The 101954-nt window shown below is 43.7% G+C and overlaps 6 protein-coding genes and 2 long non-coding RNA genes across 9 annotated transcripts in view; 4 read left to right on the forward strand and 4 right to left on the reverse strand.

Annotated features, from left to right (window-relative positions):
• Nucleotides 1-3187, reverse strand: part of LOC117072720 (tubulin alpha-3 chain-like) — a 6861-nt gene extending 3674 nt beyond the window's left edge. Inside the window, 2 exon segments of the mRNA XM_033193119.1 lie at nt 879-1101; nt 3052-3187. Of these exon segments, the coding sequence (XP_033049010.1) occupies nt 879-1101; nt 3052-3054 (226 nt within the window). The 5' untranslated portion in view covers nt 3055-3187.
• Nucleotides 3188-6363: 3176 nt separating this feature from the next.
• Nucleotides 6364-11855, forward strand: LOC117072730. Its single transcript, XM_033193128.1, has 3 exons — nt 6364-6842; nt 8564-8739; nt 11774-11855. Exons 1-3 carry the CDS (start codon nt 6810-6812, stop codon nt 11853-11855), a joined length of 291 nt encoding a protein of 96 aa, XP_033049019.1. The 5' UTR covers nt 6364-6809.
• A 6831-nt stretch (nt 11856-18686) lies between these two features.
• LOC117072734 (zinc finger protein 705A-like) lies at nt 18687-25777 on the forward strand. The gene is given in 6 exon segments (XM_033193133.1): nt 18687-19417; nt 21433-21559; nt 22347-22361; nt 22364-22441; nt 22962-23041; nt 24099-25777. Coding segments are annotated over 6 exon segments (897 nt in total). The 5' UTR covers nt 18687-19405; the 3' UTR covers nt 24684-25777.
• Nucleotides 25778-26701: 924 nt separating this feature from the next.
• On the forward strand, nt 26702-58685 carry LOC117072747. Its single transcript, XR_004432937.1, has 2 exons — nt 26702-26790; nt 57382-58685. It is a non-coding gene; the product is annotated as an uncharacterized LOC117072747 (long non-coding RNA).
• On the reverse strand, nt 50614-52728 carry LOC117072717 (SNW domain-containing protein 1-like). The gene is given in 2 exon segments (XM_033193109.1): nt 50614-52652; nt 52654-52728. Coding segments are annotated over 2 exon segments (1611 nt in total). The 3' UTR covers nt 50614-51116.
• LOC117072731 (beta-defensin 109-like) lies at nt 57249-66358 on the reverse strand. 2 transcript variants are annotated; one of them, XM_033193129.1, is made up of 3 exons: nt 66272-66358; nt 65099-65267; nt 57249-57478 (listed from the first exon to the last, which is right to left on the reverse strand). In XM_033193129.1, exons 2-3 carry the CDS (start codon nt 65154-65156, stop codon nt 57273-57275), a joined length of 264 nt encoding a protein of 87 aa, XP_033049020.1. In that variant the 5' UTR covers nt 65157-65267; nt 66272-66358; the 3' UTR covers nt 57249-57272. The 2 variants fall into 2 exon arrangements, with proteins under 2 accessions (XP_033049020.1, XP_033049021.1); XM_033193130.1 differs by lacking the exon at nt 66272-66358 and having other exon boundaries at nt 65099-65366.
• An 8767-nt stretch (nt 66359-75125) lies between these two features.
• Nucleotides 75126-78977, reverse strand: LOC117072733 (putative protein FAM90A5P). Its single transcript, XM_033193132.1, has 4 exons — nt 78855-78977; nt 78168-78367; nt 77600-77708; nt 75126-76943 (listed from the first exon to the last, which is right to left on the reverse strand). The coding sequence occupies exons 1-4, from the start codon at nt 78975-78977 to the stop codon at nt 75981-75983; spliced, it is 1395 nt and encodes a 464-aa protein (XP_033049023.1). The 3' UTR covers nt 75126-75980.
• A 6536-nt stretch (nt 78978-85513) lies between these two features.
• LOC117072737 lies at nt 85514-88032 on the forward strand. Its single transcript, XR_004432920.1, has 2 exons — nt 85514-85930; nt 87924-88032. It is a non-coding gene; the product is annotated as an uncharacterized LOC117072737 (long non-coding RNA).
• Nucleotides 88033-101954: the final 13922 nt, after the last annotated feature.

Genomic DNA, 101954 nt, shown 5'->3' on the forward strand with positions numbered 1-101954 from the left:
CTCACCAAGATGGACACATTCCAGGACTGTTCACTTCTACAGAGTACATGCTGTTCAAAGTACATGACCTACAAGTCATAGGTCAACAGTGGCAGCATCTGGTAGACAATGTCTCTGTGTGATAACCAAACTGCATATGCAATTTATGACTTTACGAAGTTACACTCAGCTTGTGGTATAAATGTCAGCACGACCAGTTCCTAGTGAAAGGAAATAAGCTCTTGCACTCCTACGCAGGTACATAATTCTTTCCTACGTGTAGCTACATCAAAGGCTGTAAGTTAAAAACTCTTACAACCTGGGAAGTCACCAGATCAGTGTGACTTCTGCAGGGCAGTCCCATCAGGGCACCCTGGATGACCTGGGTCTCACAGGCTTTCAGGTGATGCTGTCATTTCCTGGGGGGCCACTGAAAGGTGCTGCCTCTTGGCAGCTCTCTTTGGAAACTACCTCAGGCTGCTATTCTGAAGGAAGCAAATGACTGTTCTGTACTTACCTTCTATGCCTAAGATGCAGGTCAAGACTCTGGTGCACCAGCATAAAAGAGTGCAGAGCATTCAGGAGAGAACCAAGGCTACTGTACCCTGCAGGCAGGGCCATCTGAGCAGGGCTGAGGCAGCCACAAGGGAATCTCTCCACAGCCCATTTTACTGCTGGCAAAGCAGCTTTTCCCTGTAGGTCAGGTTTTCCTAGATTAGGAGCCAAGTCTCACAGACACTTTCATCACGAACCTTTCAGTTTCTCTCCTAACAATGCCACGGGCATATGCCTGTCTATCCCATCCTTTCGGCAAGAGGATTCAAAGAAACCCACGCGGGGCTTTACCACTGCTCTCCCACCCTCTCAGGAAAGCTGCCATCCAGTGCCCAGGCACCTACCGACCACAGTGGGCTCCAGGTCCACAAACACTGCTCTGGGCACATGCTTGCCAGCCCCAGTCTCACTGAAGAATGTGTTGAAGGAGTCGTCCCCGCCACCAATGGTTTTATCACTTGGCATCTGACCATCAGGCTGAATTCCATGTTCAAGGCAGTACAGTTCCCAGCAGGCATTGCCGATCTGGACACCCGCCTGCCCCACGTGGATAGAGATACACTCGCGCTGTGAACCGAACATAAATGTGAACCCATTCATTTCAAGGCAACTTGAAGCTATATGGCATGCAAAATATTTGAATTTAATATTATATAGTGCTTCAGTATCTGGTGCTTTCGCAGTTGGCATTTCCTAGGAGGGTTAGGGGACTGATCCCTTTAGCCCTGTGAAAACTAACTTGCTGTAAATCATACTAGCTACTAAGTTTTACAGGTAGCCCTAGAACCTGTTTTCCACTACACAAAAATTAGGTTAACACTTGGAAGCCATGTAATGTCAATAATCAACCCCACATTATAGCCAGTCACGGTAATTCTCTGAAGAATATATAGCAGTTTTGGATTATGTCTTGATCAAAGGATAAGGTAGTTGGGCTGGGTAAGGAAATACAGAGTAGCTCTCAGGTCCCCATGGTCCAAGCCCAGGTGCTCAGTGTGTGTCCTCTCTCTGCCCCCAGATCTACCCTCCATCATTCACCATCTGCTCTGTGCTCTCGGAGGCCGACCCTTGAGAACAGCATCAGAGGCCTTCCTTGCCCTCTGGCTTCTTGCTGGTTTGGTCAATGGCAGGCAACAGTGGGATCCTGGGGGGCTGGAGGAGAGCAACGCCAGGGTACTCCCTCCTTAGCCCCTTCCTGCTCAACTGCTGCGGGTGACCTGAATCCCTCTTAAGGCCACACTTTTGGCAGGTTGCCCTCTCAATTTCTTGTAACCACTCCCTCTCTCTACCCCTTGAAGCCTACAGGTGTAATGGCTCCCAGATATCATCAGTGCTGGGACACTGCACTGTCCTTTGGTGGTTTCTTTAAACCCTGCCAAGCCGGGTGTGGTGGCTCATTCCTGTAATCCCAGCACTTTAGAAGGCTGAGGCGAGAGGATCGCTTGGGACCAACTTGAGACCAGCCTGGATAACACAGTGAGACCCTGTCCCTATGAAAAATTTACACATTAGCCAGGTGTGGTGGCAAACACCTGTAGTACCAGCTACTCGGGAGGCTGAGGCAGGAGAACTGCTGGAACCCAGGGGTTCAAGGCTGCAGGGAGCCGTGATCCCGCAACTGTGCTCCAGCCTGGGCAACAGAGCATTTGTTGAGTGCTGTCAAAAAAAAGAAAAGAAAAGAAAGGGTAACTGACAAACCACAGGTATTCAGACTTGGGACTTGGGAATCTGTTATGTTCATGCGTTGCTTTTTTTGTTTTTTTGAGGCAGAGTCTCTGTGGCCCAGGCTGGAGTGCAGTGGCACCATCAGGACTCACTGCAGTCTCAAACTTCTAGGCTCGGCTGATCCTCCCACCTCAGCCTCCCCAGTAGCTGGAACCACAGTCCCGCATCACCACGCCCGGGGAATTTTTGTATTTTTTTGTAGAGACCGGGTTTTGCCATGTTGGGTCAGGCTGGTCTTGAACCCCAGACGTCAGGTGATCCACCCGCCTCCACCTCCCCAAGGGCTGGGATTCCAGGCGTGAGCCACCGCGCCTGGCCTGACATGTTGCCTCTAGTGAACGAGGCAATGTTTCAGCGGCGTCTGAACCGTAATTCCTAATCTGACCCACGTCCGCAGCCCCAGCCCCGTCAGCGAAGGCTCCTGGGGCTGCTCAGTCGTTGCCGGAGCACAGACTCTTGCACTCCCACGTGGAGGCTGGAAAGCGGGAGCAGCGCCCTCCGTCTTCAGCAGGCGACGCCACTATTTGCTCTCTGGGGACTGGACACCGTCAACGGTCCCCGTCCACCGACTGAAGACCGGCAGCTTCATTTAAAACAAAAGCCGCCGTCCCTGCCCTGGGACCTGCAGATCCCGGAGACGATTCCGTGTCCTCCCGTCCCGCACTAGACCCCGCGTCCTTCTCCGGCTTCCTCTCAGCTCAGCGCCCAGGCCCGCAACTACGTCCTTCCGTCCGCCCGAGGCCAACTTAGTCTGCCTGGGCGTCTGCGGGGCGGGAATGACCCGGGTCTTACCATGGCGAACTCCGCCGCTTTCGCCCGACGCTGCTTCCAGACCTCAACCGGCTGCTGCAGCTACTGAGAGCCAACTGCAACCGTCCGCCCGCGCGCGCTGCAGGGGATTGGCCCGCCGCTGCCAGGCTGCCATTGGCTTGGAGTTCCTGGGAGGCGGGCCGAGGGCCGGGTCCCAGTTCTGATTGGCCGTTGCGTAACACGTGTAGTGGGGACGCTCTCTGATTGGATGCAGGATTGGCGGGAAGGCAGGGGGTAATCAAAGGCTTCGCGGGTGCTGAGACATTTCCGGGGTGTCTTCTGACCAGTTGGAACAGCTACTGCACGGTTTTTGTGGGTCACGGAACATTGCCTTGCTCCCAGTGTGCCACTGCCCCTCCCTGAATGCCCCGAGCCTGCTCCTCTCCAAGCCTTTTTCAGATCTTTGCAAACAAGGCCGCTTCTGAGAGGCCTTCCCGCCATCTACCCAAGTCACAGCACTGCAATCACCCTCCTCTTCCCTGTTCCCACCCAGCACCCGGGAAGTGGCAGGATTCAATCACTTTTGTGACCCAAAAGGAGAAAACGGGCTGGGCGCGATGGCTCAACCCTGCAATCCAGCACTTCGGGAGGCCGAGGCAGGTGGATCACCCGAGGTCAACAGTTCCCCGAGACCAGCCTGGCCAACATGGTGAAAACCCATCTCTACTAAAAATACAAACATTACCCGGGCTGGTGGTAGGCACCTGTAATCCCAGCTACATGGGAGGCTGAGGTAGGAAAATTGCTTGAACCTGGGGAGCAGATGTTGCAGTGAGCCGAGATTAGGCCACTGCACACTCCAGCCTGGGCAACAGAGCCAGACTCCGTCAAAAAAAAAAAAAAAAGGAAGGAGGCAAAATTAGCCTAAGTGGAGAGGTTGGGCCAGGCGCAGCGGCTCATGCCTGTAATTCCTTCCAGTGCTTTGGGAGGTCATGACAGGAGGATCGCTTCAGGTCAGGAGTTCGAGACCAGCCTGGGCAACATGGTGAGACCCACCTTGCCCGTTTCTACAAAAAATAAAATAACATTAGCAAGGCACGGTGGCACGCGCCTGTAATCCCAGCTACTCAGGAGGCTGAGGCAGGAGAATTCCTTGAACCTGGGAGGCAGAGGTTGTAGTGAGCTAAGATCGCACCACTGCACTCAAGCCTGGGTGACAGAGCGAAATGCCATCTTGAAAAAAAGAGTTTATTTGTGCCAAGTTTGAGAAGTGCAACCCTGGAGATGCAAGTTGTCTTAATATACACCTCTAATTAGCAGCAGTTACAAGTGGGTTTTTAAAGGAAAAGAAGAGACAGTTCCTAAGTTACCAAGAATTTTGAAATTAGAGAGGAAGACTTGCTGTGTTGCCTAGGCTGGTCTTGAACTCCTGACCTGAAGGGATCCTCCCACCTCGGCTGGCCTGGCCTGAGGAATTTATATTAAAATAACATAAGCTATTTATTGGGCCGGGCGTGATGGCTCACACCTGTAATCCCAGCACTTTGGGAGGCCAAGGTGGGAGGATCACTTGAAGTCAGGAGTTCGAGACCAGCCTGGCCAACATGATGAAACCCTGTCTCTACCAAAAATACAAAAATTAGCCAGGCGTGGTGGTGAGCGCCTATAATCCCAACTACTTGAGAGGCTGAGGTAGGATAATCACTTGAACCCGGGAGGTGGAGTTTGCAGTGAGCCAAGGTCACACCATTGCAGTCCAGCCTGGGCAACAGAGTGAGACTGCATCTCAAAAAAAAAAAAAAAAAAAAAGCTATTTATTGTCTCTATATTGTCTACATTGTCTTTTGTATCACAAATTCAAGGAACAGGAAGATAATGGGTTAAGCTAGTCAGAAACAAAATGCCTTTAAACAGTCACCCCGGGGCATGGGTATGAGGGGTGTGACTGAAGTCCATATTCCTGTCTTTTTGGGCCTGATAAATTCTGCACACCTCACATAACTCAAAGTGCTGTGAATACTTTTTCTTTTCTCATTTCTTTAGTGGGAAGGAGTGGGTTTATGGCCAACAGGAAAGGAGAAGTCACACCCCTGTCCCAGGAAGAGCAGAGTGGGGACCCCATACCCATTTTGGAGGAGTCTGGAACAATCACCTGATTCTTCCTTTTTATTTGTTTGTTTTTTTGACACTGGTTCTCACTGTGTTGACCAGGCTGGACTCAAATTCCTGGGTTGAAGTGATCCCCAAGCCTCAGCCTTCCTTGTAGGCTGGGACTACATGTGTATGATTCTTCGCGATTTGATTCTTCCATGCCTGAAGATCATCTTAACAGTGTGCATTCAGTTCTGGGAGAAGCACCAGAAGAGACGTGCTGGCTTACCCCCAGCTCATCACTAGGATGCAGCATCCCATCGTGGCACCTCCCTAGAGGGTGGCCAAGCAGGCCCTTAACTTTCCCTCCTGAGAGGAGAGCAGAGCAGAGACAGGGAGCTCCACCAGTGGGATGGGACTGGTGAGGTCCAGGAGTTGAGACTTTTCTGTGGCCTTTGGGGACCTCTGGACAGTGCGATCAGGTCTGCCCTTAGAAGGATGCTTTGGCAGAAGGCGGAGGTGCAGGGACCGAATTCTGCGGACAGCCAGGTAAATCAGAGGGCGAATCCTTCTGTATTAGTCAGCCCCAGGCACCCTAAAAAAATACCATTGACTGAGTGGCTTAAACAACAGGGTTTTATTTTCTCACAGTTCTGGAGGCTAAAAGCCCCAGAGGCCTCTTCCTTGTTTGCACACAGCCACCTTCTCACCAAGTCCTCCCATGGGAAGGTAGCACCCAAGCTCTCTGGTCTCTTATAAGGACATGAATCCTATTGGATCAGGGCCCGCCCTTATGACCTCACTTAACCTTCACTATCTCCTTACAGGCCTTGTCCCCAAATACAGTCACATTGGGGACTAGCGCTTCAGCGTCTAATATTGGCAGCGGGGGACACCATTCAGTCCATAGCCCTCCCCTTCCTCAGGGCTCCAACCACATCATGCACAGAACTCAGCTGTAGCCCGCATCACGCGGTGCTCTTCAGTCCAGCCATGCATCCTTCAGCAGCTGGAATACGTTCTCAACAATGCATCATCAAGTGATTTCATTGATGTGAGAACATCTTAGAGTATACTTACAGCAATGAAGGTGGTGCAGCCTACTGCACACCTATGCCACGTGGTGTAGCATATTGCCCCTTGGCTACAGATCTGTGCAGCAAGAATTTGTGTATCTAAACACAGAAAAGCTACGGGAAAAATACGGTATTATAATTTTATGGGACCACTGTTACATACATGCTGTCTGTTGTTGACCAAAATATCACTATAGGCTACATGACAGCAATATTTATTTTTCTGATTATAAAAGTAACACAAATTCCCAGTAGAGAGTGTAGAAAATTAGCAACAAACTATTTATTCTACTGTAAATGATGAAAGAAAAATGGAGCCTTGGACATGCCCATTTTCACTGTAAGTTATGATTCCATAACTGACTTGTAGTAAACAGTGTTTCTGGCCCCTAAGTATTGCTGCCTTGTGTATTTTATTTAGTATACAGCACTAAAAAAAAGAGTTTTGTGAATTATTAAATCATTTCAGTAAGTCAGCTAACAACATTTACATATAGTCGCTACACAGAAAGGAACACAAATTATTTCCTCTTTTGCTCAGATTCAAACAGGCTTGAGTGACAATTTGAGGATAAGGTGGCGCCTCGACAAGATTTCACACAGTGGCTACGGGGGCCAGAGTAGCAGCACCGCATGGTGCGGCAGGAGAAGGAGGACCTGCACAAGGTAGGCAGCTTGGTTCTGGGTGAGAAAGGCTTAAGAGGCTTTGCAGAGTTTTGTAAGGCTGAGTTCATACAGATGTTTAAAGACCTCCTTGGGACCCCCGCTCATGGACTGTCCCTGCTGCCTGCACGACACCAGGGCCAAGCCTGGTTCTAGGGCCCCTGCTGTGCCCAGTTGCTACACAGCCCATGTCAGCTGGCTGGGCTTGGCTCCCTGCCATGGTTGCCTTTCAGCGTGCTGCCTGCAGCAGGCACCCACTTCACAGTCATCATCTGCCATCTCCAGTTCAGCCCCACAGAGTAAGCAGCAGCTCCCCCAGCCCGCCCATTCTGAATGAGGAACGATGTCCAGAGGGCACTGTGTTATCCGCAGTGACACGCTGCGCCTGACGCCAGTGACCTCGCCCTTCTCTCTACACCATGCCCGCTGCTCTTAGAAGGGGCATCTTAGCAACAACAGGGAACTGCAAAAGAGGACATTTGTTAAAATGTGGCTGATTCCCCATAACTCCTTTACAAATTTGGTTTTTAGTAAGATGTGTGAACTTTATATTCAAATGCCATTAAGTATATAATAACACAATTAGGTTCTTTTTTCTTTTCTTTTTCTTTCTTTCTTTTTTTTTGAGACAGAGTCTCTCTCTGTCACCAGGCTGCAGTCCTGCAATCTCAGCTCACTGCATAGGCTCTGTTTTCTAAAATACATTCATTTATATACGGAAGTCCTTGGACATGTAGTTTGTGATCTGTCCTCTAAAATGTGCCAGATTTTAAACCCAAATTGCTTCTTAAGATCATCTGTGGTATCGTCCCCCTGCATAACTTGTCTGGGAGTGTAGTGTGGGCTGTGTGGCATCTCATTGCTTGACACAGTCACAGTGACTCTGAGCCAGACCCAGAGAGGCCTGGGGAGGCCTTTCTTCCCCATGTGGGAGCCACCCTGCCAGCTTGCTCCAGGTTTTGTCACTTCTAGTCTTAGTCCAACAGGTGTGGCAGTGACTAAACAGCCAGATTCTTGGCCAGATCGGCTGCAGGGAGGTCAGAGTCATCAGGGCAGCAAGTGGTAAGGTTGGGTTGTCAGTGCAGCTGAACTCTTGGTAAGTCCTACTTGTGGCCCTCCACCCAGGGAGACTTTGATTTAAATCTCTTTCTTCTTAAATTTCTTTTCTTTCTTTTTCAGTTTTTTAAGAGATGAGGTCTCACTATTTTGCCCAGGCACTGGTCTTGAACTCCTGGGCTCAAGTGATCCTCCCACCTCAGCCTCCCAAAGTGGTGGGATGACAGGCATGAGCCACAGTGCCTGGTCTGATTTAAATCTTCAGCACTTTGCCTACATGTTTTTTTCTGCTTCTGCTAATGATTAAGTAACTAGATTGAATGCCCAAATGTTTTATTCACCTTTGCAACTGTGTAGATGATATCAGGCAGAGGTTGACGTTACAGAGCCAGCTATCCTGCTGGAAGCTACTCCATGCCATGCAGGGTCTTTCTTGGTGTGGGGTTGGTGCTCAGCACCTGAGCCCAGGTGGTCTTCCCATTGCTTGCTTGGCTGGGGTGAGGCGAGCACAGGGCTTTTTCCAAGCAGGGGATTTTCCCCATCTGTGACTTTCATCTGTAACCAGCATTGGCTGTCACTTGTGACTCTTTAATATAGTGTAAGACTAAATGTCCAGCCTTCCAGGCCTTTGTTAAGCAAACGTAAAACATCTCTAAATTTTTTTTCAGCAATTGGTTGAAGCTTCAGAGAGATTGAAATCCCAGGCCAAAGAACTGAAAGATGCCCATCAGCAGCAAAAGCTGGCCCTGCAGGACTTCTGGGAGCTCAATGAGCTCATTGCAGAGCTCTGCTCCCAGAAGCAGAAGGTGTGGGACAAGGAGGAGGAGATGGAAGTAGCCATGCAGTAAGTTGACGTGATGTGGCAGGAGATCTGAAGATCCAAGAAGCTCCTCTTTCTGTCCCAGCACTTTGGGAGGTCGAGGCTGGCGGATGGCCTGAGGTCAGGAGTTTGAGACTGGCCTGGCCAATATGGTGAAACCCTATCTCTATTAAAAATGCAAAAATTAACCAGGCATGGTGGTGGGCACCTGTAATCCTAGCTATTGGGAGGCTGAGGGAGGAGAATTGCTTGAACCTGGGAGGCAGAGGTTGCAATGTTGCAATGAGCCAAGATTACGCCACTGCACTCCAGCCTGGGCAACAAGAGCAAAACTCTGTCTCAAAAAAAAAAGGAGGAAGCTGTTTAGATATTTCAGCGATGGTACTGACTGGTCTTTTGTATGACCTTAATAAAACATCTTTGAGAACTTGGGCTGCATTATCTAAATTACTTTAAAATGGATCTTAAGTTTTATGTGAACCCAAGTAAGTTGATCTGCCAAGCATTTATTTTGTGCTCATCCCTCAATATCTATTTGTGAAATTATTAAAAGAAGTTCCTATTCCTAAGTTTTTAAAATTCCTTTTTAAGTAAGTAGAAGGTATTTATGCTAAGCTGTGATATGGCTTGGCTTAATTGAATAGGAGAACCTCCAGTCCATAAAGGGCCAATGGCAGTAGAAAGGCAAATCACAGTCTAGGACGCTTCAAGCCACTTGCTCTAGACCAGTGCTACTGAAGCGTCTTGGTCTAAGCACTCCTTTACACTCTTACACATCACTGGGGATACCAAAGAGCATCTCCTTATGTAGATTACAGCTCTCAATATGCACCATGGCAGAAATCAGAACTGAGAATTCTTTCAATACAATAAAAACCCATTACATGTTAACATAACATTTGTAAAGAAAAGTCACTATTTCTTTAAAAATCTAGTGAGAAGAATGGCATTTTTACATTATTTATTTATTTATTTTAAGATGGAGTCTTGCTCTGTCACCTAGGCTGGAGTGCAGTCATGCAATCTCGGCTCACTGCAGCCTTTACCTCCCGGTTTCAAGTGATTCTGGTGCCTCAGCCTCTTGAGTAGCTGGGAACACAGACATGCACCACCATGCCCGGCTAATTTTTGTATTTTTAGTAGAGACAGGGTTTCACCATGTTGGCCAGGCTGGTCTTAAACTCCCGACCTCAGGTGATCTGCCCTCCTCAGCCTCCCAAAGTGCTGGGATTACAGGCATGAGCCACCTCACCCAGCCACATTTTTACATTTTTTAATGTTTCTTTAATATCTGGCTTAATAGAACACACTTGGGTTCTCATGTCTGTTTCTGCACTCAATCTGTTTTGATACAATGTTCTGGATGAAGTACATGAAGAACTCCTGGTTCCCACAGATAACTAATTAATTATTAAAAGAGGTTCCTGGGTGCTAAGTTTTAAAAATTCCCTTTTCAGTAAGTAGAGGGTATTTATTCTCTGACAATGTCTCAGGATCCCAGGGTTCTCAGCCCACGCTTTGAGAACTGCTGCCCTAGGTATTCTGAATGTTCCGCTGCTGGTGAGTGACATGTTTTAAGCAATGCTTACTTTAAAATTTGATTAAAGGCCAGGGGCAGTGGCTCACACCTCTAATCCCAGCACTTTGGGAGGCCAAGGTGGGCAGATCGCTTGAGCTCAGGAGTTCAAGACCTGTCTGGGCAACGTAGTGAAACCCCATCTCTACCAGAAATACAAAAAATTAGCTGGGTGTGGTGGCGTGCACATCTAGTACGAGCTACTCGGGAGGCTGAGTGGGAGGATCGCTTGAGCCTGGGAGGTGGGGGTTGCAGTGAGCCGAGATTGTGCCACTGTACTCCAGCCTGGGCGACAGAGTGAGAATCTGTCTCAAAAAAATTCTATTAAAATTTGCTTAATGAATCCCAGAAATGAGAAGGCCTGGAAGCACATGCTCAAGTTCAGGGCTCTTTGCTGTTTAGCCACAGCATATCTGTTTGTTTTCTTCTTAGTTTATTTTGCAACCCAAATATATTTGAAGTTGTAGCCAGTTACAACTCGAATTAGCAAAACCCCTAACTAAGGATTACCGTTCCACATACGGATGCAGTGATACGTTGCCTGGGATTTGCTCTCAAATAGTTTGTGCATAGGCAGTGATGAAACAAGCTCAGCTCAAGTTGCTCGCTGTCAGCCAAATACGGTGGCTCGCCTGTAATCCCAGCACTTTGGGAGGCTGAGGTGGGCGGATCACCTGAGGTGAGGAGTTTGAGATCAGCCTGGCCAACATGGTGAAACCCCATCTCTACTAAAAAATATACAAAAACTAGCCGGGTGAGGTGGTACATGCCTGTAATCCCAGCTAAACTGGAGGCTGAGGCATGAGAATCGCTTGAACCCAGGAGGAGGTGGAGGTTGCAGTGAGCCAAGATCACACCACCGCACTCCAGCCTGGGCGACAGAGCAAGACTCTTGTCTGAAAAAAAAAAAAAAAGGTCCTCTCCTCACTGTCAAAGCTGGGTGCCAGGCACAGGAGGAGGTTCATTACTCTCTCTTCTGTGTGTGTTTGAAATTGTCCATTTAAAACATGAAGGCCGGGCGCGGTGGCTCAAGCCTGTAATCCCAGCACTTTGGGAGGCTGAGACGGGTGGATCACGAGGTCAGGAGATCGAGACAATCCTGGCTAACACGGTGAAACCTCACCTCTACTAAAAATACAAAAAATTAGCCGGGCATGGTGGTGGGCGCCTGTAGTCCCAGCTACTGGGGAGGCTGAGGCAGGAGAATGGCGTGAACCTGGGAGGCGGAGCTTGCAGTGAGCTGAGATCAGGCCACTGCACTCCAGCCTGGGCGACAGAGTGAGACTCCGTCTCAAAAAAAAAAAAAAAAAACAAATAAAACATGAATCAGTGTTCTACAGAAATCAGAAGTACTTGTTTTCACAAATCAGTACTCTTTCTTAAATTAGAATTTAAACTTGTTTTATTACTAACCAACCACTTCAGCAGAGCCCTGCACTTTGCTTACTTTCTGTTAATGACAAGTGCATCTTCGTTTTGTAGCTGGGAGCTCAGCTCAAGGACGCTGTTACCTCAAAGGAATGCAGACTTCATGAGCACATCGCAGACTTCAAGCAAACAGTAAGTGAGCCTGAAGCCCTTGAGGTGGTGCTGGGTTAGAGTCTTTACTCTTAACCCCGAGACAGAAAGCTCATCCTTGCTGATCCCAGCACGTGGACATTGCCTTGTATAATGTGCTGGTCCTGGCTGAGCATTACCCAAGGCAGTTCCAGACAAGACGGGGATATGGAGAGGTGGGGAGGGACCCTGCCTTCGTGACTATTTTCATTTTGATAGTCAAGTATGTTAGTTCGTTCTCTCACTGCTATAAAGAACTACCTGAGGCCGGGCGCAGTGGCCGACGCCTGTAATCCCAGTAGTTTGGAGACCAAGGTGGGTGGATAACCTGAAGTCAGGAGTTTGAGACCAGCCTGGCCAACATGACGAAATCCTGTCTCTACTAAAAAACACAAAAATTAGCCAGGTGTGCTGGCACATGCCTGCAATCCCAGCTACTCAGGAGGCTGAAGCAGAACTACTTGAACCCAGAAGATGGAGGTTGCAGTGAGCCGAGATTACACTACTGCACTCCAGCCTGGGTGACAGAGCAGGACTCCATTAAAAAAAAAAAAAAAAAAAGGAACTACATAAGACTGGGTAATTTATTTAAAAAAAAGAAACAGGTTTAATTGGCTCACAGTTCTGCAGGCTGTACAGGCTTCTGTTTCTGGGGAGGCCTCAGGAAACTTAACAATCAGAGCGGAAGGGGAAGCAGGCACATCTTACGTAGCCAGAGCAGGAGGAAGAGAGAGAGCAGGGAGATGCTACACACCTTTAAACAACCAGATCTCATGAGAACTCCTGACCTCAGGTGATCCACCTGCCTCAGCCTCCCAAGGTGCTGGGATTACAGGCATGAACCACCATGCCCAACCCTGTATTTTAATTTTCAAATGAAGTAATTTATTTGGTCTTTTAAATAGGATGTTTTTATTCAGTTAAAAGATGCTAATTAGGCCAGCCCGGTGGCTCACCCCTGTAATCCCAGCACTCTGGGAGACTGAGGCAGGGGGATCACCGGAGGTCAGAAGTTTGAGACCAGCCTGGCCAATATGGTGAAACATTGTCTCTACTACAAATATAAAAATTAGCTGGGCATGGTGGTGGGTGCCTGTAGTCCCAGCTACTTGGGAGGCTGAGGCAGGAGAATCACTTGAACCTGGGAGGCAGAGGTTGCAGTGAGCCAAGATTGTGCCACTGCACTCCAGCCTGGGCAACAGAGCAAGACTGCATCTCAAACAAAACACAACAAAACAAAAACAAAAACAAAAAAGAATTAATTACCTGAGGCCGGGCGCAGTGGCTCATGCCTGTAATCCCAGCACTTTGGGAGGCCGAGGTGGGCGAATCACGAGGTCAGGAGATCGAGACCACCCTGGCTAACACAGGTGAAACCCTGTCTCTACTAAAAAAAATACAAAAAAATAGCTAGACATGGTGTCGGGCGCCTGTAGTCCCAGCTACTCGGGAGGCTGAGGCAGGAGAATGGCGTGAACCTTGGAGGTGGAGCTTGCAGAGAGCCGAGATCGCACCACTGTGCTCTAGCCTGGAAGACAGAGCAAGACTCCATCTCAAAAAAAAAAAAAAAAGTACTTATGAATGAAAAAAGGACTGAATCCTCCTATTTTTCCTTCAAAATAGCCTTAACTCTTTGGTTTCCAACTTTATGTGGGGTTTTTAGTATTTGTCTCAAAATCCAATCAAATTGACCCGGGTGTGTCTCCAGAATGAAGTTTTGATTAGGTTCAGTATCTGTGCAATTGGAGCATGTCTCATGGAATGTAGAGCTGATTAGGTTTATTCATTGTTTTTTCCTATATAAGGGGAAGCCAATCAGAGGATGCATTTTCCCAGAGAAGGAGCATCAGAAGAGTTTAAGACCTTGGGGGAAGAGAGTCTTGCTGCTTGCTTGTGGAACTTGCCTTAGAAGGTAGATGAGTTCACAGCATCCTCTAACTTTTTATTTTTGGTGAGTTCTCCGAGCACTGAGATGTGAACTGGCCTCATTCCCTTACAATGATACTGTTACCCGTAGAAGAGATTCGAGTTACTGGCAGCATATCTGCGTGGGTCCATAAGCAACTTCAGTCCTTGCCTCCTCAGAAGAAAGAATTCGACTGAGGGGCATACAGCGGAAAAAGAGACTAAGTTTCAGAGCAGGAGTGGAAGTTTATTTAAAAAGGCTTTAGAACAGAAAGGAAAGGAAAATTCTCTTGTAAGAGACCCAAGTGGATGCCTGAAGATCCAAGAGAGAAAAGAGAAGGGCCTTTAACCTTGATCCTGGGATGGGTTTGCTTCTTTCCCATGATTCTTCCTTTAGGGAGAGTTTCCAGCATGCACAGTGCTTTCCTTACCCTGTGGAATTGAGCATGCACGGTGTGTTTAGGGAGTTATATGCATGTCCATCTGAGGCTTTCTTTCCTTTTCCAGTGGAGTGTTTCCTGGAAGATTATACTTTGCCATTTTTGTCTCTTAACATGCATGCCCAAGAAGTTGCTTCTTCCTGGGGTCTGCATTTAATTAACATTTTTTATCTTAACAGGTGTGGACCATCAGGAAATGGCCTCTCTCTGGTGCTGCCTAATTATCATTTTTAGAGAGGCAAAGTGATAATTAACAGGCCATCACCTGACATTTCTAGTGGGTAGGGGAAGAGCCCTCTCCTGCCCTGCTCCTGCTCTTCTACCTGTAACAAGACAAGCCTTGAATATCATTAGACATTTGTCCCATCAAGGCAGCATCTCATTATTAAATGTTACTGTGTGAATTGTTACTTCACATTCTCATATTCTGTGTTCACTATTTGTGTGCCTTTTCCATTTTTTTTTTTTTTTTTTTTGAGACGGAGTCTTGGTGTGTCGCTCAGGCTGGAGTGCAGTGGCGCGATCTCGGCTCACTGCAAGCTCCGCCTCCCAGGTTCACGCCTGTTCTCCTGCCTCAGCCTCCGAGTAGCTGGGACTACAGGCGCCCGCCACCATGCCGGGCTAGTTTTTTTTTTTTTTGTATTTTTAGTAGAGACGGGGTTTCACCATGTTAACCAGGATGGTCTCGATCTCCTGACCTCGTGATCCACCCGCCTCAGCCTCCCAAAGTGCTGGGATTACAGGCTTGAGCCACCGCGCCCGGCCATCTTTTCCGTTTTTGTTTTGACCATATCTCATTATTTTAACTGCCTTCTCCAAGATTCTAGATCTCCATTGACTAATAGAGTAACTACTAGTCACATGTGGCTATAAACTGTAAATTAATTATAATTAAATAACTAAATGGCATATCCTTAGTAGTAATAGCCAAATTCGTGGCCAAACTAGAAATTCTATAACTACATATGTGTGGTAGTTACTGCATTGGACAATGTAGATATAGAGCGTTTCTTTCATCACAGAAAATCATGTTGGGCATGTTGGCTGCCACTTATTTGTATTTTATTTTTATTTTTTATTTCTTTGAGACAGAATTTTGCTCTTGTTGCCCAGGCTGGAGTGCAATGGCGTGATCTCAGCTCACCGCAACCTCCGCCTCCCAGGTTCAAGCGATTCTCCTGCCTAAGCCTCCCTAGTAGCTGGGATTACAGGCATGTGCCACCACGCCCGGCTATTCTTTTTTTCTATTTTTACTAGTGACGGGGTTTCTCCATGTTGGTCAGGCTGGTCTCAAACTCCTGACCTCAGGTGATGCGCCTGCCTCCGCATCCCAAAGTGCTGGGATTACAGGTATGAGCCACTGCGCCCGGCCTTATTTTTAAATTCTATTTGTGTGGTTTATAGTTAAATTATATTCTGCTTCTCTACATTCATTTCCTTTCAGATTTTCTCAGGCAATTTTTAAATTTCATTCATTTGCCTTCTTGAGGAAAGTACTTAGATCATTTTTAAAAAATAATGTACGGCAAATAATTTTTCCACGGATATTATTTTAGCTTTATTGTGTTGGTACTTTTATATACTATATTCAGGTATTATTATTTTTCATAACCCACTTTAAAAATTGTGCCAAGTTTATTTAAAAGAGATTTTTCCCTTGATTTTCAGAGGTCAGATTGTGTCTTCCATTGCTGTTATTTTAGTTTAATTTTATTTTATTATATGTAAACATGTTGCATATTCCTTTTCTAAAAATGTGAGATTTTTTCTCTCTCTTGTTACACAAACTTTGTATGTAGTGTTCATTATGCACTTTAAAAATAAATATTTTGTTTCAGGGCATGGTGCTTTCACATATGCAACCTTAGAATAACTTTAAATTCCATTCCACTTTCACCATTCCTGAACTGCTTTGAATATATTGGATGTTGGAAGCCATGACAGGTTTTGACTTGCAATCCAGTCAAGATAATAGGATTTTCCATTTATAGTGTAATCTGATATATATTCATTTTGGTTTCATACTTTTAAAAAATCTATTCTCTTTTACTCTGTGGTGATCTTTGCTTTTCTATTTGTGCGTTGCTAGAATGTCAGCTGCTGTTTCCCTAGCACCTGAGATGTTACTCAACACTGTATAGCGCTGGTGTTAATAATTGAGAAAATCTACTAAATAATAGATACTAAATAATAGCTCTTTTCGAGATCGCAGTTCTGAATTAAAAGGAAGGGAAAGGACAGGCAAAAGAATATAGACATCAGCTATTTTTACTGAAGATCTGTTGGAGAACATGGTTTTGGTGTCCAGCAACTTGAGAACTAATACTGCATTCCTAATACTTCACTAAGCTGTGACTAAATAGCCCTGAAAGGGCTAGGATGTCACAAGTCAGCCTCTTAATTGTTATGGGTGTCCTTAAAATGTTAAGGTAATATTGAGGATGCAGAATGGCTTCTTCCTCATGACTTTTTAAGAGATCTGGGCCGGGCGCTGTGGCTCACGCCTGTAATCCCAGCACTTTGAGAGGCTGAGGCAGGTGGATCACCTGAGGTCAGGAGTTCCAGACCAGCCTGACCAAAATGGAGAAACCCCGTCTCGACTGAAAATACAAAATTAGCCAAGTGTGGTGGTGCATGCCTGTCGTCCCAGCTACTTGGAAGGCTGAGGCGGGAGAGTAGCTTGAACTTGGGAGGTGGAGGTTGCAGTGAGCTGAGATTTCACCATTGCACTCCAGCCTGGGCAACAAGAGCAAAACTCTGTCAAAAAAAAAAAAAAAGAGAGAGAGAGAGATCTGGAGGGAGATACTAAGCTGCGCAGGCTCTCATCTTGAAGTCACCAAATACGTAAGTTGTTATTCCTACTCTGGTGAGAAGTTTGTCAATACATTTTTTCCACGAATTAGTGAAAATTTTAGACCCATAACATAAGTTTTTAAAAATTTATCTTAAAGATTGCTTGTGTATGTATGTGTTTTGAAATATATTTAATCTCTATATCTTGAAATAGTTTTTATAGATTCCACACAAGAGTCCTTTATGAAATAAGTGTGCTTTAATTTTCTTATAATATTTGTCCTTTTTTGTCCCTGGCACAATCTGTATATGACAATTTAAATTACTTTTAGTTCATGTTTGGGTTATAATCACACACAAATATTCTCTAAAGTCCAAATCTTATTTTGATATTCAAGGAAGAGTTTACATGGTAATAATATTAAGGGTTACAGTTGGTTTCACTGAAGCTTTGTAGGCATTCTCTAATACCTTATTTTTTTTGAAAGAATATCTGTTCTGCTTGAGTTATAGACTACATAATACATGTACTATCAGGTACATTCATGGAAGGGACAGGCAGATGGAGTCATATGTTACTGGAGTCTTGATGAACAGATGTAGGAAATAGTCCAAGGAGTAAGAAAAAAGTTGATATTGAAAAGTGCTTGTTGAAGTCTGTAAATGTGCATTAAAATGTGGCAGTAAAAATAGACACAGTGAAGTTTGGGAACTGGGGTCTAAATCCTGGAGTCCCCAGAATCATAGAGAACCTTGGTTAGGGGAGTAATTTTGTAAAAAAGCAAGAAGAGGCAGTGACAAGGCAGAATATAATTAAAAGTATTGCTGTGTCATTTTCTAGTTTTATAATTTTGTCATATTTTTCAAACTCTGTTGATCATTTCTTAAACTGATAAATAAACTATAATCAGCAGGGTTATTACAAGGGTTAAATAAGGAAATGTATGTATATCTGTAAGCACAATGTCACAATTAATACAAAGTTACCCTTTTTATTTTTCCTGGACTTCATGTACAAATGGGTCAGTTAATTTTTTGTTTATGACATATAATTATCATTTGTACATTAAATATATTTAATTATGTTTATATTTTTAGCAGGGAAATAATACATGCATGTTTTCCCCCGTCTCAAACACATGCATTCATATCAACATATGCATCTATATACCTACATATCTATGTATGAAGATACACATGGACATCGGTATTTCTCAGCAAATATGTATCATGATAATCAGAGATATTGCAACTAACAGAGACTAATATAAACCATGATTGCAAGAATTTTAGATACCACCTTAGTAAAATATCAGATTGAGCTGCTAAATTTCTCTCAGCTCTAAGTCATTGTGTATTTTCTGAGCATCCTGGAGGATTGTGACTCTATTATCAGGACGGAAACACCATGACCCAGGGTACCCCTGCGAATTTCTGATGCAGGGGATTTTAAGGGCTAGAACAGCAGGATGGGAGTGTTGACCCTCCAAGTGAAAGAAATTCCTGAATTGATTATCCCCATACTAAAACAGATTTTTTTTTTTTTGATACAGAGTCTTGCTCTGTCGCCCTGGCTGGAGTACAGTGTTAGGATTTTGGCTCACTGTAATTGCCTCCTGGGTTCAAGCGATTCTCCTGCTTCAGCCTCTTGAGTAGCTGGGATTACAGGCAAGCACCACCATGCCCAGCTAATTTGTGTATTTTTAGTAGAAATGGGGTTTCACCATTTTGGCCAAGCTGGTCTCGAACTCCTGACCTCAGGTGATCCACCTGCCTTGGCCTCCCAAAGTGCTGGGATTACAGGTGATAGCAACCACGCCTGACCCTAAAACAGATTCTTACTTGATTGATTTCCGAGTTCCAAGGGGAACTACAAAAGTCGAAATTGAGAGAAAGTAAAAGTGGAGTAAGGCTTCAGAAGGCTGTGATTGGAGTTGGAGAAACATTGCTAGGGCATAAAGCTGGGATAATAGAATCTGAGAAATCCCACAGTGTTTATCTACAGGTGGAAATCATATTCCACGTGTGGGCGGAGTCAGGGATCCCTGTGTTTTAAAATCAGTGAGGGAATTGAATATCTGGACTTGTGTCAATTAACATACAAACTCAGTGCTTTTGATGTTCTCGTTCACAAGATATCTGTGTTCCTTCTTTGTCAGCAACCGTAGTCACAGGCTTCCTAATTTTGACCATGGGAAAAGAGGAGAGGCCTCTGTGTGTTCGTGTCTGTTGGTTACGCTGTGGGGCAGGTGGTGTCACACTTCAGGGAAGGTCTGGCTTTTCATCACAGGTTGATCTGAAAATTGTGTACAAGGCTGGTGTCTCACGTGTTCTTTCTCCAACCTCAGCTTTTCTTAGTGCCTGAAGTGTCTGCCAGTGGAAATCCAGAAGAAGACAGAGAGAAACTGAGTTCTTGACAATGCATTCACTAGTGAGTAGGGGATGCCTCTTTCTCCTGAAATTATACTCATATTGCTGGCAAATGGGCAGTTTTCTCCAGTTTGCATGGGTGTTTCATTTTTATTCTTTTTGTTTGTTTGTTTGTTTTTATGATGCAAAACCCACCCAGCCTGGGTGTTCCAAATGCAATCAGGAGACTTTCAGGTATCCAGCCTCCAATGAAGTTTTCTGCGGACTCTAGCTTGGGTATCATGTGTCAAAGATTCCTAAATTATCAATATAATTTCTAATATTACACTACCTTATTCCAGCACCTAGTCAGGCTATTTACAAAAAAAGACGTGAGAGGTCTCATTTATGTATTTCTTTTTCTTCTATCCATCCTATAACATCATAGGGAAATAATTGAGCCATTAACTGTACTGTTGGCTGAAATAGACTTAGGATTGGGATGAATGCAGGCAGTAGAGATGCGTGAAGAGCAGAAGATCACAGCCCAATAATGAGGCTGATGTTCTAGCAGCTGAGTTCAATAAATCCCGTGTGATAGGCCTTGGGCAAGAGCTGCACAGTGTTGAGGAAAAAGGAGAGTTTGATAAAATATATTTGTGCTTTTAAAAACTTTGCAAAAGGACAACTAAAGAAGTCATTATTATTCTTATCCCCATTCGTTTTACCTTTTGATAATTAACCTTTCGGCCTTCCGGTAACTGAAAGTAACATATAAGAAATACAATTACTTAATTATGGTTGCACACTCAGGAGAAGGAATATAGTAGATAGAGTACAATTTAGGGTTCTGTGGAAATGCTTTATAAGGGCTGGTTAGAACAAAACAAAACAGTAAAGAGGCCTTTTTATCCTTGAACAAGCAAAGTGACAAAGTAAAGTTAAAAGAGAGGCAGTGATAACTGATGTTTGGATTGCCCAAAGAAAGTTGAGAACAGGAGGCTTCATATTACAGGAATCATCAAACTAAGACTTCCTCAGTATAGCAGCCTCAGCGGTCTTGTCTTGTGCTGCTGGACTGTCTTTAAGCCTTGTCCTGAACACCTGAATTACATAACATTAGAGTGACTCTATGTATGAATTGAACCTTATATTCTGTATAAAACTTGTTCAGTTCTGAAGAATGCTGGAGTCTGGTTCATTACTCTTTTTTTTTTTTTTTTTTTGAGACGGAGTCTCGCTCTGTCACCCAAGCTGGAGTGCACTGGCCAGATCTCAGCTCACTGCAAGCTCCGCCTCCTGGGTTCACGCCATTCTCCTACCTCAGCCTCCCGAGTAGCTGGGACTACAGGCGCCCACCACCTCGCCCGGCTAGTTTTTTGTATTTTTTAGTAGAGACAGGGTTTCACGGTGTTAGCCAGGATGGTCTCGATCTCCTGACCTTGTGATCCGCCCGCCTCGGCCTCCCAAAGTGCTGGGATTACAGGCTTGAGCCACCGCGCCCGGCCTGGTTCATTACTTTCTAACTTTTTCATGAATAAGGGACCAATGACCTGTATTTAATAAATATTTGCTAGATAGGAAACATGTTTTCTATTACTTCTTTAGATTATTCTAAGCACATAATAGGTCTTTCAACCATTTGATTGGTGAGAAACCTGTGGTTCATCTAGAGAAATAATTTATTTAATCACGGTCATGTTTAAAAAGTAGTAAATCATGGTTATTTGCCTTGTGACAAATCTGTAATTTACTTGAAATTCATGGTAAATTTGTTTTATTTCTGAAGGTTCAAGTGAAAATTTTATAATCAGTTATGTACAGGTGATTAACGCATTACTGAAAAATATCTGGGATATATTATGCGACACCTCATGCTATATTTCTTTATAGTAAAGTTTAATGGATTAAGAGTGGGTATGTCTCTGTGAGTGAATCTGAAAGGCAGATACCAGCTTAGTATTGAGAATGAACTGGCTGGAATCTAAAACACTGAGTGTTCTGCATACGCAGGTCCTACCTATGTCATCTCAGCCTTCCTCCTCTGGACATTAAAAAGGATTCTCTGTCTAAACTAAAACATCTGTGATGTTTTAGAAGAAAGTGACTTTTGAAGATGTAGCTATTGACTTCACCCAGGAAGAGTGGGCCAATATGGACACATCCAAGAGAAAGCTGTACAGAGATGTATTGCTGGAAAATGTCAGTCACCTGGTGTCCCTCGGTGAGTCCCTCAACATTCACATACGTATGTAGACACACATTGACTCATTCATTCAATAAGTCTTGGAACAGTTTCCCCATATCTCACTCTAATCTCTTCTCTGATTCTCTCACAGATCTTATCTGAAAAAAGTTTGAGATCTCTAAATCTGTCTGAAAGAAATATCTTTATTTTATTTTATTTTAATTTGTTTTATTTAGTTTGTCACTCAATTAGAATGTAATCTTGACAAGGATTTCATGATTTCCTTGGTACTCAGTCTCTAATACTCAGAACAGACCTGGGAACTTAATGAATATTTTCAATGTATAAAATTAAATATTTTCTAAATAGCTCTTCTGCTTTAGTGGCTATGCTTAGGCTGAGACCAATTAGTGAAAACAATAGCAATATCTTTTCTATATAGAACACCAATTATTTTTGTAAATCAAATTTTTTTTTTGTTCTGCGTGAGAATAATAATAAACATACTGTGCAGAGATTTAATTATTCTCTTTCTGAAAAGACTGTGTATTATGCATTGTGTCTTGGAACTGAGGCATGGACTCAGCATTCATAGGTCCTGACTGTTTTGAATTTCCTTTTCCTGATGGACCTTTCGTTTGGATTTATTTTCTAGTCTCACGTCGGGTGAGAAAAATCCTGGGGAGTTTTCTGTGTTCTAGGTCTTGTGGCCTGAGCTGACCTTCACTGTTTTTATTCTTCCTTGATAGCCTGCCTTACAGTTGGTGATAATGCACATTTATTGACAGTGAACTCAAAACACATGTACTGTTTCCACTAACAGGGTACCAGACAAGCAAATCTATATAATTTTGCAGCTGGAGCAAGGAAAAGAGCTCTGGCAGGAAGGAAGAGAATTTCTCCAAGGCCAGAATCTGGGTAAGCAACAGGGTCCTGTGCTCTAATAGGAGGAGGTGCTTTGTCAATGAATAATATCAGTCAAATATTAATTAGCGGTTTTATTAAATGAGTGGTAATTTCTAAAATGTAGGTTAAACTACTGGAGCAGAATTCCTTAGATGTTATTATCATTTTGTTCATATGTCAGATGCTACTCTTGTGTCCTCTTGCCTTTTACTTTCGGGAAAAGGATAATTCATGTACTTGTTGGGGTTAAACTGTCACATGCTGACTCTTCCCGATACCCCTGTGAAGACTATCCCTCTATTTACCTGCCTGATATCTCATCTCCATTTTAACTCTTTTCACATTTTAATTTTAAAACTCTTTTCTAATTGCTGACGCTGTACAATCTGTTTCATCTATTGAAGTATTTTCTTCATTTGACACATTTGCCACATCTGTCAATTTTTGAAAAAAAGTAAATGGGCCTTGGGGTTTTTCAAACAATTTTATCACCATAATAACAAGGTAACAATTTATTTTTCAATTATTTCAGACAAGGAAAATGCCCTTAAGAAAAAACACACGATATCCATGCATCCTGTCAGAAAAGATGCATCCACCGGTATGACAATGGTGAGTTTTATAGCTGTGTACACCAGTCATCGAAGTTAAAGACCTGGTAATGGGTTAAGTTAGTAATGACGCACAGTCACCTGAGTGTAATTAGGCTGGCATTATGTGCTTTCTAAGCAAAAAAAATTTTGATACTTCAAATTCAGTGAATAAAGTGACCTGTGTTCTAAACCATAACGTGAGATCTTTAAAATAGAACAAGTGCATATACATTGCTCATGCTCAGACTTTGAAAGATACTGATATCATCACAATTAATGGAATAACTCTGCAGTTGGGATCTTACAAAAGAGAAAATATCTGTTTCTGCAGGAGATAATGTGAATGCAAGTGTCAATTGAGAAAAATGACGAGACAAGTCTCAATCATTTTAGGAGATTTATTTGCCAGAGTTAAGGACATGTACCTGGGGGACAGGTGTATACCTTTCTCCAAAGATGATTTTCTCTAAATTTATAGGGGGAAAGGGTGGGATATTGAGAAGTACACAATTTTCGTGTAAAAGGTGGGTAGAAAAAAATAGTCATTCATGCATTTTTCTGGCTCAGTGAATCTGGATTTTTTTTTACATGAGATGACATAAACAAATGCGGCACAGGAATAGTGCAGGAAAGCTGCATTTTATATAAGACAACATAGGCAAAATGGGGCAGGGAAACAATCGGATATGCATTTGTGTCTGGTGAACTGGGGATGACTGCACCTGTAAAGACAAGCTATCAGTGTGCATTGCCATGGTGTAATTTTAACAGCTCATGAGGAATTTCCTTGTGGGCAAAATATGGGGGAGGCATGTAGCTTTTCATCTTGTAGCCATATTATTTAGGAACCAGAAGGGGGAGGCAGGTTTGTGTGACCCTGTTCCCAGCCTGATTTTTCCCTTTGGTTAAATGAGTCTGGGGTGCCAAAATTTAATTTCTTTTCACACAAGTAACATTGGAAAGATTTCAACTGGGCTCTACCACTGAATGGTTGGTCTAGGATTGAAAGGTGGTGAAATGAATGTATAGATGTATGTTGGCAAATCATTAAGAGCTTTAAATCTTTGTCCCTAAAGGAGAACTCTCTCATTCTGGAGGATCCCTTTGAATGTAATGATTTGGGAGAAGATTGCACTCACAGTTCCACAATGACTCAGTGTTTGTTAACTCAGAGTGGAAAGAAACCCTATGTCAGCAAACAGTGTGGAAAATCCCTTAGTAATCAGTTGTCCCCTAAACCACATAAACGAATTCATACTAAAGGTAGATCATATCAGTGTAACATATGTGAAAAGGCCTATACTAATTGCTTTCACCTTAGACGGCACAAGATGACTCACACCGGAGAGAGGCCATATGCATGTCATCTATGTGGAAAATCCTTCACTCAGTGTTCTCACCTTAGAAGACATGAGAAAACTCACACGGGAGAGAGACTGTATAAGTGTCATCAGTGTGGGAAAGGCTTTATTCAATCCTTTAACCTTCGAAGACATGAGAGAACTCACCTTGGATAAAAGCGTTATGAATGTGATAAAAGTAAGAAAGTCTTTAGTCAAAGCTCTGGCTTTAGAGGACACAAAAGAATTCAGACTGAAGAGAAACCACATGCTTGTCTTCTATGTGGGAAAGCCTTCAGTCTATCTTCTGACCTTAGATGATATGAGAGCACATGCACTGGAGAAAAGCCATATGAATGCCATTTATGTGGGAAAGCCTTCAGTCAATGTACTAATCTGAAATAACATCAGAAAATTCACCCTGGAGAGAAACTCATAAATGTCTTCACAACATAGTCTGACTTTAGATGATATGGTGTTAGGAATGACAAATGTAAGGAATATGGAAGAGACTTCAGCTGTAGTTGTAACATCTAAACATGCCAAAGGACTCACATTTTGAAGAATTACTGTAATCAACATGGACGTTACTTCAGTTACCTTTGTTCTTCAGCCCACATCAATAAATTCATATGGAAGGGAAATTGTACGACATGTGTGTACCAAAGACTTGTTAGTGATCTGATCATAAATGACACGAGAGAGCTGAAACTGTCAACATAATAAACTAAAAGTCTTCAGCAACAGTTTTAACAACTTAAAACGTGTGGGACTTTCAGGTAGAGAATCTCTAGCTCTGCGTTCAGTGTGAAAATGTTTTTATGTGCAATTTGTTGTCAAATAACGTCAGAAAACTTTACTTGGATGAACCCTTTAGTTGTATTTTCTGTGAATAAACATTCAGTCAAGCACTAGGCTTGATGTTCACAAGAAAACACAATGGTAAAATGCTGCTAAAATGGAAAATAAGAGAGGAAATCCTTTATAAGCTAAATATGAAGGGAAAGTCTTTCCAAGGGCAATGAATCCTCTTGGAATACTAAACACTTCTTATTGGAGAAGTTATGCCTTGAAAGATCACGAGAAATCCTTTCTTCACAGAGTAACACTTGTGGCATATGTGAGATTTCACACTGGCGAAAACACGGTTAGCATCTTGAAAGGAGAAGATTCTTTAGTGGTAATTCATTTCTTAGTTGACATTAAGTTTCTCACATTGAGGAGCTATCAAACTTGAAAATCACTGTGGAGCAACCTGATAGATTTCTCATCAGAAAAGTGAGTCAAGAAGGGGGACCTCTAGAAAAAACTCTTAACACATAGTTTAGCAAAATAATTCAGAAATTTGAGAAAATGTCTATTCATAAAAATGCAGCACATAAATGTATAATAGCAAAGTGACCTGGGCATAAATTGAATACAGAATTATATAAGAAATCTCATTAAACATTTCCGAAAGATCAATACTTACAAATATTGAAAGAGTACAATTGGTTGTTGAAAAACTTAGTGTGTTGGCGAAGTCCTTCTTTCATTTATGCAGCCCTAACAAATCGATTTGCATCTGCACTCCTTGGCTTATGGGTCGAGATTCCACCCCAACTTCTGAGTCTCCCCAGTCTTCAATAGCTCTTTCCTCACAGCTCACCTCCCTTTACTTCAATGTCCACTAAAACCACTTGTTTCCATCCAACCCTGGAACTGACACATCAGGGATCTTCAGCCCCACTTGCCAGATTTCTCAGTGTGTCATTGCATAGATTTAGCAAGGAAATGGAGGCTGAATCAGAGACACCTAGTATATGCATTTAGGTGTCCCCAGCCCTTGCCTCTGTCTCTGAGTAGTTACCTGGGGTCAGAGAATAAGGCAGCCCTGCTCTTCTATCCCTCAGAAATCTCTGGACACCTGTAGAGATTTAAACAATTTCCAGAAGGTCACAAGTTCTTGGAGGACTTTTCATGAGTTCTTTGACTGAAAAGGTGGTTCAAAGAACTACTGTACTGACTTAGAAAATGTTGCAGAGGCTGAGCGCGGTGGCTCATGACTGTAATACCAGCACTCTGGGAGGCCGAGGCGGGCAGATCTTGAGGTCAGGAGTTTGAGACCAGCATGAAACCCCATCTCTACTAAAAATACAAAATTAGGCGGGTGTGGTGGCATGCACCTATAACCCAGCTACTCAGGAGGCTGAGGTGGGAGAATGGCTTGAACCTGGGAGTCGGAGGTTGCAGTGAGCCAAGATTGTGCCACTGGACTCCAGCCTGGCTGACAGTGTGAGACTCTATCGCAAAAAAAAAAAAAAAAAAAAAAGAGAGAGAAAAAAGAAAATGTTGCAGAGACTCTGGTGAACAGGTAGTCCCTCTCCTGCCACTCCAGGTAAAAGTTTCTTGGCCATAAACCTGATTTAGCAGTATCCCTTCATCTTAGGTGGGTTACAGAAAGCCATTCATGACCTATCCAAGCATGGAGGCGGGATTTGATTTAGAAAACTTTTAGGTGGACTAGTTGGTGAAAGAAAGTGCATTCTAGGGCCCACAGGCCTACACACAGAGTTGCTAGCACATAAAGCATATGTATGAATTCTTTCTGAGCCCATGGCAAGATCAGGGTGCACTTCATCAGTCTCCTATGCTGGTATGAATAGGTACTTGCCCGAAAAATAAAAGAATAACTCGGGAAGTCCATTCTTCTACAGGACACCAGGTAGTACAGTAGGAGTCTTGGGGTTGCTGTGGTATGTATGTTTTAAGGTTGTCTTTTAATCATCTTCAGCAAATTCAACAGTCTTCAGAACATAAAAAAAATTATTCAACATTGCATAATAACTACCACAAATATATCCATGATAAAGAACTGTACCCATATAATAATAACATTAATAACAATCATAGTGGTGATATAAATGTCATTTTAATGAAGAGAATAATAAAAAAGCAGATATTTAAGAGCATATTCCTGTAAGCCTGTGACATTGTTCCCACATGAGCCTTCATGTTATTGATTACAGGGAGAGGCTTGGGGCTGCATCTTGAAATATCTTCTGTGATGGCAAAGAAGAGTGGCAGTAGGGAGAATAATTCTGAGCCACATGAGGGCTTGAGCAAAAGTGGAGATGCCTGTGTCACATGGAAATACATTACAAATGGACTATGGAAAAGGGTCTGGGCAGAGTTCTGCCTGACACAGGTCATACAAAAGCTTTCAGTAGTTCACCCCAAGAAATGGCTGGTCCAGGCTGTAGATGAGAAGCACTGGGCAGACAGATCCATACCCGCTTCCTGAGTCTTAGAAGTCTGGTGTGCATCGAACATTAAGCCCCCAAGCCTACTGAGACTTCAACTCCTGGCTGGTCTTCTACCATCTGATACTTGAGCCCCATCACATAAGTGCCATCTCCATACTGGAATTGCTGACAATGTCTGATGGAGGGTTTCACCCTGGGTACTCAGTACCAGCAATGGATGAAATACCAGAAGGGAGGCTCCAGGGCTTCCATAGAAGACACATTCTAAAGTTGCTCGGGTGATCAAATGGTCATCTCATAGATTTTCAGTAGAACTGCAGCATTTTCTGAATACCTGAGTGAATGCAGAAAGTATCCAGATGCATGGGCATTCTAGGAAGCTCCCTGTGTAAATCACATACAAGGAATATCTACTTCTGGGCTCAAAAGCTAACTTAGAAAATTAAAAAAGTGAGATGCTGGCAGAAGGCAAATAACTCCACTTCAGTTCCCGAGAGAAAAATGGTTCTGTAACCTCTGAGTTTATTTAGAAAAAGTTTGGAGCCTCAGGAAGACCAAGTATATCATTCCTGATGTTTCCAGGGCAGATTGGACTGCTTAGGCCTCTGGGAATATTCTAAGTCCTCTCAGGTTTCCATGGGAGACTGTCACTCTACTCCTAGAGCTCACACCACCCCCGAGCAAGCTCATTGTTTTCTAAATATTCCAAGGAAGTCCATCCAGGGTATGCCTGTATTGGTGAGTTTCACCTTGGACTAGCAGGAGAACACTGAGAATGATACATCCTGACTTCACTTGGTAAAGGTAGGGGAGCCAAGAAGGCCAGATCTGGAGAGCACCTCAAACACCAGATGGCAGAAGGACAGTAAGGAAGTGAAGTCAGCTATGGAGTTGGAGCTTCTGGTTTACTGCATGTAGGATTCTGAGTTCCAGGACTGATAGGCTGGTGGGGAGCAGATACATGTCTTCATTGCAGGGAGCCAGGCCAAAACCAGCCATCTGGTTGCACTACTGAAAGCTTTTGTGTGCCCAGTGGTAGGCAAGACAAGCCAAACTCTTTTCATCTCTGGCTGGTAGTCCTTGACTAGAGAGGTTTGCACACAAGTGGTGCTATTAGCCCATGCTCGTGTGGCTTGCTTTCCTTTCACCTCCTGTTTCTCATGTTTGCCATCATGGAACACATTTCATAGTGAAATTCTTTGACTCTGACTCCAAATTACACAAGGAGGACCCAATTTGTGAACTTTTCATATATTTAGGAGAATCTCCACATTGATTTTTGTATCCTTATGTTCATATTGTCACCAGTATTAAATTTCTTACTATTTAGGTCATTGCGTTCATTATCATAATTATTAATTATTTTTCATTTATCATTTATTTTTATTGGTTAATTTTTGTGGCAGCTGTTATATGACAATCACTAGAGTTTCTCTATTCATGAAAGATGTCTCTGCACGTGAGATGGGTCTCCTGAATACAGCAAACTGATGGGTCTTGACTTTATCCAATTTGCCAGTCTGTGTCTTTTAATTGGAGTATTTAACCTATTTACATTTAAGGTTAACATTGTTATGTGTGAACTTGATCCTGTCATTATGATGTTAGCTAGTTATTTTGCTCGTTAGTTGATGCAGTTTTTTCCTAGCATCAATGGTCTTTACATTTTGGCATGTTTTTGCAATGGCTAGTACTGGTTGTTCCTTTCCATATTTAGTACTTCCTTCAGGAACTCTTGTAGGGCAGGCCTGGTGGTGACAGAATCTCTCAGCATTTGCTTGTCTGTAAAGGATTTTATTTCTCCTTCACTTATGAAACTTAATTGGCCGGATATGAAATTCTGGTTTGAAAATTCTTTAGGAATGTTGAATATTGGCCCCTACTCTCTTCTGGCTTGTAGAGTTTCTGCCAAGAGATCTGCTGTTAGTCTGATGGGTTTCCCTTTGTGGGTAATGCGACCTTTCTCTCTGGCTGCCCTTAACATTTTTTCCTTCATTGCAACTTTGGTGAATCTGACAATTATGTGTTTTGAAGTTGCTCTTCTTGAGGAATATCTTTGTGGCGTCCTCTGTATTTCCTGAATTTGAATGTTGGCCTGCCTTGCTAGGTTGGGGAAGTTCTCCTGGATGATATCCTGCAGAGTGTTTTCCAACTTGGTTCCATTCTCCCCGTCACTTTCAGGTACACCAATCAGATGTAGATTTGGTTTTTTCACATAATCCCATATTTCTTGGAGGCTTTGTTCATTTCTTTTTACTCTTTCTTCTCTAAACTTCGCTTCTCACTTCATTTCATCCGTTTGATCTTCAATCTCTGATACTCTTTCTTCCAGTTGATCGAGTTGGTTACTGAAGCTTGTACATTTGTCATGTAGTTCTCGTGTCATGGTTTTCATCTCTGTCAGGTTGTTTATGGACTTCTCTGCATTGGTTATTCTAGTTATCCATTCGTCAAATCTTTTTTCAAGGTTTTTAGTTTCTTTGTGCTGGGTTCGTAGTTCCTCCTTTAGCTCTGAGAAGTTTGATCAACTGAAGCCTTCTTCTCTCAACTTGTCAAAGTCATTCTCCGTCCAGCTTTGTTCTGTTGCTGGCGAGGAGCTGCATTCCTTTGGAGGGGGAGAGGTGCTCTGATTTTTTGAATTTTCAGTTTTTCTGCACTGCTTTTTCCCCATCTTTGTGGTTTTATCTACCTTTGGTCTTTGATGATGGTGACATATGGATGAGGTTTTGGTGTGGATGTCCTTTCTGTTTGTTAGTTTTCCTTCTAACAGTCAGGACCCTCAGCTGCAGGTCTGTTGGAGTTTGCTTGAGGTCCACTCCAGTTAGGCTACTCCCAGTTAGGCTCTCCAGTTAGGCTACTCGGGGGTCAGGGACCCACTTGAGCAGGCAGTCTGTCAGTTCTCAGATCCCAACCTCCATGCTGGGAGAATCACTACTCTCTTCAAAGCTGTCAGACAGGGACATTTACATCTACAGAGGTTTCTGCTGCTTTTTGTTTAGCTATGCCCTGTCCCCAGAGGTGGAGTCTACAGAGGCAGGCAGGCCTCCTTGAGCTGCAGTGGTCTCCACCCAGTTCAAGCTTCCTGGCTGCTTTGTTTCCCTACTTAAGCCTCAGCAATGGCAGGCTCCCCTCCCCCAGCCTTGCTGCCACCTTGCAGTTAGATCTCAGATTGCTGTGCTAGCAATGAGAGAGGCTCTGTGGGCTTGGGACCTTCCGAGCCGGGTGTGGGATATAATCTCCTAGTGTGCGATTTGCTGAGACCCTTGGTAAAGCACAGTATTGGGTGGGAGTGACCCAATTTTCCAGGTGTTGTGTATCACAGTTTCCCTTGCCTAGGAAAAGGAATTCCCTTCCCCCTTGCACTTCCTGGGTGAGGTGATGCCTTGCCCTGCTTCAGCTCTCACTCATTGGGCTGTACCCACTGTCCTACACCAACTGTCCAACATGCCCCAGTGAGATGAACCCAGTACCTCAGTTGGAAATACAGAAATCACCCATCTTCTGTGTTGCTCACGCTGGCAGCTGGAGGCTGGAGCTGTTCCTATTCGGCCATCATGGCACCAACCTTACTTGATATGATTTCTAAATTTAAATACCTTTGAGACAAACGTGAATTGTGAAGGGATTTTAAAATGTCAGTGAAAAATGGAATTAAAAGTAAAAATATAAATATCAACTTTATTTCTCAATATAATCTCTACTGAGGTCAAGACGCTGCATTAGGGGATGATCCCAACCATTCAGTCCATTGCTAAAGAACTGAGGGTCATGGGAATTTAACCATGTCAATGCAGTCTTCTACTATTAACTAAAGAAAAATGGGTGCCCTTTACAGTTATTTTAAGGTTAGGAAAAATAAGGTCAGAAGAAACCAAATCAGGACTGTAATGTTGATGCCTAATAATTTCCCATGAAAACTCTTGCAAAATTACCGGTGTTTGACGAGAGGAAGGAACAGAAGTGTTGTTGTGGTGCAGAGGGACTCTAGTGAAGCTTTACAGGGCACTTTTCTGCAAAAGTATTTGCTAATTTTCTCTAAGAACTCTCCTACTAAGCAGATATTATGGTGCTTTGATCTTACAGACCGTCAATAGGCAAAATGCCTTGAGCACCCCCAAAACCTCCATGGCTTTTGCTTTTGAGAAGTTTGCTTTTGCTTTGACTGGACCATTTCTACCTCTTGGTAGCCATTGCTTTAATTGTGCTTTGCCTTCAGGATCCTATTGATAAAGCCAGTTTCACTCCCTGTTATAATTCTTCAAAATAATGCTTCAGGATCTTGATTCTGCTTGTTCAAAATAGTCACTAATAGCTCTGCTTTTGTCCACAGCTGATCTAGGCACAAGGGTATTCGGGACTCATCAAATGTAGTTTCTCAACTTTCATGTTATAGTCAGTATTGTGTAAGCTGAACCAATTGGGATGTCTGTGGTGTTGGCTATAATATCTCTTGTTAATTGTCAGTGCCTTTCAATTAGGGCATAGAAACAATTTTTTCCTCTCAAAAATTGGAATGGATGCCCCTCCTCTGTGGGCTTCATCTTCAACATTGTCTTATCTCTTCTTAGAATAAGGTATCCGTTTGTAAACGACTGATCCTTCAGGTCATTTTTCCCATAGACTTTTCATAAAGAATAATTTATTTCACCATTTTTTGTACCCCAGTTTCATCATAAATTTGATGTTTGTTCTTGTTTCAGGTTTGGCAGAATTCAAGTTTGGCAGAATTCATGTGGCTCTTTTCAGACTGATGTTTTAAATCCTGTTCAGATATGTTAAAACAGGGCCAGGCATGGTGGCTCACGCCTGTAATCCCTGCACTTTGGGAGGTTGGGCAACATGGCAAAACCCTGCCTTGACAGAAAATACAAAAATTAGCCTCTAAAAAAACACAAAAATTAGCTGGGCAAGGTCCCAGCTACTTGGAAGGCTGAGGCAGAGAATCGCTTCAGCCTGGGAAGCAGAGGTTACTTTGAGCCAAGATTGCTCCACTGCACTGCAACCTCGGTGAGGGGAGTGAAACCCTGTCTCAAAAACAAAAAAAAAAAGTTAAAATAAACTAGTATATGTGTGTTTTGATGCAAAAGCTAAAAGTTCATGCATAGTTTTTTCATAATTGTTATTTTGCATGAACTTATTGAAGCCCCCATTATTTGCCATAATTTTCTCATCTTATTAATTTCTATATACATACAGAATTTCCAGTTTGTGTAAACCTTTCATCCCAGTTACTCAGCAATTATTTTAAATTTGAAAAATATGAGCTATTTTAATCTATATTTTTGTTTTCTACTTCTGAATATTTTAGAGAAAATATGGATAATGAGACTTGTAAAATGGATATGTTTGGAAGTTTCTGTTACCAATGACAAATTAATTTTTAAATAATTTCAGGAAAATTTAGGTGAATGTCTATACTTTCATGTGAACATTCATAGTAAAACAGATATTTGAATTTCTACCCTTGATAAACTTTAATGTAAAATATGTGAGTAAATGTGTACTTTTCTATTCCTCATGAACATTCTCAAGTTTATGCTGTCTGGATTTTCTCAGGACCAATTACAAGCTGTATATGCTGCTGAAATGTCTCAAAGATTATGTCCCAAAGAGAGTGCCCTACTGTTTTTCCAATATTAATTTCTAAGTTTTACCAAGTTACAAGTTTTGTTTTCATAAAATATAAAACGTTTTGCCTCCAGCAGAAATACATTTTGGAAGATAACTTTCCTGTGGGTAAGGGGTATAAAGGAAGTTTGGATTTGTTCTCAGAAAGGGAGAGGGTACTTCTGCCCATTGCCATGCACATCTGATTTTAGGGCTGAATGCCTTTCTGAGCTTGGCTCACTCCTCTCAAACTTGCTGGTAAATGGACATAAATTAAAGGGAAATAATTGTACACCATTTGGGATCAAGGAATCCGGATATCTGAACCATTGTTTATTATTTGCCCCCCCACCCTCTCACCCTTCCAGATCTCTAGTGTCTGTCATTCCACTTCTATGTCCAGGTGTACAATTATTTAACTCACACTTACAAATGAGAACTTCATGTGTTCATTTGTACAGATTCTCTTCCACCTAGCAACCTCTGAGATTGCAAAAACGACAACTCCTCCCACTCCTCCTTCTCAGCCTACTCAAACAGAAGACCAAGAGCATTATATATATATATATATATGCACACACACACACATACATGTACACATATATATACACACACATATATACACACTCAAATATATATACACACACGTGTACATATACACACGCACACTCATAAAGAATTTGCATTTTAAAGAATGGCAGAACCATAGTTGTTCAAAAATCAACTATATAATTCTATATATGATAAATGTCTACTAGAAAGTTCACGTTGAAAATTGCAAACAGGACTTAGAAAAAATAAAGTTTTTAAAAATTTTATTTTATTTCATTTTAACTTCCAGGATACATGTGCAGGATGTGCAGGTTTGTTACATAGGTAAGTGTGTGTTATGGTGGTTTGCTGTACCTATCAACCCATAACCTAGGTATTCAGCCCCACATGCATTAGCTATTTATTCTGATGCACTCCCTCCCCACTCACCCCCAGACAGGCTCCAGTGTATATTGTTCCCCTCCCTGTGTCTATGTTTTCTCATTGTTCATCTGTATTTGGTTTTAAGTGAGAACATGTGCATTTGGTTTTCTGTTCCTGCATTAGTTTGCTGAGAATAATGGTTTCCAGCTTCATCCATGTTTCTGCAAAGGACATGATCTCATTCCTTTTTATGGCTGCCTAGTATTCCATGGTGTATATGTATCACATTTTCTGTATCCAGTCTGTCACTGATGGGCATTTGGGTTGATTCCATGTCTTTGCTATTGTGAATAGTGTGGCAATGGACATATGCATGCAAGTATCTTTATAATACAAGAATTTATATTCCTTTGGGTATATACCCAGTAGTGGCATTGCTGGGTCAAATGGTATTTCTGATTCTAGGTCTTTGAAAAATCACCACACTGTCTTTCTTCCACAGTGGTTGAATTTACATTCGCTCCAACAGTGTAAAAGTGTTCCTGTTTCCCCACAGTCTCACCAGCATCTGTTGTTTCTTGACTTTTTAATAATCGCCATTCTGACTGGCATGAGATGGCATCTCACTGTGGTTTTGATTTGTATTTCTCTAATGATCAGTAACGTTAGGCTTTTTTTTTCACATGTTTGTTGGCTGCATAAATGTCTTCTTTTGAGAAGTGTCTGTTCATATCCTTTGCTCACTTTTTAAAATATTTTTATTTTCACTTTTTAAGACAGAGTCTTGCTGTGTCACCCAGGATGGAGTTCAGTGGCACAATCTCGGGTCACTGCAACCTCTGCCTCCCAGATTCAGGCAATTCTTCTGTCTCAGCCTCCTGAGTAGTTGGGATTACAGGCACCTGCCACCACATCCGGCTAATTTATTGTATTTTTAGTAGAGACTGAGTATCACCAGGTTGGCCAGGCTGATCTTGAACTCCTGGCCTCAAGTTATCTGCCCACCTCACCTTCCCAAACTTCTGGGATTACAGGCATGAGCTACTGCACCCAGTTTTTGCCCACTTCTATATGGGGTTGGATTTTTATAATTTTGGGTTTTACATTTAAATCTTTAATCCATTTTCAGTTCATTTTTGTGTAAGGTATAAGGAAGGGGTCCAGTTTCAGTTTTCTGCATATGTCTAGCTAGTTTTTCCAGCCCCATTTATTATTAAATAGGAAATCCTTTCCCCATTGCTTGTTTTCATCCAAAATAAAATGGTTGTAGATGTGCAGTCTTATTTCTGATATCTCTATTCCATTCCATTGGTCTATGTGTCTGTTTGGTTCCACTACCATGCTGTTTGGGTTACTGTAGCCTTGTAATATGGTTTGAAGTCAGGTAGCATGATGCCTCCAGCTTTGTTATTTTTGCTTAGGATTGCCCTGGGTATATGGGCTCTTTTTTCATTCCATACGAATTTTGAAGTAGTTTTTTCTAATTTTGTAAAAAATGTCTATGGTAGTTTATGGGAATAGCATTGAATCTATGAATTACTTTGGGAAGTATGGCCATTTTCATCATATTGATTCTTCTTACCCATGAGCACGGAATGTATTTCCATTTGTTTGTGTCCTCTCTTATTTCCTTGAGTAGTGGCTTGTAGTTCTCCTTGAAGAGATCCTTCTCTTGCCTTGTTAGCTGTATTCCTAGGTATTTTATACTCTTTGTAGCAATTGTAAATGGGAATTCATTTGTGATTTGGCTCTCTTCTTGTCTATTGTTGGTGTATAAGAATGCTTGAGATTTTTGCACACTGATTTTGTATCTTGAGACTTTGCTGAAGTTGCTTGTAGCTTAAAAATCTTTTGGGCTGAGGTGATGGGATTTTATAGATATAGGATAATGTCATCTGCAAAAAAAGACAGTTCGACTTTCTCTTTTCCTGTTTGAATATGTTTTATTTCTTTCTCTTGCTGATTGCCTTGGCCAGAACTTCCAACACTATATTGAATAGGAGTGGTGAGAGAGGGCATCCTTGTCTTGTGCCAAATTTCAAATGGAATACTTCCAGCTTTTGCCTATTCAGTATGATATTGACTGTGGGTTTGTTATAAATGGCTCTTATTATTTTGAGGCATGTTCCATCAATACCTAGTTTCATGAGAGTTTTTAACATAAAGGAATGTTGAAGTTTATCAAAGACCTTTTCTGAGTCAACTGAAATAATCATGGGGTTTTTGTCTTTAGTTCTGTTTATGTGGTGAATTACATTTATTGATTTGCATATGTTGAACCAGTCTTGTGCTCAAGGGATGAGGCCAACTTGATCTTGGTGGATAAGCTTTTTGATGTATTGCTGGATTTGGTTTGCCACTATTATATTGAGAATTTTGCATCAAACTTTATCAGAAATATTAAGCGAAAGTGTAGTAAATACATTGAAAATAATAACAGACTGATTAAAAGACTAAATAATATGAATCCTAAGTGTTTTCACAACTGATTTATAGAGTAAAAGCACTGCCAAACTAAATGACCTTGGCCAAAAACTGTACAGGGTCTGAGATGTTGTCTCAACTTCCATTACTCATTGTGAGGTGGACCTGTAGTAACTATATTTGATGCAAAATTTCATGTTGATGGAAGCTGAGATGTCCTGCAGTCTCAGAGGGACAGAATTCTGGTGTATCTCCATTTGGCCTGTCAGGAATGAAGATCTAGGCTATACAGGTTTTGTCAAAATATACAAGATGTAGGAAATGGGGCAGGATTTAGGCTGTGAGGCAAAGCCTAGAGGTATAAAGAAAGCTTCTGACCCAGGGCTCATGATGTCAGGATAGTTTCAGAGGGGATGATGGAGTGAGCATAGTACAGTCTTTGGAACCATTCCTTCCCCTTATTTGTTCATAGGCCAGATGTGCTCAACCAGGGCGCATCTCAGGTCTGACGAACAGAGTCCTGGAGAGACAAAGGAGCAATCCTGAGGAAGAAGCTCAACAAGGACGAAGGAGCCACCATTTTCTCACCTGAGAAAAATCCTTCTCCCTAGGAAACCATAGGATTTTCCTTGGTCCCAATGAGAGTTTTCCTGAGTGAAGAGAACAGAGAGAGCAAGGGAATGATGTGTTATCTGTTTCCACCACCTGCAGTGATTCTGAAACCATGGGGGACAGGAGAATTATCTTCAGAATCATGAGCAATCCAGATGCCATGGTTTCACACAAGACACTGGAGGTTCTTATCTCCGGGGGGTAGGCACTGGTCATTGATATTCTTTAAAGCTCATTCGCTGATTATAAAGTGAACCAAATTAATAATCTACTGCAAGTTTTACTCATCTCACATTACTTCACACACAATTCACACAGACACATTGTTAATATACTCATTTTTATGCTTGGACAGAGTTGGACCCAAGATTCTGTACTTCTATGGAGCCCTGTGTTCTGTCCAGGTGTCATTTACTCTCAGGTGAGTAAACTGATCACCATAACTAACAAGAGATTGATCTGTGACGATTAGAAATGAAAAGACTTTTTGGTTATGTTTTATTGGGATGGATTCTATTAACATTTAAATACAGTTTAAAAACACAGATTTACAATGAAAAGTAACAAGCAAATATAAAAAGTGAAGGGGCTATTCCCCAAACTAGTTTCCACTGAAATACCACCAGAGAAAAACAACTCTCAGGACAGGGATATTGCTTCAAAGACACAAATTTCACAGCTGGATGGTCGATCTCAAATTTCCCAAAATTCCATCCTTTACTCATGAAATGCAGTTTATTTAAGAACTTTCTAATTTGACTGTAGTTTCATACACACACACTTCAGTGTATTGTGTATTATTCCATTTATGATAAGTATAACTTATTTGAAAATGAATTACGTACCGGTGAGAAAATTTTCCCTTTAAATTAAACTTATAATGACACCATAAATTTAGCAGGATCTGTTTATCTATTCGAAGAATTACCTAGGTTCTACCCAGGGCACCTGAGGTTGCTTGAAAACAAATGCAAAAAAGTTGGGGTAAAAAATAAGAACGCCCTTCCAATGTTACAAATGCATCCCAGTTTCAATTATTCACATTCATGAGAATGATTTACATATATACCACATTAGCAAAATTTTACCTTCTCTCATCTACCAATTGACTAATCAAAACAAAACAAGACAGAATAATAAATTGAAATCCATCCAGTAAACTGACAGGGAAACCTACACCTCAAAATGCAGTACACACATATTCACATAGGATGTCATCTACTGTGAAAACGCATGCACAAAGACAGTCCCTTCACACGATCAGAATATTCAAAACTCCACAACAACATATTAGATATGGGATCATATTGAAATGCAGCCATCACTAAGCAGTTGTCCCTCCTGTATAGACAAAAACTGGAGGACCACATTATGTTATGTAGGAATGGCTGTACAACTGTGTGTGTGTGTGTGTGTGTGTGTGTGTAGGGATCCATGGAATCCAATAGACATTCCAGCGATAACCATTCTATGTCCAGCCTGTTGATTCTATATCCCAGTGAAATGACTTGCCAGTGGGGAACAAGATAAGTCTTTGCAGGAAGTGCTCTGGTGGGAGCTAGATACCCAAATCATAAAGCATCGAGTGTTGGAAACATGCACTGAAGTTAGACAAAATACTCAATGCACAATTTAGACGGTGAAAGACTTTCAGGTAATCATGTAATCACCCAGAGGCTGACTGATGACATTCCCCGAATTTATGATTGCAAGAAGAGAGAAATACTCATGACATTCTATTTTCAGTGGTTGGGGACGTACAACTGCAATTTAAGAAATCACAAAATCAAGAAACTTGAGTAATCGGAAGCTGTGCCAACTAAAACCTTCGGTTCATTTAATAAAGGATGAAAATAAAAACCACATATCACACAGCATTGGAGATGACATTTTCATATGTATGTGATAATGGATCAACATTTGAGAGAGATGCAATAAACAGTTCTAAATTTGACAAAAGCAAACAACCAGAATTAAACACTGGAAAAGCCTAGGTGACGGGAGTGGGGCGCCCTGTCTCAAGAAGAAAGAAACAGAGAGATTTACTGGCCCTTGTTTCAGTAGGAAAAGGCAAAAAGAAGGCATTTATCTCATGGATTCTTGCATGGATTGTTCAGGATCTGCGATGTTGCCTCCGTTTCCAGTTAGACATTGTGTGGTGGACTGGCAGTTCCCACATTTGGTGCAAAATTTAAAGCTGATGAATGTAGACATGCTCCCCAAACTAGGAGGAGCAGAATTTGGGTGTGTCTTCAGGTCCTTTGGCTTACCAGGAATGAAGATCCTGGCTCCAGGGATTTTGTCAAAATGTCTGAGAGAGTGAGAAACGGGGCAGAATTTAGGCCCGGCGCCAAGGCCTCGAGGTACAAAGAAACACCCTGGCCTCAGGGCCCATGAAATCAGGATGATTTTAGGGAGGATGGTGGAATGAGAGGACTGTGACCTTTGGCCCCATTTCTTTCCATTGTCTTTTCATGGGGCAGGTGTGTTCAATCAGAAGGCTTCCCATGCCCGATGAAAAGGGTCCTGGGGGAGGAAAGAAGCGCTGCTTAGAGAGTTGCTCCACAGGGAGAAAGGAGCCACCATTTTCAGGAGAATGATCCCCAGAAGCGTGAGCAGTCCGGATGCCGTGGCTTCACACAAGACGCTGGAGGGTGTTGTGTCTGAAGCCGGGACCTGGGCATCGGTGTTCTTTCATGCTTATAACTGATTTTGAGGTGAGCCCAATGGATCACCTGTCTGCCAGTCATGCTCATCACACTGTAGTTTGCACACACGTCACACAGAGACACTGTTAATACGCACATTTGTGTGCTTGAGCAGGGTTGCACCCAAGATTCTGTGATTGTACAGAGCCCTGAGTTATGCCCTGGACATCTTTACTTTCAGGTCGGTCAACTTGGATCACTGCACCAAACGAGAAATGGAGCCTGAAATCCAATCAGCGAATACACAAAAGGAAGGGGCCATTTCCCACAATCATTTCCACTGCAACACCACCTCGGATGAACAAGTCTCATTGCAGGTCAGGGACTGTGCTTCAGAGATGCACCTTTCGCAGCTGGACGATTGACCCGGAATCTCCCCAAATGCCATTTTTATACACACCAAATGAGATTTATTTCAGTGCTTGCTGATTTTATTTTAGTTGAATACACACACGCTCCTGTGTTTGATTTCCTTTATTATCAATACGACTTACTTGCAAATGACTCACATACCAGTGGGATGATTTTCCGCTTCAATTCATTGGAGAGGGACACCATTCGATAGGCAAGTGTGTCTGTCTGTCTGTTTCCAGCATTCTGTGGGTTCCACCAAGGGCACAAGTCCTCGGGTGCCTGAGGTCCATTCAGCAAGCAATGTAAAAACGGTGAGGCAGGTTCAAAAGACGAACACCCCTCCTCTCTTCAAATGCGTTCCAGTTTCCACTCCTCAAGGTGGCGAGAAGGATCCACAGAAGTCCCGCATTCGCAAAATTTGAACTTCTGGTGCTCACCAACAACTGACGAATGAAACACACCCCTAGAGAAAATAGTCAACCCCGTCCCCTGCAATAACCTCACGCGCAACCCTACACCGCAATATGTCCTCTTCAGAAATTCACTCTGAATGTCATCTACCAGGAACACAAACACACAGACAATCCCTCCACAGGTTGAGAAGCCTCACGACTGCAAAACTCGATGTTTCCCATGTCTGGGCTCATCCTGAAACGCAGCCATCACTATCCAGTTGTCCCTCTTGTGTAGACAGAAACCTGGGCTCCTCATTACTTTATGTCGGATTGACTGTGTATGTGATGGTGTGTGTGTGTTCGCGCCACAACCGCCTCGTGGGTGTGTGTGTGTGTTTGCGTGCGCACTCCTGCGTGTTGGTGGTGACTTTCCCTGAGATCACTGGCACACAAACAGAGCCCTCTTGCTGTGTTTGTTCTTCCCTTTGAATCTCCTGGTCCTCCCCTGCAGAGAAGTGAGTGTGCCAGTGTTCATGGACTCCTGCCGTGTCACATTTGGGTTTTTTACTTAAAATATTGCTAGGGAATAATTCTGTATGCATGAAACAGTGTGTGTGTTTGTGTGTGTGGTTTGCTTGCATCAGCTTGTGGGCATGCGTAATCATGCCTATCTGAGTGTGTCTTTGTTTGTGTTTATATGTCTGGGTGTGTGTGTGTTTTAGCTGTGATGTGCTTCCAACTGTTTGCTTTTGGCATATACGATCATCCTTTCAGGCATTGTAGGACAGGAAGTCGGACCTATACTTTCTGACTTGAAAATTGTCAATGAAGTACAGTTAAAAACACAGTGTATTTGATTCCTTAATATCAAAGAAGAGATCCGTGGATTCAAATAGATATTCCAGCGATAACCTTTCCATGTTCAGCCTATTGATTCTGTATCCGAATGAAATGACTTGCCAGTGGAGAACAACACATGCCTTTGCAGGAAATGCTCTTGTGGAAGCTATATACCCAAAACATAAAGCATCAAGTGTTGGAAACATTCACTGAAGTTAGACGAAATACTCAGTGCACTAATTAGACTGTGAAAGACTTTCAGGAAATTATGCAATCACCGACATACCATTTGATAGCATTCCCTTAATTTATGATTGCAAGAAATTAGAAATACTCATGACATTCTATTTCCAGTGATTGCAGACATATGACGGCACTTTAAGAAATCATGAAATCAGAAAACTTGACTAATCAGAATCTATGCCAACTAAAACCTTTGGTTCATTTAAGAAAGAATGAAAATAAAAGCAACATATTACGTGACATGGGAGATAATATTTTAATGCGTATGTGATAATGGATCAACATTTGAGAGAGATGAAATGAAAAGTTCTAAATTTGAGAATAGCATATAACCAGAATTAAACACTGTAAATGCCTGGGTGATGGGAGTGAGTCCCTGTCTCAAGAAGAAACATAGAGATTTAAAAGCAGGGCGTCTAAAAGAGATTTGCATATCATTGTTAATACTGGCAGTTGTTTTAGTAAGAAAGGGAAAAATAAACCATTGGTCTTAGGGATTCTTGCATCTATTTTTCATCATCTGAGATGTTGCTGCCTATTCCAGTTAAGCATTGTGTGGTGGACTTGCAGTTAACACATTTTGTGCAAAATTTCATGCTGGTGAAGATAGACTTGTTTCCCAAACTAAGAGGGACAGAATTTGGGTGTTTCTTCGGGACTTTTGGCTTACTAGGAATAAAGATCCTGGCTCTAGGGATTTTCTTAAAATTTTTCAGATAATGAGAAAGAGAACAGAATTTAGGCCAGACACCAAGGCCTCGAGGTGTACAGAAGCATCCCCGGTCTTGGGTCCCATGAAATCAGGATGATTTTAGGGAAGATGGTGGAATGAGGGGAGTGTGACCTTTGGCCTCCTTTCTTTCCCTTTTCTTTTCATGGGTCAGGTGTGCTCTATCAGAAGGCTTCCCCTTTCTGTTGGACAGAGTCCTGGAAGAAGAAATGAGCCCTGCTGAGAAAGATGCTTCACAAGGAGGAAGAAGTCACTGTTTTCAGGAGTATGATCCCCAGAAGCATGAGAAATTCAGATGCCGTAGCTTTACACAGGATGCTGGAGTTTCTTTTCTCTGGATCCAGGACCTTGGCATCGTTGTTCTGTAATGCCCATAACTGATTCTGAGGTGAGTCCACTTGATAACCTGTCTGCGTGTCATGCTTATTCCACTGCAATTCACACACATGTCACACCGAAACACTCTGAATGAGCATATTTGTGTGCTTGAACAGTGTTGCACCCAGGATTCTGTGATTCTACAGAGTCCTGAGTTCTGTCCTGGACATCTCTACTCTTGGGTAGGTCAACTTTGATCACCGTACCTAATGATAAATGTACCATTAAATCTAATCAGCAAATACACTAAAGGAAGGGGCCATTCTCCACAATCGTTTCCCTCTGGTAGGTCAACCTTAATAACTGCACCTAAGAAGAAATGGATCTGTGATGATTCCACATCAAAGAACCTGTTGATTTTTTGTCATTTGAATGAATTATGTTAACATTTAAATAGAGTTTAAAACCCCAGATTTCCCATGAAATCTAATCAGCAGATACAACAAAAGGAAGGGGCCATTCTCCAAAATCGTTTCCACTGAAGCACCACCACCAATAAACAAGTCTCATTGCAGGAAAGGGATCCTACTTCCAAGATCCAGTTTACACAATTGGACGATTGACCCAGAATCTCCCATAATGCCATTTTTTTACACCCCAAGTGAGATTTATTTCACGGTTTTCTAATTTTATTTCAGCTGAATACACACACTCCTGTGTTTCAATTTCTTTAAAATACCTTTTAATAATGAAGTATCTTGCTGCTTCACCCCTTATATTACTAATGCCCACTCACTGGTTCTACTACATTTACTCATCAGTTACCCAATTTACCAATGAAATATCAGCAGTCAATTAAGTTTTTTGTCTTAGGAATGTATCCTTTTGCATTCCTCACGGAATTTAATGGACACAGCTTAAATTGTGATTATAGAACAGTTGAATCAGATTTACTAATCAGTGTCATGGGCAAATATGATAGGAGTGGAACTGGGTTAGGACAGTGGCTACACATTTGCCTTATTTCATGTAAAACAATGCCAGTTAACAATTGTGCACATATTAAACAGTTTGTGCTTGTGTGTGTATTTGTATCTTTGTGTCTGGATGTGTGTGTGTGTGTGTGTTGAGAAGTACTTCCAAGAATGTGCATCTGGGAGATAAGATCATTCTTTCAGCGATTGAACAACAAGAAGTTGGAACTACACTTTCTGATTTGAGAATGTGCAGCGATGTTATGTAATTAACAGCATATTCTGTCTTAATTAAGATGGAGAGATCAATGGAGTCAAATAGACATTCCAGAGATAACCTTCCCATTTTTGACCAATTGATTCTATATCATGTTGCAATGATCTGGCTGTGGGCACAAGACAAGTCTTTGCATGAAATGGTCTTGTGGAAGTAATATATGCAAATAATAAAGCATCAAATGGGACTATGCCTTCAATTTGTAGAAATATTCACTTAAGTTTGATGAAATTCTCAATGCCCAAAATAGACTGTGGAACACTTTCAAGAAAACATGCTATAACCCAGAGATTAATTGATGATATCGACTGAAGTTATGCCTGCAAGAAAAGAGAAATATTCACGGCATTTTATATCCAAGGGTTTCTTGTATATGACAGCATATTTTGAAAAGTCAAAATCAGAAAACAAAATCAGTCAAAAACAGGAAGATATCTCAGCTGAAACCTTTTGTTCATTAAAGGAGTGATGAGAGGCAGTTCCAAGATGGCCGAATAGGAACAGATCCAGCCTCCAGCTCCCAGCGTGAGCAACACAGGAGACGGGTGATTTCTGCATTTCCAACTGAGGTACCGGGTTCATCTCACTGGGGCTTGTTGGACAGTGGGGGCAGGACAGTGAATGCAGCCCACAGAACTACAACAGAAGCAAGGAGAGGCATCACCTCACCCAGGAAGTGCAAGGGGGAAGGGAATTCCCTTTCCTTGCCAAGGGAAACTGTGATACACAGCACCTGAAAAATTGGGTTACTCCCACCCTAACACTGTCCTTTATCAAGGGTCTTAGCAAACGTCACACCAGGAGATTATATCCCGCATCTGGCTTGGAGATTCCCACGCCCACAGAGCCTCCCCCATTGCTAGCACAGTAGGCCGAGATCTAACTGCAAGGAGGCTGCAAGGCTGGGGGAGGGGTGCTCGCCATTACTGAGGCTTAAGTAGGTAAACAAAGTGGCGGGGAAGCTCGAACTGGGTGGAGCCCACCACAGCTCAAAGAGGCCTGCCTGCCTCTGTAGACTCCACCTCTGGGGACAAGGCATAGCCAAACAAAAGGCAGCAGAAACCTCTGCAGATTTAAATGTCCCTGTCTGACAACTTTGAAGAGAGTAGTGGTTCTCCCAGCACGGAGTTTGAGATCTGAGAACAAACAGACCACCTGCTCAAGTGGGTCCCTGACCCTGGAGTAGCCTAACTGGGAGACACCCCCAGTAGGGTCAGATTGACGCCTCACACCTCACACAATTGGGTACCCCTCTGAGACAAAGCTTCCAGAGGAACGATCAGGCAGAAACATTTGCTGTTCAGCAATATTCACTCTTCTGCAGCCTCCCCTGCTGCCACCCAGGCAAACAGGGTCTGGAGTGGACCTTGAGCAAATTCCAACAGACCTGCAGCTGAGGGTCATGACTGTTAGAAAGACAACTAACAAACAAACAGAAAGGACATCCACACCAAAACCCCGTGTGTACATCAACATCATCAAAGACCAAAGGTAGATAAAACCACAAAGATGGGGAAAAAGAAGTGCAGAAAAACTGAAAATTCTAAAAATCTGAGCACCATTCCCCCTCCAAAGGAATGCAGCTCCTCTCCAGCAATGGAACAAAGCTGAACAAAGAATGACTTTGATGAGTTGAGAGAAGAAGGCTTCAGATGATCAAACTTCTCTGAGCTAAAGGAGGAAGTTCGAACCCATAGCAAAGAAGCTAAAAACCTTGAAAAAAGATTTCCTGAATGGCTAACTAGAATAACCAATGTAGAGAAGTCCTTAAATGACCTGATAGAGCTGGAAACCATGACATGAGAACTACATGACCAATGCGCAAGCTTCAGTAACTGACTCGGTCAACTGGAAGAAAGGCTGTCAGTGGTTGAAGATCAAATGAATAAAATGAAGTGAGAAGAGAAGTTTAGAGAAAAAAGAGTAAAAAGAAATGAACAAAGCCTCCAAGATATATGGGACTATGGGAAAAGGCAAAATCTACGTCTGATTTGTGTAACTGAAAGTGATGGGGAGAATGGAACCAAGTTGGAAAACACTCTGCAGGATATTATCCAGGAGAAATCCCCCAACCTAGCAAGGCAGGCTGACATTCAAATTCAGGAAATACAGAGAAGGCCACAAAGATACTCTTCTGGAAGAGCAACTCCAAGACACATAACTGTCAGATTCATCAAAGTTGAAATGAAGGAAAAAATGTTAAGGGCAGCCAGAAAGAAAGGTCGGGTTACTCACAAAGGGAAGCCCATCAGACTAACAGTGGATCTCTCAGCAGAAACTCTACAAGCCAGAAGGGAGGGGTGGGGCAATATTCAACATTCTTAAAGAAAAGAATTTTCAACCCAGAATTTTATATCCAGCCAGACTAAGATTCATAAGTGAAGGAGAAATAAAATCCTTACAGACAAGCAAATGCTGAGAGATTTTGTCACCACCAGGCCTGCCCTACAAGAGCTCCTGAAGGAAGCACTAAACATGGAAATGAACAACCAGTACCAGCCATTGCAATAACATGCCAAAATTTAAAGACCATCGATGCTAGGAAGAAACTGCATCAACTAATGAGCAAAATAACCAGCTAACATCATAATGACAGGATCAAGTTCACATGTAACAATATTAACCTAAATGTAAATGGGCTAAATGTTCCAATTAAAAGACACAGACTGGCAAGTTGGATAAAGAGTCCGGAGCTCTTGTAGGTCAGGCCTGGTGGTGACAAGACCCATCAGTTTGCTGTATTCAGGAGACCCATCTCACATGCAGAGACACACATAGGCTCAAAATAAAGGGATGGAGGAAGATCTACCAAGCAAATGGAAAACAAAAAACGGCAGGGGTTGCAATCCTAGTTGCTGATAAAACAGAGTTCAAACCAACAAAGATCAAAAGAGACAAAGAAGGCCATTACATAATCATAAAGGGATGAATTCAACAAGAAAAGCTAACTATCCAAAATATGTATGCACCCAATTCAAGAGCACCCAGATTCATAAAGCAAGTCCTTAGAGACTTACAAAGAGACTTAGACTCCCACACAATAATAATGGGAGACTTTAATACCCCACTGTCAACATTAGACAGATCAATGAGACAGAAAGTTAAGGATATACAGAAATTGAACCCAACTCTGCACCAAGAAGACCTAATAGACATCTACAGAACTCTCCACTCCAAATCAACAGAATATACATTCTTCTCAGCACCACATCACACTTATTCCAAAATTGACCACATAGTTGGAAGTAAAGCACTCCTCAGGAAATATAAAAGAACAGAAATTATAACAAACTGTCTCTCAGACCACAGTGCAATCAAACAAGAACTCAGGATTAAGAAACTCAATCAAAACTGCTCAACTAAATGGAAACTAAACAACCTGCTCCTGAATGACTACTGGTTACATAACGAAATGAAGGCAGAAATACAGATGTTCTTTGAAACCAATGAGAACAAAGATACATCATACCAGAATCTCTGGACACATTTAAAGCAGTGTGTAGAGCAAAATTTATAGCAATAAATGCCCACAAGAGAAAGCAGGAAAGATCTAAAATTGACATCCTAATATCACAATTAAAAGACCTAGAGAAGCAAGAGCAAACACATTCAAAAGCTAGCAGAAGGCAAGAAATAACTAAGATCAGAGCAGAACTGAAGGAGACAGAGACACAGAAAACCCTTCAAAAAATCAATGAATACAGAAGCCGGTTTTTTGAAAAGATTAACAAAATTGATAGACAGCTAGCAAGACTAAAAAAGAAGAAAAGAGAGAAGAATCAAATAGATGCAATAAAAATGATAAAGGGGATATCACCACTGACCCCACAGAAATACAAACTACCATCAGAGAATACTAAAAACACCTCTATGTAAATAAGCTAGAAAACCTAGAATAAATGGATAAATTCCTGGGCATATACATTCTCCCAAGACTAAACCAGGAAGAAGTTGAATCCCTGAATAGACCAATAACAGGCTCTAAAATTGAGGCAATAATTAATAGGCTGCCAACCAAAAAAGTCCAGGACCAGAAAGATTCATAGCCTGCTAAAAACTTAATAAATTCGGTATTGATGGAACATATCTCAAAATAATAAGAGCTATTTATGACAAACCCACATCCAATATCATATTGAATAGGCAAAAACTGGAAGCACTCCCCTTGAAAGCTAGCACAAGACAGGAATGCCCTCTTTCACCACTCCTATTCAACATAGTGTTGAACTTCTGGCCAGGGCAACCAGGCAAGAGAAAGAAATAAAGGATATTCAGTTAGGAAAAGAGGAAGTCAAGTTGTCCCTGTTTGCAGATGACATGATTGTATATTTAGAAAACCTCATCATCTCAGCCCAAAATCTCCTCAAACTGATAAGCAACTTCAGCAAAGTCTCAGGATACAAAATCAATTTGCAAAAATCACAAGCATTCTTACACACCAATGACAGACAAATAGAGAACCAAATCATAAGTGAACTTCTATTCACAGTTGCTTCAAAGAGAATAAAATATCTAGGAATCCAACTTACAAGGGATGTGAAGGACCTCTTCAAGGAGAACTACAAACCACTGCTCAATGAAATAAAAGAGGACAGAAACAAATGGGAGAACATTCCATACATTCCATGCTCACGGATAGGAAGAATCAATATTGTGAAAATGGCCATACTGCGCAAAGTAATTTATAGATTCAATGCCATCCCCATTAAGCTACCAGTGACTTTCTTCACAGAATTAGAAAAAACTACTTTAAAGTTCATATGGAACCAAAAAAGAGCCCGCATTGCCAAGACAATCCTAAGTCAAAAGAACAAAGCTGGAGGCATCATGATACCTGACTTCAAACTATACTATAAGGCTATAGTAACCAAAACAGCATGGTACTGGCACCAAAACAGAGCTCTAGACGGATGGAACAGAACAGAGCCCTCAGAAATAATACCACACTTCTACAACTATCTGATCTTTGACAAACCTGACAAAAACAAGAAATGGAGAAAGGATTCCCTATTTAATAAATGCTGCTGGGAAAAGTGGCTAGCCATAAGAAGAAGGCTGAAACTGTATCCTTTCCTTACACCTTATACAAAAATTAATTCAAGATGGATTAGAGACTTAAATGTTAGACCTAAAACCGTAAAAACCCTAGAAGAAAACCTAGGTGATACCATTCAGGACATAAGCATGGGCAAGGACTTCATGTCTAAAACAACAAAAGCAATGCCAACAAAAGCCAAAATTGACAAATAGAATTTAATTAAACTAAAGAGCTTCTGCACAGCAGAAGAAACTACCATCAGAATAAACAGGCAACCTACAGAATGGGAGAAAACTTTTGCAATCTACTCATCTGACAAAGGGCTAATATCCAGAACCTACAAAGAACTCAAAGAAATTTACAAGAAAAGAAAACAAACAAACAACCCCATCAAAAAGTGGGCAAAGGATATGAACAGACACTTCTCAAAAGAAGACATTTATGCAGTCAACAGACACATGAAAAAATGCTCATCATCACTAGCCATCAAAGAAATGCAAATCAAGACCACAATGAGATACCATCTCACACCAGTTGGAATGGTGATCATTAAAAAGTCAGGAAACAACAGGTGCTGGAGAGGATGTGGAGAAATGGGAACACTTTTACACTGTTGGTGGAACTGTCAACTAGTTCAACCATTGTGGAAAACAGTGTGGCGATTCCTCAAGGATCTAGAACTAGAAATACCATTTGACCCAGACTTCCCATTACTGGCTATATCCCCAAAGGAATATAAATCATGCTGCTATAAAGACACATGCACACGTATGTTTATCGCATCACTGTTCACAACAGTAAAGACTTGGAACCAACCCAAATGTTCATCAATGATAGACTGGATTAAAAAAATGTGGCACATATACACCATGGAATACTATGCAGCCATAAAAGAGGATGAGTTCATGTCTTTTGTAGGGACATGGATACAGCTGGAAACCATCATTCTCAACAAACTACTGCAAGAACAGAAAACCAAACACCACATGTTCTCACTCATGGATGGGAATTGAACAATGAGAACACCTGGACACAGGAAGGGTAATATCACACACCAGGGCCTGTTGTGGGGTGGGGGGAGGAGGGAAGGATAGCATTAGGAGATACACCTAATGTATATGACGAGTTAATGGGTGCAGCACACCAATATGGCACATGTATACATATGTAACAAACCTGCACGTTGTGCATATATACCCTAGAATATAAACTATAATAAAATAAAATAATAAAATAAAAAAGGGACGATGAAAATAAATGAAATGTAACACACAGCATGTGAGATAATGTTTTAATACATATCTAAAAATGCCTTAAAATTCAATAGAAATAAAATAAAATCTTCTAAAACTTGACAAAAGGAAACAACAAAAATTACAGACTGGAAAAGCCTGGCTGACTGGAGTGATGTCCTATCTCAAAAAGGAACAAACAAACACACAAACAAGCAAAGGATTCTGAAAGCAGAGAATCAAACATATTTGTACACCATTCTTCCTTCATCCTACTAGCACTCTTCATAGTAGGAAAAGGCAAAAACAACCCAAATGTGTCATGAATTCCTTCATCAGTTTTTGTTTTTGTTTTTTTGTCTAAATGTTTTTATTTGAAACAAATAGTTGCACCAAGCAAGAGGTTACTTTGCCCACTCCAAATTAAAACAGAGCATAACAGGGTCAAAATTTATTTGGCAGGACAGTTCCAGTATGTGAACATCCTCCTCACTGTGGTTGGGTTAACTTTACTCATATGCAGCTGTTCTTACACAAAATATTAACCCCAAACTACTAGTGTCATACAAAAGGAAGTGGTCTTGACTTTGTATGTGGGGCACCATGTTCTATAAATGCTGAAAGGTAGGAGAAGCACAAACACAACCCACTCTTTAAAAAAACTAAATAATTCAAAGTAGAATTTTCTATCCCCCCCCCCCTCATTCTCCAGTAATAAAAAGTAGTGCTGGGATCCGGCACCCAGATTTGTTTTTTATCCTGACCATTTACAAAGTGTTCCCCCATATGACTTGCATCATTAGGGTAATGGGTAATAGTTCATTCACTATGAAGAGACCTGTCTACTCCTTCCTCCTCTTCTTGCCTTCATGCTCATGTTCCTTGGGGCAGCTGCTATCTGAGGGTCTTTTAGAGCCACCGTGCTGTTTGGCTTCTTCCAAAAACTTGTCCAAACCAAAAGGATCTTCCTCAAACTGAACTGGTCCTTCTCGGCCTCTCTGTCTACGGTCTGAACCAGAAAACTCCTTGTTGGGAACAAATCTGTTGGTCTTTATTCTGGCTTCTAGATCATCACCATACATGTCCTTGTCCAGATTTTTACTGGGCCTATAAATACTCTGGGCCATATCTTTACCACCTCTCCAGGCTTGATCATAAACATTATAAATTTCATCTTCTCCACCTGCAAATCCACTGTCCATACCCTTGGATTGGTTGAAGAGCCTTTGGTTGTACTGAACTTCATTGGAAGTCCGAGGATTAGGAACATCGAGAGCAATGGCTTCACTGATATCCCGATTTTCATTTCTCTGAAGTTTCGACCTCTTATCAGGAGCTGCCCTGGAAAGATTCCGGTCATGCCGTCTCTCTTTTCGCCTGTCATGCCGGATTTCATCCCTCTCACGTGCCTCCCCATCCTCTTTTTCCACGTGAGTTTTGATCCCAGCTCTTCTCTCCCTGGCTTTCTGAGCCATTTCTCTAAGTTTCTCTTCGTGTTTTTCCTTTTCTTTCTGAGCCATTTTTCTCTCTACTTGGGCACGCATTTCCACAGCTTCACGAGCCTTCCGATCAGCAATGTAGAGGGCTTCTGCCAGTTTGGCGAAATTTTCATTTATGTGTACTGTCTGTAGTCCTCTTCCATCAGCAGCCAGACGTTTGTCTAACGGAATTGTATAACCCTTTGCATTTTTCCAGTTAGAAATACAAGGAGGAATCTTCCACTCTTGTTGTTCCTTTACAGTCATCTTTCGGCTAGGAGAATGCATGACAGGTGCAGGAGGAGAAGGTGGTCCCCGGGGGATTTTCTTATTAATCTTGAACCTTGGAGGCTCCATTGGATCTTTCTGCATTTCTACCATCCGAATAACCCTCTGTTTAGCTCCAGAGTTGAATGCCACTCCTTGCTGAGATGGTGTATATCAGATATACTGAGCAGGAGCCAGTTTGTCAGCTGCCCGAACTGGCACGGCTGCGGTGACCTTCTGTGATACAGATTTTTCTAAGGCTACTCTTGTCTTTTCTATTATCTCTTTAATAGCTTCTTCATCGGGCCTTTGCAGGTCTGGATCATCTGCATTCATAACCTCCTTTGGAACCAGGTCAGTGTATTTGCTATAAATGACCTTGTCTTTTGACTGTCCTTGTCAAGCGATTGCATCATATTTAATTTTTCCTTCAGAATCCACCTGAATGGCCAGTGCATTCGACATTTTTTTCTTTCGTCCCATATCCAGTGGATACTGGGCCACATGGATCTCTGGGAAAGCACCTCCATCTCCAAAATCCTCTAATAACCGAGGTATCCAGCCTTTCCGGTACCCGTACGGGGGAGGCTCTCTTCGGGAGGAGACCAATGAGGTCTGCCGCGATCTTTGGGAATCTTGCCTTTACTTCAGTCTCAAGCTGGTCCTGAGATAGCTGAGTAGGTGCAGGTAAAAAGCTGGTGAGCGCCATCTTCTTCCGCTTCTCATCAGTTTTTTTAGGATCTGAAATACTGCCTCAATTTTCAGTTACTCATTGTGGGGTGGACCTGCAGTTACCACATTTGGTCCAAAATTTTATGCTGATGAAGGTAGACCTGTCCTGCATTTTCAGAGGGACAGAATTCTGGTGTTTCTCCAGGTTCCTTGGCTTACTAGGAATGAAGATCCGGGAAGAATGTATGTGTGTATGTATGTATGTATGTACATAAGTATTTCCTGTTTTTAAATTTTAAAAATACGGGATACATGTGCAGAACGTACAGGTTTGTTATATAGGTATCCTTTGCCATGGTGATTTATTGCACCTATTGTCTTATCCTCCAAATTCTCTTCCCTCACCCCCAGTCCCCAGCGGGCCGTGTTGTGTGTTGTTCCCCTCACTGTGTCCTTGTTTTCTCAATGTTCAACTTTCACTTATTAGTGAGAACATGCGGTGTTTGATTTTTTTGTTACTGTGTTAGTTTGCTCAGTATGATGGCTTCATCCATGTGCCTGCAAAAGACATGATCTCATTCCTTTTTATGACTGCGTAGTCTTTTATGGTGTATATGTACCACATTTTCTTTATCCAGTCTAGCACTGAAGGGCATTTGGGTTGGTTTCATGTCTTTGCTATTATATATAGTGCTGCAATAAACATACATGTGCATGTGTTTTTATAGTGGAATGATTTATATTCCTTTGGGTATATAGCCAGTAATGGGATTACTGGGTCAAATGGTGTTTCTGGTTCTAGATCCTTGAGGAATCACCATACTGTCTTCCACAATGGTTGAACTAATTTACAGTTTCCCTAACAGTGTAAAAGCGTTCCTCTTTCTTCTCTGCCTCACCAGCATCTATTGTTTCTTAACTTTTTAATAATCACCATTCTGATGGATGTGAGATGGTATCTCATTGTAGTTTTGATTTTCACTTCTCTGATGATCAGTGTTGTTGAGCTTTTAAAAAATATATTTGTTGGTTAGATAAATGTCTTCTTTTGATAAGTTTCTGTGCATATCCTTTGCTCACTTTTATTTTTTTTTTTATTTTTTATTTTTTGAGACGGAGTCTTGCTCTGTTGCCCGGGCTAGAGTGCAGTGGCCGGATCTCAGCTCACTGCAAGCTCCGCCTCCTGGGTTCCCGCCATTCTCCTGCCTCAGCCTCCCGAGTAGCTGGGACTACAGGTGCCCGCCACCTCGCCCGGCTAGTTTTTTTGTATTTTTAGTAGAGACGGGGTTTCACCGTGTTAGCCAGGATGGTCTCGATCTCCTGACCTCGTGATCCGCCCGTCTCGGCCTCCCAAAGTGCTGGGATTACAGGCTTGAGCCACCGCGCCCGGCCCTTTGCTCACTTTTAATGGGGTTGTTTGGTTTTTTGCTTGTAAATATGTTTAAGTTCCTTGTCAATTTTTGTTATTAGACCTTTGTCAGATGGGTAGGTTGCAATAATTTTCTCCCATCCTGTAGGTTGATTGCTCATGCTGATGATAGTTTCTTTGCTGTGCAGAAGGTCTTTAGTTTAATTAGATCCAATTTGTCAATTTTGGCTTTTGTTGCAATTGCTTTTGACATTTTTGTCATGAAGTCTTTGTCCTTGCCTGTGTCCTGAATGGTATTGCGTAGGTTTTCTTCTAGGGTTTTTATGATTTTGGATTTTACATTTAAGTCTTTAATCCATCTTGAGTTAATTATTGTATAGTGTGTAAGGAAGGGGTCAAGTTTTGGTTTTCTGTATGTGGCAAGCCAGTTTTCCCAGCATCATCTACTGAATAGGAGATCCTTTCTCCCTTGCTTGTTTTTGTCAGGTGGCCATAGATGTGTGGTGTTATTTCTGAGGTCTTTGTTCTGCTCCATTGGTCTATATGTCTGTTTTGGCAGCAGTAGCCTGCTGTTTTGGTACCGTAGCCTTCTAGTACAGTTTGAAGTTAGCATAATGCCTCCAGCTTTGTTATTTTTGTTTATGATTGTCTTGGCTATATGGGGTATTCTTTGATTCCATATGACATTTAAAATAGTTCTTTCTAATTCTGTGAAAAATGTCAACGGTATTTTGATGGGTATAGCATTGAATCTATAGTGTTTGGGCAGTATGGCCATTTTCACAATATTGATTCTTCCTATTCATGAGGATGGAATGTTTTTCCATTCGTCTGTGTCCTCTCTTATTACCTTGAGCAGTGGTTTGCAGTTGTCCTTGAAGAGGTCCTTCACATCCCTTGTACTCCTAGTTGTATTCCTAGGTATTTTACTCTCTTTGTAGCAATTGTGAATAGGAGTTCATTCTTGATTTGGCTCTCTGCTTGACTATTGTTGGTGTAATGGAATGCTTGTGATTTTTGCACAATGATTTTGTATCTTGAGACCTTGGTGAAGTTGCTTATCAGTTCAAGAAGTTTTTCAGTTGAGATGATGGGGTTTTCTAAATATGAAGTCATGTCATTTGCAAACAGAGACAAGTTGACTTTCTCTCTTCCTATTTGAATACCCTTTATTTCTTTCTACTGCCTGATTGCCCTGGTGAGAACTTCCAATACTATGTTGAATAGAAGTGGTTACAGAGGGCTTCCTTGTCTTGTACCAGTTTTCAAATGGAATGCTTCCAGCTTTTGCCTATTCTTTATGATATTGGCTGTATGAAATAGCTCTTATTGTTTTAAGATATGTTCCATCAATACCTAGTTTATTGAGAGTTTTTAACAGGAAGGGATGTTGAATTTTATCAGAGGCATTTTTGCATCTATCAAAATAATTGTCTGGTGTTTGCCTTTGGTTCTCTTTATGTGCTTAATTACATTTATTGATTTGTGTATGTTGAACCAGCCTTTCATCCCAAAGATGCCCACTTGATCGTGGTGGATAAGCTTTTTGATGTGCTGCTGGATTCGGTTTGCCAGTATTTTATTGAGAATTTTTGCATTGATGTTCATCAGGGATAATGGCCTGAATTGAGCAGGTGTATGTGTGTGTGTGTGTGTGTGTGTGTGTGTGTGTGTGTGTTTACCTTGGTTTGCCAGTAGGTTGATGTGTGAGTGTGTGTGACGTGTATGTGTGTGTGTGTGTGAGAATGTGTGATAGAGAACCAAATTAGGGCAGAAGAGGCTCCCTGGCCTGCCATGACATTGAATGTTCTGAATTCAAGATGTTCTAATGGACTGTGTCAGTTGGCCTTCAGCCAAGATGTGGTGCTTGCAAAAGACTGCCAGCTGTTGTGGTGGTAGTGGTGAGATTTGTACTTGCCTTATGTTACCCATGGGAGGTATTCTGGTGTCTCAGGGAATAGGTAGAGCCAAAGGGCTTCTAAAAGTTTCTTCTGTTAATCTACGAGGGTAGGTGGTTGAGCAAAACCAGGTGGGAACAAGGTCAGGTAAAGTGATGCTCTGGCTCTCTACGTGTGGGACAAGCAGTGGCTTGTCAGTGGGAAATCAGTTCTTGGGCCACTGGGGTAATTTTCCAGAGAGAAGTGAAGCTGCCTCTGCCTCTGTACAAGGAGAGTCCATATGAAGAATGGGGAATAGCAGCTTGGCAGTAAGCCCCATCCAGCTCCCACACCCTTGACAAGGCAGGTCTCACATCCACAGTGTTCCACTGGGAGTAGCTAGCTAAGTTTCAAGAAGTCTGAACTCAGAGCTCAAAACTGACCCATACCATAAGCCTCTCCTATTGAGACAGTAACTGCAGCCTTCAGGCCACTCCCCTCCTGATCCACCTGCAGAGCAGGGGCTTCCAGCTCCTGTGCTTGCTGCTGCATCACACGTCCCACTCACCTCTCAGTTCTGGCCTGGGGAGTTTGTCCCCACACACGATTATATCAAACATTTCAGTTGGGAGGTTCTCTCAACCTGTGACCACCATTTGAGTTAGCTGTCAGATTTCTGGGAGGTCCTCTCTGAGGTAGAATCAGAAATGGCTTCCCTCCATCCTGCCAGAAAGTGGGAACGTGCTGGAGACTCAAAGCACATCCCAATGCCACTCCTCATATACTCGCCACTCTTCACTAAATCAACTCCAGCCCTGAGTAGGATTAAGGCCTTCCCCCATGGCCTAGATTGACAGGTTTCCCAATGGAAGTGTATACCTTAGAGCCAGTTTATCCCCCTCTCACACCCTGGAAACTCAAAATTTTCTGCCTAGCTTATGGTGTAAGCTGCATCCTGCTGCTTCTTTCAAATGGTCTGTGGCTTATTTCAGTTTTCCTATTAAGTTCCTGTGTTGCTTCTTGAAAGAAAGTTCAGTGCGAAACTCTGCATACCATTTTGTCTTTCCAAGTGCAACAGGCAGGCTAACAATGTCTTCAAACCACCATCTTGGAAAACAAAAATAACGATTTTCTCATTCTTAAAGATTTTGCCAAGATCTGTTAGTGACTCACAAAGAAATAGTATTGGGTATATTTGAAATGAGTATTTATTCATTTATGTTGATAAGTGAAAATACAAGATAGTTATCAAGAAGGAAGTACTTAATATGTATATTTTAATATTCTTAGATGCAAATAACTTTACTTTTGATGTATTTTTATTTTATGTCAGTTTCATTTCAACTTAGGTTTTAGGGGTTCTTGATAATCTGACATGATAAGTGGTGTTGGAATTGGCATTAAAATCCTCCATGCTCTACAGCACTTCATCCTTCTTCGGCAGGCACCAATTTGATCTTCTACTACTTTGCAGACATCTCTTCTGCAAACACCAGACAAATTGAGACAATGACCTTCAGCAGCACCCAAACCACCTCTTACTGCAGGAAAGAAGATCCAGTGAGATAGTCAGTCCACAAATGGAATGTAAATCCATAAACACTCTTAAGTAACAGAATAAATGTAGTATGAGCATTTTTATGTGGGAGCTTTTGAAATGGTTGCTGCTCATATGTCAGAGACACATGCAGATTAAGAAAGGTAGTAGTTTCAATCCCAGTTTGGCACAACAGTCACGGTATTTTTGGTGGGGCAAAAGGGATATGGGAGGGGATAGTACATCTTCATCTTTTCCTCTGGGTTTTCTCTCAGAAATGGCTGCTGCTTACCCCTGCGGCAAAAATGCCAGTGTCTTCTGCCAGAGTGGGTTACTGAGGGCCATGGTGGTTCCACCTTGTGGCTGATACTGATAGTCCCTTTCTGCTTTTTTTGTTCCTAGCCAAAAAAGATGTTTCTGCTGTCTCAGGTATGCTGATTTTAGCAGTTGTTTTTTCTATATGGCTATTCGTTTGGTTTTTTTTTTCATTCACTCTCTCTCTCTCTTTTTTTTTCTTTTTTTGGCTTCACTGTATTGCCGTAATTTCTTAAGTGGTCTCTTGAACCCTCCCAGGGCTATTTTGACTTGTACATAGCTATCTGTATATTTTTTCTTGGGGGAAGTGTAGGGTTAAAGGCTGGTATATCCTGCTCTTGCTCCCCCAAGTGATTTTATTCCCCCAAGCTAATATTTCAGGCTTTCAATGTATTCGTGCTTTCATCTGTTCAAACATAAGTAGAAATTACTTTTTCTCTCCACATTTAGATTTGCTCTGTCTACTTTAATTGCTAATAGTGTCTTAGTCATAGGATAGATTAGTTAGAAAAAGTATATTTTTGACGTTATAAATGATCCTTTCAATTTGTGTCTAAAAGTGGAAAATATTAGAGAGCTTAACATTTATTATTGTGTCCAGACCAGTATTTCCTCCAGATGACCTTTATTACAACAAAGATAATTTAATGAAGGTCTCTCTAATGGTAAAGCTGGTGGCTTTGTGCTATTATAATATCCTTAAAATAAAGTGATAGTCTGGTGGAAAGATCAACTAAAGCAAGGGTTAGAAAAAAAACACTTATTACCTTCATTTTGGTCTCACTCTGCATTAAGAGTTTTCATTGTGTCAAAGATTTATTATTCATTAAGTAACCTAATGTTCATTTAATAATAAATGGATCCTATTAAATATGATTTTTAAAATTATAATCACATTACTTTTATTCACATCTGTCTACTGATGCCATTCATAGATGAGAATGGTATAACGTTATTTTATTTTTTTCATTTTGCCACATCTTTATTTACTTAGGTTTATGCTATATCGAACAATGTATGTGTGGGAGTAATGGGTGATTCAGGAATCCATGAGGGGGAGGTTTAAGCTCTTTAACTTTGAGCAATTAAAATTAGCAACATAATATTGAAATACATGCATAACACTCAAGTGGTACTTTCAAAATAGTGTATATTTCCTCTGTTTATTTGTAGCTTTTAAATCCAGCTAGAAGTATTCTATTTCTTTTAGGCTTCATAAGTCTGAGAGTCTGTAGTGAAAGCTACAAATAGTAAATGATGCCAATTCATGTGCTCCCACCTGTGGAAGAATTGAATGTCTTAGATAAAAAAAGACGGTGCAATTGGTGTACAAAGTATCTTAGAATATAATTTGGTGGTGGTTTTTCTGTTTCTGTAGCAGAGTAACATATATAATATATCCAAGTCAACAAGTTATTTAAATATGCCTTTAAACAGGGAGAACTGAAAATAATACTGTGAATTCTGGTAAGCATTTAAAAATAATGAGGAGAATATTGCCTTTACAAAGTCAAAATTTGTGTGAATACAACCTCTATAGCAATTTCATAGCAAAACACTTCCTTCAATCCTATGAAAGTCAGAAGCAAAAGAAGAATGCCCACTGTCAATGCTGTATTAATATAGTTCTGAAAGTTTTGAACAGTGAAACATATTGTAAGAAGACAAGTCAGGGGAGACTTGAGCCCACTGTTTTTCCTCTCCTTCTATACCTCCCAAAATACCATTGGAATGTTGTCACATTTTGAAGAATCTATAGTAGTGTCCCAAATCATAGAATACTATGAATGCATCTGAATCTGAGATATCCCCCAAGAGATACAAAATAGGTGTGACTAGAATGAAAGAAAAATTTAAGCTTTTGGTCATGACTGCAAGTTAGCTGCTCTCAAGTGACGGCTGCTATAGAAAAAATATATTTTAGAGGATCTTTTCGAAACATTTCTATCACTGAAAATGGTTAGGCAAGTTCTAAAATATCTCCTCTTTCTTTTTTTTTTTTTTTTTTTTTTTTTTTTTGAGGCGGAGTCTCCCTCTGTCGCCCGGACTGGAGTGCAGTGGCCGGATCTCAGCTCACTGCAAGCTCCGCCTCCCGGGTTTACGCCATTCTCCTGCCTCAGCCTCCCGAGTAGCTGGGACTACAGGCGCCCGCCACCTCGCCCGGCTAGTTTTTGTATTTTTAGTAGAGACGGGGTTTCACCGTGTTAGCCAGGATGGTCTCGATCTCCTGACCTCGTGATCCGCCCATCTCGGCCTCCCAAAGTGCTGGGATTACAGGCTTGAGCCACCGCGCCCGGCCAATATCTCCTCTTTCAAACACAAAAATAGTCTGTGAACTGGAGCTTGAGCAGTGGGCACTTTGTATTGATAGCTGATGGAGCGGGGTGAGGGTTCCCAGATCTTCTGGGAAGATCTGCTATTATCAGTAATGCTAATGATGATACTACTGACTCATGGGCCATCAGAAATTCCAGTTTGTTAATGCTGAAACTTCTATATTGAGTTAATGCATTGAGTCAGCTTCACAGAGGAAGTCTGGATAATAGCATTCTCATTTCACAGCACAGAATGATGGCAAGTTAAGGATGAACAATGAGTTCAGTATTAAAAATGATCAGGTAAGCAAGACACCATGAATAAAAGTTAATGAAATGAATAGCATATCTAGACCCTTTAAAAGTAAATGTAGGCCGAGCACGGTGGCTCAAGCCTGTAATCCCAGCACTTTGGAAGGCCGAGACGGGTGGATCACGAGGTCAGGAGATCGAGACCATCCTGGCGAACATGGTGAAACCCCGCCTCTACTAAAAAATACAAAATACTAGCCGGGCGAGGTGGCGGGCGCCTGTAGTCCCAGCTACTCAGGAGGCTGAGGCAGGAGAATGGCGTGAACCCGGGAGGCGGAGCTTGCAGTGAGCTGAGATCCGGCCACTGCACTCCAGCCTGGGGTGACAGAGCGAGACTCCATCTCAAAAGAAAAAAAAAAAAAAAAAAGTAAATGTATTGAAATCGTCAATGTGGAGAAATAGTTAAGCAGGTATGTATCAATTGTTTAAAGAAACAATCTACTATCACAAAGATGTAAAAACAATAGTAAAACAATATAGATGACAGAAAAAATGGGCAGGTCTGGCTGGGCATGGTGGCTCATGCCTGTAATCCCAGCACTTTGGGAGGCCAAGATGGGTGGATCATGAGATCAGGAGTTCAAGACCAGCATGCCCAAGATGGTGAAACCTTGTCTCTACTAAAAAATATATATATAAAAATTAGCCGAGCATGGTGGTGGGTGCCTGTAGTCCCAGCTACTCAGGAGGCTGAGATAGAAGAATCGCTTGAACCTGGGAGGTGGTGGTTGCAGTGAGCCAAGATTGCACCACTGCACTCCAGCCTGGGCGACAGAGCGAGACTCCATCGCCAAAAAAAAAAAAAAAAAAAAATGCAGATCTGAAACAAAAAATAATTTAAAAATAAGTGCAAGTTATTAATGATATATTAGGCACAGGTAAGAGGATAACTAGTGAAGAAAAAAATGTTTAAATGATATACCCAGAAAGTAGCGTGGAAACACAAGGTCTAACATTTATTTAATTCAAATATGGGGGGAGAGAAGTGTAAAAGGATTTACCATTTCAAGAGATTCTCAAAAAGAAATTAAGAAAAGGTATAAATCCATTGATTCAAAGAATATATTTCTAACAGATGATATAAAAATAAGCTCACTTTAGTTAAATTATAAAACATTAAAACCAAACACCAGACCATACAAACATTGAAAAAAGGACAATTTATAATGAAATAATATTTATCTGATTATTATAGTAAAGCAAAAACTAAAGATGAGTAAACTAGTGTCAACAAATGTTGAGAGAAAATAACTGTTAATATAGAATTGCGTACTCAGTAATGCTGTCTTTCAAGATCAAAAATAACAATATGAAATTGACAGATAAAAATTAAAATTGTTCACTACCAAGAGATCTGCAGCAAATAAAATTTCAAAGGCTACATATCAGAAAGAAAGAATTTAACCCAAAAGCTGATATTAGAGTCAACTTGGAATTCCATAAATATCACTAAACTGATGATAATAGTAACACTTTCTGACACGTGGGGATTCTGAAAAGAAGTGAACTTTTACTTTTGTTTAGAATTTAGAAAGTTATAGAAAAATGCTCTTGCCCTGACAAAGAGAATAAGCTGGATAATCTATAGATCATAGATTTCATTTTAAAACACAGAACTGAGGTCTCAAAAAAAGCTAATTAACTTAAATTCAGAGTGATGAAGCCCTGCTGAAAAAAGAACGGATCCACAGATGCTTTGTGCCTAGCTGAGTTGCAGCAGCAGAAGCAGGAGGAAGCTGCCCTTGATGGAGATAACAGTTGAACAAGTGAGTCTCCAGCAAATGTTGAAAGGCTGAGTGTGGGCTTGTGATAGTTTAACATCATCAGTAGGGGCCCAAACACACTCACTCTCACTCACTCTCCCTCGTTAATGCTTTTCTTTCTTTCTTTCATTCTTTCTTTCTTTCTCTCTCTCTCTCTTTCTTTCTTTCTTTCTTTCTGTTCCTTTCCTTTTCTTTCTTTCTTTTTCTTTCTTTCTTTCTTTCCTTCTTTCTTTCTTTCTTCTTTCTTTCTTTCTATCTTTCTTTCTTCTTCTCTCTTCTCTCCTTCCTTCCCTCCCTCCCTCCCTTCCTTCCTTCCTTCCTTCCTTCCTTCCTTCTTTCCTGTCTCTCTCTCTCTCTCTCTGTCTTTCTTGCAGTCTCACTCTGTCACCCAGGCTGGAGTGCAATGGTGCGATCTCGTCTCACTGCAATCTCCGCTTCCAGGGTTCAAGCGATTCTCCTGACTCAGCCTCCCAAGTAGCTGGGACTACAGGCACATGCCACCATGCCTGGCTAATTTTTTGTATTTAGTAGAGATGGCGTTTCACCGTGTTAGCCACTGACCTCTTTATCTGCCCACCTCGGCTTCCCAAAGTGCTGGGATTACAAGCCTGAGCCACCGCGCCCGGCCCCACTAATGGTTTTTTCATGACCTATCTTGTGTGCTCCTAGGTAAGATAGGATGGAGACCAGAACTACCTGAGACACTTTTGAGGGACAGGCATGTAGGAACTGCTGCAATTTGAGGTCAGAGCAAGGTAGAGGTCTTACTGTGAGAATTGGGGAAAATCCTCTGTTACTGGGGAGTGGGTAGGGGAGCTGAGACAATCCCCCCTTCACTCTCTTTTCTCACAGGTGCATAAGCAGAGGGGCCTGATGAGGTCTGAAGGCAGGGCAGGGCAGGTAGATGAGAGAAGCAGATTCTCTGGTCTTTCACTGAGTGTGAGGCAGCTACTGCCCAAGGCTGGGCAAGGGATGGGAGCCCTGAGAGATTCTCGAGGAGCAGAAATAGAGTCTTGCTGAGGATGAAAGTGTACAGGAGAGCTAAGAGAGGCTCCAGTGCTGACCATGACATTCTGCAAGAAGAGAAAATCTGTATGTAGAGGTTTATGAGGGAAAATCATGAGTTCACTTTTCAATATCTATTACTTTTGAAATTAAGTGTCCAAATAGATATACCAGTGATGCAGTTGGATAATTTATTACAAGCCTGGAGTTCAAAAGGAGGTCCAAAAGGAGAATTTAAAAGGATGAGACTTGCTGAGCCCCTCCCGAGTGTGTGGTGAGGGAGAAGAGAAGAGAAGCAGGAACTGAGCTCTGGAGCTCTCCAATAGGAAGTGTGATGGGAAAAGATGAGGAAGAAACAAAGGAAGCCGAAGTGGTAGCTCCAGTGAGATAGGCTGAGAATCAAGTGAACGTGCTATCCTGGAAGCCAAGTGAAGAAAGTATACTATGAAGAAGGAAGTGATGATTTGTGTCAAATGCTGCTAATAGGCCAATTAAAGTTGTAGTGAAAAATGATCATTGGATCTAGCAATATGGAGATTATTGGTAACTTTAACAAAAGTGGTGTCAATAACATGATCGAAAAAGGGGGAGAGAGCCCGATTGGGATATATTTAAGAGACAATGAGAGGAGAGGAATTGAAGACAGAGAGTATGGACAACTATTTTAAGATGTTTTGCTGAAAACTAGAGCAAAAAATAGGATGACAGTTGGTATCAGAAGAAAAGCAAGGACATACTTAACAGCGTATTTGTATGCTGATGGTCATAATTTACCAGCATAAAAATTGATGACACAGTCACAATTGATGACACGTGATATAGTGAACTGCAACAGGAAAATCCCCAAGTACACAGCAAAGAGGGAATATAATACACAAATCTATTTTTAAAAAAATTATTAGAATCTCTGAAACATCTGTTTTGACATTAACCTTTCATTCCTGCAATAGTTATTTTAAGCATGTTCTCATTTGTCCAGTGTTGCCAGGTTATTATAAAGTATATTAGACTTTATGAAAAGCATTTTTTTAAATATTAGTTTTTTTATTGTTTCATTAATTTATATTTTGTATTTATAACTTTCCCTTTATCTTCTTTAGGTTTATTATGCTGTTTTTTTTCCAAAAGCCCTCAAAATGCACGTTTAGCCCATTAAATTTTAGGCATTTTACTATTGAAAGTGATGTTACCCATTTCTGTGTGGTTACTTGTAATATACCATGAGCGGCACTTCTTGGTGTCTTTACTTATTATTAATTCACTTGTCTGAAGTTCCTTTAACTCTCCTTTCTAGTCCTAACTTTCACTTTGCAAATCATTTTTTATTCATAGCCACGTAAAATATAATTTATTTTGAAAAGTCTCATATAATTTCACTTATTCTAGGATTATAATTTTTCTGTTTGTTTCTTCGAATAAAACTTTCAGATTTGTCAGCACTCATTTAGCAGTAGCTCCTGTTGATAGAATTCCATCCATCTCTTTTGACCTAGTGAGCAAATATAATAATAAATGCTGCTGAAATTCAATCCTGTCAGATCTAACTGCCTGCATATAAATTTCCAGGTCCCACAAAGGCATCTCATGAGGTCACGTTCTGTTGTATCCTTACTTTGTATCTTGAGATACCTTGGTGGGGCATGGAAATTTACATGTAGGCAGTTTGATCTGACAGGATTGAATTTCAGCAGCATCCGTTATTATATCCACTCACTAGATCAAAAAACATGGATGGAATCTTATCAACAGGAGCTACTGCTAAATGAGTCTCTTTTCTATTTTTCCCTATTATAATCCTAGTGAAGCTGTAAATATTAGGTTCTTGAACCCACAGGACTGATTCTAGGATCTTGTCTGGCCAGGGATATAGCCTTCTAATCTGCAGAACCTTATAGTAATCAGCTACCAACTTACCTGGGGATAAAAGAATTGAAAAAAGAAGGAGAATAAGGAGAAGCAAATGGAGTCTCATGGCTGAAGGGCCAGCATCAATGTGGGTTGAGCCTGGAGTCTCTGGACATCGTGGGTCTGGGCCTTTTTATGATGCTGTCTGAGTCTGTGATTTGTTCTTGGTTAGTAGAGCCTAACGAAAAGAGAATAACTAAATCTCCCACAAGAAACTTCCAGGGACACACAAGTACATAAATGTGGTGATATCTCAATGGATGAGAAAGCAGGTGAATGCTATTTATTTCCAAAAGACTCACGATGTCTTATTGTCACCTGCTTTCTTTATTATTTTCGACATGTACATGCAATAATCATTGCTCTTACTTTAAGTATAAAGTATTGTTTGCCAGGCAATATAGTAGGAACTGAAGTAAAACTGCATACAAAAACTGTACATAATTAATGGATATAGTTTGGCAAATTTGCACATATATATTACTCTTGTTACCACATACAATATCCGGGTAATAATATATCCATCACCTCCAAATGTTTCCTACGTCCCTTTATTGTTATTGTTGTTGTTGTCAGAACCCCTAAGATCGACCCTCTTAACAAATTGTTAAATACAAAATACCTCATTATTAACTATAGGTACTATGTTTTAGAGCCTAACTCTGTAATTGACTCATTTTGCATAGCTTTAACCCTTGAACAATAACTCCCCATATTGCTCTTTCCCACTCAATAAAATACCAAACTCTTTTAAAGTACATTCTATATAATCCACTTTTTGAAGTTTTTTCTAACATTCTTTTGTCTGCTCCCTCTCAGTAAAGGGAACTATTAATATAGCAGTTACCTATTTTGGATTTCTGTGTCTCTTACATATATTCCTGCATGAACCCATTTAACACTTTATCTCCCATTATCTTAATATGAAGTAAAATAAAACTTGAAATGATTTTAGAAATGAAATCACAAAAGGGCTTTGTAAAAGTATGATGTACCATTGCTTATTTGTAAGAATTCAAGTTATATTAGGGGTTTTAAAAAATCTTTTGTTTTTATTTGTTCTTTGCTTGTAAACCTTGTGTCTTGCATATTGTGCGCACAGTGTCTTTCCCAGCTATTTGCTTTGGGAAGATAAGTTAGAGTTACAATAAACATCAAAGCCTATCTTGTCTAGTAACTTACCTTACAGATGAGGAAATGAGCTGAGGGAAAGGAAGAAACTTGCCCAAGATCACCCAGTGATCAAGTGAGGAAGGTGATAGGGACAGCACTAAGGCTTGGTATTCTGAGCCTCATTCTATTTTCCACTCTTGCCCCTTCTCTGTTTCCTCCTCTCTTCCCCAGCCTTCTAAAGAAAACTTTGCAGTTCTGCTGCATGTCTACCTAAGGGCATCCTGAGGAGACCCCACTTTTCATTAGACTGCTTTTTTAAGCACTGTCCTGCATTTTCTTCTTCAGTCTTGTTGCATCCCATTTTTGGCTATAAGTAATGCTTCCGCTGTGCTGTTCTATCCAATTAGATTTTTTCTATTTTCATTGAGTGAAAATTAAAAGAACAAAAAAATCAAGTTTTAAAACTTGATTAAAATTTCCTGGGGATATGGATATAAGACATATATTTTAAAATATTTTTCACTTTCAAAATTAAAAATCAAATCCATATATTTAGCCAGGGGGACTACTTGGTAACTACTAATCAGATGGGTCTTCAGTAATACCACAAGGTTAATACTCTTATAAATCAATTCCCTGGTGTTTTGTGCTACTGAGTTAATACAATTTGATATGGTATCACCTTTAACCAGGCTTTGAGGAGTCACACAAAGGAACAGCACAACGGAACCATAGGGTGGGATGTGTGGGGAAACCGAGATGTAAAACACAGCCTTGACTCTGACATTTACTCCACTGTTGGGAAGGTACTTCAATTCCCAGGGCCTTAGTATTTTCCTGTATAAAACAGGAAAAATAGAGCCATCTTTAAGGTTTTGTCAAATCTTGTTGCTGAGTGATTTTATAGTGTCTGCAGCTATCCTCTCTGCTAATCATAACAAGGCTAACTAACTGTTCTTTTGTTTAGTTAAAGATATTTTTGCATTTGTTTACAAATACTTATTCTTCCCTTCACCAAAAAGGAAACATTTTAAAGACAATTTATAAGATGTTCAGAGTCTCTTACATATCAACTCCTCACAATGTGATAGAGTAGCTTAACCCCATCCCTAAGAGTATAGATTCAGATCAGCCTTGTATGTAATTAACCCCCAAACCTATGTGGAGTGTGGGATAGATAATATATTTCAAACACATGAAAAGGCACACGCACACACACGCACAAAGTGATGTACTATGCACGCAAAATCACCTTCATGGGATGACTGAAAGTCCATGTTTTATTGGACACCAAGTTCATTAGAAAGATGTGGGTGCACAGTTTTGACCAGAAAACCTTGTTAAATGGGAACATAAGCTACAAATATTTTGGCAAAAGATTAAGGTTTATGAACAACCAACCATTTATATTAAGTTACAATTAATTAGGCCATGTTGAGAAACCGTTTGGTTTAGTTAGTGATTAGACATTTTGTTTGTGAACACTTCCCAGACTTTACTAGCCCTGCTAATCCCTATTTTGCTCCTGGTCTGAACCCCCCACAGTGCCTTGTTTATGGTACAGTGCCTACTGCTTGTATGCTAGATTACTGAATGTATATTTGCCTCCTCTACTACTGTGTGAGCTTCTTGTTTGCCAGGACAGGGCTATATTCCTCAGAGCTGAGGAGAGAGTTGAATCATGTGGTCATTTATTCTCAAATCCTCTTCAACAAGGGAAGCAAAACAGGACAGTGAAAGGCCATTGCACATGGAAGCAGGAGGTCTGGATTTGAGTTCTGAATCTCTAGATCTATTACTAACTGGAGGTATGGATAGAGTCAGGAACATTTTCTTCCTGAAGTCTTGATAGCACCTATGTAGGTCCAGATCTGTTGGATCTAGATAAGGGGATTCTCAATAATTTCTGTGCATAAAATCAACTGAAAGTTACTTTGCAATGCAGATTCTTAGCCCCATTCTACGAAATGTTGACTGTTTTATAAATTGATAAATATTTTTATTAAACAATGTAAATTTCCTTACTTGCACCAGCATACAAAATATTGAATAATACTAGCAGCAGAATCTTTCAACAAAATAACTATGTATAGCTATTAAACCACTTTGTTTCGTGGCTTTTTATTTTCTTTTATTTATCACCATTGTTTTATTTATAAACATTGTTTCTGCTCATAAGGAGTATGTATTCTCTACATGTTTATAAAATTAATGCCTAAATGAAGTTGCTTAAGGCAGAAGTTGATTTCTTTTTCACTTAAAATTAACCTGTAGTTACACCATTCAGGGCTAGTGCAGATACTTTCTAATGTCATTAGGGATGCAGGTCCCTTCCAGGTATCTGCTCTGCTATACTTCAGAAAATACCCTAGTTTGGCTGCTAAATGCCCACCTATTATTTCTGAATTCTAGGCAGCAGGGAGAAAAAAGGCATGGGAGAAGGGCAAAGGAACATCTACCCTTCCTTTTTAAATTTTTAAACCAACCTCCCTTAAAAACACTTTGTTGAGATGTGATTACATTCAAAAAGCTGTACCTATTTAATGTATATATCTCAGTGAGTTTGAGGATAAGGAGACATTGTGAAAGCATCACTACCATCAAGATTATAAACATAATCATCACCTCCTGAAGTTCTCCCTCCCATTCTAATTATTATTTCTGTTAGTAAGAACAATTGACATAAAATTCACCCTCCTATATTTTAAGTATGCAATACAGCATTCATAGCTATAAGCACTATGCTGTAAATTAGACCTCCTGAACTTATTTATGTTTGTATATCTAAAACTTTCTACTATAATCTACTCATTTACCTGCACCACAACTCCTGGCAACCTTCAGTCTACTCTCTGCTTCTGAGTTTATTTGAGATTTCAAATATAAGTGAAATCATACAATATTTGTCATTCTGTGTTTGGTTTATTTCACGTGACTTCATGCCCTTCAGATCCATCAATACTGTCACAAATGACAGGGTTTCATTATTATATAATACTGAATAATATTCCATTGTGCATACATATATATATATATGTATATATATATAACGGTAATTCATCCGTCCGTGAATGAATGATAACATGTGTGTCTTCTTCATATATCTTGACTATTGTGAACAGTGCTGAAAGGAACATACAAGTGCAGATATCTCTTTCACATACTGATTTCAATGACTTCATATATATATATATAAATATTTATATATATATATTTATATATATATATAAATAAGTGGGCTTGCTGGAACAAAATGGTATTTTTATTGTTAATTTTTTGAGAAACCTCCATATTATTTTCCAAGATGGCCATACTAATTTACATTCCCACCACCAGTATACAAAGGTTCCCTTTTCTCCACATCCTTACCAACACTTGTTATCATCCATCTTTTTGATTATAGCTATTCTAACAGGTGTGAGGTGATATTTCATGGTAGTTTTCATTTGCATTCCCATGATGACTAGAGAGGGTAAGAATTGTTTATATATATGTCGTCCATTTGTATCTCCTCTTTTGAGAAATTCCTACTCATATCTGTTGTTCATTTTAGTTTTTGAATTTTAATTTTATACACAGAGGATACATGGGCAGGTTTGTTACATGGATGTATTGTGTGACGCTGAGGTTTAGAGTATGAATGATCTCATCACACACATAGTGAACATAATACCCAATAGACAGTTTTTAAGGCCTTGTACTCAACCCTCCCTCCTCCCTCTAGAATCTCCAGTGTCTATTGTTTCCATATAAGTGAGAACTAAACAGTGTATAACCTAATGTGTAGCTCTCACTTATAACGGAGAATATGTAGTATTTGGTTTTCTGTTCCTGTGCACAATACGACACTGGGCTAATTTTTGTATTTTTGGTAAAGACGGAGTAGCTTCAGCATGTTGGCCAGGCTGGTCTCAAAATCCTGAGCTCATGCGATCCACCACTTCACAAAGTGCTGGCATAACAGGCATGAGCCTCTGCACCTGGCTTTTCTAAATGTTTTTTTAGCTTACATTAGGTTGCCTGTTCTAGAATTTTGTGTACATTTATTTATATTATAGGACACTTTTTAGCTTAGCTTTCCCCACTCAGGGTGAGAAAGATTATATTTATCCAAGATGTTGATTAATAGAGTGGATTATCCCCCGTTATTGCCCAATATTGCTCTATATATGCATATAATTCATTTATTGATTTCCTCTCGATAGACATTTGAGTTGTTCCCAGGTTTTAGCTATTGTTAATAGAACTCAAGGACATATTTTTAAAATAAAAAATTTCAATCCAAAATGTCCTTTCCTTTTGACTCTCCAATATTGTGTCAGGGTTACATTTTTGTTGTCATGAAAATCCAATGACATTGAACAAGATGTGTTTCCAGAATCAAGATTCAGTATATGTGTGGTCTAGCTGTGTCCCTAGAATGTAGCCCTTATTAGTTTTATTAAGCATTTTCCTATATAAATTGAAATCAAGTAGAAGATGCATTTTTCCACAGTAGGAGAAATAGAACAGTTTAGGACTTTGTAGAGATAGCAACTTGCTGCTTGCCTGTGCAACCCACCTCGAAAGATACAACTCCTCCAACTTTTGGTTCCTGGTGACTTGTCCAAACAATTAGATGTGAACTGACCTTATTCCCTTACAATACTGCAAGTCGATCTTCTGCACCTGGCCAAATAGAGTACAAAATTGATGGGCATACACTTCTTTTGGTTTCATGCTTTCTATTTAAAGCTATTCTCTTTGGGCACTATGGCTCATGCTTATAATCCCAGCACTTTGGAAGGTCAAGGTGCATGGATCACTTGAGGCCAGGGGTTTGAGACCAGCCTGGCCAACATAATGAAAGCTGTCTTTCTGAAAAATACAAAAATGTTCTGGGCATGGTGGCACATGCCTGTAATCCCAGCTACTCAGGAGGCTGAGACAGGAGAATCGCTTGAACCCAGGAGGCAGAGGTTGCAGTGAGCTGAGATCCTGCCTCTGCATTCCATCCTGGGTGACAGAATTAGCCTTCATCTCAAAAAAATAAAAAGCTAATCTATACTTTTCTTTTGCTGCATTATTAGAATGTAGGAGGTAATAAGGCAAAACTGTTGTGGGTATGTTAATGTGTATCTGTAGTACCTAGAATAGTGCCTAGCCCATCACTTGTGTTGAAAATTGAGAGAACCTTCTTAATATAACTTTTCCACACTCTAGTTCTGAATTTAAAGACAGAAAAAGATAGGTTAGCAAATATAGGTATCAGTTATTTCTATTGACAGATCATTTGGAGAACATATTTTTGGATGTGGGAGAATAAAGGTCCCTAACTCTCCACCCCAGAAATAATTTCGCTGCTACAAAAATCAGTCAGACATGGTGGCACATGCTTATATTCCCAGCTACTTAGGAGGATGAGGTGGGAAAACCACCTGAACCCAGGAGGCAGAGATTGCAGTGAGCCAAGAGTGCCCCACTGCACTCCAGCCTAAGCAACAGAGAAAGACTCTATCTGAAAGAAAAAAAAAAAAGTTGTTACTATACAGCAGACAATTTTATTGTCATCTCATTTAAAATTGAATAGTACATTTGGGTTGAATTCTTATGCCTGCAGAGACATTTGCCTCTGGCTTAAAATCACTGGCTCCAGGAGGAAACTCCACCAGAGGGCATCGAAAGGATTTCATAGTGTCTAAGTCATCTTGGTAATTCTTCAAATAATTCCTGGCAATTATGTTAGATCTTGAACTTCACTTACTTCTTACATGTTTAATAAAAAGAAGTTCAAAACGTTGCCATGGCTGTTGAATTCCCACAGGCTTGTCTTCCCTTTAAAATTCATTACATGATTTGTACTCTTTTGCAAATATAATACATAAGTTTGGAGGTGGATGCTTTCAGCCATTAAGTTCAAAAGTACTGTTACATGGGCCAGGCATAGTGGCTCATACCTCTAATCCCAACCCTTTGAGAGGCCAAGGTGGGCAGATCACAAGATCAGGAGATCGAGACCATCCTAGCTAACATGGTGAAGCCCCATCTCTACTAAAAATACAAAAATTAGCTGAGTGTGGTGGTGCACACCTGTAGTCCCAGCTACTTGGGAGCCTGAGGCAGGAGGATTTCTTGAACCAAGGAGGCGGAGGTTGCAGTGAGCTGAGATCACACTATTGCACCCCAGCCTGATTACAGATCAAGATTGCGTCTCAAAAAAAAAAAAAAAAATACTGCTACATGGACATCCATCATTCCAGCATCTCTGCCGTAACAGCTGAGTATCGAGAATGTCTGTTAGTTTCTTTAACTCCAAATTTGTGTTGTGTCCCGTGGTCTCCTATCATACCATAAAGTGTATTATTTACAAAAAGGACAATTTATCTATAGTTATTTCCTCCCAGTATGCTACATCCTTTTAGAATTTAAACATAGTGTCTCCCAACCTGAAATTTGATTTTTGAAAAACCAGAAAAATGTTTTTGGACACCTTTTATTTCCAGCTGTTTTCATCTTCATCTCCTCTCCTGAACTCAAGTTGAGGGTAAAGTTCATTCGTCAAAATTTCTCCTCAACTCACAACAACCTCATCCCACGCCAATATGATTTTTGTCCCCATGAATTGATGCACATAATTCTTGCTGGCAGTGGTAATGTCCTAATAAAAAAAATTGTGAGATGGCATCTGACTTTACCTTATTTTCTAGCTCAGCAGAATTTGGTCCCTGTCTGATAAGGAAACCATATTTTCCCTAGAAACTTTTCACTTTTGTCACAGGTTTGGTTCCCAGGGAGCTGGATATAGATGAAGTTTAGTGTGCAGGATGTTTATTAGGAAGTAATGTCAGGGTCCACATCTGTGGAAAGGATTGGAGGGAAGCCTTATGTGCAAATGGACAAGTCTAATGGCAATGCAGCCTGACTTTGTCAACTGGCCGCACAGACAGAGCTGTTCAGCTAAGAAGGCCTCCCCTATTTGTCCCAATTGAATCAAATGGCAAAGCCTATGCATCCCTTGCCTCCATTAATAATTGTGTGCTTGCCACTTGTGGAGGGTGAGACTTTGAAGCAGGTGGCTTTCTGTGGCTGAAGAAAACCTTAAATGTGCTGGCAAAGTTTTCCAAAGAGACAGAGAATGGCATCTGCCATGTATGTTGCCCCTTTCCAAAGAGGAAGCAACAAGGGTAACGTCCTCCAATGGCTCTGTATGCAGATGGGTGGACAGTAATATCTGTCCCTCCTGTGACTTAAGAAGAACAGAGGGAAGACATGCAGCCAGGCAGTTAGAGGTGACACAGTGTTAGGAGATAAACATCTGTCATAAGCAGTGCTTCTTTGAGTCAGGTGTGACACAAGTCTTGCATCCCTTGCTTGGACTCCTTCCCCGTTATCCTGCTGTCCTACCTCATGAAGGTGAGTGGGGGCTGGGTGGTGGGCAGTCCCAGGACGAGGTACACTTTGGTTGCAGTGTTCCCACATGAGTTCCAAGGTAGCCCAGGTGGTCATCCATGAACTTCGTATTTTCCTTATGCTTCTTGTCTTTGCCCTTGAGGAACACCTTTCATTGGACTCTGAGTCCAAACAACTCATGTATCCCTATATCTTCACATTGTCCTTCACATAAGGAAATCTCTAATCTCTAATGCCTTTGTTTTATTTTTACTATCAATATTATAATAATTAACATTGTCGTTATTATCTTCATTGTTGATTTTCAGTTATTTTTATTAATGGAGTTAATATGAATTATTCTTTTGTGGCTACTTACACTAAGATGAAGGTAATTTATTAGTTCAGGAAGAATCTACATTCTGAAGGTGAATAGAAGTTCACACTACAGATGGGCAGACACATGCCCTCCCAATTCCTGATGGACCTTCTAGTGCCTCCTAGACCTAAGGGGTCTCCTGCAATGCTCCAAGATGCCACCAAGGCAGGGATCTGCTTGTGGATGCCTGAGAGCATTCAGGATGAAGTGAGTCTCTGGAAAAATGCACGAGTTTCCACATAATCCCCAAAAACCTTACAGGTGAACTGGATGCCACAGAAACAGGAGTGGTCATTGACACAACAAAGTCATCAAAATTGTTTTGAAATCAATTAGGAAACCCAGGAATCACTCTTGCTGCCATTAAGTGGAAGAACAGGAGCCTGTGAATGGCATCCCTGTCCTGCCTGAGACTCTACAGATATTTCTATGTGGCTTCAGGTACCAGGAATCTCCGTGATTTTCAGAACGGCAGGGACAGCTTATGCCAGCCCACCCCTCTGTAGAATGTGCTCCAGCAGGTCAGAGCCATGGAACCATCATGGACTGCACAAAGGCTCAAGGGCAGCTTCCCAGACCTGCCTGTGACTTTAGGTAAGTTCTGAGTCCACGTGGGTGCCGAGGAAAGGTTAATGATAACCTGGAAAGATGGGACAAGCTGACACTACCCCTAAACAATCTGCAGGATTCCAACTTCAGCAGGAAGCCAAGGACTAGCTCATGCCACACTAGTGCACCTTGAAAACCACTGGATGCAATGCCTCTCTGCAGAGAGTTCAACAGAGAAGTGGCTGGGAATTTTGCATTCTAGGCTGCATTTTACAGTGCTTCTGGACACGTGATCAGAAATTTAACATTGGTATATCTAACTCTGACATTTTTCACAAAATGGTTTTTTCAAATGAGGTAATATAGACAAAATATAATATAACCATATGTATTATATGCCAAAATATGCTTCACTGGCATGAAGTAGACGCACCTTGAAATACAATCTAGGACGACCTCCATCTTCAGAATATTTTCTTTTCCAGAGTGAAACTCTCCCACCAAAAACCAACAACATCACAGGTTTTTGCCTCCAGCAAACCGACAGTAACCCAACATATTTATTCTACTACTTTGAAATGGACTGCGGTGCAGCACAGACGTGTGAAACCCCACATGTGGCATCGCGGTGAGCCAAATGGGGACTCGTGGTGCAAGCAATGCTCCCCACGTGTTAGCGTGCATGAGATTCACTTGGCGGAGTTTGACTAGGTGCGTGTTGGTAGAGTGGGGCTGAGGTTCTCTTGCCCCTGTGGATGTTTAAGAAGTCACAGGTCCTGCGAAGACCTGCGGTCCCCTCAATCAACTCTGTTTCGGAGACATAATGACTTGGATTGCTAACAAGTCAAGCAATTTTCAAGCCCCTGGAAAATCAGCTACACACAAACATGGAATGAAAGTCAAAAGAGAGTACGTCATCTTTTTGAGAATTTTATTCACTTCAAAACAAATTAAACACACCTATTTCCAATGGCATTCCAGAGCCCAATTTTCGAGGCTGAGGAAACACCCCAAGAAGGCTTTGCGCAGAACGCTTCACAGCGTCCAAAACACTGCTGTCAGGGCGGGGCACAGCTGAAGGCCTGCATCTCTCAGGGTTCCCTAACTGTTCCCTGATTCAGTCGTCTAGAGAGCAAACACACAGTAATTCCCCAGTTTCCTACTGACATCACAGCGGAAGTCTGACTCCCGTGCGTCACCGTCACCCAGTTTCTGAGGCAACGAATCACTGGCACAGAAGCTTCTGGTGGCGGGTTTCCGGAGAGCCCTGCGAACTACAATGTCCCTCACCAGAATTCGATGAGGCGGAGTCTCTGCATCTGGTCCCTGCCTGGCCTGGGCTCCAACATCCACAGAAGCAGCACAGCTGGGGAGCTTGGGAGTCACCACACACAGTCTGCTCTCTGCTCTGTGCTGCTCAGTCCCACAGACCCCTCCAAGTCACAGGAGCTGGATGCAATGGAGCCCCGGCCACCTGCAGTCTCACTCCAGGTCAGAATCGCTGTCCTCTGAGGAGGAGGAAACCTGAAGGTCCTCATAGAGGACACTCAGGGGGACAGGAACACAGGGAGCCTCAGACTTCTCTGAGACATGAGGGCTGTGAGCGAGGAAGGCTCCCGGCTTCTCAGGAGAGGGAAACGAGGGAGTGGTCAGGAGGCTGGAGCTCCACCATCCGTTTTCCAGTCTCCGGAAGAGCATTCTGAGAGGCTGGGCCCCATCGTGGCTGGCCGCTGGGTGATGGGACATGGTGCAGGCCTGGGCAGTAGGCAGGCAAAGTCTGCTGTGCAGAGGCTGCTGGTCGCTGCTGGGCACCTGAGCGGGTGTCCCCCTGCTCATCTGGGGCGACGGATTTGGTCTGAATTGGGTTGCAGCTGGCGGAAGTTGGAGAGTCTCCGGGGCCCCCAGCTCACCTCCCTGGATGGCATTTTCAGGCATCTGGAAGGGACTCATTCTCGGTTTCTTGGGGAAGTTCAGGCAAGCCTGAGTCGGAGCCTGGGCAGGTCTCTTGGCTCCTGACCTGAAACTGAGATTGGAGCCGAGGCCCAAGCTGTGTGTGTCGGCTGGTGGGCAGGGCTGTGAGGTCACCGCAGGACGTTTGTCTTGTGCCTGGGGGCTGATGAGCGGGATCAGGCCATGGGGCTTGGAGGCAGCCTGGGGAACTTCTCGACAGCCACCCTGAGGCCTGCTGTGTGTCGGCTTCACCACGATGAGAGGCTCCGGGCCCTGCCGCCTGACTCCAGGCTGAGGGATGTCGGCCACGGCCCCTGTCTGTCGTTCCTTTGGTCGGAGACTTGACGAGGAGCTCAGCCTGGCTTTTCTCAGGGGAGACAGTGAAGCCAAGACGGATACCGTGTCAGACATTTTGGTAGCTGAGCCATCAGTGAGGGCAGGGTCCATGCGTGGCCTCTTATTGGTTGTGTGGACCGCCATTGGCCTGCTTGCAACCTGAAAGAAAGGAGACCGCACACGTTAGAAGTTCCCCAGCATGGAGCCAACATGGAAATCAACCACATCCAAAGACAAGGTGCACACAGCAGGAAATTCTTAATACGGTATTGACAGGCGGTCCTTGGAAGTAGGGACAGACCCTCGACATGAGTGCTGATCGGGACAAGATCCATGAAAAATGCACTCTCGAGCTCTGATCTAAGAATACCACTTTTCTAAGGACTGTGTCTTGGGCAATAACTGGATCAAAGCGCCTCCACTCAGCCTTCCATGAAGTGGGACGGACTAATGCCCTTCTGAAGGCAGGTTGGTGGCTCAAGGGTTCCCAGGACGTCTTTTCTGAAAACATGCATGTTCCTGGGGTTAGCCTTCTCCATGTTTGGGGCCCCTGAGGGACTAATTTCCTCAGGCCGCTAGGAAGACGTTGTTGACAGGCTTGCCATCATTGCACGGAAAGAAAGCAACAGGAAATACGGCATCTTCAGATGCCTTCACCTGGAAGCAAATGGACCTGGAAGGATCGTGGAGTCCCTGACCCCAAGAAGGCAGGGAAGAGGGGTTCCCGGATCCCCTCACACACACGGGAACCTGAAAGGAAATCAACCAGGGTGACCTAGAGGAGAAAAAGACCAGGGGCCCAGGGTGACACTCACCCTCAGACAATCACAAGATTCCACGGATTCTTTTCGATTTGGCAGCGGCTTCTCCGGAGGTTTCCCGGAAAGGATCTGGAGGAGAGCCTTCCTCTGCGGGTCTTGTTGCCTGCAGAAGAGAAAAAGTTCAGGCCCTGCCCCCCGGTTCTCCCCACGAGACAGGGAGAACCCTGTGTGGGGCCCAGTCCTGTTCTGTGTTTTGTGATACATAAATGGAAGCTTTGTGCCCTTTCCGCCTCTGCACCTTCCCTCATGTGCCAACCTTCCCATCCTGCCGGTGGCCCTCTAGGCTTCCCAGGTAAGGACTGTCATTTGGATTCCGTTGCTTTTCCCCCTGTCATGGGAAACCTGCACGAAGCGCCCCCGCCTTTCCCCCGTCCCTGAATCTCCCAGAGCCAAAGGAGCTCCTGGGTGGGGAACCTGGGAGGACACGGAGCTCTGGTCTCCTTCTCTGCAGCGTTCCTTCCCTGTCCCGGAGATGGAAAGGCACACGGTGTGCGGGTGCAGAGACACCATGTCCTTAGGTGGCAGTACCCTAAGGGTGGCGAAAACCCCTCCCACTGCTCACCTTGGTCTCTCTTCCTCCTCTCCCTTTTCCTTGTTCAAGGGCCCCGGGTTCCCTCGAACCTGGGGCTTCCATGGTTTCAGGTTTTCCTTCCCTTCCTTTCTCCCAAAGGTCTGGGGAACCAGGGCTCCATTCCAGCACTTCATGGGGCACCTGGTACTTCTGGCCGTGTGGCCAAAGGCCCCGCAGTTTTTGCACTTGACCTGTGGGTGGAAAGGAAGTGATGTCAGTGAGTGAGCTGAAGCCACAGGCAGCGATCCAATGTCAATATTGAGACGGATTGTGAATTCAGAACGGAATGCGGATTCCAAAGAGAGGACACCGGCATGGGGGCCCTTAAGTGGCGGGAGGGTTCGGTTACGATGTTCCCTCCCAAAGCCCATGTGACAGAAGAACTCTCAAAGGAAGGACTCAGGGTTCTAGCGGGGACGATCATGAACCCGATGTCCACAACACAGCCCAACCTGGCTACACAGGATTCTGAGTGGAAAGGGAGGTTTCTCCCAAGAGTCTCTCAAGGGACCTATCGGGCCGGGGAGGAGGTCCCAAGCCAGGCCCACCTTGGATGGGAAAAGCAACCTGGGTGCTGTTGGCAGAACTCTTTGAAATCCAACCCAGTCTCTGAGGACCGTGTGACACCCGCCCCCTCCTCCCCCCTCGATACCCAAAAGATTCCAGGGCTAGACGTACCCTGGGATCTTCTTCATCGGGTGGGGGAGCCCTTGGCCCAACTGGGGCCCTCAGCTGCTTCTGGAAGGTGTGGGCTCTCACGAGTCTGTTTGCCCCACTTTTGGGGTCACGACGTGCCATCATCTTTGTCTCCTGGGCGTTTTATGGCCACCTTTTTCAGGGGTTGATGGTTGGGTCACCTGAATCACACACAAACACACACAAAGTGATGGTTAGGCACATTGGATATTCACACACCCACAAGAAACCCTCAGCTAACTCCTTGACAGTGTGGTCATGAGGAGACCTCAGCACCCGTCAGTCAGATCTGTGGATCACAATGTGGTGTGTGCATCCCCAGATATTGTGTGTTCCTCTGCCGGACTACCTGGTCCAAGAGCAAACCTCGCCTGCCACACGGCCCACGGCCTAGGTATGTGGAGTTGGAGTTGAGATTTCAACCCCAACCACACAACTGATTCTGGAGACTGGACTTAGGTCTATCACCATTCACTCCAGTAGAAGACACAATGATTCTCTCTCCCCTGAGGGACAAAAGAATCGAAGCTACAGGGCAGGGCCGATGTCACCCCTTGGCAGGTTTTCTTGAAGTCAGGGATAAGGGATGCTTCCTATCAGAACTTGAATCGCTACTCTTGCCGTTTCATTAGACAACTTCCAAACACAAATTCATCAAGAGAAGTTATCTCCCTCTCTACCACACTAGCAGGTGATGGTCTTTCCTGCTCTGTCTTTTTGGCTTTAGCTCCAGCCCCTCCTTAATTATTTTTCTGGTATTCTACACACATCATACGAATTCATCTAAACAAATGCTGAACAGGTGGCATATGAATTTCTTACATGGCTAAAGGGCAAACCACCCCTTTTCCAGAGTTCTTTTTCCATTTACCCACCAATTCAGCATGCTGGAGTAAATTTCTTTTTGCATTTCCATCTGGCTCTTATCCCAGGCACGGAGATGGAAATGTTTTCTTGCTTTCTGTTCCAAGAATTACCGGTAAGGAGAACACATCCTACTCCATCAGTGAGCCCCAGTGCGATCTGTTTCTTTCACTCTCCTTTGTCTCTTTTCCCCCGACCCCTCAGGGATTACGTGAAACAAACAGTGGTTCAGGGAAACTAACCTGAAATTACAGGTCTACTTTCTTTCCTCGGCTGGCACTCAGAGGGACAGTTGCGCTGGCGCTCAGATGGGCAGGTGCTGGAGCAGCCCTGCTGGAAGCGGTGCAGCCTTCAGGAAACCGGAGTAAGGGGCGGAGAGGGACCTTTGCTTTCCAGACTGCCTTTTATACTGCCTCTGGACCCCTGACATGAAACGGACCCTAACCTAATCAACTTAATGCAATTACATGACCTGGAAAGGTCTATTTGCCCAGCCCACTCTGAGACGATGTTCACTATGGACAGACATTCTAGAACCTACCTGTATAGCTGCAAGCTTTGAAGAATAGATGTTTCCCATCAGGTATGTAGCACTGGTGCATGTACTCCTGTCTTGTTTTACATCTTTTTTTTCTTTTTAAATAAGTGCTAAAATAGACACAATGTAATTGGACCATATTTACTCTGTTTCAACGTAGGCCTCATTGTCATCAAGGAGGTGCACCTTGACATGCAATCTCGGCCGTTATCCATCTTCAGAGCTTCTCCTTCTTCCCCACGGTAAGTGTGTCAGCAGAAAACCCTGACGGCCGGGCGCGGTGGCTCAAGCCTGTAATCCCAGCACTTTGGGAGGCCGAGACGGGCGGATCACGAGGTCAGGAGATCGAGACCATCCTGGCTAACACGGTGAAACCCCGTCTCTACTAAAAAAAAAAAATACAAAAAATTAGCCGGGCGAGATGGCGGGCGCCTGTAGTCCCAGCTCCTCGGGAGGCTGAGGCGAGAGAATGGCGTAAACCCGGGAGGCGGAGCTTGCAGTGAGCTGAGATCAGGCCACTGCACTCCAGCCTGGGCGACAGAGCGAGACTCCGTCTCAAAAAAAAAAAAAAAAAAAAAAAAGAAAACCCTGACCACACCCTCACGTGTTTTCTCCTCCAGGAGGCCCTTGGAAACCACCATGAACTGGACTGCACTGGGAAACCCAGATGAAGAAGTCAACACCGCTTTGTCCTTCGGTGCCTGGCTCCTTTTTCAGCTCGTCCTGCGGCTCCAGGCATTATGCCCGAAGAGTCTCCAGGACACCGGTGGGGTTCTATTTCCTTGGGTCCCGTTGCCATTTCTCTGGATTTGCGAAGATCCAGCGGACTTTCTGTGCAACTCTCTTGTCGGGGAACTTAGGTGCCACGTCCCCTCATTCTGCCCTTTGTCATCTGCACCTGCACAAGTTAGGATCCAAGTTCCCTGGATGGGAAGAGACAGGCAGGAGTCGGAATGCTGAACCAGCACACTGTGGTCATTTTCTCACTTGGTCCAAGTGACCCCATGGTCTTCTTGAGCTTTGGAACCAGTCGCGTCCCACTTGACACTACACCTGACTCTCAGTTGTTGGATCTTGTTGGCCCTCCGGCGATCTCCCGTTGGATGAGTTGCACCTGCTGAAACTCGATTCCCCTTGGATTTGTGCTTCATTAATTATTCATGATTCAGGTGGGAATGCCTGCTTACATCCATCCCCCTGTGGCTGTTCTCTGAGCTTTCCGGTCACATCGTTTCCTGCCACGCTCTTTGGTTCATTTTGGTCATGCTCCTTCTGCTGTCAGAGGAGCAGAGAGTTGATCTTGTTGATTCTGGATACTGATACTTTCTAGGTGATCTGGATAATCAAAGTAATGACCCTCAATGGCGGTGGAAAGGGAGCAGCCATTTGGCGTTGCTCAGAAAATCCCACTCAGTTCCGAGGCCTCCTAGATGTGGAATCCTGGTCAGAGTTGTTCCCAGGTCAGAGAACGGAGATAGCCTGTGCATGATGGGATATCTTTACCTAGAGCTTTCAGTGAGTCTCGACCTCAGCTACCCTTAGGATCAGGGGGAGAAGCATGGAAAGTCCCGGTGCTCTTATATACTCTCCCTTCCAGGATATAAATAACAATATCACAGGGCAGGTGAACACAGCCTGCGATACTGGAATTATTATCATCCTCTCCCCCTCAGGATACTAGGAACCATATCACAGAAGAGCTGTACCCTCCCTGTGATATTGGGAGTAATAGCATACGCTTCTTCCGTGAATATTAGGAGCAATATCACTGGGTGGCTTTCCATTCATTGCTATGTTGGGAGTCATGTCGTACTCCACCCCCTAGATATTAGCATCACGGGCACAGGGTGAGTGCACACCTACTGCGATATTAAAACTAAAATCATGCTCTCCGTCCCTGGATATTAGGAACAGCATCACAGGTAGGTGTATACCCCCTGCGGTATTAGGAGTAATAATATGATTAATTATTAAACATCTATGGTCGATTTTAATGATTATCAATGACACAATTAATAGGATACCATTAATAATTATGGATAATTATTTTAAATATATGATTATGCACTCTTGAAAATAATTAGTAATATTAATGTCATTTAACAATATTATTAGTCCTTAATATTAATTATTATTTTGTTACCAACATCACTTATTATTGATTTAAGTAACATTAATTGCTGATATCATTTTATTATTAATAGTGATATTATGATTAATTGTTATACTAATCATTAACATTTTTTACCAGTATTAATTTATAGTATCTTTATTGTGGTTATTAATATCGATGATTGCTATCAATTTTTATTATATTTATTAATATTGATAATTAAGAGACTTGTTCCTGATATCCGGCTGGGAGAGGATGATATTACTCCCAATATCGAAGAAAGTGTACACCCCTCTATGATATTATTCCTAATAGTCAGGTGGTAGAGGATGACATTATTGATACTATCACAGTGAATGTCCATCCCTTCGGTCATTTTGTTCCTTATATCCAGAGTAGGAGAGGTTGATATGACTCCCAATATCGCAAGAAGTGTACAACCGCCTGTAACATAGTTCCTAACATCTAGGTGGGGAGAGGATGATATTACTGCCCATATCGCACGAGTTGTAAAACCCCTTCGATATTTTGCCTACGATCCTGAAGGGAGAGGTTGATATTACTCCCAATATCAAAGAAGGTGTACAACCCCCTGTGACACTATGCCCAATATGCACTTTGGGAGACGATGACATTACACCCAATATCGCAGGGGATGTACACCCACCTTGGGATATTGTTCCTTATATCGAGAGGGGGAGAAGATGTTATTGCTCCCAATAACACAGGGACTGTGACTGTACACCCCTCCTGTGTTATTGTTCTTAATATCCTAGGGAAGAGAGGATGATACTACTCTCAATATCGCAGGGGGTGTACACCCACCCGGTGATATTGTTCTTAATGTACTCCACCTCCGTCCACCAGGGATATCGTTTCTAATATCCAGGAGAAGAGAGGATAACATTATGCGCAATATCGCAGGGGAGTATACACACCCTCTTTGATGTTGTTCCTATTATCCAAAGGTAGAGACGATGATGTTACTGGCCATATCGCAGGGGGTGTACACCCTTCTGTGATACTGTTTTTGACATTCAGTTGGGGAGAGGATAACATTAATCCCAATATCGCAGAAGGTGTACAGACCCCTGTGATGTGGCTCCTAATGTACAGGGGAAAGAGAAGAATATTGCTTTCAATATTGCAGAGGGTGTAACCACCCTGCCCCCCATATATTGTTCCTAATATGCAGCGAGGTGGAGGCTGAGAGTACTACCAATATCCCAGAAGTTGCTCACACACCTGTGATGTAGTTCATAATATTTAGTGGGAAAGAGGCTGATTTCACTTTCGATATCGCAGTGGGTGTACATCGCCCCCAACCCCGGGGTATCATTCCTAATATCCAGGCGGGAAGACGATGACATGGCTGACAATATCGAAGAGGGTGGACACCTCTTCTGTGATATGGTTGCTGATATCCAGGGGGTGAATGGATGATATTACTTCCAATAAAGTAGGAACCGTACAGCCACCCTGGGATTTTGTCCTTAATAAACACAGGAGAGTGGTGACATTACTACCAACATTGCAAGGGGTGTACACCCTCCTGTGATGTTGTTTCTCATATCAAGGAAAGGAGAAGATGGTCTTAGTACCAATATTGAAGGGATGAACAGCCCTCATGGGATATTGTTCTAAAGATACAGGTTGAAAGAGGATGAGATTCCATCCAATATAACAAGGGGTGTACACCCCACCTGTGATATGAGTCATAAAACCTAGAAGAAGAGAGAATGACATTGCTTCCAAAAACACACGGGTTGTACACCCACCCTGTGATATTGTTCCTGTCATCTAAAGGAAGAGATGATGATACTACTCCCACTACCAGAGAAGGTACACACCCCCTGTGATATTGTTCCTCATAACTTGTGGGGGAAAGCGTGATATTACTTCCAATATGACAGTGGCTTGACACCCAGTCTGTGATATTGCTCCTAATTTCCAGTAGGTAAAGTATGATGTTCCTGCTGAGAGAGTAGTAGGTGCACAGCCGCCCTGTGATATGTCTCCAAATATTCAGGGAAACACAGGAGGACATTACCCCAAATCTCCCAAAAGGTATACACCTATTGTGTGATATGGTTCCTAATATGCAGAGGTGCAGAGGATGGTATTCGTTGTCCTGTCGCAGGCTGTTTACACGCAACCTGTGAAATTGTTCCTAATATCCTGAACAAAAGAGACTGCTAATAATGGACACACATTGCAGGGGGAAGTAATTGGCTCTTACGATCTGCATCGCAGGGGGTGAGGCACTCCCCACAATATGGGGAGTAATAGCAACCCCCTCTCCCCCCAGGCTATTACGATCCACATCGCAGGGCAGTTCAGGACACCAGCCCTGCCCCAACCTTGACCCAGACAGTGGGTATCATGGGACCACCTCAGGGTGGGTGGCAGCTCAGCTGGAAGGTATCCCTGCTGCCAAAGACCAACTGTTCCTGCTAGTTTGAATCTGGCCACAGGGTCTCTGTTGGTGCGACAGGTGACCATGAGGCAGACACCCTGAAATCTAGCACGACAGAGCTCAACGCACCCATGAGAGGCACCATAGCACACAGACTTTGCAGACATACTAGCGAAGGCCACAGCAGGTCCTGAGTGAGAAACAAGCTGACCAAGATCCTGGGGTCCTGCCACACAACCTTTAAACCAGGGACTGGAAACTGTTTCCCTAAAGAGCCAAGAGTCAGTATTTTCAGCTTTGCCAACTGATCTTTGTCTCAAGGACGCAACTCTGCCATGGCTGCACCACAGCAGCCTTCTGCAGGTGGCCTGTGAAGAGATGGGCATGACTGCACCCCCATCAAACTTTACTTATGGACATGGAAACTTCTCAGTGTCATAAAGCGTCAGTTTTTTATTTGTTCAACCATTTGGAAGTATAAAATCCATTCTTGATTCACGGGCCACAAGAGCAGGCAGGGACAGGCTGCCCCTGGCCGACCTCTGGAATGAGCTTAGAGAAGGAAATGACAGGCTGGGCCAGCACAGCCTCCTCACAGCAGATTTGCTGCAGGAGGGTCCTTCTTAGCAGCCATTTCTCATCCTTCATCTTGGCTTCAGATGCAGTTCAGGTGGAGAAAGAGAGAACAGAGCTGGCCTCAGCAACAAGGAGGAAGGAGATCCAGGGTCAAGTAGCCACATGGATCCATCACACTCAACACTCACACCAAGCGGAGCACAGGCAGGACCAGCCCGGGGGCGCCAAAGTGGAGGCTCTCTGGGGTGGGGGACCTCTGGCTGGGCAAGATTCTCTACCTAAAACTCAAATACAAGATCTACACGGCAGTAGTTACAGAAAACACACACTAAGAAAGAGCCCAAGATAAAAACAGCACACCAAGTTTGGCCAACCGGCTCTCACAAGCCAGTAGGTAAGAAAGCCCAGGAGAGCCCACCAGAGGAGCTGGGGGTGGGTTCCTGCCTGCAGGGGGCCTGGGACACCCCATTCCCACAAACGAGGACCCATGGTTTGGGGAGGAAGCTGTCAGAGTCACCAGTGAGCTGTTCAGAGCTGGAGCCACAGAGCAGGTGAGGAGCACTGGCCACGTCCCCGTGCAGGCTGAGAAGCTGGGGTGGGGGCACACCCCCAGGGGCACATGCAAACAGTGGACCGCAGGCCCTCCTCCTGCCCAGAGGATGCTCAGTTCCCAAGGGACCACCAAAGTCTGGAACCCAGGGACACACCCCCTGACCCACATGCCCAGGCCTCCTGGACCAGGCAATGTCCAGTACAGGCAGGCAGTCTGGGCTTGGGGCCAGGACAGGGGTAGATGGTCCTGCTAGGCAGGCCTCCTTCTCCCTACCAGCTGGGCTGGTTGCACTATAGTTTTGTTCTGGCAACATATTACTACCCACTTTGGCCACACCAGTCCCTGGCTCCCTGGCTAGGCCCAGTGCTGTCCAACCCACCTACACAGGCCCCACACACCCAGTGTCCACCAGGCTCCCGTCAGTCAGGAGGGCCCATGCTCACCCCCTGAAGTATCCGTGGGAACCTGCATCCCACAGAGACCCACAGCTCAGGGCCAACCTCCATGGGGGCCTCTTGGTTGTGGTGGCAGAGGCGGGGGGGAGTTGACCTCCAGCCCTCCCATCCTGGCCACTGTGTTTTATGGGGATCATTCAGTCCTGGGAGCTTCCTGGGGACCCCAGAAGGAAGAGAACAGGGTGGTCACGACAGCCTCAGCCCCAGGCTCTGGGTCCAAGTGCAACAGTCTTCCGGTTCTGATTTGATCTGGGCGCAACAGGTCAAATCATTCACACAAGGATTGGCTTCAATATAATGCATCAAGGGACTGTAGAGGACACAGATCAGCCTCCAGGCCGGTTACACCTGGTGACTTAGCCAGTGCAGGCTAGGAAGTGGAAAAGCTGACCCATGACCTCCCCACCTACCCTGCCCACCAGATGCCAGTAGCGGCCAGGGATCCCTGACTTCAGGTAGAGGCAGGCAGCACAGTTGCTGCCTCCTTTAATCCCATCCCAGGGCCCACAGGGCCTGGAGAAACCTGGCAGGGGCTGAGTTGGGAGAATCAGGCAGGGAGATGCCAAGTGAAGAATGTGAGGGACTGGGTATGAGGGACACTAGGGCACAGGGCCTGCTTCCCCTGGGGAGGTGGCAGGGAGACATGGAGTAGCCAAGCCTCCGCAGGCACCACCCTGCTGCCAGGCACGTGTGGTGCCCATACCCACCCCAATGGCTGCAGGAAGGTTCTTCATCAACAAAAGGGGATGACGCACCCACACCCACATAGGCATTGGTGCCCACACACATCGGAGAAGAAAATTGCTGCTGTGCCCAAAGTGTGGGGAAAGGGGCAATGTCCCCTTCCTCCCAATGGTGGGTCCAAAATTACGTGCTCCTGCCAGCACCCCCACCCCCAACTCCACAAGCTGCTGACCTCCACCACAGTGCCATGCCACGTGCCAAGAACAGCTCAGCGGTACATCCCAAAGGGTGCTATCCTGGAGCGGCTGTGCTGGGCAAGGGACACGTTTCCTAGTCACAGAGGTTTTCTTTCTTTACCGCTCACCGGCCCTGTGCCTCGGTTTCTCCCACTGTGGCACAGTGTAAAAATCCCATCTTGAAGGCTAGGAACCCAGAAAGGTCACCACACCTAGTGAAATGGGGGGTGAAACTCCCTGCCTTGGACCTCTCGCTCCAAGACTGATGTCTATTGCGACATGGCCAGGCCAGCATCCTGGGGAGGGCTGCATTCCCTGCCTGGGGAACCTTGCTCCCAGTTAGGGGTCACTGGAGTTGAGGCCCCTAATGGATTGGGGGAGGCACAGGGGTAGAATGGAGGTAGCCCCATCATACGGGCCTGTGTAGACCCCAGAAAACAAGCATTGAGTTCAGACTCTTGTCTGAAGCTGGCCACCTGAAAGTATTTGGGCTTTGGGGTATGATGAGGGCCTGGGGTCAGGGAACAAAGTGTTCTGGTTTGGATACACAGGAGGTTCTCTGCAGCTCTCTCTGGTACAGGGTATGTTGCTAAGTATATGCTTTTAAAAACCCTAGGAGGAGGGGGCACCCAGCAGGGGCCCTGAAGTCAAGGGCAAGGTCCAGCCTTTCCACCTCCCCAGCTGAAGACAGGCTGGAGGACAGTCCTCCAGAGTTTCATAACAAAGAAGAGAAAAAAGAAATCAAAAAGACCTGGAGGATAGGTAAGCTAATGAGGGCTTACTGGGATTACCCTGCCTAATCCTCAAAGCAAGCTTTCCCTATCTGTCCTCTGGGCCAGGTGAGGAAACAGGTCACAGTAGGACATTCAGACCCTGGGCAGGCAGCTCGCAGCTTGGAGCCCAGGGGGTCCAAACAGACTGCCCCAAACCCAGCCCTCAGCCAAGGGCGGCTCCGCCCACAGCTCATTCACTGGTAAATCAGGCCGACTGGGCTGCCTGCTCTTCCCCAATCCCCCTTGCTCACCATTCAACAGCCTCCCTGCTCCTGCCTGCCAGACTGCAGATGGCAGTGCACGCCCCCTTCATTCTGGCTTCTCAGCTGCCCACCAGGCCATCCCTCTCTGCCAGGCCACCTGGAGCCTGCAGTGTGCATGCGGGATGGACAGCACCTGGAATACTTGGGCCAGCTTGGCTGGGGGCTGCGGTTCCTGTGCAGAGTGGAGTTAGCGCCCCATCCCATTCCCTGGCCCCATGGACCCTCTGAGAAGACCCTCCACATACTGCCAGTCCTTGACCACCAGTAGCCCCACATCCAGGAGGCATCGACATGCTCACCTCTGATTGGCAGTGGGCATGCAATCCTGGGGCAGACCCCTTAGAATTGCAGGTATGAGAGAGCTAGGTGAGGGCAAGGGTGGCATCAGAGTGAAGGGGGCCTGCCCCTCCACCCCTGTGGGTATTTCTCAAAAGGTGGAGATGAGAGACGGAGAAAAGAAATCAGACACAGTGACAAAGTCTAGAGGAAGAAAAGTGGGCCCAGGGGACCTGCGCTCAGTATACGGAGGACCCGCACCGGCATGGGTCTCTGGAGTTCCCTCAGTATTTATTGATCACCATCTCTGCTATCTCGGCAAGGGGGATGTGGCAGGACTACAGGGTAGTGGTGGGGAGAGGGTCAGCAGGAAAACATGTGAGCAAAGGACTGTGTGTCATCAATAAGTATAAGGAAAGGTGCTGTGCCTCGATATGCACGTCGGCCAGATTTACGTTTGACTTTACACCAACATCTCCGTACAGTAAAGAGCAGTATTGCCGCAAGCATGTCTCGCCTCCAGCCATAAGGCGGTTTTCTCCTATCTCAGTAATAGAATGTATGGTCAGGTTTTACCCCGAGACATTCCGTTGCCAGGGATGAGCAGGAGACAGATGCCTTCCTCTTATATCAACTGCAAAAAGGTCTTCCTCTTCCACTAATCCTCCTCAGCACAGACCCTTTACGGGGGCCCGGCTGGGGGATGGTCAGGTCTTTCCCTTCCCACAAGGCCATATCTCAGGCTGCCTCAGTGGAGAGAAACCTTGGACAATACCCAGGCTTTCTTGGGCAGAAGTCCCTGAGGCTTTCCGCAGTGCACCGTGTCCCTGGGTACTCGAGACTGGAGAATGGCGATGACTTTTACCAAGCATACTGCCTGCAAACACATTTTCACTAAGGCACATCCTGCACAGCCCTAAATCCATTCAACCTTGAGTCAATACAGCACATGCTTCTGTGAGCACAGGGTCGGGGCTGGGATTACAGATTAGCAGCATCTCAAGGCAGAAGAATTTTTCCTAGTACAGATCAAAATGGACTTTCTTGTGTCTTCGTCTTTCTCCATAGACACAGTAACATTCTGATCTCTCTTTCTTTCCCCCACACAGAGAGTGTCACCACTGTATGTCAGCCACTGGGGAACAGACCAGCTTACACCCACCTTCCAAATTCCACCCTCTCACCTTGGCAGAAGCTGGCCAGGAATTGGGGCCGATGGACGGGTGGGGTCTGCAGACGACACTGTGTTCAGGTCCCCATAATGGCCTCACACATGGGTGGTGGCCCTGCAGTTCCAGGTGCCACACACACGCCAGCCCCTGCTCGGACCCTGATCTTTGAGGAGTGGGAGCAGCAGAACCCGGGCACTGACCCCACAGTGCCACTGACACCCACAGACGATTCTACACACAGGCATCAGGTCTCAGTCCTGGCCACCTCCCCCTGCAGGGCCTCAGCTCTTTCCCAGGACTCACGTGGTCCTTCCTCACACGCAGCTCTGGTAGGATGCATTGCTGTGTACCCAGGGGCTCTGAGGTGACAATGGCCACGGTCATGCAGAGTGCAAGGGCGCAGGCTGATTGCCCATTGTGGGGACCCTGACTGCAGCACTCCCAGACTATCCTCAGGCGTGCTGGTCCCCAGGCTTAGCTAGGGCACCAGTGGTAGGAGTGCACTGCTCTGGACTCTGCAGGAGGAGGACAACTGTCACCGCATCTTTATATTCTCCTGCTGGTGTCACTCTGTGCTTCTCATCTCCTTGTTGAAGGGTTCAGGGCAGACTCTCTGAACACCTTGTGGGAAATAGCAGAGTCCAGCAGAGAAGAGGAGAAAAGCCCAGCTGCAAAGATGAAAAAATAGTAGGTGTGACATGGGCCCCCATTCAGATTCTGTATTTAAATGAGGTCTTCCGGAACACCTGCTTTCATAGGATAATACTTCAAATATATATATATATATATATTTTTTTTTTTTCTTTTCTTTTCTTTTCAGACAGAATCTCGCTCTGTAGTCCACGCTGGAGTGCAGTGGCATGATCTCGGCTCACTGCAACCTCTGCCTCTCAGGTCCTGGTTCAAGCAGTTCTCCTGCCTCAGCCTCCCAAATAGCTGAGATTACAGGCATGCACCACCATGCCCAGCTAATATTTTTTTTTTTTCTTGAGATGGAGTCTTGCTCTGTCACCCATGCTGGAGTGCAGTGGCACGATCTCGACTCACTGCAATTTCCACCTCCCGGGTTCAAGCTATTCTCCTGGCTCAGCCTCCTGAGTAGCTGGGACTACAGGTGCTCACCACTAGGCCTGGCTAATTTTTGTGTTTTTAGTAGAGAAGGGATTTCACCATGTTGGCCAGGCTGGTCTTCAACTCCTGACCTCATGATCCACCCACCTCATTCTTCCTACTATGCCTCACTGTTGTTTTTTTTGTTTGTTTGTTTGTTTGTTTGTTTTGAGACAGAGTCTCACTCCGTCACCCAGGCTGGAGGGAGTGCAGTGGCGTGATCTCAGCTCACTGCAAGCTCCACCTCCCGGGTTCATGCCATTCTCCTGCCTCAGCCTCCTGAGTAACTGGGACTACAGGCGCCTGCCACCAAGCCCGGCTAATGTTTTGCATTTTTAGTAGAGACGGGGTTTCACTGTGTTAGCCAGGATGGGCTCCATCTCCTGACCTCGTGCCACAGAGCGAGGTCGCCTGGGCGACAGAGTGAGACTCCGTCTCAAAAAAAAAAAAAAGGAGAAAAGAACAATAAAAACCAAATACACTCAAAGGAAATAAAAACAAGATGACAAGTCAATGGCACTGAAAACAGAAAATCAACAGAAGAACTGAATAGAACAATAGCTGTTTCTTCATAAAGATCAACAAAATTGGTAACTATCAAGCCAGGTTAACAAAGAAAAAAAGAAATCACACAAATTACTGTAAGGTGAGTACAAAAATAATGGCAATTTTTGCATTCTTGGAATTTGCTGTTTGATATTGGAATACCCTCTTAAATAAATGTGGTTATGTTATTCAACATTTTAATGGGCATTTCTTGCCTTTTTTTTTTTTTTTGCTAATGACTTATTACTTATTTATTTATTTATTTATTTATTTATTTATTTTTTTTGAGACGGAGTCTTGCTCTGTCACCCAGGCTGGAGTGCAGTGGCCGAATCTCAGCTCACTGCAAGCTCCACCTCCTGGGTTCACGCCATCCTCCTGCCTCAGCCTCCCTAGTAGCTGGGACTACAGGCGCCTGCTACCTCGCCCGGCTAGTTTTTTGTATTTTTTTTAGTAGAGACGGGGTTTCACCGTGTTAGCCAGGATGGTCTCAATCTCCTGACCTCGTGATCCGCCCGTCTCAACCTCCCAAAGTGCTGGGATTACAGGCTTGAGCCACCACGCCCGGCCTCTTATTTATTTTAGACTATGGAAATGACGTCAGATAAAAAGCAAATTCAAGCGACTTTCTTATTTGAGTTCAAAATGGGTCCTAAAGCAGGGGAGCCAACTCACAACATCAACGCATTTGGCCCAGGAACTGCTAATCAATGTACAGTGCAGTGGTTCAAGTAGTTTTGCAATGGAGGCGAGAACCTTGGAGATGAGCAGCGTAGTGGACAGCCACCGGAAGCTGATAACCACCAATTGAGAGCAACCACTGAATTCGATCCTCTGACAGCCACACTAGAAGTTGTGGAAGAACTGAATGTCGACCATTCTATGGTCATCTGGCATTTGAAGCCAATTGGAAAGTTGAAAAAGCTTGATAAGTGGGTGTCTCATGAGCTGACCAAATATTTTAAAAATCATCCTTTTGGCTGGGCGCGGTGGCTCAAGCCTGTAATCCCAGCACTTTGGGAGGCCGAGACGGGCGGATCACGAGGTCAGGAGATTGAGACCATCCTGGCTAACGCGGTGAAACCCCGTCTCTACTAAAAAAAAAAAAATACAAAAGCTAGCCGCGCTAGGTCGTGGCGCCTGTAGTCCCAGCTACTCAGAAGGTTGAGGCAGGAGAATGGCATGAACCCGGGAGGCGGAGCTTGCAGTGAGCTGAGATCCCGCCACTGCACTCCAGCCTGGGTGACAGAGCCAGACTCCTTCTCAAAAAAAAAAAAAAAAAAAAAAAAATCATCCTTTTGAAGTGTCATCTTCTCTTATTCTATGAAACAACAATGAACCATTTCTTGATCAGATTGTGACATGCCACGAAAAGTGGATTTCATACAACAGCCAGCTCAGTGGTCGGACTGAGAAGAAGCTCCAAACCACTTCTCAAAGTCAAACTTGCACCAAAAAAAGGTCATGGTCACTGTTTGGTGGTCAGCTGCTGGTCTTCTGATCCACTACAGTTTTTGAGTCCTGGTGAAATCATTACATCTGAGAAGTATGCCAAGCTAATCGGTGAGATGCACGGAAAACTGCAGCACCTGGAGTTCGAGACCAGCCTGGGCAACATGGTGAAACTCCATCTCTACTAAAATACAAAAAATTAGCTGGGCATGGCAGCATGCGCCTGTAGTCTCAGTTACTCGGGAGGCTGAGACAGGAGAATTGCTCGAACCCGGGAGGCAGAGGTTGCAGTGAGCTGAGATTGTGCCACTGCACTCCAGCCTGGGCGACAGAGCAAGGGTCCATGTCAAAATAAATAAATAAAACAGGATGTTTGGCCAACTTTCCCAGCTGGGTCCCTAGCATCAACCAACAGATGTGTACACGAACACACCTTCAAGTGATTCCAGCCCCAACTTTCACCTCTTCTAGCTGAGCCCCAGACTCTAATTCCTGTCCTGTGAAATCCACAAAAGACATAGATATTATTGTTTGAAGCCACTATTTTAGGATAATTTATGACATGCAGTAGTAGAGAGCTAATACAGGAGTTCTCATTTTCTTTGTCTTTTCTAAATACCCCATTTTGTTTTTTTCTTTAGTGTTACTCCACCCCCGTTTATATCAGCAATAATTATCCCATTTTCTGTCTTTCTTTTTCTTTCTTTCTTTTTTTTTTTTTTTTTGAGACAGAGTCTCGCTCTGTCACCCATGCTGGAGTGCCGTGGCCCGATCTCAGCTCACTGTAACCTCACCTCCCGGGTTCAAGTGATTCTCCTGCCTCAGCCTCTGGAGTAGCTGGGATTACAGGCGCCCACCACCAGAGCTGGCTAATTTTTATATTTTTAGTAGAGATGGGATTTCACCATGTTGGCCAGGCTGGTTTGGAACTCCAGACCCCAAGTGATCCCTCTCCTCAGCACCCCCAAAGTGCTGGGATTACAGGCGTGAGCCACCACGCCTGGCCTTAATTATCCCATTTTCTACAGTGAATAGAGATCAGTTTTATAAAAAGAATTGGCAAGTGTTATGTTAAAAAAAAAAAAAAAAAGACAATTAGGCCAGAGTGAGACATCTTGATTTTTTTTCTTTTTTTAATTTAAGTTCTTTCTACTCCACTAGAAACAATAATATTCAGCAAAGGGATTATTCTTCTCAATATAAATGTTTATCAAATACAGTGTTAATACAAAATAGCAATTTCACAGACACAGAAAGGGTCCAATACCAGCAGGACATTTTTTAAAAGTCATGTCGCAAACGCCACTCTCAGACATTGTAGACATTATAGGTCTATAAAAGTGAATATGAAAGACAATCATATAGTTGCTGTTTTCCCCCACCCCAGAGAAAGGCCTTAAGAAGCAGCGAGGCCTGCACTTGCAGAGGTGGGAAAGTTCCTAGTGGAACCTGGCAGTGTAAACAGGACTGGTGGGCAGTACATTCGGTGAAAGCCCGGAGCCTGAAATTTGAAAATGCTTATGGAGGCAGAGTAGCCCTTCCAACATTCATTGCCCTCCTTCCTTTCTCTAGTGTATTTAATCTTGCTTTCTTTTTCTTTTTCTTTTGAGACAGAGTCTCACTCGTCACCCAGACTGGAGTGCATTGGTGTCATCTCGGCTCACTGCAACCTCTGCCTCCCAGGTTCAAGTGATTCTCCTGCCTCAGCCTCCCAAGCAGCTGGGATTACAGGTGTGTGCCACCACAGCCAGCTAATTTTTGTATTTTTAGTAGAGACGGGGTTTCACCATGTTGGCTAGGCTGGTCTCGAACTCCTGGCCTCAAGTGATCCACCCGCCTTGGCCTCCCAAAGTGCTGGGATTACAGGCGTGTCACCACATCCGACCTATTTAATCTCTTTCTCCTGCCTTCTAAGCCCTCCTGACCTGATGCTGGCTTAAGTTCAGGGCTACACTGCCTACTGGGTCTCTAAGACCACCTAGCCTCAAGGTCCCCCAAAAACATGGGCCATCACGAAGACAAGAGGCCATGAAATGTGATCCTGTATTCCTCCCAGTGGGGTCAGGGTTCTGGGTAACCAGATTCTTGGAAGCTCCTAATTTCTTTCTTCTTACCTGTCCCCACATGGCCTGGGGGCACTCTGACTCCCAAGGTATAACACCATGCTGAGCCCTACCAATTGCAGCAAATAGACACTAAGCACCTATTACCAACAACTATGGCTTTCCGGGAATGTACCACTAAGAATAGCTTTCGGAACTTAGAATTCAGAACCACTCATGGGTCATAAGATCAATCTGGTGGGTTGCAACCAGCAATTTGAAATCATGACATAAGATGGGATGGGATAGGACAGGGCAGGGAAGGATAGGATAAGATTGGATGGTGCTAGGATTTGTGTCCCTCCAAATTCTACGTTGAAAACCTAATTCCAAGATGATGATATTAAGAAATGAAGTGTTTGGGCAGGGCGCAGTGGCTCCCAACTATAATTGCAGCTCTTTGAGAGATGACCAAGGTGAGCAGATCATTTGAGGTCAGGAGTTCAAGACCAGCCTGGCCAACATGGTGAAACCCCGTCTCTACTAAAAATACAAAAATTAGCTGGGCGCCATGGTATGCATCTGTAATCTCAGCTACTTGGGAGGCTGAGGCAGAAGAATTGCTTGAACCTGGGAGGTGGAGGTTGCAGTGAGCCAAGATCACACCATTGCACTCCAGCCTGGGCAACAGAGTGAGACTCTATCTCAGAAAAAAAAAAGAAAGAAAGAGAGATGGAAGGAAGGAAGGGAGGGAGGGAGGGAGGGAGGAAGGAAGGAAGGAAGGAAGGAAGGAAGGAAGGAAGCTACAACGGAAGGAAGGAGGCTAGAATGGAAGGAAGCTAGGACAGAAGGGAGGAAGGAAGGGAGGGCTTGGAAGGTCATTAGGTCAGGGAGGCTGCACCTTCATGAATGGGATTAGTACCCTTACACAAGAGGCCTGAGAGAGCTGCTTTGCCCATGTGTCGGCCATGGGAGGAGACAATGAGAAAACACCACCTAGGAACCAGGAAGCAGCCCTCACCAGACACTGAACTTGCCAGTTCCTTGTTCTTGGACTAATCAGCCTCCAGAACCATGAGAAATAAATTCCTGTTGTTTATAATCCACCCAGTCTATGGTATTTTGTTATAGCAGCCAAAATAGACAAAAGCTAGGACAGGATAGGATGGGACAGCAAATATCAGAGCACATCACCAGTCAGTCCTATTTCAGTAAACTGGAATCAATGTGTAAAATGTATTTCTTTTTTTTTTTAAATGAAGTCTTGCTTTGTCACTCAGGCTGGAGTACAGTGGTATGATCTCAGCTCACTGCAGCCTCCGCTTCCTGGGTTAAGCAATTCTCCTGTCTCAGCCTGCCAAGTAGCTGGGATTACAGGCATAAGCCGCTGTGTCCAGCTAATTTTTGTATTTTTAGTAAAGACGGTGGGAGGGAGTTTCACCGTGTTGGCCAGGCTGGCTTCGAACACCTGACCTCAGGTGATCCACCCACCTCCGTCTCCCAAAGTGCTGGGATTACAGGCATGAGCCACCTCGCCCAGACTGGAAAATGTATTTCTTAGTATAAGTCTTCATCAAAAAGGCTTGAAAAACACTGCCCTATGAGAGTAAACAGAAGATGGCTGACCTCTGCCACCTGGACCCTGGGTGATGAAATGGGCGGGTCACATGATACACAGGTAAACCCAACACCTAACCCGTAAGGGCTGCCGGCCCCAGCTAGGATGTAGCACACTCCCCTTTTAACACTGCAACAGGGGCAAAAATCTGTTTGAAAGTTCACCAGGAAGCCAGATTTGCAAAGAGAAAGTTGTCAGGACAAGCTGAAGGTATGTGAGCAGACAGACCTCCGCACAGATCTGTGATAACCAGTCATGGCTGTGCCGAGTCCAGTAGATCCCAAATCCTCATCCCAAAATGCCAGATGGATAAAAACAGTCACCTATTTACGCACTCATAATGCTTTAAATAAAATATTGCCTAGTTAAGGTATTTAAATGCCTCTTTATCGTGTGGGTGCTGGTGGAGAAAGCTCTGCACAGAGATGGACGCTATAGGAGGCAGGTCCACAGCCCACAGCCTCCTTTCCGCACAGTCAAGCCCCCAAAACAAAGGGTTTTCCCAGAGCTAAGGTTGTAGAGGCTGCCAGGCCGCACAGGAGGCTTTGACCACAAAGTGTCCTTGCCCACCAGAGAGACTTCCAGCCTTTGCCCGTTCCCTGCGGTGGGAAGGAAGAGGCAGAGAACATCAGTGTTTGTGTCTTCAGACCTACCAATGCTCAGGACAAACTGACAAAATCAGGGACCCAGCAGCCAGGACACGAGGTTGCTAGGAGGACTTAGGGAAATGGCCTTTACCTACCTGGCCTCTCGGGGAGCAAAACAGCTGGGTGTTGTGGAAAGAAGAAGCATGTGACCTCCAAGGACTGTGAGCTGAATTCCAGGCCCCGCCTGCACCAGCTAGATGACCCTGGACAAGTCACTTAACCTGTCTGAGCAACCTCAGTATCCTCATGTAGCATGAAAACAGTAATTTCGGCCAAGCACGGTGGCTCATGCCTGTAATCCTCGCACTTTGGGAGGCCGAGGTCGGCGGATCACTTGAGGTCAGGAGTTCGAGACCAGCCTGGCCAACGTGGTGAAACCCTGTCTCTACTAAAAATACAAAAATTAGCTGGGTGGGGTGGCAGGTGCCTGTAATCTCAGCTACTTGGGAGGCTGAGACAGGAGAATCGCTTGAACCCAGGAGGTGGACATTGCAGTGAGCCGAGATTGCACCACCGCACTCCAGCTGGGTGACGGAGCAAGACCGTGTGTCAAAAAAAAAGAAAGAAAGAAAACGAAAATAGTAATTTAATTTCATCTTGCAAGGTTCTGGAAGAGGAAAATACAAGAAGAGGGATGCGAATGTGTGCATATTCATAAGTGTGCATATTATCTCTTACACTAGTAAGAAGGGAGATGGTGTGCAGAGATGTATTCATGGGATGCAGGTCGTGGTGTGCCTGTAAATTAGCTCTCCAAAAACACGAAGCTCTGATCTGTAGCATTTGCCCATCACCGTGGTGTAAACACTCACACCTTGGTTAATTTCACCCTACCAGTCTTCTAATAACTTGCAAAAGCCTGAATATGTAACAATCGGTCTCCAGGGTGCCCTAAGGATGTTTAAACACTGATACCTTCAATGACTCCTCATCTCCCACCCCAGCAGTGGAGCAACATGAGACAGGATGGTATACCCTGCTCATGTAAAGTGCTCATGGCTCTCCCTCCAGCAGCATCCCCCCTACAACCCATATCCCCTCTTTTGCTGCCCACCAGATCAGCAGCAGAACAAGTGTAGGCCTCCTCCTGCCTCCTCCTCTCCACACCTTGCTCTTTGTGCTAGGGTTGGCTGTTCTATATCTCCATATAAACCAGTTCTCTGGACTGGGCGGGGTGGCTCACGCCTGTAATCCTAGCACTTTGGGAGGCCAAGGTGGGTGGATCACCTGAGGTCAGGAGTTCGAGAGCAGCCTGACCAACATGGTGAAAACTCATCTCTACTAAAAATACAAAAACTATCCGGGCGTGGCGGCGGGTGCCTGTAATCCCAGCTACTCAGGAGGCTGAGGCACGAGAATCGCTTGAAACCAGAAGGTGGAGGTTGCAGTGAGCCAAGATCGTGCCACTGCACTCCAGCCTGGGTGACAAGAGTGAAACACCATCTCAAAAAAAAAGAGGGGGGATATAGGCCGGGTGTGGTGGCTCACACCTGTAATCCCAGCACCTTGGGAGGCTGAGGTGGGTGGATCACTTGAGGTCAGGAGTTCGAGACCAGCCTCGCCAACATGGTGAAATCACATCTCTACTAAAAATACAGAAAATGGCCGGGCGCGGTGGCTCACGCCTGTAATCCCAGCACTTCGGGAGGCTGAGGCGGATGGATCACGAGGTCAGGAGATCAAGACCATCCTGGCTAACATGGTGAAACCCCGTCTCTACTAAAAAAAAATACAAAAAAAATTAGCCAGGCATGGCGGCATGCACCTGTAGTCCCAGCTACTCGGGAGGCTGAGGCAGGAGAATGGTGTGAACCCAGGAGGCGGAGCTGGCAGTGAGCCGACATCGCGCCACTGCACTCCAGCCTGGGCGACAGAGCGAGACTTCCTCTCAATAAATAAATAAATAAACAAGTTAAAAAAAATACAAAAATTAACCAGGCATAGTGGTGTGCGCCTGTAATCCCAGCTACTTGGGAAGGTGAGGCAAGAGAATCTCTTGAACACGGGAGGCAGAGTTTCCAGTGAGCTGAGATCGTGCCGCTGCGCTCCAGCCTGGGTGACAAGAGAACTGATCTCAAAAAATACAAAAATAAATAAAATTTAAAAACCAAACAGAAAAACCTGAAACTCTGATGTATGTATAGCACTTGTGGATCGTAATCTCCATTTGATAAATCAGGAAACTGAGCCACAGAGCGGATAAGGGACAGGCCCAAGGGTCTTGCACACTGGTTTGTGGAGAGCTGGATTTGGGTCAGGTCTGACTGGCAACAGATTCTGGACTCCTACGATACCATTTATGAGCATCTCCGTCACAGAGCTGGCACTGCACAGGGACCCTTTGGGGCTGGGTTTGTTGTCACCAACTTCACATCCCTGGCTTCCCTGGCCAGGCTTCATGAGAGGTACAGCTGGGAAGTGGCAGAGCAGGAGGAGCCTGCACCTGGCTTGTAGCATTTGCAGTGACCAATTATATACATTGCTTTCCATCCTTGGCAATGCCGCATTGGCAGCACAAAATTGGCCCTGGCATGAGTATTTACACCATGGAAATTGACAATGCTACACACCAGAGATTTTAAAACAATTATTCTCTTTTTTCTTTTTTTGACATGAAGTCTTGCTGTGTCACCCAGGCTGGAGTGCAGTGGCGCAGTCTCGGCTCATTGCAGCCTCAGCCTCCCAGGTTCAAGCATTCTCCTGCCTCAGCCTCCCGAGTACCTGGGATTACAGGCATGTGCCACCACACCTGGCTAATTTTTTATATTTTTGGTAGAGACAGGGTTTTGTTATGTTGGCCAGGCTGGTCTCAAACTCCTGGCTTCAAGTGATCTGTCCGCCTTGGCCTCTCAAAGTGCTGGGATTACAGGCGTGAACTATCGTGCCCCGCCAAAAAAAAAAAAAATTCTGTACGTTTTTTAAAGGTCAGCTTTCCTCCCTGGGCAAAAGATTTGGAGGCAGCAGCTTTCCTTGCAAGCAGCCAGGTCTGGCCAAGGGTGGGAGGCTTGGGTATTAGATAGTCCTGGCTTCAGTGCTTTGCTCTGCTGGACTTTGGCTTCCTGCTTTGCAATATCAGCAAATTATCCTTACCTCACGGGGGGAGTCTCTGTGAATCGGTGAAGACAGCATCTATAAAACCACCAAGGGAGACTGGCACACGGAGGAGACCCAGACAGGTGAGCCTCTGCCTGCCCCAGCTTCCAGCTCCTTCTTGTCACACCCACCGAATACCAAGCCTGTGACATCAGCATGCTCATTGGAAGCGGGTGCTGGAATTGTCACTGGCACTTTCTGAATCCCACAGATGCTGTCTCCAGAGCCTGCATTTCGGCATCTGGTTGCACTGTACATGGTGCCAAATTTGACAGGTGCCCATCTGCCAACCCTTTGACCTCTACCTGCCCCCTCTCAGCACCCGCGGTGCATGAAGCCAGCGTCAGCACCCTTAGCACTCCAAGCTGCCCCCACCTCCCACTTCCTGAGTCCAGTAGCAGGGGCTCAGGCATCGGTGGAGGAACACGCTCTCCATCTTTTGCAAACTGATATGGAAAAGAGAGTTTGGGATATGGTGGCTCACGCCTGTAATCCCAGCACTTTGTGTGGCCGAGGCAGGCAGATCACTTGAGGTCGGGAGTTCGAGACCAGCCCAGCCAATATGGTGAAATCCTGTCTCTACTAAAATACACAAATTAGTCGGGCGTGGTGGCATGCACCTGGAGTCCCAGCTACTCGAGAGGCTGTGGCAGGAGAATCGCTTAAACCCAGGAGGTAGAGGTTGCAGTGAGCCAAGATTGCGCCCCTGCCCTCCAGCCTGGGTGACAGAGCAAGACTCTGTCTCAAAACAAAAACAAACGAGAGTTTGGGAAGCTGAAAATTGGGGACTGTAAAAGTGTTCTGCAAGCCTTCAGTGCTGTCATCCCCCTGTGCGAGCCTCTGCCCATGACCAAGGTGGCTTTAGATCTCCAGTTCTGGGCCCATCTGCATCCCCCTCCACACCCTCAAACGCCATCCTAGGATTCTCCCCTGCAGAACCTGACGCTGATGGAAAGGAGAAGGCTCAGCACTGCTCACACCACACCTTGAGCTTCCAATCCAGTGGGAAAGACAGCTCTAGTCTGTGACACTGACTCAAATTCTTCCCTGGCCGGGAGGCTGTCGGTCCTGGGAGCAGCCCTAGCCAAACTCTGTCTGGGCCTTACAGGCAAGTCCTCCCAGCTGGACACGCAGCCGGGATGTGGGAGATGTGTTGGGGGCCACTGATTCAGCTGCCCTCCCAAATGTGAGTCCGCTGAGCAGGACCCTACCTCACTCCCACCTGCTTTCACTCATCCTGCCCTGGCAGTGCCCACTGAGCTCAGGTGAAGATGCCAACAAGCCCAGAATGTCACACAGGCCAGCCTGCTGCCGACTGCTCTCCTGACTCCCTGAGGCATAACCACAGCTCTGCTGGGTCACGGGGAACATCACCCTCCCGGGGATGGAAAGGAAGAGAGTGTTGCTGTCTGAATTACCGGTGCATTCTTTCCCCCCGCTTTTTGTTTGTTTGTTTTGTTTTTGAGATGGAGTTTCGTTCTTGTCGCCCAGGCTGGAGTGCAGTGGCGCAATCTTGGCTCACTGCAACCTCCACCTTCCAGGTTCAAGTGATTCTCCTGCCTCAGCCTCCCGAGTAGCTGGGATTATAGGTACACGCCACCATGCCTGGCTACTTCTTGTATTTTTAGTAGGAATGGGGTTTCACCATGTTGGCC

The sequence above is a fragment of the Trachypithecus francoisi genome, unplaced genomic scaffold, assembly GCF_009764315.1.
Source record: "Trachypithecus francoisi isolate TF-2019V2 unplaced genomic scaffold, Tfra_2.0 Lachesis_group4, whole genome shotgun sequence".
Lineage (NCBI taxonomy): Eukaryota > Metazoa > Chordata > Mammalia > Primates > Cercopithecidae > Trachypithecus > Trachypithecus francoisi.

Bases quoted from the DNA above. Each gene is read 5' to 3' on its own strand.
- LOC117072730 (XM_033193128.1), top strand. From the start codon at position 6,810: ATGGTGCGGCAGGAGAAGGAGGACCTGCACAAG. The intron at 6,843-8,563 runs GTAGGCAGCTTG...ATTTTTTTTCAG, and splicing joins AGAAGGAGGACCTGCACAAG to CAATTGGTTGAAGCTTCAGA. The intron at 8,740-11,773 runs GTAAGTTGACGT...TTCGTTTTGTAG, and splicing joins GAGATGGAAGTAGCCATGCA to CTGGGAGCTCAGCTCAAGGA.
- LOC117072731 (XM_033193129.1), bottom strand. From the start codon at position 65,156: ATGAGACTCCATTTGCTTCTCCTTATTCTCCTTCTTTTTTCAATTCTT. The intron at 57,479-65,098 runs GTAAGTTGGTAG...TCTTTCCTGCAG, and splicing joins TTCAATTCTTTTATCCCCAG to TAAGAGGTGGTTTGGGTGCT.
- LOC117072733 (XM_033193132.1), bottom strand. From the start codon at position 78,977: ATGATGGCACGTCGTGACCCCAAAAGTGGGGCAAACAGACTCGTGAGA. The intron at 77,709-78,167 runs GTGAGCAGTGGG...TCTCTTCTGCAG, and splicing joins GAGGAGGAAGAGAGACCAAG to GCAACAAGACCCGCAGAGGA. The intron at 76,944-77,599 runs GTGAGTGTCACC...CCTTTCTTTCAG, and splicing joins AATCTTGTGATTGTCTGAGG to GTTGCAAGCAGGCCAATGGC.